General features: G+C 31.4%; 12 protein-coding genes, 1 long non-coding RNA gene and 1 pseudogene across 25 annotated transcripts; 10 read left to right on the forward strand and 4 right to left on the reverse strand.

The window, feature by feature from the left end:
- The first annotated feature begins 25,822 nt into the window (after positions 1–25,822).
- On the forward strand, positions 25,823–32,770 carry LOC109790297 (agamous-like MADS-box protein MADS2). 6 transcript variants are annotated; one of them, XM_020349419.3, is made up of 8 exons: positions 25,823–26,364; positions 30,566–30,644; positions 30,764–30,828; positions 31,020–31,119; positions 31,589–31,630; positions 31,710–31,751; positions 32,197–32,336; positions 32,430–32,770. In XM_020349419.3, exons 1-8 carry the CDS (start codon positions 26,180–26,182, stop codon positions 32,512–32,514), a joined length of 738 nt encoding a protein of 245 aa, XP_020205008.2. In that variant the 5' UTR covers positions 25,823–26,179; the 3' UTR covers positions 32,515–32,770. The 6 variants fall into 6 exon arrangements, with proteins under 6 accessions (XP_020205008.2, XP_020205009.2, XP_020205010.2 ...); XM_020349420.3 differs by having other exon boundaries at positions 25,825–26,364; positions 30,767–30,828; XM_020349421.3 differs by having other exon boundaries at positions 25,825–26,364; positions 30,587–30,644; positions 32,418–32,770.
- Positions 32,771–35,985: 3,215 nt separating this feature from the next.
- Positions 35,986–39,518, forward strand: LOC109794450 (uncharacterized). The gene is made up of 2 exons (XM_083073814.1): positions 35,986–38,688; positions 38,790–39,518. The coding sequence occupies exons 1-2, from the start codon at positions 35,986–35,988 to the stop codon at positions 39,516–39,518; spliced, it is 3,432 nt and encodes a 1,143-aa protein (XP_082929940.1).
- Positions 39,519–50,328: 10,810 nt separating this feature from the next.
- Positions 50,329–61,046, forward strand: LOC109790302 (truncated transcription factor CAULIFLOWER A). Its single transcript, XM_020349429.3, has 8 exons — positions 50,329–50,889; positions 56,908–56,980; positions 58,302–58,366; positions 58,925–59,024; positions 59,169–59,210; positions 59,840–59,878; positions 59,988–60,124; positions 60,794–61,046. Exons 1-8 carry the CDS (start codon positions 50,705–50,707, stop codon positions 60,894–60,896), a joined length of 744 nt encoding a protein of 247 aa, XP_020205018.1. The 5' UTR covers positions 50,329–50,704; the 3' UTR covers positions 60,897–61,046.
- A 613-nt stretch (positions 61,047–61,659) lies between these two features.
- On the reverse strand, positions 61,660–66,835 carry LOC109790301 (Regulator of chromosome condensation (RCC1) family protein). Of its 3 annotated transcripts, none has more exons than XM_083073100.1 (9): positions 66,686–66,835; positions 66,073–66,336; positions 64,916–65,109; positions 64,765–64,812; positions 64,400–64,472; positions 64,006–64,177; positions 62,530–62,961; positions 62,272–62,463; positions 61,660–61,975 (listed from the first exon to the last, which is right to left on the reverse strand). In XM_083073100.1, the coding sequence occupies exons 2-9, from the start codon at positions 66,323–66,325 to the stop codon at positions 61,915–61,917; spliced, it is 1,425 nt and encodes a 474-aa protein (XP_082929226.1). In that variant the 5' UTR covers positions 66,326–66,336; positions 66,686–66,835; the 3' UTR covers positions 61,660–61,914. The 3 variants fall into 3 exon arrangements, with proteins under 3 accessions (XP_082929226.1, XP_082929227.1, XP_029125473.1); XM_083073101.1 differs by having other exon boundaries at positions 66,073–66,364; positions 66,686–66,806; XM_029269640.2 differs by lacking the exon at positions 61,660–61,975 and having other exon boundaries at positions 62,340–62,477; positions 66,073–66,801.
- Positions 66,836–68,889: 2,054 nt separating this feature from the next.
- On the forward strand, positions 68,890–74,304 carry LOC145956974 (receptor-like protein kinase FERONIA; annotated as a pseudogene).
- A 5,978-nt stretch (positions 74,305–80,282) lies between these two features.
- LOC109800751 (uncharacterized) lies at positions 80,283–85,167 on the forward strand. The gene is made up of 4 exons (XR_014433413.1): positions 80,283–80,473; positions 80,666–80,966; positions 81,058–83,719; positions 84,582–85,167. It is a non-coding gene; the product is annotated as an uncharacterized LOC109800751 (long non-coding RNA).
- Positions 85,168–89,321: 4,154 nt separating this feature from the next.
- LOC109797893 (receptor-like protein kinase FERONIA) lies at positions 89,322–91,145 on the forward strand. Its single transcript, XM_020358056.3, has 2 exons — positions 89,322–90,199; positions 90,286–91,145. The coding sequence occupies exons 1-2, from the start codon at positions 89,527–89,529 to the stop codon at positions 90,765–90,767; spliced, it is 1,155 nt and encodes a 384-aa protein (XP_020213645.1). The 5' UTR covers positions 89,322–89,526; the 3' UTR covers positions 90,768–91,145.
- A 3,002-nt stretch (positions 91,146–94,147) lies between these two features.
- On the forward strand, positions 94,148–95,696 carry LOC109796257 (receptor-like protein kinase FERONIA). Its single transcript, XM_020355942.3, has 2 exons — positions 94,148–94,938; positions 95,022–95,696. The coding sequence occupies exons 1-2, from the start codon at positions 94,317–94,319 to the stop codon at positions 95,426–95,428; spliced, it is 1,029 nt and encodes a 342-aa protein (XP_020211531.2). The 5' UTR covers positions 94,148–94,316; the 3' UTR covers positions 95,429–95,696.
- A 2,012-nt stretch (positions 95,697–97,708) lies between these two features.
- On the forward strand, positions 97,709–100,744 carry LOC109796266 (Thioredoxin superfamily protein). Of its 3 annotated transcripts, none has more exons than XM_020355950.3 (8): positions 97,709–97,869; positions 98,416–98,569; positions 98,705–98,824; positions 99,057–99,100; positions 99,235–99,360; positions 100,002–100,086; positions 100,295–100,351; positions 100,444–100,744. In XM_020355950.3, the coding sequence occupies exons 2-8, from the start codon at positions 98,438–98,440 to the stop codon at positions 100,519–100,521; spliced, it is 642 nt and encodes a 213-aa protein (XP_020211539.1). In that variant the 5' UTR covers positions 97,709–97,869; positions 98,416–98,437; the 3' UTR covers positions 100,522–100,744. The 3 variants fall into 3 exon arrangements, with proteins under 3 accessions (XP_020211539.1, XP_020211542.1, XP_082929228.1); XM_020355953.3 differs by having other exon boundaries at positions 97,715–97,869; positions 98,425–98,569; XM_083073102.1 differs by lacking the exon at positions 97,709–97,869 and adding an exon at positions 98,300–98,349 and having other exon boundaries at positions 98,425–98,569.
- A 5,173-nt stretch (positions 100,745–105,917) lies between these two features.
- On the reverse strand, positions 105,918–113,921 carry LOC109795225 (E3 ubiquitin-protein ligase At3g02290). Of its 2 annotated transcripts, none has more exons than XM_083073103.1 (5): positions 113,695–113,921; positions 112,531–112,920; positions 111,403–111,835; positions 108,077–108,186; positions 105,918–106,220 (listed from the first exon to the last, which is right to left on the reverse strand). In XM_083073103.1, the coding sequence occupies exons 2-5, from the start codon at positions 112,648–112,650 to the stop codon at positions 106,194–106,196; spliced, it is 690 nt and encodes a 229-aa protein (XP_082929229.1). In that variant the 5' UTR covers positions 112,651–112,920; positions 113,695–113,921; the 3' UTR covers positions 105,918–106,193. The 2 variants fall into 2 exon arrangements, with proteins under 2 accessions (XP_082929229.1, XP_082929230.1); XM_083073104.1 differs by lacking the exon at positions 113,695–113,921 and adding an exon at positions 113,590–113,662.
- Positions 113,922–119,049: 5,128 nt separating this feature from the next.
- On the forward strand, positions 119,050–128,707 carry AUG5 (HAUS augmin-like complex subunit). The gene is made up of 10 exons (XM_083073105.1): positions 119,050–119,791; positions 120,558–121,100; positions 121,394–121,535; positions 121,612–121,785; positions 124,030–124,239; positions 124,633–124,818; positions 125,966–126,125; positions 126,738–126,933; positions 127,121–127,253; positions 127,910–128,707. The coding sequence occupies exons 1-10, from the start codon at positions 119,067–119,069 to the stop codon at positions 128,036–128,038; spliced, it is 2,598 nt and encodes an 865-aa protein (XP_082929231.1). The 5' UTR covers positions 119,050–119,066; the 3' UTR covers positions 128,039–128,707.
- Positions 128,708–132,226: 3,519 nt separating this feature from the next.
- On the forward strand, positions 132,227–133,978 carry LOC109801274 (uncharacterized). Its single transcript, XM_020362338.3, has 2 exons — positions 132,227–132,646; positions 132,791–133,978. The coding sequence occupies exons 1-2, from the start codon at positions 132,484–132,486 to the stop codon at positions 133,693–133,695; spliced, it is 1,068 nt and encodes a 355-aa protein (XP_020217927.1). The 5' UTR covers positions 132,227–132,483; the 3' UTR covers positions 133,696–133,978.
- A 209-nt stretch (positions 133,979–134,187) lies between these two features.
- LOC109795990 (F-box/kelch-repeat protein At3g23880) lies at positions 134,188–136,884 on the reverse strand. 3 transcript variants are annotated; one of them, XM_020355587.3, is made up of 4 exons: positions 136,756–136,884; positions 136,520–136,655; positions 134,900–136,155; positions 134,188–134,539 (listed from the first exon to the last, which is right to left on the reverse strand). In XM_020355587.3, the coding sequence occupies exon 3, from the start codon at positions 136,066–136,068 to the stop codon at positions 134,917–134,919; it is 1,152 nt and encodes a 383-aa protein (XP_020211176.1). In that variant the 5' UTR covers positions 136,069–136,155; positions 136,520–136,655; positions 136,756–136,884; the 3' UTR covers positions 134,188–134,539; positions 134,900–134,916. The 3 variants fall into 3 exon arrangements, with proteins under 3 accessions (XP_020211176.1, XP_020211189.1, XP_020211182.1); XM_020355600.3 differs by lacking the exon at positions 136,520–136,655 and having other exon boundaries at positions 136,756–136,875; XM_020355593.3 differs by lacking the exon at positions 136,756–136,884 and having other exon boundaries at positions 136,520–136,749.
- A 3,774-nt stretch (positions 136,885–140,658) lies between these two features.
- Positions 140,659–142,851, reverse strand: LOC109796219 (F-box/kelch-repeat protein At3g23880). The gene is made up of 2 exons (XM_020355904.3): positions 141,496–142,851; positions 140,659–140,983 (listed from the first exon to the last, which is right to left on the reverse strand). Exon 1 carries the CDS (start codon positions 142,798–142,800, stop codon positions 141,514–141,516), a length of 1,287 nt encoding a protein of 428 aa, XP_020211493.1. The 5' UTR covers positions 142,801–142,851; the 3' UTR covers positions 140,659–140,983; positions 141,496–141,513.
- Between the last annotated feature and the right edge of the window lie 1,328 nt (positions 142,852–144,179).

Genomic DNA, 144,179 nt, shown 5'->3' on the forward strand with positions numbered 1-144,179 from the left:
GATTCTACCAGACTTAAAATTAGGATTTTAATGGATTCTACAAGACTTTTAAATCAGGATTTTAATGGATTCTGTGGGATTTTGTGGAGTTTTGACATTTGATAAGATTTAAAAAAAAATTCATACATTCAAATTTAAAAAGAGTCAATGACAAAAATAATAAAAATAATAATAATGTCTAGATAAATAATAATAATTCTCCATAATATCCTATCCTCTTTTTATAGCATTCGCTATCAATTGTAACAATTCATCGGAATCCTCTTTGGTCCAAGCTTCATAGTTTTCTTTCTCTTTTCCTTTTCTTTATTATTTCCTTGTGAATCTCCCATTTGAATTTGTAACACCCAGTTTTTTTTAGATGGCATTTTCGTAATTATTGATGGCATTTTCGTAATTTTAATAAAGAAATAAGGGTATTTCTGGGTGTCGGAACGGGCCGTTCCAAATGCAGAACGGGCCGTTTAAAAGAGGGAATATGCTTGTTTTTAAAGACCCAAAATGGCCTTGGAACGGGCCGTTCCGGTATGGAGAACGGGCCGTTCCGGAAGGAGAACGGGCCGTTCTGCTGAGATTGAGAACGGACCATTCTGGTTTCAGAACGGGCCGTTTCGATTTTGGAACGGGCCGTTCCAGTTGCGAATTTTGCCCAGATTTGAAGGATCCGGAACGGGCCGTTCCGAAATCAGTACGGGCCGTTCCGGGTGCGTCAGATTGCCTATAAATAGGGGCCAGGGGTGAAAAATTTTTATACTGAGTAAGAAGTGAAAATTTTAGAGAGAGAAAGAGGAGAGAGAGAGAGAGAGAGAGAGAAAGAAAGAGAGAGAAAGAAAGAAAGAGAAGGAAAGAAAAAGAGGGAATCCAGAGGAGGAGGTCCTGCCCAAGTTTCAACTCCTGCTTATCCAGGTAAGGGGGGGAGTGAGAACCTTGCTCAGGGGTGTGGGGATAATTGTTGGATAGTTGTTTGTCGGATTGGCCCCCAATCCCTTGCCGTTGTTCTGTTTGATTTTCTATTTACTCTAATTTGTTCTTTGTTGAAGGTGTCGTTGTTCTATTTGATTTTCTATTTACTCTATTTTGTTCTTTGTTGAAGGTGTCGTTGTTATGTTTAATTTTCTATTTACTCTACTTTGTTTTTGTTGAAGGTGTCGTTGTTCTGTCCGATTTTCTATTTATTCTACTTTGTTCTTTGTTGAAGGTAATAAATGAATATGAAGTTAATGATATAAATAAATAAGTTTTAATATTAACAAGAATGCTCTCTATGAATACCTGTGCGGACCTTATGAGGAGTATTGATGACATGACCTTGTGAAATATGGACAAAAGACATGAGACCTAAGAATGGACTATTGAGACAAGTTATGATTATGAGAATATGAAGAATAATGACATGATGTATTAAATGAAATTTTGTAATGAGTTAAATGTTGAGTCCATGAGATTATGAATGTATGACATGCATCATATGCATATATTACTCCAGGTGTGCCGCTGAGGCCGCATACCCACGATGTAACATGCTAATAAGGTGTACCGTATGATCACCCACGATGTAATATGCTAATAAGGTGTACCTTATGGTCACCCACGATGTAACATGCTAACAAGGTGTACCTTAGGGTCACCAGTGATGTAACTAGGTGTACCTTAGGGTCACCAACGATGAATTGTGAATCTTCCGTATGGCGCCACATGCATACATTTATGAGTCGAGTCCATGACATCATAGCATGATAAATGAGTATATATGTGATATTGATGATGTATGTGTATGTTTTACATGTGACTTATATTTGTTGTGTGTGTGTGTGCTATCTAATCTTTATTTCTTCACCTAAAACTGAGTGAGAAGTTTCTCACTCCCTTGTTGTTTTTGTATATGTTTAAATTATGTTGCAGGTGAACAACATCATGAGGATGTTGGTGATGAGGCTTAAGGCTTCAGTGGGGCATGCTCTGATAGGATGTGACATCGGGCATAGCTAGGCTTGTTATTTTTGGGATGTTATTGTTTTAAAAGCTTTAATTTTCTCTTCTAATGTAATTTTGAACGTTCTTGAGAAAAGATCAAAATGTACATTTTTATTATACTATTTTATTATATGATTTGAAAGTTATAGATTAGTTCCTAACTAGGAGGCACTGCCACCTTGGCTGGAATTAATCTATATTTTCTTTTATATGATTTCTTGAATTTTAATACTTATATGTTAATTTCTTATGATCTATGAATTACGAATGTGAATCTTCTACCTTATGATATTTGAAACAATTGTTTATACATGAAAGATGTTATTAAATCATGGAAGATTTTATTTATTCAAAAAGAAAAAGAAATTTTTCTTTACATTTATTGTGTATTCATGTTGGGGTAGAGGGTGTCACAGAATTACTAAAACAATATATGTTGAAAATTAGTTATATAAATAATTATGGATAAGAGACAAAATCAATAAAATTATATTATTATTTTTAGAAGCACACCAATCATACAAGATCGAATATATCTTGGCTATCCAAATGGATCAAATATCTCAATCATTATAAAAAAAATGTAACGAAAATATAGAAACATAAGATAATTTTTTATATAAAAAAAATCAGTATATTCGATACTGAGAAAATACTTAGATATATAATTTTTTTATATAAATGGAAGTATTTAAATATAGAGAATATATATATATATATATATATATATATATATATATATATATTATTTTAGTTATATATTATATGATAATTTTTAACGATATTTATAAATGTAAATTATTCTAAAAAATATTTTAACAATACTTTTTTAAAAAAAAATAAGCTAATGAAGGCATAAATCCTAAATCCTAAAAATTAGATACTGCAATGTCTTTTGTTAATTTTTTTTTAAATATAAAAAAATATTAATTTCACAATATAAAAATAAAAAGAAAAAATCATAGTAAAAAAAATAAAATAATTGTTGAGTCATAAAAGGAGGAGGGATAAGAGTAACAAATTAAAGGGAAGGAGAGAGTTCGCAGTTTTTATGCTGAGAGGGTTCTTCCCCTAACTAAGATCCATTTTCATCTCATTCTACTCACAGAAACCCTAACAAATTCATCTTATATATATATATATATATATATATATATTGTAGAGATTATGATATCAATTTCATCTTTCACCTTTTTCTTTTCTTGACTTGTGTTATAAAAAAAATTACCATTTAAAAGTTGAAATTTCAAGCATTTTTTTGTGTTATATAAAGTACAAATTCAACTACATAGAATAAAATAAAGCAAGTCAATTAAATTGAACAAACAGAAAAATAGAACAAGTCAATGACACTATCATTTACATATCAGAGTTTCACAAAATAGGAGAATGGGATGAGAACAATACTACAATATTATATATGAGCAATGAACAATAGTATAGTATTATTAGTAGAGAAAAAATGGAGAAGACAGGAGTATAGAAAAAAAATGAAAAAATCACTTGAAATTTCTTGAAACACTTGAAAAATCACTTCAAGCAATCCTTCAAAATCCGATGGATTTGGATGAGATTGTTTTATGAATCTGGTATTTATAGATAACACTAGAAAGTCCTTCAAAATCCCTCTCACACAACAATCCTTTAAAATCCATATATTTTTGAATACCAATGGATTGTTTTTAAGTTGTAAAAAATCTCAAATGAATACCAGTGGATTTTAATGGACTCTTTAAAAAATCTTGAAAATCCGGATTGAATACTACTAGATTGTTTTTAAGTGACATAAAATCCTGATTGAATACCAATGAACTTTTTTACTCAAAAAAAGTCTTTTAAAATCCTACGAAATCCTAAACCAATACACCTCCCTTAGTTTATTTAAAAAATTAGTATTATGTTTATTGAATTTATGCATGTAGAATAGAGGATGTCACATTAATGATCATTGAACCAATCAAGATACTATTTTAAGTTTCAATGGTTGAATCATGACTAAACTATAATAATAATAATAATAATAATAATAATAATAATAATAATAATAATAATAATAATAATAATAATAATAATAATAATAATAATAATAATAATACAAATGATATTAAATAAATATAATATCACAATTTTATAATAATAAATTATAAATTTTTATAATAAATTCTTATATATTAAACACAAATCCATATTTACGAGAGTGCTTTCAAAAATAATTTTAATGAAAGGATTTGTAGAATACTTTTAACTTTTTATTTAATTCAATTTTTGTTTATTATAATTATTTATGAATTAAATATTAATATTCTAAAATAATTTATCAATAAATAATTTATTGATAAATTTAAAAATTATTTATCATAAATCTAAAATATAATTTATATGTTTAAAAATATTTATATATTAATTTTAAATATAATTTATATACTTAAATAATATTTATTTATATTATATTTTTTTATAAATTTTAATTATATATAATAAACATATCTGTATATTTTACATACTAAAATATTAGTGAATTATGATGGTAGAGATGAAAGATAACGTTTAGATTTTATAAAGATGATGATGATTAACAAAATTAAAAAAGAAATACAAGGAAAAAAGAGTTAAATGAAAAGGATAAAAATTAATTTAAACTTAAAAAAATATATAATTACTGTTTACACATTAGCTTAGCTGGCATATGCATATCATGGAGCTTGCATCAAACATTTTTCTTTCTATTTTGTAGGATATGGAGCCCAGCTAGACAAAACAAATTAAGTTTTAAGTAGCTAATAATTAACAGGTCTAGATTTAGAGAAAAGGTAAAAGAGTGGGAAAACAATAACATCAGATGATGATGACTCAGGGACACGTACGATTAATTGAAAGACCAGAGCAACCTGTTCATATTATGTTATGCAACTCGTTCATGAATGTGGATGCTTTTTCAGTATTTGCTGCTAAATAAATGCCATTAAATTTACCTGTTTTCGACTAATCTTGATCTGACAGCTACCAGCATTTGTTTCCTAATGCTGTTTTTTTTTCTTTTTTTTTTTTGGTAAATCAATCCTAATGCTTCTATAATAATCCTGGAATAAATCTAATGCCTCTAATTAATTTTAAATATAAAAATATTAAATATTTTAAATATCAAATATATTTTTTATTTGATAATTTGTATATATAGTATTAAAAATGCTTCAAAAAAATGGTTATTTAAGATTTAAACATATTTTTAATCTCCGTAAATATCACGATTTTTAAATTTGGATTTCATTTTAAAAAATCACAACCTAATCTTTATTTTCTTTCTTACGTTATTTTCAATTATTCTTTCATTTATTTTTCCGTTAAGTGTCATATTTTAGGACATTTTTTTTAAATAATTAGTTAATTAAATTTCTAGGGTAAATTTAAACTACTTTTAATTAAAAAATTAATATAATTTAATATCGCTTAAATTTTTATTTTTATTTTTCAATTTTTATTTTAATCTAAGTTAAATTGTATTTTAATTCCTCTAATTTTTATCAATTCGTAATTTTGGTCCTTCTATCTTAAAATAAAAATATTTATTCTCTCTATTTTTAAAAATACAAAAAATTTGTCCTAATATCAATTTGTTGATCGTTAAATGATGTGATATATATGATTAAAGATTAAAAAACTATCATACAAAATATTTTTGTTTGTATCTATTTTAACAAGTAATTAGTATTTATTTTGTTGATAAATTTTATATAGATATTTTTAATTTTTTTTTTATCACCAAATGTTATGTTACTAAATATCGTATCACTTAACTAAATAAATGTTTAAAATTTAATAATTTATAGATGTCAATTTAGTAGATGACTAAAATTAAGTTTATATTTTTAAATTAAAAGGACTAATTATAAATATCTTTATTTTAAAATTAAAAAAATAAAAATTATAAATCGACAAAAATAAAATATCAAAAGTATAATTTAACTTTTAATATAATATGCCTCAAGTTTCTATTATTGTATGGATAATTTTAACATTTTATTTTTAATTTTAGTTCCCAAGTTTTAATTTAGGCAAAGGTTTTCTAAGTTTTTGATTTAGTAAGTATGTATATATGCTAACATTTTAATTTATAATTTTATAATAACATAGATTTTATTTTTTTAATTATAATATTAGTACGAAATAATATTTATTAACAAAAGTAATAACTAATTTTCATCTGAAATAACAACATAAATTTTGACTAGCTTAAATAAATATTATATTAAATTAAATAACTGCTAAACTTTTTTTTCTTCCAAAAATACTCACGAACTTAGTTAGACACTAAAACAATATACTAAATTTAGGCTAATTAAGATTGAAAAATATTACCCTAAAACTTCACCACCTCACTGAAACATTCCACTAAACTTAAGCACAACAATTCATTAAACTTAAGTACCACTAAGGATGAAATAAAACTAACAGTGAGATATCAAACTAACAAAAGTCATTATGCATTTTAATGAACACTTAGACATGTAAAAGATACCCAAATCAATACAAACATAATATAAGCTAATCTTAAACATCAAGCAAAAAGGAATCAAAACTAACAATCAATCAACCACAAGCAAAAAGCTCGAGAAAGAAAATATTCGTTATAATGTGCTTTTCTACGTCAATTTAATTTTTAACTATCTCCTATTTTACATTGGCTCCTCCACAACCAATGTAGAATTTTATCGTCAAATGTGCATTTTGTACTTGTGTAGGGCCTTTGTTGAATTATTTGTAGATATAGATATATAATTTTTTTTCTTGCTAATTTGCTTATGCGTAAAGAATTAATAATGTACGGAAATAAAGATTAAAATTGTATACAAGCATATACACATGGATCCTAGATTATGGAATAATTTATAAAAAACATATCATCATATGTATAGCTGGATACATTTTGAGGCTAGCTAGGGCATGCTTGGCGATGTAATCTTCTATGCTCAGCGCTAAGGACATATATGGTGACAAACTGCAGGAAAGTTAGCATATTCATCCTATACGATAACAAAAATCACTGAATAAACTGTCAAAAGTTTTATAAAGAAAATGTCACGACAAATTTTTTTTTTTTTTGTCAACCTACATAAAATACAATATTTATCATTAAAAATTATTTTTTATTTATACTATAAATAAAATATATATATTTATATCATTATTATATTTTATTCCGTAACATTTATTTACTTACATTTGGTATAATTGATTATAGATTGAGTAAATAAGTTATTTTATAACTTTTTTCTTGAAAAATATTACTATAAATAAAGTAATATTTTTTAATTGTTTCTAAAATCAAAGTTATATACATCAAGTAAAAAATGTCAATAAAAAATATACTTCTTTCATCTCTAATTATTTTCAAAAATTAAAATTTTGCATCAAATAAATGAATGACACATAATTAGTATGTATAATCATGGAGTGATAATAAAGATAAATAAACATTGATATTTGATATAAATTTGGTGATAATTAATTAAGAATATCTTCAACTTTAAAGAACTTGTAAAAAATCAGGAACAATAAAATATAAGTGATATCAATATTTATATTAAAATTAATTATTTTATTTAGTTAACTAAAACTTAGCAATACTATTTAGTTACAAAAATACCATTTTAATAACATTTAAAAAAAGTTGCTTAATTATGTAAAAATGTTATTAAAAGTCTTTAACAACATAAACTATATATAATATTTGATAATATATTACAAAAGTAAATTAACAAAATTTAAATACAATTAGGTAACATTTTTTAAATATTGTCAAAAGTTCTTTTTGTTGTAGTGTATATTATTAAAAAAAATTGTATGTATAAACTATAATGATACATAATATATGTTATTGAATCTCATTTAAAATCAAAATTAAAATTGTGTATAATTATAATCAAATAGAATTATATATATATATATATACATTATATTTATAGTGATATTTTTTATATATCACTATATGTAATATTTTTTTGTGATGTGTTAAGTTAATTGATATGTTGTCTTATTTTTTAGAGGAGTATGTTATTGTTGTACAACGAAAATTCATACATATCTCTATATCAGTATCTATATTAGTATGATATTATATATTTTAGACTTAAACTCATAAATTTCTTTTAATCATAAAAAAGGTCAGATTATGTTGTGCTTATAAATTTATATTTTTTTTCTTATTTTAGTAATGTGAAACTTTATTTATATCTTATCTATTTTAGTATGAAACTTTATTTATAGATTTTGGAAGTGATATTATGCATTCCACTCCAAATTATAGATTTGGCGACGAAGATCGTAATCTTCTCTTGTAACACGTACACCTAAACGCCACCAAATATGGTTTATTTTGAATGGTAAATTCTTAAACGAAGATCTATAAAGCTTTCCATTATCTTTCGGCACTATCAAATCAAGCATCCCATACCACCAAGGCCTAAGAAACTTTAGAAGATCTTGAAGTTTCCTTGTATCTTTTGCGAACACCTTTACATTTTTCAATTGTTTCAGTTGCTATCAATACCTATTTATGGGCAAAACCCCTTCCATTGTCATATGGATTAAGCAATTAAACAATGTTCTATAACATACCAATATGCTTCTAAATACAGTAGGAAGGCCACGTGTTGACTTAGTGACTCAACTTTGACAAAGTCATGTCCCCCATTATACCTTAATTGGAATCCTATGCTGAAAATTAAATGGTTAGTTTCATTGAACAATTTTAAAGCACACAACCAAGGTTGGTAGAAAACAAAAATGAAACAAAATAAGGCATGCTTTACAAAATTATTCTAACAATAATCAATCTTCATGTAATCTAAATCCTGAATTAGGGATTAATTTAATCATACACCTGTTAGATTAGGATTGAATCAATAGCCACTTTCAAGGGAACAACAACGCACTTCAGTTTTTTTTTGTGCTTGCTAATGTTAAAGATTATGTCGTCCATTCGTGAACCATTTTACTTTCGCTTTGAATATTTGTAACTAAGAGAAATGCTTACTAACACTTTTTTTTTTTTTTTTTACTGTTAACTAAGTTTCATTGCAAAATGAAAATCATAATTTTTCGTAATCTCACGTCTCACGTCTCTTCACTACCATATTTAAATTATTTAGCATCATTTTTCTCCTTACATTTGTTAAAATGTTAATATAAATTGAATAAATAAATTATTTTATAATATTTTTTGAAAAATATTATTATAAATAGAATAATATCTTTTTATTTCAATATTATTCTTTTCAAAATCAAAGTATCATATCAAGTAAAAAAATATCACATAGGTTATTTTGCAATATTATTCTGAAAAATGTTACTATATATATAAGTAACATTTTTTTATCTCAATATTATTCCTTTTATTTACTTCTAAAATTAAAGTCTCACATAAAAAAATGATATAAAAAGTATATTTCTATAATTTATAATTGTTTCTCATAATTAAAGTCACACATAAAGTAAATGAATGATCCATAAAGAGTATATATGATCATATAATTATATTTAAAAATAAATGAATTTTAATACTCGATATATAATTAGTGGTGACTAATTAAGAATGTCTTTAACCTTCTCTTGAAAAATTTATAAGAATTTAGGAGACATAAAGTACAATAATTAATAGAAACATCTATATTAAATCTAATTATTATTTTATAAAATTTAAAAATATCATTAAAATGTTATAAAAATATTACTTTGGTAATATTTGAAAATATTGTTTAATTGTATAAAAATGTTATTAAAAATCTTTATCAACATGAATTATATATAACATATGATAATATGTTAACATTAATTAATTCATAATTAAGTAACATTTTTTAAATATTGTTAAAAAAAATTTGTATTGTAGTGAGTTTGTGATTGAAGAGAGACTTATTAAAATTAAAAAATTTGATAAATTTTAGCTAACAAAATAAAAAAGAGTGTTAGAGAAAATGTTATTAGCATTTTTCTTGTACTTAATTATTATATTCTAGTACGGATACTTAAGATTTGATTGATCCACTTGCTCCATTCTCATTGAGAAGGTAATAATGAAGCCGTGAAGCTTCACGTTTAACTCCAAGACGACTCAAACAATGGGTGGAGGATAGCTGACATCACAGTAAAGACAGGAAAAATTAGATTCAAAGTTCTCAATGATAATACCTATTTGATAATTATTAAGATGGCCCACTAAATCATGGTATAAATATGGAGCATGATATAAGAAGCATCATATCGAATAAGTTAATGTGAAATGATGGTTACTATGATGGGTTCCCTATCAACAGAGAAAGGGTGGAAGAAAGGCCCTTGGACTAGTGAAGAGGACAAGTTGCTAACTGAATATGTTTGCTTGCATGGAGAGGGTAGGTGGAGTTCGGTTTCGAAGTATACAGGTATATCATGTAACTTACACTTTGATTCCCATATATTATGAACATTTTACGATCAATTGCATCCAAGGACGGAGCCAAGGGGGGACCTACGGGTGCCACGGCCCCCCCAACAATTTTAATTTTTTTTTTATATATATATATTACTATATGGCACCCCCTATTTTTAATATAAACTCATATTTTTAATATAAACTCATATGTATATTACTATATGGCACCCCCTATATGGCACCCCCAGTATTGAAATCCTGACTCCGTCCCTTTGCACCCCCTCCTACATTATTAAGGTTGTGTACCTACGACAGAAGTGCAATAGGAATGAATATGAAAAATAAGGAGAACAGTGAAAAATGGAAATTAACAAATAGAAAAGGGTTGAACTCCACTTTTTTCATTTCTATTGTCCTATACATATATTATGACTTCAGAATAGATAACAAGTCTCACGCTTTGAAGGATTTCATATTTCACCTTGCAATCGTGTATGATAGGATATTGGATTGAATTGCTGCAAAATAATGATAGAATATAAGATGAAAAAAAAAAGAAGATAAATTCAACATATATATAAAGTAAATGGTAAATGTTGTGGTATAAAAACAAGTTTAATTTCTTTGCATTTTCAATTTAATGTAAAAAAAGAAAAATACACTTTCAGCGATCAATTAAAAATTGTAATAGATATGATTTTTAAGTTAATTATTACAAAAGTCAATCAGACCATTTCCTCATTAAAAAAATTACTCATGTAAGTGAAATTTTCATAGTTTTTTTACACTGATTTTTCATGGTTATTTTCTTTGACTTGTATTACAAGACTTTTTGATTGATAAATATCATATATTTTTTTCTCCGTTATTCTCTTTTTATAAAGTATCAAGAAGAATTATGATATTCGTGTATCCCAAAATAATATCATGTAGTTTTTTTAAAATTATTTTATGAAACTTAATAAACTCACTTGGGTTTTCCTGCTTGGACATGTAATATATATTTCTTTTTGGTGTAAATAATGATAGAATGAAAAACACTCCCAATATTATCAAATAGAACACCAATAACATACCGGAGCTGCCAACAAAGACCCACTTAGTACTAGTAGATAGAGAATTATTGCGTATGTTCCAACTACAAACAGTTTACCCCCAAATACTCAAATAGTCCTTATAACTACAAAATCATAATAATTATATAAAAAAATTGTAATTATAATTTAAGAAGTTAGAATTAATTGAAAGCCGTTATAACGTAATAGTAAGAATTCTTAAATGAAATACTGTTAAAAAAAATTTCTTAATGAAATAAAATATCGAACTAAAATTAATTAAGTTACTAAGAAAACAAATCCATGTCCAACTGAGAGAATCACTTATAGATAGTAAGTTTTCAATCCACAGTTGCAGGTTGAAGTCCCCTTCCCACTTCCTAGTTAGCAAGCCTAGTTGAAGCATATGTCGCTAAAGACGATGAAGCCCAAGCTAAATAGCTACATTCTAAGGCCCAACCATGTTTCAAATACCTGCATTTTTTCTTAGGCTCATGATATATTCACCTCTCTTTTTTTATAAGTACACCTCATTTTTTAAAAAAAAAATTATAAAAAATTATAATTTTTTTAAATAAATTTAATTTTACACTTTCAACTTTTAATTTGCTACTTTCTTCTTCTTATTTACACACTTTTTTTTTCTCTTTCAATTTTTACATGTTACCAAAATAGGTGAAGTAAAGGAAAAATAAGGGGGTGCATGTAAAAATTAAAAAAAGGAGGAAAGATGTGTAAAAAAAAAGTAATAAATTAAATGTTGTAGATATAAAATTAAAAAATTTAAAACAAAAAATTAAAAATATTTTAAAATTTTAATTATTTTTTTTAAAAGGAGGTGTACTTATAGAAAAAAGGAGTGTATATATCATGAACCTTTTTCTTAGAAACAAAGATATTGTATACGGCCCAAGAAACGATATTTTATGAAACAATAACATTAACAAGGCCTTTTTAATAAATTTTTTATTACTATAAAATTTTACTTTGATTTTATAACAAAAAACTAAAAGTTGTCTTAATTTTTTTTTTACTATTAATGACAAATTTAGTATATTTTTAATCTATGTGAAAACGAGTTTTAATTTTGATTCTTGTAAAAAAAAATACCATCTTTCTAAAATTTCTAAATATTATTTTTAATCTCATAAAATGAAAAAAAAAATTTGATCTTTATAAATTATTTTTTTTTAAATTTTCATCCTTTTTAAAATCAAAAGTCATTATTTTTTTAATGATCAGATATATAAATAATATATCTTAAGAATTTATAAATTTTGTTAAAAGGTTTCATTCACTGACAAAGTATCACAAATATTTGTAAATACCACCTAAGATGGATACTTGACTTTCTAATGAATATATAAGAAGTTAAAAAAGATTATATATTTGTAAGGAATAAAAACATATTTCAAAATTAGAGGGATGAAAAATAAAGAAATTTTTTTATAAAGACCAGAATCAAAACTTGTTTATTTGTAAGAACTTAAAACATATTTAAGCTTTAATGATATGATAATTGAAATCTAAAATAAATAAAAATTTGAATATATATATATATATATACATAATTTTAGAATTATAATTCATAAACATTTTATATTTTGATACAATATTAGTTTTAACTATTGATGATTATTTAAAATATAAAAAAATAATTTAAAAATAAAGATGAAAAAAATAGTTTGTAAGATAAAAGTTAAGAAAAATTCATAAAAAAGTTATCATTGAAAAACTTTTAAAAACATTACTCTCAAAAATATTGTTATGCAATATAACAATTATTATTTATAGAGGGAATGTATATAACACCCACTCATACAAATTGCACAGACAGATGTATAAGAAATTCCTTATTCGTTTTATAAAGATGGCGTAATACATGCATGCGTTCATCACGGCGAAAAGGAAAATATGTAAGGCTTGCAATTCATCATTTTACGGAAGTGGAGTTTTGGAAACAAATTTATCATGAAATGAAACACAAACTTTTTCTGATATTTTAAAATGTCTACACATAATTGTAATTCCTGCATCGTACGTACGACTTAAGAATACATTTTTCCCTTCTCACCAGGGTATATATATATTGATATCGAAAATGAATAAATTCTCCTCTTGAAACGTATTTTCAACCAGGGTCAACGTAATCAATTGCAATATAACTTAGGATATATAATAGGAAAAATAATATGCAAGCCGTACATTTCTCCTAATAATAATTATCAATATCATGCAGCCCTAAAAAAAACAATTGATGAAACCAAAATTAATGAAGCATTCATTTCTCTTTATAAAAAAAAAAAATGAAGCATTAATAAATGTTCCCTTTCCAAAGGATAGAATTTGCCCAACATTCCATGGTCACATGTTGAGCTATAATTTTTATTGGTAAGCTTTCATCATTCTTAAGGATATAAACAGGGATAATATTTTTGTCCTACATTTTAGATTACAATCTTGGAAACATGGGAAAATAGTGTCTTGATCAGGATCTAGCTTTAAATCTAGGAAAGTGCCAAAGGCATGCATAGTAGCTTTTTGGAATGTAAAGTGGTCTACTCTCGAATGATACCATAACATAAGTTAGATTATATTCTTTACGCAAAAGACTCATAGTTGGATGCTTTCTAGTCTAGGCTAGCTGTTTAATCAATTTGAGTGCATATACTTTACATCATGAACCAAGCATCATATATTATTGAAGTAGTTAAAGTGAACACATGCTGCAAGCATACTTCATATTCCAAACCCTTTCCCTCAAATGTGTGGTATATATGCAAACCATGTGATTCGAAGATGTTCCCAATGCTTTTGGAAAATTAAGAAAAATACATATGATTTATTGGTCTAATGTTATTTTAGGAATAGCACTACCACAGTTTCAACTTTGAACAAGACCAAAAAAAAAAATGAAATTGACAAAAATGCTAATTAACCAATATTATTCCAAAAATATACTACATACTATCTTTAGCAATGAATAAACTCATTTTAAATATTTCTCCGAAGAGAGGGAACTCTCCAAATGCTGATTTTGGGCTGTCAGCTTTTGTTTTACACCTATAAACACATCTTAATGCAGTGATGCATGTTTGGTTTTGCATCATAAGAAAGGACGCATATTACATTATTACTCGAATTAGAAAGAAGTAACCTCTACGTATTTTGTGGCCATGTGATGTGAATTTTAAGTAGACGCGCTTATAAAAAAGTATAGAAGCAAACACACTTTCGACTTTTGATTAGATGATACTCACTTCTTTTCATTGAAGATTTTTGCATACGTATTAATAAATGTAATCATATTCTACATTTTATAAAAGTCATTATATAATTTATAATATATTAGATTTTCTCTCATGTACAGTCTTTTTATATTTTCTCAATCTATAATGAATTAATAGTTAAAAATATAATAAATAAATATATATTAATACTTTATTGTATTGTAAAAAAAATATTAGCAAAAATTACAATAATAACAATAAGGTTATACTATTAACACACTTTCACTACTTATTGCATTGTAAAATTAAAATCAAAATGAGATAATTATCTTTTTTGCTACTATCACGTGAAACAAAATTGAATGGATGGAATATTATAATAAGTCTTTACATTCTACTCAAAAATATGTATTGAACACTGTATTTACTATTGGATCGTAACTGGTCTCTATCCCTAAATGCTGAGACCAGCCGCACCTAAACTACATTGGAGCAATCACTTCTCTGTTTCAAAAGCACTCTGGTTTTCAAGCACTTACCAATTCCATAGTTGCAAGCAACCATTTATTCTTTCCTCATTCCTCAAGCATATTCAACGGTAACTTCGACAGAACGAGATGACAATGACAATGTACACTAAGGAACTGAAAGGTGAACAAATTTCGGAAAAGATAGATCTATATATATAGTTGAATTCCAAAGAAAATATTAATTAGAATATATTTCCAATTTTTCTATAGAAGAAAAACTTTATTAAGCCATTTATTTTCACTTTTATTAACTTTCCATTTAAAACGAATTAATTATTGATTGTTAGCTGAAAGATATTTTTGGAGTATACATGAAGAAGAAGAAAAAAAGGATAAAAGAAAACAACTTGTATTTATTGTGGTGAAGTTTTAATACATGTAATTTCAGAAAGAATCTGTTACAGCATGCTCGTAATGGCGGCGTTGATGTAAAAATAATTTTCATTGATGACTGAGAAAATTCGCCCATATTTTTAGGAGGATTGTAGAAAGCTCTTCGGCGAATCCAAAATGTCATGCCTTGGGACACATGGAGAACCTCAACGCAATTTACTGCATCACGAGTTTTCCTTTGTTGGGTCCAATCATGGGAATTAATCCATATGATCCTAATGGTACACAAAATTTAATGTAATTTGGTAACTTTACATATTTATATTTCTTCTGGTATAATGGACCCATTCTTAAAATAAAAAAATAAAATAAAAACTTAAATTCTAGTTAGTATCTAAAAGAACATTTAAATAAGAAGTATAATTTGTTTATATTTATAATTGAATAAAGATCTCATACTTAATTGTTGTATCTTTTATAGCTTCCTAAAATTTTAGGATTTTGAGATAATTTATCCATTATTAATATTGTATTTTTGATTATATAATCATAATTATTAATGATTAAATTTTATGTTAATTATTCATTTCAATTTATAAATGATGGTGGCCAGATATTTAACTTGAATCTCTTTGTTAGATCCTCTTAACAAAAGGCTATGATAGTACAATATTTATTTTGGAAAATGAGTTAATAAAACTTGATAAAAAAAATTAGTAATGTCTTTTTTAATATTTATACGCATAATCAACTAAGGTTAAACCCTATTGATGAAATAAAATAAAATAAAATAAACTAATATGAAGGTACTGTTTATATTGTTGTTTAAATATATTCTTAAAGTAAATTTATTTTGATTTCTCAATTTTAAAAATAATTTTTATAGAGTATGTAATTTGAAAAATAATTTATTTTCTTTGTCCAAACATTAGTAGTAAATTTTTTTTAAAATATTATTAATAAATTTTTCACATAAAAGTTACTTATTAATAAATTTGTTACATAAAATTCACCTATTTATATTTTTGTCAATAAAAATACCACATTAAATTCAGTTACTTTTTTATAAATTAATTTAATTTTCTCCTCTCCTATTAAAAAAAACATGAGTGATCTAAAAGAGCAAAATAAACTTTTTAAAAAAGTTTAGATATGTTTATTAGTCCTCAATCCTCATAAAATAATAAGTTAATAAGTTTTGATTTCGGTTCATGTAAAAATTCTTTTTTTTTTTTTATATTTGAAATTTAAAACTATAATATTTAATTTATATTATTATATGATTATTTTTAGTTACTTATTTGTTTATTAAAAGATTAGATACCATATCTTAAGTATTATCTATAATGATAAATGTGTGTCACCTCTAAAAAAAATTATAAATTTATAAATAAATTTTATTTATTTATAATTAAAAAAAAGTGTCAAAATTTTAAAAATAATAACTTTAGATTTTAGAAGATAAAAATTAAATAAAAATTACTCATTTAACAAAAAAATAAAACAATATTTACAAATTTTAGAAAAATAAAAATTGATGAAAACTAAAACTAAGATTCAGTTATTTTAAAAAGGTTAAAAAGATATTTTATATTTATGAAGAAAAAAAATGAAAAAAGATGAGATGGAATGTTGAAGGCATATGGTTTTGAGTTTTGACGGAAAGCGTCCTATACGTGCTCCTCTTTCTCCGGTCACATTCACTCTGTACGACGTCGTTTGTTGCCTGCACAATGGTTTTCCATCAATCAACTTTGTGTCACCTGGTACTGTGCACTCCCCGTGTCGTCGCTCGCGCTCGGCACGTTTCTCTTGCTTTTCTACCACTCTCATCAACTCCTTTATTACGTTCCAATCAATGCTGCTCATTATTTTACACTCTTAAGTGTAAATACTCGTCAAGCTTGTCTTCAGTACAAAAATAAAATCACAAAAAAGAAATAGCTCACTGGAAAGGACAAACTAAATCCAGTTATTCAATTTTTAGTTGGGGCAAGGGGATGGAGGGGGAGGAATAGATAAAAAATATAATGAAATTGATATTTATAATTATTATTGTATTTCTTTTTTATAATATAGTTTAAATTATTATATTTTTATATGAATGTTTAATATCTCTCATATAATACAAGAAAATTCTCAAAAATAAAGCATAAAAAATAATGTAAGATTTACTTTTAATTTTTCATAATACTTCGTTTGGTAAGGAAGAAATGAGTAAGAAATAAGGTGGAGAAAATGAAAATAAAAGAGGGAACTCAAGAAAGATAAGAAAGGTTGTTTGGTTGAAGAAAAATTAGAAAGTAGTAGGCCTCATCTTTTTATTTATTTATTTATTTCATTATCATCTCTATTATATATAATTTTTTTCTTACAAGTTCATTTTCAATCAAACAACTAAATTTCTATTTTATTTTTTACACATTTCTTTCCACTCTATTTTTTGCCTTTTTTTCTTTCCTCTTTACCAAACACAAGTTAAATATCTCCCACCAAACACAACTATTTTTTTCTTTTTCAAATATACTCTAATCCATCTCACTCCCTATTAAATCACCTACCAAACAAATGTTAAGTGTAAATTGTGTAATTGATGTTATTATCTAATTAAAGTTAAAATTTTATCTTAATAATATGCGTAAATATATATTAATGAGACCTATATTAAATACAAATACATAATATTGAAGTAAAACTTCAACTCTAATAAAAAAACATCAATTGCACGTAAATAACTATACCTAAGTTTTGTCCAAATAGAAATAGAGAAGAAATTCATTGTCTGGTTTAAGAAAATATGAGAGAAATAGACAAGAAAAAAAGATTTTTTTTAAATAATTATTTTCAATCATACATAAGTTTTAAATTTTAATTGATTACATTATTTTTGTAATCTATTATGAATTTTTTTACAATTTTAAACAGTTAATATTTGATAAAAATTAAAAGATATTCATTGAGGCAGTTTCTGTCTAACAAAAACAATTTAAAAAAATATTATAAATGCATGATTTTTGACTCTTAAGTAAAAATTGTGGCAAAATATGACCGATAGAACCATTTCTTTACCATTTTCACTCATCTCATTGTGGAAATATAAAGTGATGGGTCTCACAACTTTATATTTCTCACTTCCACCATTTCTATTCTATCAAACAATTAATTTTATTTCCATTCTCTCTCTTATTTATAGATTTTTGACCCTTCTAGCAGTAGCGGATCTTCATAGTGACAGGGGGAGCACGACTCCCCCAAACTTTTCTAAATTTTTTTTCTTTTATATATATATATATATATATATTAATATATATATATATTAATATTGTATTTATATATTATTATATTATTAATTATAACAAAACTAAAAAAATTAAGTAAAAAAAAAGAAATTATATTATTTTTTTAACTAATAAAAAAATTAATTTATAATTTTATATATATATATAATTAATCTGGCACCCCTAAAATTTTTTTGCAAGTTCCGCCACTGCCTTCTAGGGTAGATTTTAAAATTAATTATGTAAATGTGTGTGTGTTTTTTTTTAATTATTTATGCTTTTGATGTTATTTTACAATGTCATTATGGTCATAGCAATCCAAGTGACATATGTAATTTTTTTTAATGTTGGTGAAATCGTTTGAGTTGTGTTGAAGTTGTTATTGGTTTAATTGCTATTCGACAACATGTGTTACTCTAATTTTTATTAAGTTGTTATGATCTATATTATTTCTAACTTTTATTTTATTTTATATTTTTTTATTGAGTTGTTATAACCTATGTCATCTTTATTATTTTTTAATTATTTTATTTATACTAATATATAAAAGAGATCCTTTTAATTATTATTTTAGTTTTCTCCACATTTGATTGACTATTATGCTTTTTATTAAATATAAAAAAATAATATTTTTCCTAAACTAAACTTAAACTCAAGACCTTCAAGTTTGAGGATCAACTACAATACTAATTGAATCAACAAATTTTTATTACAAATCTTAACTTTTATTTTATTTTTAACAGAAATGATATGAGTCACAACGATCCAATAAAAAAATAATAAAAATGATATGAACTATAATGACCCAATAAAAAATAATATATAAAATAAAATATAGATAATAAGTTATAACGATCAAATAAAGAATAAATAAAAATAATATTGCTATAATTCATAACAAAACCTCTTAAAATTTAAAAAATTAAGAATGTGGTTCCTATAGACTATAACAACCCCTTAAATCAAATTAAATTAAAAATAGGGTTAATATAGACTGAGTGGCCCAAAAAATAAAATTAGCTACGTTTATGTTGTTGTAATCTATAACCACTAATAATATATCGACTTAAATATGTTTTTAGTCCCTCAAATTTAAGACAAATTTATTTTTTGTCCCTCAAATTTAAAATGGTTGTTTTTAGTCTCTGTAATTTTCAAAAATCTTGTTTTAGTCCTTTAAGTCACCAATAACATATTTAAAAGTGACTAATTAAGACAGTTATGCAATATCAACCAAATTTAATGTGATATTTTCACTAATAGGGACACTAATAAGTAGATTTTATGCAATAATATTTTATAAATTTCTTAACAAAATTTGAATATAAGGATTAAAATAAGATTTTTTGAAATTATAGGGACTAAAAGTAACAATTTTAAATTTGAGGGACTAAAAATAGATTTACCCTAAATTTGAGGGATTGAAAACATATTTAAGCCTAATATATCCCTACCAGCTATAACTACTTTTTTTTTTGTTTTTCATAACTGAAAAAAAAAATTACATGTGTCACTTGAATTGTTATGTGTATAAAACAATTCCAAAAATAAATAGTTACAAAATAACTTCTCTCAAATAAATGAATTTAAAAATTACATCACAAGAGTAAAAAACCTTTATTTCTAGCCTATTTCTATGCAACTAAACAAGAAAAAGTTAAAATAAAATAAAATGCTTGTTTGTAGGATGTGTTGGACTAGCAGACGAAGAATCGCATGACAGAACTAGATTCATCGCAGTTGTACATTGAATCAAACAGGTGTATTTTTTTAAAGATATATTTTTGGCGGATTCTCAATTTGGTTTTTATATATAAAAGATTATTATAAACTTGCCTCTATAAATACATAACATTACTGATTTAATCTAAACACATTTTTAATTTAGTCTATATATTGCACATTTTTAGTTTAATCTCTACTAGACATATACTGTAATCTTAATTTATATATTTAAGAATTGAATTAAGAATGCATAATAGAGTTGATAGTGATCAGAACTAAATTGGTAACATTTATATAATAACTAATTAAATAAGATTTTACAAATTGTATCGTATCAATTTATAGTTAATCTATCTGTTTCAATATTCCTAGACTTTTAGCACTTAGCTACTTGAGTTAGGAGGATTGCGTATCGTATCGGTTTATAGAAACTGAGTTGATATTATATGCGAAATTTGGGAACTGGACACTTTGATTTGTGGAATGTGGATGATAACAACCATAAATGTGAATATTTATATTCTATTAACGATAATCAGGTGCAACTTAATGTAATTAATAAGATTGTGATGGGAAATAGGGTTTACCCCAAGAACCCTACACAACACAGCAAGTATAAAATTGGGGATGGATCCCAACTTAGAGAAGTTAGTTTACAATCACTTAATGATCACCGGGATAACATTTAGTGTTTTCTTGTAGCAGTACTCTATACGGGAACACAAACTAAATTTAGAAGCAATGACAAACATTACAAGATTAAATCATATGTTTACCAAATACTTTTGATATAACTTTTAAAATGATTATCATAAAGGTCAATAAATATATAACAAATTATAAATTGTAATTGGATAATAATATAAAATTAAGTACATAAATGAATATAATTTTTACCTTATTCATCACTTCATTTATATACTTTATTTTCATCATATTATTTATCAATGTGAAATATGGCATGTGATGGTACGAGTTTTTCCTTCCCTCCTTTTTTATTGTTGGCCTCATAATGGTACACGCATTTTATTTTTAGTTTTTTACTGTGAATTAATTGCAAATAAATTATTAATTGAAAATGTATAAAGATACTTACAAAAGCCCAAAATGCTAAAGAAGGAACTAAAGATTACAACGGTCAACATTTTCTTTTTGATACAACAAATAAAACATGGTATATTAGCAATGTTGAAACTAAAAATACAATAAAACATAGTATTTTCAGTAATACATGCAACAGCAGCAAAATTTGGCTCTTTCTTCAGCCAAGGAAAAAAAAATGCAGTATCATTATCAACATACAGTTTGAGTGGTGAATTTTAATAGGATTAAAAAAAGGCCACGTTTGTCTTCCTTGTTTAGAAATTAGAATATAGGAAGCTGTGATGAAACTACGAATTCTCACATAAAAATCATTGGAGTTACCCCAAAGGAAGAGTACTCTAAATTTCTCCGTTGACCCAGTTTTGCAACTAATAACTAACCAATCATTTTAGTTCCGATCAAACTTAATTAATTTATGGAGTTTCTTTGTAGGCTGTGGTTTTGGTGTAATGACGACACCAACAAGTAATAACAATATGCTAGATTTTCAGCACCCAAAATAACCAAGGAAAAATATGGAATATATGTAAGGTTGGTGTCATGAATTCATTATTTATGGAAATGAAGCTAGGACAATTTATACTATCCAAATTGATCTTGGTATTCATTCTGCCTTCAAATATTTGGCTCAATATGTTCAGGAAAGATTTTCACTAATTTCGTTTACAATAGGATTTTTATTGGACATTTCATCATATACAATGAAGTAAAATTGTATAGTTAAATTCTATGGGCTCTAATTTTTCGATTACTTATAATAGTGGAGAAGGGCAGGGTGTTAGTTGGCATTTTCCTATCAGTAGATGTCAAAATCAACGAACGGATTATACCTAACCAATAATGCTCTTTTGTCTAGCTAAAAATTGATAATTAGCCCAAAGAAAAACATTATTCCATAAAAATGTGGCATTGCACTAATTAATATGCTTCCCCCACCATGGCATTTCTTGATTCAACATATAAAAGTGGTTTTGTACCTAGTCAATTTCCGTGTATGATAGTAAAGGAGGAATGATTACATTTAGCATGACATGTACGTATTGGAAATGCAAGTCCAACAAAATTAAGGAAAGGTGACTAAAAAATTAGTAAGAAAATAGATTTCCCAGATTTGTTCAAAAGCTTACAGCTTTGCCGTGCTATACTGCTATTGCACAGCTATATCATATGCAATTAATAACCAAATGAAAGAAAATTTAGCAAGTTTAACATAAGCACAATAACATTTCTCTTTTAACTTGAAAGTATTTTAAATTTGTATAAGTATTTTTAAGCATAGGTAAAATTTATAAAATTAATGTGTACATACATATAAATTTATTTAATATATATTTATACTTAATTTTAGTATTAATTTTAAATGAGATTCAATAATATTTAGTATCGGTATAACTTATAATTATACTTTTAATAATATATCAACATATATTATATTTATAATGTAAGTAAAAGTAATTTTCACTAATAAATATATTGTATCACTACTATAGAGTGTATATCATCACAGAACAACTATTTTATGGTGATTATAAACTTAAAAGTATTTAAGTGTTAGCTTATTTAACAAAATAATAGTTTAAAATGCATAATAATATAAACATGTAGGTATTTACAAATTTTGATTATAAAAATATTTAAAATTATTTTAATTGCTAGAAGACTATTTTAATGATAATTTGAAAATATTGCATTATGTTCATTAGTGATAAAATGTATTTTGGTCAAATGCTAATAAAATATTGAATGTTGATGGGCATCAAGCATATCTCATCTAGGTTATGAAACTTCCTTTAAATGTGTGAATTCTTCTCTATTATATAAACAAATTGAAGTGCAGTTGTGATGCATTTTTTTTTATTAAGGAAGACATCATATAAATTGAAGCTTGTTTAAAGAATAAAAGAGGTAATTTTTTGCAAGCAAAAATTGCCTCTATCAAAGCTAATATGTCAATAAAGAAGGGAGAAACAATATATTGCATATTCTTAATTGACTTTAGAGTTATCAATTTTATAATATGATTATTGAATTAGATCACAAAATGATAGTGAATCATATTTATAGTAATGAGGAAGATATTCTTGATTGCGACATAATTTTTAATCAAATTAGACAAATTATAAAATCTTCTCCTTCTATTATTATTCAATACAATAGAAGATAAAATAATTTGGTAACTCATTCTTTAGCTAGGAATTCTATATTTCATTTGATGCAAAAAATATTTATAATGAAATTCCTCATTGTAGTAAAAATATTATTTGAATGAAAAGAATATGATTTTGTTAGGGTAAAAAAAATTGTATTTGAGTACTCTGTCAAAAAAGAAAAAGATATTTGGGTACCAACTAAAGAAATATATGGAAATATTTTTAAAATAATAATTAATTAAAATATCAAATTGATACTCAAAACAGCATGTGAAAATATACATAATTATATGAGAAGATTATTTTTCATTCTCAAGATTATGAAGACTCAAATTCATTACATACATATATAAATAATTTTTAACAAATTTATGTTGAATGAACATATTTTAAAACACTTCAAATGAAAAATAAATATATGAATGAATTTTCTAAATTCTTTTCCCATAATAAAAGCTATTTTCCAAATAATCTTTTTATAAACATTTTTTAAAATAATATCTTATAGTAAGAAATTGTTAAAGTTCAAATGTGAAGTGAAGTTTCACCTTGGTTAGGGACATAATATATAAGTGAAAATGATTTGTTTACCTAATATCTTAAGATTTTAGATTATGTTGTGATGTCAAACTCACTTGTGTGATTTACTTAATATCTATTGTTAAAATTCTCCAACTGAAATTAGTTCCACATTCTAACATGGATAAGAAGTAGGTGATAATAATAAATAGAGTCTATGCATATCTAAAAAAATGATCAGTGAACTTAAATAATGAAAATTTTAGATAATATTTGCAGTATGTCTGAATTCACGTTTAAGATCCACGTTAAACAGATTTGACATAGAAATAAAAAATTCTTGCTTCTTATATTCACGTTTTTTTTACGTGAATTAAGTTTGACAGACGTGGAACTAAACACGCGCTTAGAAATTTTAAGTTCTAATGTTGTCGTTATTGAATATTTAATTAGTATGAGTAATTATTTACAAAAGTTAACAAATTGTGAGTGCGAGCTATTAAGTTGAGACCGAATCAACATAATCAACAAAAGCTTTACAAACTATCGCATTAAAAGTGTATATCACTGTTGCATTAGATTTAGATGTTTATAATTTTTTTATTGTCAAAATTTATCGTAATGTATGAAATATTTTATATTTTATAATTGTTTACAGTATTTTATAAAATATTCAATAATATTTTAATTAATCTAATTTTGTATCTTTAAATGTGTTTTTTTTTATCATTAAATTATCATAATTAATTAACCGGATTAGGATTTTTTTTTTAGACGCGGATATATATGGAGGATACTATAGTAATCTTCGTAGATATCTACCCATGGCCATTCGCCACCACAATTAATAACGTACAGGAAAATTTTCTTACTAGTCACTTTCAAATTTAAACCAACACCGTAAATGCATTATATATTTTTCTCACACCAAGTACTTCTAGAGTTCGATTTATTTACTACTCACTGTCGATAAAAAATAAAAATAATTGTTACTTTTCCAACATATACACACAATTTACTTATTGTGCATGATACTACAGAGAATTGAAGCCAGTGATAAAGTGACACGTGTAGAATCCATTTTAAGGTATGTGACGACGTTCTGATCGATGCCCTTGCTCTACCTCTCTGTAGACAGTGGAAAATGAGACAGATTTTCATTGCCACCAATAAATTATAAGTAACGGAGATATATGAAAGAGAAAAAAAAAAAAAAAGTCATATGATAAATAATGTAATAAACAAGATGAGAAGAACATAAATGTACGAAAAATATCATAAAGTTATTGCATGAAAATAATAATATTTTTTTAAAAGTAATATCAACACATAAGACAGCTGTCACCACGCGCGAGAGTTGAGCACTATGTATGTTCCAAGAGGGGTAACCAGTGGTGAGTGCGAGACACGCGCGAGTATTGCATCTGGGTGAGGTGTTTGATTTCCAAAAATACGTTAACATGGAAAATCATGGGAAAGAGAAAGTTACATGAAACTAGAAAGAACTCGAACCCTAAGCTGCACTCCGTTTTTCTGGTGGAGATGGAAAATCCTGAGGATAAAAAGGCAAGTTAGAGAGTACACATTCACAAGACAACACAAAAAAGATCACAACAACACTTTCCTCTCTCTCTAGGGTTCCAAGTTTCAACTTCAAAGTGTTCAACTTTCTCTTGTTTTTCACAAATTTGGTTGCACTTGCAACTGACCCAGAAAAGAAGGCTCACCAGGCACACGAGAGGGGAAGAGGAAAGAGAAGTAAAAACAAGAAAAGTGGAGAAAAGGATAGTGTTGTACAGAAACAGAAAATTCGAGTGAAAAAAAAAGGAAAAATTTAGAAGTAGAAGGAGTGAGGTTGGAAGATAATAAGGATGGGGAGGGGAAGAGTGGAGTTGAAGAGGATAGAGAACAAGATAAACAGGCAAGTCACGTTTGCAAAGAGGAGAAACGGGCTTCTCAAGAAAGCTTATGAGCTATCTGTTCTCTGTGATGCTGAGGTTGCCCTCATCATCTTCTCCAACCGTGGCAAGCTTTATGAGTTCTGTAGCAGCTCTAGGTATATATTCACTTTTTGTGTGTGTGTGTGTACGTGTGTGTTTTGATCCCTCTTTATTAATATTTCTGAAATGCTCAAATCACTTTTTCTTTGTTCAACAATGAGATCTACTTGCTTGTTTGTTTTATATTTTTTGTTTGTTTGTGCCATTCTTTGGATTTGTTTAATTTGTTTGCGACAACCATTAAAGAGAATCTCGTTTAGTTTCGGCTCAATTTTTTTTTACAACAATACTATTTTATTATCTGAACTTGTGGCTTTTATAAGAAGTACTATATATATATGGTTCATTGCTTCTGTTACTACAAGCCAGAGTAGTAAGAGTATAGTTCTAATTCAATCTTTTTGTTAGATTTATCAGATCTAGTAATATGGCAATTGATCTGGTGAATATCTAATATTTTGTGTCCCTGTACGGTTACTTTAATTTGTTGGATGATAATTGTTAACTAGCTTTTTTTTTTGTCACCATTCAATTTTTAACTTTTCTTCCTTGAAATGTGGCTTTTGCTGAGAAATGAGATCAAGATCTTTGCTGTTTATTGATCTAATTTTTGCTTGAGTTTTGTTCTTAACTAAGTAATTTTCGTTGGAAATCGGTCTAGCTAGATGAGTTGGTGTTGGTGACAGGTGACAGGTTCTAGCTGTTAGAGGTGTCTTCAAATGTTCTGTATAACTACTACTACTACTAAACTGGTAATCCTATGAAACAGTAAGCATGTTGCACTAGAAATAAATAAAGTTTCTATTCTCTTTTGCTAAAATTAAATCTCTATCTGTCGTGTAGACATTTGGAAAGAGTGAAGTGTTAATTTCAACTTCCTACTTTGTATCAGGGACTTAACCAAAATCTTTGCGATTACTTCTTTTGTGCTTCTAGGGGTTTTGGGAGGAGTGAGGGTGTGAGCCATGAAGATTATTGTATCAGAGTGTATGCAAAAATGTTTATGTCATTTTTCCACTTCCATGCAAAAGCAATATTTCTATAAAATGAAGTGGCAAATAAACGAATAAGATAATATTCATTGAAGTTCATCGCTAGGAAAGTGAGGTGGTTTTACTAATCGTCGATATACACTTTGGTTAAGTGGTAAACATGACATTGGAAACTTCTTTCAGATTTTTGTCCTTATCTTTTTCTTAATAATAATGAATGGCAAAGACATTAAATAAGTCTGGGGAAACATTCTCCTTAATTACTTCTTGTTTTGTTCCCTTTTGGGAGGAGTTTTCTTTCATGGGGCATATGAAAATACGTATGACTATTGATGTAGACATAAGTACTAACAACAGAACAGTGCATACACAGAAAAAAAAAAAAAAAACAGAACAGTGCTTAGGATATATAGTTATTAGAACATTTATAGTTTTCGACAATTATAAAATCAATGTCGTTAAAATATGCAACATAAAGTACAAATACTAAGAATAAGATTCAGTTTTTGTTGTTGTACCATTAGCATGTAGATATTTTATTGAGTCCAAAATGTTTTAATTTTTGTAAATATAAAAAACTTTACAATTAGTTAAAAAAAAAACCCATTTCTTAACCCTTTATTTTAAAAATGTGTCAAGTATGATCTTTATCTTTCCCAAGAAACCATATCCGTTAATGAAAATAGAAGATAATACATAATACATTTTATAAATGGGGGAACTAAAAAAAGCAATTTGTATAGGAACTAAATAATAACATTGCCCTATTTGTAAAGAATAAAAATATATTTATCCTATTTTATAAAAGGTAAAAAACAACACAGCTAGGCTACTTGTATTATCTAAATGACTCAATTTTGTTTTAAATTTTCAATGTACAAATGCATCTTCGTAATAGCCGGATTATTATGAAAATAAGGTGAGATTGATATGGCCAAAAGTGAAAGAAAACCAAGAAGAATAGCTGCTTTACTGTGGATGTAAACTAGAAAAGTAGCAATAGTCAGGAATAAATGTTTTATGAATTATCTACAACTTCATGCAGACATTTATTTATGTATTTATATACATATATGTGTCTACCACTATTAGAAACTTAAACTTTATTAGGCTAGGGCTCAAGTTTGCATTTATATCTCAACATACGAGTTGAGACTGTGTTCCAGGTGGAGTCGTGTGCACTGTGAAGTAATATATATTTGCATTTATGTGGAACTGCCGTGAGAATTTACAAATTAATTTGAAGGTGTGGATCAAAATCAAGGAACTCTCATGCAAAATCGGAATAGCATTACAATGTTTCACAAATATCTTTTAGCTAGTCTAATGCAGCTAAACCAACAATGGTTACACCATTGTCCAGATTTTTAACCCTTAAAGGGTGTCTAAAAAAGACTTTCAGAGAGCTTACTTATACTAATAGATTATTTTTAACTTGTTTCAATAAATTTTACGAAAAAAAAATGTATCAAAATAAATTTTTTACTTATTTTGATAAGTTATATAGTCTTGCTGATGAATTTATTGAAGATAACTTGAGAGGATAGAACTAATCTTGAACTCGTTATGTGTTTAATTTTTGCCACCCTATTGGTTAACTTGAGTTTTTAGGAGTCAAGATACCCATTCACTTAATTACGACTTCCCCCTTTCTTATTATTGGATGCATACATGATCCCAAAAGCATCTCATTCATTGTCCATTTCTGCCTTCTAAGATGTTAATTAATTTGATGTTTTACATTTCAGTTGCATTGTATCATATGCTCTAGTGAATCGACATGGAAAAAAAAAATGCATACATGTTCGTAGTGGCCTTTCGAGAATATTTGTATGTAATAATGGTAGATTATAAAGAAATAGGAATTAGTAGTGATTTTAAAGAGGAAATAATTGCACACAAGCAATATTTCATATATTATCATATCACTCAATTAAGTCTCTTATTTTAATGGTTGTAAGGCTTAAAATAAGATTCCTTTGATAATCTTAAATTTGATTCTTATCTATATTAAAATAATATTTAATTAATAAAAATCATGATTGTAGATTGATTTTTGATTATCAATTTTAAAATATTACATAAATCATATAATGAACCAAAAAAAAATATCGCTCATTTTATTGTTAAGTATATCTTGTACTAAAGTTTAGTTAAATATATTGTAGATAAATTGTATTCAACAACTTTGGTATTATTAGAATAGATAAATTTATCTTGTGCATTAATTTGGGTTCATGTTGACTTAATGGTCATATTATCTTCAATTGGTCTAGCTACTTTCTTAGGGCAAAAGAAGTTGAAGTCATCTAGAAGAAAGTGGTCCATCTAGAACTGACTGATCAGGGTTTCAATTTGATGGCTCCCTTATGATGATTTTGCTATGGCACCCTATGTTTCTGGGAATCAGTCGAAATTGTAATTTCTTCCCCATTAATTGAGAAATTTAGGACAGCCTTGCTCAATCATACTCTATGAAAAAGGATACTGGTACTTTCTGAGATTGAAAGCAAGGAAGCCTCTAGGTGACAGACTGCTGTGGGGCCTTGAATGGGTGATGAATCAAATTGGCCCAATATTACAATTTGAAGATGACATGTAGCACTATTTTGTGACAATGACTGAGTTCATTGAAAAAGGAAGAATCTTTAAGTTTCTCTTTGTCATGAATTATGGTATGACCCATTGAGTACAAGATTTGGGCAAGGAGAAATTCCATAATATATGTTGGGGGGGGGGGGGGGAGAGTGTAGAAAAAACTAGGAGATTAGTCATGTTTGATGGAGATGGTTCCATTGAAGGATCCACCCTAGTAAATGGAAAGGATTTTTACTGAAGAAAAATAATTTTTTTACACCTGAGTGTGTTATTTGCACCTTGTGAGAGAGAAAAGAGAAAAATTATAGGTATAATAAGTAATATGGCACAAATGTTTTTGTGGTTGAGTTTAATATATTTTATTTTCACATCCCTAATATGTAGAGTACTACAAACGATCAGGCCATACTAAAGATATTTACTGCAAAGACATGTACTATATTAAATGGTAACTAATTTTCCTGCGTAAGGAACGTTTTCTAAAACCTGGTCAGTATTTTTTTGTAGTCAGCTCAGGGTATAACTGAATGATATTATCATAGAGGTGCATCTCATTTTTAAAGTGATGATGTTAGATTTGTGTCATCAAAATCCATGGTAATATTGGTATACATGGTTATCCTTACAATATCATCATCAATTTGACTGTTCTTCCTTTTTAAATCAGCATGCTCAAAACACTTGAAAGGTACCAGAAATGTAGTTATGGTGCTGTGGAAGTTAGCAAACCTGCCAAAGAGCTCGAGGTACAGCACCTGCTGTCTCAATGTTCATATAGAAAACTATAAATAATTACATCACAATATGTATTAGTTTTTCTTTACTATTGTTTCATCTTGCAATTCTTTTTATTTTTAATTTGTAGCAGAGCAGCTACCGTGAATACTTGAAGCTGAAAACAAGATTTGAATCACTTCAAAGAACCCAAAGGTAAATTTAAAAAATAGTATTTAAAAAGAAAAAAATTAAACTCATTAAAAAACAATTGTATTTTCAGTTCATTTCTTGATCATTTAGTCACCAACTAGTATTTTTAATAATTAATTTGCCAAGATCTAATTACTTTTTTGGTAATGCAAGATTCAATTACTTTAATATTGTATTTATCCCTGCTACTACAGAAACCTTCTAGGGGAAGACCTGGGACCGCTGAATACTAAAGATCTTGAACAGCTTGAACGACAACTGGATTCATCTCTAAAGCAAGTGAGGTCCACAAAGGTAACGGAGTATTTAAGCTTATAAAATATGTTAATTTTCAGCAAATTATATTCATTAAGTTTATTAATGTAGTTCTTGATCAATAGTTGCAGCAGCTTAGCGTAATTTCTCCATTTCATTTAACATCTTCTCGTAAGTATTTTATGCAACATCTATTTCTGCTGATACCACGGCCAATGCATCTTTTACTGCATATGGTGATTAGAAGGCATACTATTACGACATGATGACACGAGAAATTTTGATTTACTGAAAAAGTTATTTTAAATTAGGAGTTGAAACAATAGAATATGATCTTGATTCATACGTGGCACGTTCTTCTTTTTGTAATGAAAAACTTATACACATGGTAAATATATGACTTATTTTGTTTGTATTTTTTAATTTTTCACTGCTGTGAAATTTCCGTAAGAAAAGCTTATCGTAAATCCTGTTGTTACCTTGCATTATCTGAAACTTCAATTCGCAGACCCAATTCATGCTGGACCAATTAGCTGATCTTCAAAATAAGGTACGCTGTTTGACATAATTAAAGGAATAAAGCAACTCTATGGGTGCCTAATAATTTCAAACTATTACTATTGTTACAGGAGCAGATGTTGGTAGAAGCAAACAGATCCTTGACAATGAAGGTAATATTATACCATTATCCACCATGTTCTTCCCCTACCTAGCAAGATTGGCTTTGTTGCATAAATATATATACCTCAGCCCTTAATGTGATAACTTCATTGTGGTGCTTACCTGACTTATTGATAAGTAAGGTCTAAAATAAATTTTGAAATATTTTTTTATTTTAGATGAAAAAAGTATATGTTAAATCTTTTTTCACAACATGAGGCCTTTTCATTAATTTAGGAGTACAATTCTGCATCTGAATTCTTTCCTATCAGATTGGATATTTCTTCAAAATAATCCTATTATTTGTTTAAGATTTAGTGAAACAAAATAAACAAAAACCTTAAGGTGGAACTATTATGCTACCTTTTAATATAAATCTTCAACCTTAGTCCTTTGACATTAAGGTCCTCTGCTTTTGACATGATTCATGACTACTACTACTGCTACTTAATTCAGCTGGATGAAATAAACTCAAGAAATCACTATAGGCAATCATGGGAAGCTGGTGATCAAAGTATGGCATATGGTGGACCACAGAATGCTCATTCTCAAGGCTTCTTCCAGCCACTGGAATGCAACCCCACATTGCAGATAGGGTAATAATACACCATCAGTTACTTTTCTGCAGTGCTTATACATAATAGCTCAAGGTGTCTGAGTGTGACCCTTTTGTCCAGTCCTGACTACAGGTACAATGGTGTAGCTTCAGATCAGATAACTGCCACATCTCAAGCTCAACAAGTGAATGGCTTTATTCCAGGGTGGATGCTTTGAGCTAATTAAGCTCAGTATTTCAGCTGGAGACATAAAAGCAAACACCACACAAAAGAGCAAAGCCAAATGCTTCTTGGTGTTGTTGGCAAGGTGTAAATGCAACCGTGCTGTTGTTTTTATTTTGGTATAACAAACATCTGGTACTTGTTCAGACTTTTAAACCTTTAGCCATAGACATATGGCATGTAACACTCGGTATCTTTCAAGGGTCTTTGATTTATTAAATATCTGAACGACCAGTCACAATTGTCTTCTATTGCATCACATATTGATCTTGATGTGAGCTCAGTTTTCTACTCATAATGCTTGCATTATTAGTGGGGAACTGTAAAATCTCATGAAGCTCTCAAATCTCATTTCAGTCTTTCGTTATAAAGTTATCAAAATGGCAGTTTTTGTCTTCAATTCTGATCTTTTAACAAAATGTCGATTTTTTGTCTTCACTTATAAAACTTCTCTTGTTAATTATCAACTTTTTCTCTCCTCAAATTTGAATGCTTATATTTTCAAATTAATTACTTTAAACGCTATCTTTATATAATTAAAGTGGTTTGCTCTTTTTGAATCAGCTGAAAGAAAGACATTTATTGTTTATTTTATTATAATTTAAGTTTCAACTAATTATGCATACTTATGTTTTTTCTATACTTATGTAATCTTAATATTTTCTATTTACGTAACCTAAACATGTGATTCAACTTTGGTAATTATCACATAAAAATTCAGCTGAACCTCAAATCATTCTTTTATTTTAGTTTCAAAGACAATTGTATTACTTATTTCATAAATAAATAGATAATCGACCTCTTTTTCGTTAAACGCTGGGCATATTGGGCTTGATCGGTCTTTATGGTGGCCCAGCAGTGTGAACATTAATGAGCAAAACAGAACGGTCCCGATACAACTTACAGACCTTAAAAAATCATAATAGAGGTTTGGTTATAGATTCGACCAGAAAAAGGAAATTACTATTACTATTAATTTTTTACGCAGATTTATTCGACTCAAATTTATTCCTCTCGCTTTCTTATAAAATTTATATTTTTCACTAGATATTTTACGATACGCAACATATAAAGGAAAAGGAATTTATGAATAAAAAAAATATTCATTGTTTTTGTGTTTTCCTTGTTAGGATTTTGAAGCACTTGTAACAAGAAAAGTGGTGGTTGTAATTTTTGCCCTATCATCAGTCTTCATTCGATTTGAAAAATGCATTTTGTAATATTATAAAGTTTCGCCCTGAGATTTTGATGCATGCCCAAATATATTGTACCATTGGAATTTAGTTTTACAAGGGAAGGTGAACAAACTTGTTTCAAAAACTTGCTTCACTTAGATATACGGACTCTTCCTTATTCCCAAACCACCATACTTATGAATTATACGTACGAATTTGTCTTATTCTAAAAACCAAGTAACCAACCATACTTATGAATCATATATATATACGAATTTTGTCTTATTCTTCAAACCAAGTAACCAACCATACTTATGGCTTATGAATCTATGACCGTTTAATTTCCTGGTCCCCAACAATAATGAATTCTATATGTATGATATAATGATATATAAAGCCTAGGTTAGATTCCTATTTTCTTCACTAAATAGTAAAAAGAAAAAAGAACAAAGCATGTATGTACTTATAATTTTGTTTAAAGAAAGGATGAGACCAAACAACAATAAAACAGATATGCATGGACCACATAATAGTGTAGTCTTTTAATAGTACTATTAGTTATATAAAGATGGCACTTTATTATTCGTTTTGACTTTATGGACCACAAATGCACATAACAAACATGTAGCATATTTCTAAGTTTATGCCTGTATTGTATATATCGAGCTATAGGCATTTTTTTTAATGAGCATAATATACCCACTTGTTTCCTCTTCTGTTTTTTAATTAACATAGGGAAAAGAGTCCGGATTAGGTTCTTGACCTAGGATTTGAGAGTCTCTTTTTCTCCTATTTTTTAACTTATTAATACACGCATATTTATATTTGATGGTAACCTTGCCACCACAACGTTTCATCTATAAAATATTTACTTTCTAGTACTATGTTTAGGTATTCAAATTAAAATGATCATTGCACGAATTTCCTTGTTTTGGTATACCCTACAACTTTAAATGGAAAATTTGTATTTGTACATATAATAAAATTTTGTCACCTTTTGTACGACAAAAGAGAGCAATAGGGCCATAGGTGAAAAAATTGTGTTTAATGTGATAAAGAATTGTAGAATCGTAGAAAAAAATCAAAATATTACATAAATAATAAATGTGGTTTTTTACGGTATTCAATTTTGCTTTATTTCTTTTATTATTAAAAAAGAAACATACTTTATCTTTTTATTATATTAGTAGTTGATGTAAGACTTGAATTTTTTATGTGCACTTTTATGCTTAATATTATTATTATTATTGTATTTGATGTGTAAATAAATAGTAGATAAATAATAAATAATATTTTTTAATAGTTTTAAGATAAATTTTAATACCATATTAAAAAATAAATTTAGATTTAACTTAATTCTATAAAATTAACTAGTAAAGTAATGATAATTTCACTTATATATATTTTTATGTAATATCATTAATCGTTGTGAGAATTGAGTTTTTCGAATATACTTATCTTATTTAATACTTAATAATATTTTTACAGAAGATTATTTCGAAATGGGATGAACGTTATATAACCTTTAACTACGGGAGACAACTAAATAAAACGGTACAATTTGAAGTTTCAGCTGAAGAACCAAATTAGTGCATGCATTACGAAATTGAGTTTCATCTGAATAACAAATTTTTGAGTTTGAAAAATTGATTACACAGTATTGAGTTTGCATGAATAAGAGAAATAAGTTTGATAATAGTCGCATTCTACATTTCGTATTTCTCTTCAGTAAATTAAAGAGACTATCACTTTTAGGCCTTATTTGTTTCAAAAACGGATTTTTTTTTCTTTTATAGTTTTTGTTTTGTCTTCTGAACATATTTGAAAGTATTTACTCTTTAAATATGTACGGGTAGGGGCGTTCGGCCACCGCCAGTCGGCCGCCGAATGGCAGTACTTGGTGGCCGAACGGCAATCGGCCACCAGGACCGAACTATCATTACTCATTGCTCTTAACCCGTGATTAGGGGTTAATCAGATGATTAAGGTGTATTACCTGATACGGTAAATACGTTGCAGGGCCCATGGGGTCCAGGGCCCATAAATGTCAGTATAAATAGCTCAGGTCAAAAGGTAACGTCACTGTTCATTAATTATCCTAGATATCTGTGCTTGTCCTGACTTGAGCGTTGGAGTGCCTTTTGCAGGTACCAACCCCTCTACTCACATCGGATTGGAGCACTCGTTCGGCCTTCATACTACGAGAAGATTATTGGTGTACCCCCTTTGTAGGTACATTTGGCGCCCACCGTGGGGCCGAACGAAGGTAATTGGAAGTTTAACTAAGTGTAATGGCGATAACTAGGAGAACAAACACTCAAGACCATCAAAATGAGGAACGTGTGGAGGTTGTTGATGAAACGGATCTTTCCGAAACGGTTCGATTGTTGAAACAGGAAATGGAGTTGATGAAACAGCAGCGAGAGAGAGATGCAAGAGAGCTTTCGGCCTTAAGAGCCGAAAACGAGGTGTTAAAAAGTCAAGACACTTCCTGGAAACCGACTCATGTCACCAACACACAAACTCAGGGATCGTATCAATCCCATGCAATCCACACCTCAGCTCCACATGCCTCGGCAGTTGCACCTGGAAAACCCCCCTCGGCTTTACCCACCGTCGGTCGCCCTGCAGACTTGACAACTGTTGGATCGCACCGACACCCCTTCACTCCTACCATCATGCAACTTCCGTTGATGGATAACTGGAAATCCTTGTCTATTGATAAATATGATGGTACCACTGATCCTGACGAACATCTTGATGTTTTCTTGACACAGGTGACATTGAGTACAACTGACGATGCTGCCTTATGTCGGATTTTCCCAACGTCACTCAAAGGAAGGGCATTGAGCTGGTTTACTCGGCTCCCTCCCAATTCCATCGATTCCTTCAGCACTTTGTCATCTCAGTTCACCATTCAATTCGCAACGAGTCGCCCTCATAGTCTGACATCCCTATCTCTAGTCGGCCTTCGCCAAGACAAGAAGGAATCTCTTAGGACCTTTATGGATCGGTTCAACAAAGCAACTTTGGAGATTAGAGACCTTAACCCAGCCGTCGCACTGCATCATCTCACAACAGCCTTAAAACCGGGGCCGTTTGTCAATAGTATTTGTAAAAAGCCACCTTCGGACATGAATGATCTAAGAAGACGGGCTGACAAATACATGCAGATGGAAGAGTTGGCAGAGTATCGTAATCAGGCCCGAGCTGAATCGTCGAGCAAGATAGAAAAGCAGCCAGAACAATCATACAGGGGGCGAGGCAAGGAGATATCTCTTCGGGATCGGCCTAATCGGGGTCCGAAGTACACTCAATACACTCCACTCAATACCAGCCGTGCTGCGGTGCTTGAACAAGCTATAGTTTCAGAAGTGTTGACAATTCCAAAAAGAGCATCCACTCCGCCACGAGCGGACACTAGTAAATCTTGTCGGTATCATCGCAATCGTGGACATTCCACTGACGAATGTGCTGCCCTTAAAGACAAAATAGAAGATTTGATTAAGCAAGGCAAATTGCATAACTGTGTGGATCGGTCAGGGTCGTCTCAAGCTCGTTCATATCAACCTAGATATCAGGACCGGCGCAGGCAGGACCGTTCCGATAGAGCCTCACGAGAAAGAAGCAGGTCACGTGAAAGAAGCAGGTCGCGTGAAAGAAAAGATACTTCGGCACCATCACATAGGAGGGTAATTAATACCATTGCAGGAGGGTTTGCTGGTGGAGGCTCAACTTCTTCGGCTCAAAAAAGGCATCTTAGAGCAGTTCGGTCGGTCAACACTGTTCATAGACACTCTTCTCGGAAGATACCAGCAATAACCTTCACTGATGCTGATTTCAAAGGCATTGATCCCGAGCAAGACGACCCGATGGTTATTAGTGTGGAAATTCATAATTGCCTTGTCAAGAAAACGTTGATCGATCAAGGCAGCTCGGCTGATATATTATATTGGAATACATTTAAACAGTTGGGTATTTCTGAAAAAGAATTGCTCCCTTATGATGATCCATTGGTCGGTTTTGCAGGAGAAAGGGTAAGTACCAGAGGTTATATTAAACTCTTCACGCGCTTTGGTTTTGAGGAGCAGGAAAGCAGAGAAATTCAAGTGAAGTATATTGTGGTTGAAGCTAGTACTTCATACAATATTCTCCTCGGCAGGCCATCCTTGAATGCATTAGGAGCTATCGTTTCAACACCACACCTAGCGATGAAGTTTCCATCTGATAAAGGGAAAATCATCACAATTCACGCCGATCAGAAGGCAGCTAGGGAATGTTACTACGCTAGTTTGCGACTTGCGCCATTGGAAGAAAAAAGGTCGAGGTCAAAAAGGGTTCATGTCGTTAACGCCTCAGCACCAGTAGAGGAGCCGGTTTGGGATCTTGATCCAAGAATGAACAACGAAGAGCGAGTAGAACCGGTTGAATTAAAAGTGCAATTTCAGATCGGTGTTCATCCTGTTCAGGTTACATACATCGGCGCCGACATGTCTGGAGAAGATCGTTCCGCCCTGTGCGAGGTTATATTGAAAAATAAAGATCTTTTTGCGTGGACACCTTCAGACATGCCTGGTGTGGACCCTAAGGTTATGTGTCATAAGTTGTCAGTCTGCACTGAAGCAAAGGCAATTGCACAACGTAAAAGAAAAATGGGGACGGAAAGGAAGCTTGCAGTTGAAACGGAGATAGCCAAGTTGCTTGAGGCTAGGTTCATTCGGGAGGTTCATTATACCACTTGGTTAGCCAATGTAGTGATGGTGAAAAAACCGAATGGAAAGTGGAGAATGTGTACTGATTATACTAACCTCAATAAAGCATGTCCGAAAGATGCATACCCACTCCCAAATATAGATCGGTTAGTTGATGGTGCCTCCGGCCATGGAATTTTAACTTTTCTTGACGCTTATTCGGGATATAACCAAATTCCCATGCATTCTCGAGATGAGGAGAAGACGGCTTTCATAACCGACTCGGCCAATTATTGTTATCAGGTAATGCCTTTTGGGTTGAAAAATGCGGACAATTGAGAACCACGCTTCACTTGGAACTTGAAGCGCCGAGTGTGGTAGCTGCCGAATGTTTGACAGTGCAGGAGTCTGCTCGAACATGGATCACTGAGATAGTGGAGCATCTTGAACATGGCAAACTACCATCAGATCCAACAGCTGCTAAAAAGCTCCGAACGCAGGCTGCTAGATATACGATAATTGGAGGAGAGCTGTATAGAAGAGGATTCTCGGTTCCGTTGTTAAAATGTGTTGATAAAGAGCAAGCCAATTATATATTGAGAGAGATTCATGAAGGGATATGCGGTTTTCATTCGGGAGGACGAACTCTGGCCACTAAGGTGCTTCGCGCAGGATACTATTGGCCTACTCTCAGGGACGATTGTGTAACGTTCGTAAAACACTGTATATCATGCCAACGGCATGGTAACCTTATTCATGCTTCAGCTGAAGAACTTCATGGTATTAATTCACCTTGGCCGTTCGCAATGTGGGGTATGGATATTCTTGGACCTTTTCCAATTGCCAAGGGTCAATGCAAATTTTTGTTAGTTGCTGTCGACTATTTCACGAAATGGGTCGAGGCCGAGCCACTTGCTAGCATCACGGCTGCTAATGTTCAAAAGTTTTTGTGGAAAAACATCATTACACGCTTCGGCATTCCATATGCAATTGTAACCGATAATGGTTTGCAATTCACCGATCAAAAACTTAATCGGTTCATTCAGGATCTCGGCATCAAGCACAGATTCACATCGGTAGAACATCCGCAAGCTAATGGGCAGGCCGAAGCAGCAAATAAGGTCCTTGTGTAAACCGATGGTGCACTCTTTTCCTTGATCGGTCTTTTCTCCCCTTATAAAAAAGTGAAAAGGGGTTTTGGCCGACAAGGTTTTTAACGAGGCACCCATTAATGAAACTGCTTCAGTTCTTCTATTATATTTGACAATTCTTAACTGCTCAAATCTCGCAACAGGCTTCCCTCCCGAGTTGTTCAACTCGGCTAAGGATGTGCCTTAAAAAATCTAGCAACAGGCTTCCCTCCCGAGTTGTTCAACTCGGCTAAGGATGTGCCTTAAAAAATCTCGCAACAGGCTTCCCTCCCGAGTTGTTCAACTCGGCTAAGGATGTGCCTTAAAAAATCTCGCAACAGGCTTCCCTCCCGAGTTGTTCAACTCGGCTAAGGATGTGCCTTAAAAAATCTCGCAACAGGCTTCCCTCCCGAGTTGTTCAACTCGGCTAAGGATGTGCCTTAAAAAATCTCGCAACAGGCTTCCCTCCCGAGTTGTTCAATTCGGCTAAGGATGTGCCTTAAAAAATCTCGCAACAGGCTTCCCTCCCGAGTTGTTCAACTCGGCTAAGGATGTGCCTTAAAAAATCTTGTAAGCAAGCAATTCCGAATGAACCCGTTCGGTTTTGCTCAAAAAGCAAGTAATTCCGAATGAACCCGTTCGGTTTTGCTCAAAAAGCAAGCAATTCCGAATGAACCCGTTCGGTATTGCTCAAAAAGCAAGCAATTCCGAATGAACCCGTTCGGTATTGCTCAAAAAGCAAGCAATTCCGAATGAACCCGTTCGGTTTTGCTCAAAAAGCAAGCAATTCCGAATGAACCCGTTCGGTTTTGCTCAAAAAGCAAGTAATTCTGAATGAACTCGTTCGGTTTTGCTCAAAAAGCAAGCAATTCCGAATGAACCCGTTCGGTATTGCTCAAAAAGCAAGCAATTCCGAATGAACCCGTTCGGTATTGCTCAAAAAGCAAGCAATTCCGAATGAACCCGTTCGGTATTGCTCAAAAAGCAAGCAATTCCGAATGAACCCGTTCGGTTTTGCTCAAAAAGCAAGTAATTCCGAATGAACCCGTTCGGTTTTGCTCAAAAAGCAAGCAATTCCGAATGAACCCGTTCGGTATTGCTCAAAAAGCAAGCAATTCCGAATGAACCCGTTCGGTATTGCTCAAAAAGCAAGCAATTCCGAATGAACACGTTCGGGTTTACTCAGAAAGCAAGCAATTCCGAATGAACCCGTTCGGTATTGCTCAAAAAGCAAGCAATTCCGAATGAACCCGTTCGGTATTGCTCAAAAAGCAAGCAATTCCGAATGAACCCGTTCGGTTTTGCTCAAAAAGCAAGTAATTCCGAATGAACCCGTTCGGTTTTGCTCAAAAAGCAAGCAATTCCGAATGAACCCGTTCGGTATTGCTCAAAAAGCAAGCAATTCCGAATGAACCCGTTCGGTATTGCTCAAAAAGCAAGCAATTCCGAATGAACACGTTCGGGTTTACTCAGAAAGCAAGCAATTCCGAATGAACCCGTTCGGTATTGCTCAAAAAGCAAGCAATTCCGAATGAACCCGTTCGGTATTGCTCAAAAAGCAAGCAATTCCGAATGAACCCATTCGGTCTTACCAGGAAAACAACGCAATTCCGAGTAACTCCACTCGGTCTTGCCAAGAAAACAACGCAATTCCGAGTGACTCCACTCGGTCTTGCTCAAAAAACAACACAATTCCGAGTGACTCCACTCGGTCTTGTCAAGAAAACAACGCAATTCCGAGTGACTCCACTCGGTCTTGCCAAGAAAACAACGCAATTCCGAGTGACTCCACTCGGTCTTGCCAATACAGTAATGCAATGACGAGCCATTCCACTCGGCCTCGCTCAAAAAGTTACGCAATCCTGAATACCTCCACTCGGTTTTATTTTAGCTTACAAATGATTTCATTTCTACAAGTAAATGATATTACGAGTCTTACATGCAAGTTTGACCAACAATTTAAATGAGGCAATATTATAGACAAGAGGCAATTTCATTTCATTTGCAAAAAGGAAGAGGCTCTATCGGCCTCCGATCTACATTTCAAATAAAAATTTATACGAAACCTAGCAGAAACTACGCTACTCTTGGGGTGGATCAGATTGAACGGCAGTTTCGAGATTTCCCTCGGCATCATTCTCGTTCTCGGGATTCTCCTCGTCGAGGGTGTTCTCAGAAGTTTCAACATCATTTTCCGGCTGGGGGGCAGCAGTCGGTTCAGTGGCATCTGGATCGGCTCCCTGAGGCATATCGGCAAAAGACATCAGTGACCCTTGATAAAAATCTTGGGTCATATCAAACTCGAAGCCCTCTTCAAATTGGCCGAAATGCTTAGCCTGCCGAACCGCGTGCTGAAACCCGGCTTCATGTTGAGCAACAATCTTCTCCTTAGCCTGCTCCTTAAGACGGTTATACGCAGCTTCAGCTTCATTCAGTCGGCGATGCTCCTCATTAGCCGCCTTTTGAAGGTCAAGGCGAAGAGTGTCATTGTCTCGCCGAACAGCATCCAACTCGGCCGACAATTCTCGATTTTTGGCCGTTAGTCCTTCATTCACTGCAATCGCCTCGGCCGCAGTCTTCTCGGCTTCCTCTAGACTTTGCTTTAAAAGCATCACCTCGCCGATAGGCTCCATAGCTAGGTGATGAGCTAGTGCCAAGGAGCGAGTTTGTACCTCGCAGAAAAGTCTCCATTTGGCCCTCACATCCAAGGTAGCCAAGAACTCCTGCCCAAGCGGAGACACCATGTCTGGCCGAATCACTGCCTCGGCCGAAGTGTCGTCGCTTAGAAAAGCCCGAGACATTAATTGGGGAGGCACCACAATCACGGTCCGATTAGGAGAGGCTTCGGGAACTGATTTCGCCTTCTTGGCTTGCTCTTGCCTTTCGCCAGAATTCTTTCTTTTTGAACGGCCCCGATCAGCATCTTTTCCCTTGGTCTTCTTTTTCTTGCGTTCAGGAGAGGGGGGAGTTCGATCATCATCATTGTGTCGAGGGGTGCGTGCAGCAGCCGACGTGCCTACCCCCCCGGATTGCCGAACTTGCTTCACCCGAGCAGCAAGTAGGTGGCGTATATCCAGCTCATCGGCACCACTGGTAACCATGATTCCTGCAAGAAGGGTTGAGTAAAAATCAATAGGAATTAAGTTTACGAGTGGAGTAGGACAAATAGCATACCTATCAGGTCGTTCCACCAACGGGAAGACTCAACCAAGTTAATTAAAGACCTAGTCAGCAAGCGCCGAGGAAGACGAAGTAACAACTTCAAGTCCTCCCGCTCTTCGGTCGTCAGCATTTTCTTCGGCACTACGTCGTACGGCCGGGGGGATCGAGTCCAGTACAGAGGAAACAAGGGCTTATCGTCCTTGTTAAAGAAAAAGCGTCGTCCATTAGGCCTGATGGTCACTCGGAAAAATCCAGCCTTGAAATTTTTGTACGACGAAGTAAAGCTATCCAATAGTAGTCGATCGCCTATTCGGCTTAAGGAATGCCACTTCGCCAATATAGAAGGCCGGGACGAATAGAAATATAGAAAGAGGAGCGGAGAAGGCTTAATGTTGACACACTTACACAAATGTTTGAAACCTTGCAATTGCGCCCAGCTGTTCGGGTGCAATTGGGTAGGGGCAACATTCAGCACCCTCAACACCCCCATAGTAAATTCATCAAACGGCAGCTTGACTTTAAGATCCCGAAAGAGGCAGTCGTACATATAAAACGATTCCATCTTCGCACCACTTTGATCCAGGCAAACCGTATCCGGGTTCGGAAAGGCATTATTCCGGCATGACCGAACCCCTATCGGATAGGGTTCCTCGGCGGCGCCAAAATTCAAGCATTTGGTGTAATCCAACAAGTTGGTGATCATGCCCGTGTCTCGGTAACGCGAGTAATAGGAGGTCACTTCCCCGTTTACCCATTCATAACCTGGCACTTCGGACGGACCGTACCGCTGCCGATTTGATACGCGCTTTGTCTTTTGTTGGACCTCTTCGCTCCCACTAGTAGAAGTCTCTCCTGATGAAGAAAGACTTTCATCCGGCCTTTCAACATCGGTAGGGGACCGAACCATGCTAGAACTTGAAGCGTTGGACGAAGACCCCTCGGACGCAGACGACCGAGAGCTGCTGACCGAAGAGCTCGATGAAGTATTAGACATGACGATAAAAACTTACCAATTTCTTTTCAAAACCACAATCACTCTTCGGATCGGCTTCTCAAACCTTCGGCCACCACAATTCGGATGAGAGCAATACGTGCGAATGGCCCTACCACTCAACCTATTTATAAGCTCAAAAAGAGGCGGGAAATTTCAAGATTTAAGAGAAGATGTAACCGTTCGATCTCCAAGATCTAACGGTTACGATTGTGCAACCGTTCACTTTACCCTGGCAACCGTCTTTGCTCTACCCTTGAAGAAAGCCTCACCTTCCTTCAAGGCTGGGGGGCAGTGTACGGGTAGGGGCGTTCGGCCACCGCCAGTCGGCCGCCGAATGGCAGTACTTGGTGGCCGAACGGCAATCGGCCACCAGGACCGAACTATCATTACTCATTGCTCTTAACCCGTGATTAGGGGTTAATCAGATGATTAAGGTGTATTACCTGATACGGTAAATACGTTGCAGGGCCCATGGGGTCCAGGGCCCATAAATGTCAGTATAAATAGCTCAGGTCAAAAGGTAACGTCACTGTTCATTAATTATCCTAGATATCTGTGCTTGTCCTGACTTGAGCGTTGGAGTGCCTTTTGCAGGTACCAACCCCTCTACTCACATCGAATTGGAGCACTCGTTCGGCCTTCATACTACGAGAAGATTATTGGTGTACCCCCTTTGTAGGTACAAAATATATTTCTATTTTCTATAAGTTTGTCTCGTAAGCACTTGAGCAAAACATTTGAATAGAACAAAAGGAGATGGAGAGAAAACATCTTTCTAGCTATTTTTACATTTTGGCTTAAGATACTTGTTTCTAGAAACAATTTTCACAACATAATAAATTTTGGCTGAAAACAAAAAAGCGAAAAAAAAAATCAAATTGACCATTAGTCTCTTTATAATTATATTTTTCACTACAACTTATAAAAAAACAGCATAAAAATCCTAATCATAAAATTTCATCACATAATTTAATTAAATATATATTTAAATTGATATGGTATATAATAACTCTTTTTTCTTTTTATACAAAGCAATTCATATTTATCTCTAATTGTCCATAAGTAGATTTCTTCTAGTTTTACCTTGGTACAACTAAATTTCAATATTGAGGTTAATTTTTTAACCAAAAAATAATTTGGGCATTAGACTTCTTTAAATATACGTTAAAATTGTTTTTGAGAGTTTTTTTTTTTAATTTTAAAAAAAATATTTTTCAATAGAAAAATTCTGAAAAATACTTATAACCTTATACACAAATAAGCTCACGATCTAATAAATCAATATAAAATTTTATCATATTAAGCTTAAGTGCTGTGTATAAATAAGTAATAAAATTAATTTAAAATTTATAGACTAAAAATGAGATATATAATAATAGTATATGCTTCAAAATAAATTGTATCAATAAAAAAAAAACTAAACATATCAATATAAACTTGTTATTTATTCAGTCACGCAGTAAGCTTTTAATTTCGTTGTTAAAACTTGGATGACTGACATTCTTTACGGTAGGAATGTTTTGCTTTTAGCATAGGAGAATTGTATACACCACATGCATGCCTATTGTTATTATTAAATCTTTATCCTTCTTAGTATTTTTACTTTTGGCATCCCGTAAGGATGACATTTTACTTTAAAATTAAGATTTTATTTAGGATGAAAAAAGTGTCAAACATTGTAATTCTAAAATCATAGCTATGATAGTAAGATCCTACATCCTACCTAATACTTATATGTAATATACATAGTTAAAAAACTAAGTAGATAAAAAAACTATAAATCACAATATTAAACAATTTTATAATTATAATAATAAGTCATTAGAAATATAATATCTAAATTTGAAATAGACAAAATATATATATATATATATATATATAAATATAAGTTCAACAATTCCTAATAGAAATTAGAAAGTTCATAAATTACGAAACTTAATAACTAAAAACATATCACGTACTATAAATTCATATGAAATCTTGCATTCTAATAACTTAAGAGAGCATAAATTTTCTCTCAACAATAATCATTGTTATCTTCATTCTCATTAATAGCATTAGTATCTCTCATCACTCGAACTCCAATTAATTCATTATTTTCAATAGGAAGAACATACAAATCGTCCACAAGTGCACCACTACCACTAAATCCAGCATCTTGTCTAACTTCAAGTATGTCTTCATTCAAGGAATTCAAATATGAAATTTGATCATTTTGTTCCATAATCCAATCATCATTCGAAGAAAAGTCTTTAATACCATAATTTTTTGCCTTCCTAACTCACTCCTTGTTCAATTTGGAATTAGCCATGAGATAAACTATATCATTCATAGTCTTTTGCAACAAACAATTTCTTTTCTTGGTATGAGCTTAAATGAAAAATCAATTATCATATAATAAGAAGAAGAAAATGAAATACATTATACATATATTATTTTAAATTAGATTTTTTACCCACTCAAAGACTCTGTAGTTGCACTTGCAAACGAATGAGCTACATGTCAAAACACAAAACCTAAAATACAAATTGTTGCTATTTTGGATATTTATTCTCCATAAGATTCCCACCAACTTGTTGTACTTTTGGTATTAAAAGCATGTTGAACTATAGGATGACCAAAAAGGTCTTTTTTTGTCTCTTAAAATCCTCAAGTTGGTCATCAATTTTCCTATTACTTCAAAATCTCCAACAATCTTTTCCATGCAACCAATGAATCCTTTCATAACTTCCCAATCAACTTTAAAATTAGAAGCATAATGCAGTATGGGGTGAAGGTAGTAGCCTGTAGCATGCAAAGGCATATATAATTATTTGTCCTATCTTTGATCAATAATATTCCATAAGGGAATGTAGCTACAAATGAAAAAAAAAATGGTTTTTAACCAAAGTCTATAATTTATAAAATAAATTGCATAGAAGATAATTATCTACTCTCATCTCCTCTAAAAATATATTGTATCTTTTCTTTAGCTCAATCCATTTCTTCATAAATGAACTTCATGACTAACTTTTCATTTGAATCTACTGAGAGCAATACTTTAACTAAGGAAAAAGTACTTTTCATGCAATTCAAAATATTTTTCCAAAATTCCTTATCTATAACTAAATTCTCCATAAACTTTTCATCCTCAGTCTTTGCTAATTGACTAGAAGTCCATTCTTTAGATGTGAACAATTCGGTTAATGTGGACCCTTATTCTTATTCAAGCATCCCAAGGTTTAGTAGGAAGTAGCAAAATAAGTCAAGCCAGGTCTAATTAAGTCACCCCCTTAGAAAATTTATTCAATAAAGCAATAAGACTTATTCTATCATAGATGTATGATGTGATCCTTCTGTCACTTGCAACTGTTCACTATGAATTGATATATTTTTCTCAAAATCTTAAAGTATTAAGTTAATGCAATGAGTTTCACAAGGTGTCCAATACAACTTAGTCCTTTCTTTTATCAACATTTCCCTAGTTGCCTTGTCTATAATAATATGGACAACATTTTCTTCCCTAACCTCCTCAACCACATCATCTAGCATCTTGAATTTTTCGTCAATTGTCTTGCATCTTGGATGCATTAATAAACTTTTAAAAAATTGTTCCAAGTGGGCTATTTACTAAAAAAATCTTGATTGTGGTCTAGTTTGCATTTTCAGTAATTTTCATATGTATACTAAAGTAGTTTTTCTATTCTAATAAAATCTTCTCTTATACACAGGAAATCAAACTTGTATTTCGCAAGAGTGATAAAAATTGATAATTAATCTAATTTTCTTAGAAAAATTAATCAAACCTCTGACCCACAACTGTTTTCTTGTGTCGGCTGATGGAAGTTTGCTTTGACCCATCCATAAGATGACGAGAAGTGATTTATCACGCGGAAGGCATAAGACTAATCAACCAAATAAATGAAAAGACCCATCATGATTCATGACAAATGCACAATCCTTGCAACATTAATAAATTAATAAACATACTATATTCCTTTTCATTTTCATCTTTCTTTCCTCCATTCCAATCTGTTTTAAAGGATAGATGCCTAACATTTTCATGCTTCTTCGGCTGCATTTGAGTATATTTGGATACTGCAAAGAATCAATTTTGACTCTCAATATTTTCTCAAAATTTTAGTGAAATTTTTTAAAAGTTGAAGTAGCTATATATATTACTTGATTTTCAAGATGATGTGATTTTGATGTAATTAAAAAATTAATTCAGATACACATAGTGGTTTTACTGATAAAAAAAAATACACATAGTGGTTGAATGATTCAATTATTGGTGACCGAATAATGGAGACAGCATTTATAACTTTTATTTCTATTATTACTGATTGAAGCAGATGGGGAACCAGGTACAACTGCAGTTAAGGATACTTGTTTTTTCGGAAATGCAAAAACACTAATAACTATCAGAACTACAGAACAAGCTCAACATGTGTCAGGATCACTACCAATCACCAAATGAACTATACAAAACAAAAACAGTGTCTCAACATTACAAGCACCAAAAAGCTTCCTACTGTAACATTTTCACGTCAAGCCTCGTAATAACTTTATAGTGTTTTGACAGCAGAATTTAAATGAAAATTTATTTATTTAAAAAATTTTAAATTTTTTGAGATAAAATACCTTATTTAGATGGAGAATTTATAAAAAATTTGAAATTTAAGCATTTATGAAATTTCTTGAAATAGTAAAATTTTAAATTCTTCCAAAAAAAGTAAAAATTTGAAATTTTTCATATTTTTTTTCTTATTTCACTTATATATTTTATCTTATCTTTCATCTCTTCATGTTTTTAATTATTGAATATTAAAAAATATTTTCAAAATTATAAAATATTATCTAATATTAATTTTTAAAATTATTAAATATTTAAAAATTAGCTAAAATTTAATTTAAAAATATCAACATATAAATATATTTTTAAAATTAATTTTAATGGTGAAATCAAATTATCATATCCAATCCAATAATTTAAAATTTGAGAAATTTGAATTGACTTATTCAAACAAAATATTTTAATAATGATAGAAATTGAAATCAAAGTAATTCAAATACTAAGAATTTAAAATTCATTGAATTTGTAAAATTTTTCATTCAAACACACCATTATAGTAAATATTCGTGCTCAACTTGCTTGCAACCACAGAATTTGGATCCTCTCCTGCAATATTCTCTCTCCAGCCTCTCTCCTGCAACATTAATAGTCATTAGATATATCTAATAACTCAAATTTAATCTTATAATTAATATAACTTTTTAATAGCTATCAATGTTGCAGGAGAGAGGCTGGAGAAAGAATATTGCAGGAGAGGATCCAAATTGGTAACCACAAGCTACGGACACTAACTGCAGTGGATAACTGACTGTGTTTATATATATATATATATATATATATATATATATTTATTTATTTATTTATTTATTTTATTATTATTATTATTATTTTAATAAGGAGGTGTAACTCCTTCTAACGGGATCAATTCTTCTAAGGATAAAATAATAATTTCAGTCACATTGATATTAAGTTAAGAAATGTAAGTGTTGAATGACTCAAGTAAAAGTGAGTGTGATTGAAAGAAAACAAATGAGAGATGAGAAATAAAATATGGGAGAAGATCATAATTTCTAATTTTCACAGTAAAATGCGAAACGACGGTAAAAAAAAATAAAAAATGATACAACATTTAATCAAATGTTTGTTTCTATACCCCAATTTGATGAACATGATTCAACATTCAATTTTTTTGTTTGATTAATTAAATAAAAATTTAAATGATTTATAAATAATAGTTTTAATTTTATCTTTCATATTTATTTTAAATCAAACATTCTTATTTTCATTTGATTTCTTATCTATTTGTATTTATTATATTTTGTTGCACTTTATTTTTCATTTATTTATTTTCCATCATTTTGAACACACCATAAATTATCAGCAAGAAATAAAAAATATTTTTTCTATAAAAGTTAGGAACAAATATAAAATAGAAATCAAAACTGAAGTTGATTAACTCCCTTTTAAGTAAATAATGTGTGCATGACAATGTAAATTCCTTTTACAAAGTCATCAAAAAACCACAAAAACTTTCATAAATAACAAGTTTATTAACTTTTCTAGTAATTACTCAAAAGTCATACTAATATAATTCTTAGTTAGCTAGTTGACAAAGTAAATATTTTTAACATATATCTCAATTTTTTTTATAAAAAGTATTACTCAATTCTATTAAGACTATTACATAAGTTTTATTTAATCAAAATTTTCAATTTACGATATAACAAAATCTAATTTCTCAAATGCTTCAGCATGTCCATTTTTCTTCTTCCATTATTTAGGAATTAAGGTAAAGTGTAATTTATAATATCCTCGTGAATTCTTAATAATAAACATTATAACCAACAATACTTAAAATGTAGTGATCACCTTTAGACTTTTAAAGGATGTCTAAGCTAGCTGCTCTTGACTATTTTATCTCAAGTAGAAAAGTTTGTTTATTGATGTAAAAAAAAAAAGTGACATTATTTTGAAATTGAAATGAAGAGAAAAGTAGTTTATAAGTAAAGGCATAAGCATGATGTAAAAGTTAATTAAAATTGTTTGAAAAGCATGTAGTAGTAGTAGTAGGAAAATGAGTATGGAGTGGTGTGGAAAGAAACAAAAAGGAGCACACGAGAGTAGAGAGTAGAGAGTAGGGTAAGAAAGAAGGAAATGCAGCGGTGAACCAATGAGGAGCCGAGAGTGAGTGCCACAAACGGAACAGAGCAAAACCCGTTTCCCGTCCCTCGCTCATCGGTGGAACCCACAGAAGCGTACGGCCTGTCTCCCAAGGCTATGCCATGTCAGTACGACACATCTACCTTCTTCAATGCCCTCTCGACAACGCATCGTACCCTCCACTCACACTTCGACAACGCATTCTATTCCTATCCTATTATTAGCCCTCCTTCCCTTTCTCTTTCTTCTTTTTTTCTCTCCACCTAGGGTTTCTTTCTTTCCTTCTTCACACAACCTCAACCTCAACCTCAATCTCCAATGGGACGAGGTAGGGTTCAGCTCAAGCGGATCGAGAACAAAACCACCCAGCAAGTCACCTTCTCCAAACGCAGATCTGGACTCCTCAAGAAAGCGCACGAAATCTCTGTGCTATGCGATGCTCAACTCGCTCTTATCATCTTCTCCTCCAAAGGAAAACTTTTCCACTATTCCTCCGAACGCAGGTTCACCTTCCTCTTTACAATCCAATTCTACTATTCACCACTCTCAATCTTTACTCCCTCACTTCTACCTCCTTATCCTATATATATATATATATATGCTTAATTTCTCTCATCACTCATTTCTTTATTCTTTCTATAATTGTTTTCCTCCTTAGTTTTATCAATGTCACCGTCACCATGTGCTTTCTTCCTTATTTATGCCTACATATATATGTCTTTTTCAAACAAATAAAGAAGCTATCTATCTGTGTGTAGATCCATGTGTATGCATACTATAAATATCAACTCATTCACCCTGTTGTTTTGCTATTAATATACGATACATCTACTACCTAATTATATGAATATCACCCACCCTAGACCTTTGTGTCACCCATGGTCTATACATTTCTAGCCAAGTAAAGATGCTGTTTAATTACTTTGATCCTTTGGGTAATAAGAGGTCACAACTTAGTGCATGCATGTTTGATTTTGGTTGCTGTGTTTGTCCAAAAGTACCAAGAAGCATATGATTTTTTGGTTTTGTCTCAAGCAAAAAAGAATAAGGTATATCTTGTGATAAACATCTATTGAAGAAAAAAAAATAAACAAATCAAACATTCCTTATAAATTAAAATCAACTTATTTCAACTTTTCTGAGGAGTTAGATGAAAAGCCTTCAATAGTATTATAATACACAAGTTTGTTTTATACAAATTATAAGAAAAAGATATTTTTTTTTTATATTTCTTATTTTCTTATGAATATATTTATTAGATAACTTTTTTAAGAAGAAACTAATTAAAAGTTTATAAAAAAAAATATTCTCTGTTTGAATTTATTGGAATGTGTGCAGATTAATATCCAAACACAGCTCTATTCAACGACTATTTACAATCCAAATTATGTGTAACTGTTGGAAGAGGTGACGCAAGACGGTATCTTTTGTTTAGGATTTTACGAAAGTAGTTACATAGCAACTGGAAAAGGCTTCTGGAGTCTGGACTTCCGGTTTCAATTAACAAAAAAAAACAAAAACATAGCCAGACTAGGAGGGTTTTTTTTTTTTTTTTTTTTTTAATTTTTTTTTTTAGGGGAGGGTGGGGAATGAGTTGGAGTTTTTCTGTTTTGGCAGTAAGTACAATTATTATTTTTTAAATGCAAATATAATTGAACCAAATCATTTAATACAAAGTATTAATTCTACTTTTACATTGCAGCTCATTTGTAAGTTTCAATAATAACAAAAATAAAAAATATATATGTTAAAAGAGGGTTTCATATTTTAGTATCCAACAATATCTCCAACATGGTTGTTGTTCAGATTGATGGCATGTCTTGATCTTAGAATGAAAAAACTCTCTTGCCTCTAAATTATCTTTGCAAGTAAAAAACTCATATATATAGATGATTATTATGATATTTGAATACTTCAATTCTCTTTCAAAGATTAAGATCGTTATTTTGATTGCTCAAGACATACATAATAAGAAATTATCCTTACCATGTTTCATATCAACAGTTTATATATACATATTGCGAAATTAATTGAATATATTTTGTTTATATAATAAACTATCATGCGTTCATAATATTATTATCTAGCGCGTTAAATCTTAGCTACTAAGGAACATATGTTTTCAAAACAACAGTGGAGATTTGTTAGGAGCTAAACATGGTAGCATATTTTTAGTTGTATAGTATCTACGATGACTTAGGGTTATTTACGTGTCATTGATAGTTATATTGTTTTAATTATCTTTGAAGGATAACGGCAAGAGAGATACAATGGATCCTACCCGAGAGTTCAATATATAATCATTTTGTAGGGAATTTAAAGTTTGAGTGAGTTGATATATATATATATATATATATATATATATATATATATATATATATATATATATATATATATATATATATATATATATTCTCTAGGTCCATGAAATGTATAAAACTCCCACTTATCCTTTCATGCATCCTTTAAATACCATAACAAACAGAAAACAACAGATTGTTTTAGGCTACTTCTCAAATCCCGAAAACAAAACACCGAAATGAAATGGATTGTGCAAGCTTTTGCTGTTTTATATAATATATTGCATTATGATAAATGCGGATATTAGATTATTCGAAAATAGTACAATTTGCATAATATATTGTATTTAATGTTCTTATTTTAATTTTTGTTGGAATTCTTGAGTGGAAGACATTCTAAATAAAGGTTGCTTGCGTTATCTCTTCCATGTCTAATCATTACTAGTTGCTATAAATATATACTAAAAGTTTTATTTTCCCGCGCGACCACTTGATTCTTTTCACAAGATTAATTATTAGAACCGAATAACTGTTTATTGATGCATTGGATACATAATTGCAGCATAAGATGAATATATATCTTTATATATAGTTACTGTATCCGGTTATGGAGTAATTTAGTTCAAATGAACTATATTACTAATAACCTGTAACTTTCCTGTAATTTTGGGTTGTGGCACCCCTAGTGCCACCTCAATTTATTTTGCTGTTTCAAAAAAAAAATAAAAAAATAGAGCTGTATGAATTTCTTTTTTCTGCTGTGTACATCTAAATTGTTTTATTCGAGATTCATTTGAATTTCACTCGTTAAAATTCTTAAATTTGTTGAAATAAACAGACTCACTCAATTTTGTAGATAGATTTAAATAAGTTAAAGCTCAAGTTTTGTAAGTTTGAGCCTAATATAGTTTACGAATAATTATTAGATAATTGTAATTTTATTTGTTATATTTATTTAAATCATAATTTTGTTTATTATTCATTTATTTCTAATATGAACCACACATATATTGTTCTATCTATATTTATATAAGTGAGGTATATATTATAGAATAAATGCTAATCGAATTCTGATTATATATAGATGTGCTGAAATTAATTCAAACATAGGTTACATGTTTCATTAAACATTTCCTCAACATTGAGCATACAAATTGCATACGATGACATTTAAACATAGGTTACTTATTTCTTCGTGTCCATAAAATTTTTATGTTTTAGCCTTTATCTTTTGTTCTCAAAATTTTTGTTTTATAAATTTTATTTTGAGTAATATTAGTTAACTTTTTCAACATATGTCCCTATGTTTAACAATTATATTTCCTACTTCATAATTACTCTTGTAAAATATATTAAATGAAAGTATTTTAGATACTTAACATGTTAGTATTAAATATTTTCAAAAGATTGTAAAAACTTTAAACATAAAAATTTATAATTTGGAGGGAGTACAATATGATATCATTTGGTGATTTGGCAAATGTGCCAACATGTTGATAAGTGAAGTTGATTGTCAGAAATCTTAGAAATCTTATTAAACAGTATGATCAAAATAGAGAATATAAGTGATGAATAAATCTCATTTTATAAGTCATTTTTGTAAAATTGACTTGAACTTAAATTCATTTTTTTAAAATGATATCAAATCTTATTCTAGTAATTGTTATTAGACATATTAAACTATCTCTTATTGGATCATTATTGATTCATCAATAAATGTGTTTTGTCTTATAAATTTTATATTTAAGATATCTAATCATCGACTTAAAGAAAGTAAGAGTTAGTGTTGTGACTAAGATAAAATATATAAGTATGATTAACGTAGACTCAAATTCATTTTTTTTTCAAACGGTATTAAAATTTTTCCTAAGAATTCTTATTAGATTTATTAGACTGTGTCTTATTAGGCTATTTCCACTAAAAATAAATGTAAGAAATAAATATTCTTTATTTTGTATTCTTATGATAAACTAAAAACTTCTCTTATTCTAAAAATTGTCAAAGATTTTAGCATTAGTTTTGATAGGAATAATATACCTTTCTCAATTTATAAATCCGCTCGGTGGATTAATTTAAAAGAAAAAGAAGAATATCTGCAATAAACTTTGTGCTTAGAATCTTCACATCACAGGTTCGTAGCTATAGGCTGATCTGAAGATTCTGAACTACAGCCTAGAGGAGTAGTTCGTTGAACATACAATTATTTGGCATGCATGGTTGTCCGTGCACTCTGACCACCATGAGTTCTCCAGGTGCCTTCTAACTCAGTTTTAGCAAATACTGAGAATCTTTAACAACCTATAGTTTTAAATATGCAGAAGATTAAGAGTTATATATATAATAATGATAATATTTCATAGCATATTCTATTATAATAATAATAATAACAATATTATTATTATATCTCTATTACATTAATTATTGGGAAGGGATCTTTTCAAGTGAAAAAAAAAAAACTTAAGATTGTCACGTGTAAAGATTTGACCATTAATTTTTTTAACTTTCATTGTATAATAGAAATACTACATTGATAAATTTAATGAAGGCTGGAATCTCATCCAATGATATAATGTCACTAAAAAATTAATTTCTTATATTATTTTTTACACAATTTATTTATTTATATATTTATGGCTAACTTATTGTTTTCTATTTTTTTTTATTTCAAAATTTTTTGTATAACCAGAAGTTCTCCAACTCTGTTATTTGTAACGCTATCTCTCATTTCAATGCAATAAGCTATTGTAGGTTGTAGTTTAGGTAGTTTTTTCTATTTAAATTGGAAGTATTTTTTTTTATTGAGAACAATTCTATTCAAATTCGACCAAGAACATTATATGTCTCATTTCAATTTTATAGATATAGCAATTCTTTCTCTGAAGATTTAGTATAACTGTATGTCTAGGAATCAAATTCGGCCAAGAACATTAATTAAACTAAAACAATTTTACATCAATTGATTTAGTCTAGTTTACATCCATTTTATACTAATCCAACAAACCTTGCGGTCCAAACTTAGTTAAGCGAATAGTATGTAAACCCTCAAAATCTTCTAAAGATGAATTTGGAGATAGATGGTGAAGAAAAATACTCCCTTTGTTCCATATTAATTGATGCTTTTGTATTAGTAATAAAAATTCATATAGTTCGATAATTTTTTTTTTCAATTTTAAATACAAATTTTGTCCTCTAATATATAAATACTCTTGGAATATTTAATAATGCATTTATATAAATGAATGAAGTAATTATAGAACTTTAATAAAATCAATCCGTAATAAAAACCAATATCTTAAAATAGCTGTTTTTCTTATTCTGAGTGAAATAACATGTTAATCCAAGTTTTTCATTAACACCCGATAGCTTGGGAAGTTGATTACATCTTGTAGTTGTTAATTGTGATCTTGTATGTATTATAGAAGAGTTACCTGTTGAAATAACAATAGTCTTAATCATTCATTATAATTGAGGTCATTATGATAACTTTTTCAATGTCCTTTCTTTCCTTACTCTCACATAAAATTATAAAACTGTACATCCTACTTTCTTCACTAGTGTTCCAATATGTACCCAAACCACTTTATTAAATTTTTGTGTTAATTTTTTAAAATCCAATATTCACTAACCACTACCGATCTAAAGTTCTAAAGTATTAAGGAGGATTAACTTAGTTGGTCCTCAGCCCCTTCCTTTACCGGCCGGATCTAAAGTAGTAAGTGTCAGTACAAGAAAATTGTCATATAGTGACATACATTCTATTGTGTCACTAAAAACTACTTTTACCTACATAATAAATATAATATATGTTGGTATATTATTAAAAGGTGTGAATATAAGCTATAGTGACACACAATATATGTTGTTAAATCTCATTCAAAATCAACATTAAAAATGTGTGTAACTATATGTCAAATAGATATATACCTACATATATTATACTTATAGTGACACTTTTTGTATGTCACTATATGTAATATTTATTGTAGTGTATTTTAATAGAAACGGTTATATCTATGATCTTCATTGTTCATTTAAGCATATATTGGTTAGCTATTTTTCTAAATTTAAATACATGCCCGTTTAATGTATAATATTTGCTGAACGAATGTAGTTTTGCTCTCCAATGTCAACGACATTTTAGAGTTCATAGGGAAAAAAAAATCGCGATTCTTAACGTTTTTGTATTTGTTTTATAGTTTTTCATTTTGACTTGTGTAACAGCATGGAAGACGTCCTGGAACGTTACGAGAGATCTACACATACTGAACTTGTTGGAGCTAACAATGAATTACAGGTACTTCATCTTCTTTTATATATAGATATAGATATAGAAGGGATCTTTTTACTCCATTCAATAACTTATGTCCTACATTCAACAATTTAACCGTTGAAGTTAAAGTTCTTAATGTACATAAATCAAATCTGCAAATTTTTAAAAAATTTGAAAATCATTTGATATTTTATTTCATTAATTCAAATTGATGGATAATCCTAAAATTATTTTTACATTATTTGGAATTAATGAAATGAACTATCAAATGATTTTCAAATTTTATAAAAATTTGCAGATTTAATCTATGAATTAAGAACTTTAAATTCAATGGTTGGATCGTTCAAATTTAATGTAAAACATGAGTTATTGAACGGAATAAGTTTAGATAGACTTATTCCTGGAATAAAAGGATCTCTTCTCATATATATATATATATATATATATATATATATATATATATATATATAATTTCTATTAACATGTCACAACCAGCTTCCTGACACATAAGTCGGTAGCTAGCTAGCTATTTGTCCTTCAGTACGTGTTTTCATCCTTAATACATGTGGGCATGTCAAATGGGTGCAAAAAATGAAAGATTTTTCGCATGCAAATTTGTAGTCCATGCATATTAACCATCACATATGTCGATCACCAGCGTAAAATTGTTTCAGTTTAATTAATAATTTTTTATTTTATGATCAAATCTTGTATATAATATTATGTTAAATTGTCTTTTATAAAAAATACACGTAATCTAAAAATATATATATTAAAATATGCTGTGATACAATTAGACAAGATGATCTATAAGTAATGATACTTAATATATATATATATATATATATATATATATATATATATATATATATATATATATATATATATATATATATATATATATATATATATATATATATATATATATATATATTTAAAAAACTTCATTAAGTCATTACTTTTTATCTCTCTTTTTTCCTGCATAATATATCATTCGTCATATCTATATTTTTTTTTCTTTTTTTTTTCTCACCAAGTGTTAAATATCATATTAAGTGTTTAAAATCATTTTTGTGATCTATATATGGTAGCCTTGATTTTAGTTTGCTGTGGACAATTACAATTAAAATCATTTTAATGATGAACATAATTTCATAAATAAAAACGTGACGTACAATAATTAATCAGGGTAGTGGTATCCAAGAAAGAAAAAGGTATTGGTGTATCCCCTTTTTGTCTGATAGCCGAGTGCCCTTGTTTTACATATGAATGAAAGTGAACATGAATTTGAACTTACTTTCTGTATTGTAAATCACTTCAGTAACTGAAGATTATTTGACTGTAGGAGAATTGGTCTTTCGAATATATCAAGCTCACCCATAAAGTTGAAGTCTTGGACAGAAACGTAAGGTACTTATTTAGATTTCACGTTAAGATGATGCACGACTACTTTCAGTTTTGGAGGATGTTTCATATATATTCATGCCATGAAACTTTGAGCGATCCCATACATTCACAATGTTTCTAGCCACCTTATGCTTTCTTCCCTTTTAAGAACACCATTTGAAAGTAGTTGACACCGATACAAATAAGGTGTTAATATATCCATATAAGCAAATGAAATAACTTTATCGAAAGTTATTTTTAATGTATTTTGATTCTCACCTATCTGCTAATATATTTTGATTAATTTAAAATATATTAGAAATTACAACATCACTAGTAAAATTTATTAGATAAAAAAATACAAAATTTAATAATTTTTAATAAATTTAAGTTAATAATATAGAGTTTTTTTTTATAAAAAAAAGTGTCACTGTTATCCCTCAATACCCAATCTATTTGGTAAATATATTTCATCCACTGAGGGATCAGACACTTGACATGGCTAGCTACGTGATTAGATGCTTTTAAGTATCATGGAAAAAAAATTAAATATATTGTTTATATGATCTTCAATATATATAGGAATTTCTTGGGAGATGATCTGGATTCCTTGAGTATGAAAGAGCTTCAGAATTTGGAGCAGCAGCTTGACACATCTCTAAAGCGCATCCGAACAAGAAAGGTGAAGAGTGCTTCATTAATTTACAACAAAAGAGACTAATGTAATCTTAAAATCAGCGAAAATTAACGTTAGCACATACAGCTTGTTTTTTAATTTTTTTTCCTTTCTCAATTTTCAACCGACTCATCAATTTGATTTTTGCAGAACCAAGTTATGAATCAATCCATCTCAGAACTGCATAAAAGGGTAAGATCATGTGTTTGTGTGTCATTAGTTTTTATTAAATATATTGTTTCTTAATGTATCAATTTTTATCAGATTTAGTCCATAAAATATTGTTATTTTTACAATAAAAAATATTATCATCAATTTTAAAAAAAATCTCCTAACTTAATTAAGCTTAAAATTTTGTTGGGGTAGCCTGTTGTGGGTGGAGGGTGATACTGAATATTGGGTAGGTTGCATGGCTTGTAAAATGAGATGCTCGTACGGACATTGAATGTATCACACATATTATCTAATAACAGAATGTCTATGATGTAAAAGTCTGTAACTGAATTTGATGTGAAGTTACAAGGACATGTTAAAGGAAAACACTATATAGATAAATAGTTTACTACAATTTGAATTGTCCCCAAGAAGAAAGCAAATATTATGACACTACCGGAAGTAATCTTAGATGTCGTTGTCATTAGAGTTTATTAAATTATTAAATTTCTTCTTAAATGACATTACGAGAAGTAATCTTAAATGTTTTTACTTAGTTTCTTCTTTGACTTTTTGGGATAGTAGAGTTCATTAAATTAAATTTCTGTTTCGGAAGTGAAATTTGGGGTTTGTAAAGATAAATTTTTGTTGTGCATATGACATGACAGACAAAGGAAATTCAAGAGCAAAATAGCAAGCTATCAAAGGTAGAAGCCACATATTCCTCTATTACTAACATATCAATCTAAATCTTCTAGACCAAAAAAAGGATAAAGAAAAAGTTTTTATTTTTATTTTTGTTGCATTAATGAGTAGATGAAGGAGAAAGCCAAGACAGTGACTGAACGTCCACACAGCTGCCCTGAAACTCTAGGCCAAAATCCATCCACCCTTAACTTGTCTTCTCCACAGCAACTACCACCACAAAGACTGGTTCCTTCTCTATCTTTAAGGTATTTTATCTTGCTTCTCTTTTCTAAGCAAATATTATATATAGTGAAGGTGAAGAAACATCTTTCATTGTCAAACCTAAGGCTGTACATTCCAGCTTTACGGATACTGATTGGATGATCAAGAGAGGACCAAAAGAGATAAAATTAACTGATTTAAAAATTTTATAGGTTAGTCTTAAAAATATTATTTAATGTTATGTGATTTTTATTTTAATTTTCTAAGATGAGCACACTTATAGGGTTATCATCCGATTGAATTTGTAACTATTAGTTATATGAGATAATATTACGATGTAATTGAGTATATGAAGAAAATTAATAAATCTAACATTGTTTTCCTTTTTAGTTGTTATTTCCTCTTTAAAATTAGGTCATCTAATGTAGCATCTCTTTTAGTAGCCATACAGATACCAAATGCCAATTGTTTGCACTATACCTTTGAGCAAATATTACATATTCTTAGTTTCTAATGCCTAGACTTGGAGCAAAATTGTCTCCGCTAGAATTCACCTGCGGCTTTTACTAATAAATAAATCAATAAAACGGTTGAACAATGACAGAATTTAATGAACATGGAAAAATAATGTAGAGAATAGATTATTAACTAGGTTGATATTCATTAAGTTCATTATTGTTTGATGAGATGATAAAAGTGTAAAAATGATGCAGTGGGACATTACAAGGAAGAGCTTCTTCGGTGGAAGAAACGGGTGACGTTCAAACAGTCCCAAGTAACACTTGTCTGATCCCACCATGGATGCTGCATATCTAACACTAGGGTGACATGTTTCTGCCAAGTATGTGGCATATGATTAATGCTTATATATATCTGTTAGAATAGCTAATTAGCCGAGCTTAATATCTGCTCAAACTTGTTGCGTTCATTTCGAAATTAATGGTATTAAGCAGTTATTTTCACAAATGGCGCTTCATGCTCATGTTTAGCTCTACAAGTTAAATTAGAAATCGTCAAACAAAATATTTTGCCCACACAAAGCACCCCAGACGTCTTTTGTCGGCACAATGCTTAACAGTACGAAAAAGTTTTGCACCAAAATTATGAAAATCAAAAATCAACTGCTCATGATTTCTTTCAAACTTTTTTCCTTTTTTCTTGTTTAATTTTTAACCAATAAAAATTCGCAAGTTGTTTTTTCGTACTTGATTTCATGTAAATCTTTTCATATTATGCAGTAAAACCCAATTACCTAATTTATTAAGATTAAAACTAATAATTAATTTAACTTCTACCGTCCCCATCTTGCAGTCGTAAAGTTTTACTTTGTAATTGATGCAAAAAGAAGTAAATAAGTGGATTGAAATTTGAAGACTATAAGCCGCAGGATTTTATTCATATTGATTTTCTTTATTTGTAAAAAAGAAAGTTAAAATCCAAAATACCATAATAAAAATAAACACAAGGTAAAAGATGCAACGTTGGAACTCATTACAGTAGCTACGCACAAGATAAAAGTAGTCAATCAAAATAACTAAAGAGTCTCATTTAAATCAAGAAGCTATGCACAAGATAAAAGTAGCCAATCAAAATAACTAAAGAGTCTCACTTAAATCATGAGTTCATTGAGAATGTTTTGGATATTTCTTAAATGAGTTAGGGATCTGCTGATTCGATTGGAACAAATTCATTGTCTACGGAGGCAAGTGATTGCTTGCTTTTATGTCAATCGAATGATTGCTTTTGTTCAAATAATGACGACGTTTCAGTTATGAATAATACATGTATCATACATGAATATACACAAGTACTACTACTAACTTTATATGCTCAGTCAGACTTTGCTGTTTATCTCTTCCTTTTGTTCAAGAGCTCCACCAGCAAGCATATACTCTCTGCCATGAAGTTTGTTGGCACAAAATAAGCATTTCATGCTAACAAAGCATAAATATGAAAGGCAATTGTACCAGCATTTACTTTCAAAAAAGACAAAAAAAAAATATTAATAGCAAGCCCCAACTCAATACAAAAATGACTAGTTTTATCATCAAATTTTATGCTCTTCCACCCACACTAAAAATTATTTTTTTCTTTCAACGATGAATGATCCATTGTTGACAAATAATCTTTGCCACATCCCACTCTAATTGAGTTGCAGTTTATATAAAAATAAAAAACATCACACATATACCTGAGTCTTCCACAAAGGCGTGCTAAAGCATCTGATCCAGTTCTATATGCAATATCCTCAACCTTAGCAGCGTTAGAAAAAGTCATACTATCTGCAAGTACGAACTCACATAACTCCTTTAACGAACAAGCATCAGTCAACACAGCTGAGTGGCCACCACCAGCAGCTAGTTTCCGAACCTCCCCAACACACCTGTGATTTAGAAACTTTAACATAAAAGCCTACGTGATCATGAAGTAGTTACTTACAAATACGTACCAGTCAACTGGTGATGGATACCAAGCATAAGTACATTTCTCATTGGCCGCCTGACCATAATTATTGTAACCCCATCCATGAATTCGACCATCACTCATAGAGATAAGAGTGTGGGAATGTCCACATGCAACAAGTTGCACGCCTTTAGGAACAACTAAAACTGGAATGTTTCGGAAAAATGTCTGCGAATCATTAGTGACACACGAGAATAATCCAGTTTGGGGGCCTAGCCCTAGCTGCCCAGACTGACCACCACCCCAGGCATACAGTGCTCCTCCCTGAGTTACAGCACATGTGTGTACACCACCACATGCCACATCTTTTATGAAAACACCATCGAGGGTAACCACCCTCCTTGGCAGTAACTCTTTATCCCCATACTGGAGAGAAGAATGCCCAAGCTGGCCCATATTTCCTAGCCCCCATGTGTAACTGCAAGATCCAAGGACAAATATAACAAGTGATGAAGTACTATCACATACAGGTAATTTTTAATAACTAATTATTTTTAATACTGCTTATGGATCTCCAAAAATACATATAACCAGAACAAAATCCTTGCACAACTTGGAAAGATACAAGCACATATCCATGTATCAAATAAGCAAAAGAAACTAAACAAAGATTGAGATCTTCTGCAACTATACACATACACCAAGTACAAGAGATGAGCAGGGGAAGGAACCTAAAAGTCCTAAATTTTCACATTGGACTACCAATGAAAAATTATATAGATTTAGAATAGTACACATCTTGCTTTTAATACATCCCCATTACGGAAGGCTTAAAACTTAAAAGCTATAATTTGAAAGTGTTAAGCCAAATAATGGTCCTCACCAAGGTTATGATTCAGAGTAAGAACACATGATACTGCCCAAGAAAAGGTGTAAATTACACAGTTCAAAAAAGAAAAAAAGGAGGTCCCAAGCAAGTGAGATTGAAAGATCTCAACTAAATATTAACTTGTGATCTTAAAATTTGTCTTTTCCTTTATATATGTCAAGACTTGCAGGAAATGAGATGAAAGGAAGGAGCTTGAGGTCACTATGCTCAAAAATGAAAACAAAACATTAACTCCATTTCCAAGACATGCACATACTCTATTTCATGAATATTAAAAGGAAAATAACTACTTCAGGGAGGGGACCTTGTTGTAAACAAATTATACCTATTTATGAATAGAATAACAAACATTACCACAGAATTTCCAAACAAAATCTAGATAAAACTAAGTAGGACACTTAAAATAAAATATAAGATGGTTGGCTCCAGGTATGGATAACTACAGTCAACTAAAACTGAAGTTTTTTATGGTATAAACAAGCCAAGGGAATAGGAACTTGCATAATAGATGCAGCATTTCCATTGCATCTTGTCTCCTGACGTGAGATTCCCTAATGTGTCATGCGGAAAACCACAATTCTCATGCTTAAATTTATAACTATCTCCATCTAGAAAGTCCTTCAAATCACTTACACCTCGCCCTTATCAGAAATGGCTGCTGTGTGGTACTCCCCGCATGACACTTTGGCAATCTTCACAAGCTCGGGGGCTTCGTCAAGGAATTTTGCATAAGAATTTATAATACGAGCCCCCTGTAGTCCTTCACATGTAACACCTCGACCAAGTTGACCATATTCATTGTAGCCTGGTTTACGAAAACAGTTAGAAAACCCTGATTAGTATGTGGCAAGAAACCCACTTTGTAAGTGCTCAAGTTTACTTTCCTACATTCAATGCTCAGTAAATTTACAAGCCTCCAACTATTTCAATCAATAAAAGGCAATCAATGACAAAGTCTTATAAATCATATATAAATATATTTTTTTTGAAAGAAAACTATAAATAAATAAGGCAATTGCTGAGTTACCCCAAGCTTGTAGTAGACCTTCCTCAGACAAAGCAACCACGTGGACAGCTCCACAAGACACTTCATGAATAATCTGCATTGTGATCAAATGAATGATGGGAAAGCAGAAAGTAAGCAAAAACAGAGAGCAAAACATTATAAAAAAAATCCTAATCCACCATTTTACTTAATGCGAATAGATAGGTGGCAGGAAGATCTGGCCATACCCGACTAAAAGTCCCAATATTTACACATAAATATGGATAATAATAAAATAAAAATAAAAATAAAAACAATCAAATAAATGACATGTCATTTCTTTTAGTCATGACGAATGTATATATACATGCAAATATATCAGTCCGTGCTCAAACATGTATACTTACTGTATTAGGTTTGAAGGCCCCCCAGAACAACCTTGGAAGATTCGATCCCTGGAATATAAACAATATGTTAAAGAAGAAAAATATAAAGAGTTTCTGACACATTAAGAACATTGTATTAAGAATGAACTATTATCCCTATAAAAATTATTACCTGATTTTGCCCCCACACCCAGAGCCTTCTAGTGGAGACTGTACCATCATTTTCACGAGGTTCAGCAATGCAAGCAGAACAATGTGCTCCACAGGATACAGATTTTACAAATTCTGACTCTAATTGCTTAACTTTTTTTGGATGTTTCCTTCGCTCCTCAGTTCCATCACCCAATTGACCGAAGTCATTAGCCCCTAGTATATGGATATGTGCACGAGTCTAAGACACTTGGCACTTTTATGTTTCCCAATAACTTGTAATGTGAGCTATTAATAATTGCAAACAAACAATAAGAAATATCCTCTAAAGTTACTTAATTCTCACGCATATTTTTCCCAGTAATTAATTATTAATAAATTATCAAATGAAATCAATTCCAATTATAACAAGGAAAGAACTGCAGAACAAAGATGATTTCCACGCATACAAACCACATCCTATATTTGAAGTGTAATGAAAAATCTGATAAGATGTTTTTGTCCAAGAATACTGAAAGGCAGTTCCAACTAGATCTATTCAGGGAGAATGTGTCCCTCCCAAAAAGTAAACCTACACTTTCAGTCCCTCTATTTTTTTTTTTTAAGTCAACAAAAACTCCCCCTGGTTTGATTTTTCACATAACAAAAGGCCTCAAGGGTAACTGTTTGCATTCAAGAGACAATAACAAAATAATCCTAGTTGTAGGCTGTAGCTGCTAATCAGAATATCTTAACTGGTTTTACTCTCTCGTTAAAAGTTCATGTCAGCTGCCAACCATGTCTATTCTTATTCTATACAACAAAAAAGGAAATGCTTAAGACCCCTTAAAATAAATGAATTAAAGGTTTAAATTTGGGGAGGGAAGTCCCATGAACCCAACTCGCAATTACATATTCGGAACACCCCTTGTCCTTTCCTCTTCTCCCTTATCCCCCCCCCCCTCCCAAGCTCCTCCCTTGTAGGGATCACTCTAGTGTAATGCCCTAGCAGGGTCTAGGGAGGGAAGGTACAAATAATTCACTACAGATTTATTTATTTGGTATCCCTTTGAGTGCCCAAATAACACAAACACAGAATAACAATCATGGGAACAATTAATAAACAATCCAGAAACTACAAAACACAGTACTTGAATGAATGCATAAACAATGAGCAAACACAGAGCAAAAAGTCCAAACCCCAAGTGAAAAGTGATCCATCAGAGGCTATCGCCGCAGTATGCTCCCGACCACAGGCGACATCCAACCAGCGGGTGTTGGTGCCAGCTGGACATCCAAACAGCTCAGGAGGCAGTTGTTTGGGAATCCTCAACTGATCCTCTTTCCCCTTTCTACCTGTCTGCCCCGATTGGTTGTATCCCCACACATAAACGGCACTCTTCCTTGGAACATTCACAGGTCTAATGCTCCCCAAAATCGCATCAACATCCATTGCTTGTTCACCTAAACATACAAATACCAAAAAGCGCAACTTGCAGATTGCAAATTTGCAACCAATGACAATGAAAACAAAGGTAATGAAACCCTAATAATGTTACTATGTTAAACTAAATTGAAGCAAATAAAATGAAACTCAATTTGATTGTGCCTTCAATGTGATCCTAATTTGTATAAAAATAGAAGAAACGAAAACAGCTGCGAATGGAACTGTTTTCTAAGGAAATGAGGTAATTAGGATCAGAAGCTAAAAAGGAACGAAGAATGGTGAAAATGAGAAGGAAAAGGTTGGAAATAGAATGCAATTGTGAATGTGTGTGTGTGAGAGAGAGAGAGAGAAGCGTAGGATGCATACCCGAAAAGGAAAGGAAAGAAGAATGGATGAAAATGAGAAGAATGGCAAATGAAGAACGGTAGACTCAGAGTCAGTGGCGGGTATCAAACGCTTTCCCGGTTCTTCAACGCCCTCACAATATACGAATATTCTAGATCATAAACGCCAACCTCTTTCTTCATTAATAATCAAAAACTAAATTCAAATTAAGGTATAAATATATTTTTACTCCCTAAACGCTTTTCATTTTTATCTCTGTATTTTTTTTATATTTATAAAATTTAATTCAATTATTATTATTATTATTATTATATAATATTTTTATCACTTATTTATTAATTAAAAAATTAAATAATCATTTCAACGATTACTTATAGTTATTGGTAATAATATATTAATACGTGACATTTTAAATTTTTTAATAGATTATTAATATAAATATTGTTATCTACTTTAAAATTATTATTAAAAAATAAAAAATAGTAATTTAAATTTTAAAAAGATAAAAATAAAAAATTTACAAGACTAAAATTAAAATTTATTAATTTTATAATAACCAAAAAATATTTTATTAAGATGAAAAATTAAAAAAAAAAAACAAATATTAAAAGAATTAAAATTAAAATTCGCTTCTTTGACATAAACCAAAAAATATATTTAAACTTCATATTAATTACTTGCATATAGTAATCAATTCTTTTTATATATCTTTTAACTGATTTTATTATTACCTTAATATATATATATATATATATATATATATATATATAATAAAAATGATTTTGATATATAGAAATGAGGTTTTTTTTTGTTTTTTTATTCAAATAAAAGTGTTTTATTTTTCATTCAACCACGTGCAGTGCAAGAATAGACGTGCTCAACCTTATATCGTAATGTTAAGAGTTTTTCTTTCCCTTTTTTCTTCCCAATTGTTACGAGTATCTCTAATTTATTGTCATATACAATCTCGTATTCTTAACTTGACAAATTTTTGCATATAAATCGAATGAGTTCATAAAATGTTTGTTGTTTAGCCACTATTTCAAACATCATATTAATAGAGTATTTTATTTGCTTACGCTGCAATGTTTATTTTATTAATGAAGTTAATATTCTTCGACTTGTTAAGTTTCTTCATCTCTAGTTAATTAATCATTCGGATAGTTATATAATACTGTTTTTAAAGACTAAATTATACTTTATTTTTCTATCTTATTTTTAAAATTTATTTTGATCTTTTATTTGTTAATTAAAATTTAATCCTTAAAAAAAGTGTTCATTTTCAATTTTATGATATAATTTTATATTACTTTTTAACTAATTTAATATGTAAAATTTGCAGTAATAAATTCAAATATATGAAAATTATGAAATTCAATTGATGTTCAAATTTAAAAGAGTTATAAACATAAAAATCAGATGTATATCTCATAATTAAGTAACAAGAAAATAATATAAAATTATACTTAAATTTTTTTTTAACTTATGTTTATGAGATTTTCACCATATTTATGAAATTTTTATTTAAATTTTAATATGTTCAATAATTTTCATATAAATGAATTTAGTTAGACAATTTTCAAGTCTTGAATTATTAAAAAAAAATTAAAATTGTATCTCAAAATTAAAAATAATCATTATTTTAAAAGAATTATATTGATCCAAATTTATGTAATATAGAATTAAAGTGAACATTTTAAAGAATAAAGGATCTAAATGAATCTTAAAAAGAAGACAAAGGACTACAAGTATAATTTAATTTATTTCTTATCTTATTTATTGGGTATTTGGATATTTTAATGTATTGTAAAAAATTTAAATGTTTTAAATTAATTTTTTTAATTATCAAAAATAAAATTGAACCATAAGTTTCTACTGTGACATGTTAAAGTAACTTTATCAATGTCATTGAACTAAATGATATAAATTAGTCTCTTAAATAAATGATGAAGCTAATAATATTTTATATTAATAATATAGTTAAAATAAAGTAATTTTTTTATGGGAGTGTGATTTTTGTTTTTCAAATCTTATGTTTATTTTAAGCATTTTTTAATATAATAAAAAACACTAATAATTTTTTAATATAACATCTTCAGCTTAATGTTTATATGTAATAATTTTACGATAAATAATCATAATCACACATATATATATATATATATATATATATATATATTAAATAATTTTATAAAAATTAATAAATTTGTTATATATGATGAATTTTGAGTGAATAATAAAGAAAAAAACTAAACTAAGCAAAAAAATATTTTCTCTAAATTTTTCAATATGATTTTGCTTGACATCTAGTTTCATGAACCGTTCAAATCAGTTTACCTGTGGTGTTAAGAGTAATATGTCCAAAATACTATGCCGTAATTGTAAAAGAAAAAAGAAAACGAGAATGTTTATGAATAACAAAAGTAAAGAATCCCCTGAAGTTGTCTTCGGTCATGGTTTATAGTTAATTATTTTGTGGAACGACTTGGCCTTATTTTTAATTGAAAAGTGAAGGAAGGTAGTGAGAAGTTATCCTAATTGATAATTTGATATTGATTTTGATGAAAGGACAGGGAAGCTGCAACCATATGCGTAAATACAGGACGAGCATATCAGGATTGGATTGCCGAGTAAAGGTCAAGTTTGTTTGTGGTGTCACCGAAATTATGTTTCTGAAATGTTTTGGTGACAGAAATTCAAGTGGTATTGGTAGATGGTATCCAACTGTAATACAAGAGCTGTGTCGTCAATTTTCTTGGACTGATATTAAGAAAGCAACTAACAACTTTGATGAAAAGAGAATAATTGGAGATGGAACATTTAGTAAAGCATATAAAGGTTATCTTAAACGCAATGATGGTACTAATTATGCAGTTGCAGTGAAGCGATTTAAAGTGGAACGCCCTGATGGATGGGGAGAGTTCACGACTGAGGTAGAGTTGCACTGCCAACTTCATCACCCTCATATAATCTCTCTTATAGGATTCTGCATCCACAAAAAAGAGAAGATTATCGTGTTCGAGTACATACATGCCCAATGGATCTCTACATGGACACCTGCAAGGTGGGAAACTGTCATGGAAGAAAAGGCTAGAGATTTGCATAGGAGCAGCACGTGGACTACACTACCTTCACGCAGGAGCAAAGCGCACCATCATTCACGCACCATCATTCACCGTCACATCAATGTTAGGTACAGCTGCGTACAGCTGCCACCACCTTTCGGTGGTTTTTTAATTTTATATTAGAAGCGGGTCCCACATAATAATAAAATAATATTAAAAGTTTAGGAGAAATTACGAAAATGCCATTGGGACTTTCCTATAAATAGGGAAGCTGAAAATCATAATTTTCATCCCAAACCTTCTTCTCTTCTCTCTTCCTCTCTTATACACCTTGAGATCTGTTCTCGGTAGTAGTAGTCTCCTAATTAAAAGGAGTAAGTTATAGAGAGAGAAGTGTTGTAATTTTCTCCCTTTCAGTAAATAATATTTTTACTGTGGTTATTTTCTCCCTTGTCTCTTTTTTACTCATCTCTTATTTTAGCTGTGAGTAATTATTATGTCTACTCTGGTCCTAACAGTGGTATCAGAGCCACTAGGTTGTTTTATTCCGCTGTGATGTACATTGGTATAGTGCCGGAGAAAATTCTTAGTATGCTCTGTGGCTGCAGTATTGTCTGATCAGTCACATCAGAAAAGAATTATTCTTATTACTGAATTTTATCATTGTTCCAGTAGGCGGTACTATTCTAGTGGAAGTTACTTAAGTCGGTTTGATAGAGAGAAATTATGGCAGCAAAATATGAGATAGAGAAGTTCAAAGGGAATAATTTCTCTTTGTGGAAGTTGAAGATAAGAGCAATTTTGAGAAAAGACAACTGTCTTAAAGCAATTGAAGGCAGACCATCAGATATTACTGATGAAAAGTGGAGAGAAATGGATGACAATGCTGTTGCCAATTTGCACTTAGCAATGACTGATTCAGTTTTGTCTAGTATTGCAGAGAAGACAACTGCAAAGGAGATTTGGGACACTCTCGTAAAATTATACGAGGTCAAGTCACTTCACACCAGAATATTCTTAAAGAGGAAACTCTACACTCTTCGGATGAGTGAGTCCACAGCAGTGACAGACCACATCAACAATCTGAATACGCTATTTGCTCAGCTTACAACAGCTGATTTCAACATAGTGGAAAATGAACGTGCGGAGCTTCTACTTCAGAGTTTACCAGATTCATATGATCAACTCATCATCAACATAACAAACAATAATGTTGTTGGTCGTCTATCCTTTGAGGATGTTGCCGGAGCTATTCTTGAAGAAGAGTCCAGGCGAAAGAATAAGGAAGATAGACTAGAGACTTCTAAACAAGCAGAAGCATTGACGATGATGAGAGGAAGATCAATGGAACGTGGCTCCAGTGGGAGTCAAAATCATGGTAGATCAAAATCTCGAGGAAGGAAAAACCTCAAATGCTATAATTGTGGCATGAGAGGGCACATGAAGAAAGATTGTTGGCACAAGAAGAGTGGAGGAGGAAAGAATTCTGAAGCGTCAACCTCTCAAGGTTGTGTTGCTAGTACCCAAGAAGATGGAGAAATCTTGTACAGTGAAGCAATAAGTTCCAGAGGCGAAAAACAACTCCATGAATGTTGGATATTGGATTCAGGTGCAACCTGGCACATGACTCCAAATAGAGATTGGTTTTGCACTTATGAATCAATCTCAGGAGGATCCGTATTTATGGGAAATGATCATGCTTTGGAAATTGCTGGAGTTGGTACTATCAAATTAAAAATGTATGATGGTACTGTTCGTACAATTCAAGGGGTACGACATGTGAAGGGCTTGAAAAAGAATCTATTGTCCATTGGGCAACTAGATGATCTCAAGTGCAAGATCCACGTTGAAGGTGGAATCTTGAAGGTAGTTAAAGGCAATTTGGTGGTGATGAAAGCTGGTTGTCTAAGTTACAGACTGTTGTAGCTCTATCTACTACAGAAGCTGAATACATGGCAGCTACGCAAGCATGCAAGGAAGCAATTTGGATTCAAAGGTTACTGGAAGAACTCGGGCACAAGCAGGAGAAAATTACTGTGTATTGTGACAGTCAGAGTGCCTTGCACATTGCAAGGAATCCAGCCTTTCATTCCAGGACAAAGCACATAGGAATTCAATATCACTTTGCTCGTGAAGTAGTAGAAGAAGGAAAAGTGGATATGCAGAAGATCCATACAAAAGACAACATAGCAGACGTAATGACAAAGCCTGTCAACACTGACAAGTTTACATGGTGTCGATCCTTATTTGGCCTATTGGAAACATAAGCAACATGAAGTATCAATAAAGAAGAAATGGTGTGAAGATATGATTAACTTAATCATAATCTTCAAGTGGGAGAAATGTTAGGTACAGCTGCGTACAGCTGCCACCACCTTTCGGTGGTTTTCTAATTTTATATTAGAAGCGGGTCCCACATAATAATAAAATAATATTAAAAGTTTAGGAGAAATTATGAAAATGCCATTGGGACTTTCCTATAAATAGGGAAGCTGAAAACCATAATTTTCATCCCAAACCTTCTTCTCTTCTCTCTTCCTCTCTTATACACCTTGAGATCTGTTCTCGGTAGTAGTAGTCTCCTAATTAAAAGGAGTAAGTTATAGAGAGAGAAGTGTTGTAATTTTCTCCCTTTCAGTAAATAATATTTTTACTGTGGTTATTTTCTCCCTTGTCTCTTTTTTACTCATCTCTTATTTTAGCTGTGAGTAATTATTATGTCTACTCTGGTCTAACAATCAAACCTAGTTACATTCTTTTGGACCACAACATGCACCCAAAACTCGTAGGTTTCGGCCTTAACATACAAGGAGCACATTTTATGTCAAAGCCTAAACCAATTAAACTAAATACTCCTGGATATGTTAGGGGTAATATTTTATCTTCCCACCTTACGGCAAGGATTTTTTTGTCAGATAAACTAAGCTGTTACTTGGGAGTTTTCGGCTTGGGAGTTTCTCCTTGACGGTACCGTGTCTGATAGATGCGATGTTTACTCATTTGGTATAGTTCTACTAGAAGTTGTGTGGGCCAAAATAATTTTTGACATGGAAACAAGAGAAAATTAAATTATCGGAAGAAGCCTATTGAGGAGGATATTGATCCGAATATCAAGGGTAAGATTGCACCGGAGTGTTGGCAAGTCTTTGTAGACATCATTGCAGGATGCTTGAAGAATGAACCTGATGAGCGACCAGCAATGGGTGAAGTACAAGTGCAACTTGAGCATGCTCTGTCCTTGCAGAAACAAGCAGATATCACAAACACCAACGGTTGTTATACCTTAATTTCCACCACCATTATTCCCAGGGAAGATAGATGGAACCCATTCTACGATAGCGAGTTGAACAACGTACTATATCGGTACGTAAGTGATCAGACTAACTGAGCTAAATGTTTATCTTTTGAGTTAAAACAGTCACATAATAAGCTTTTGGGGTGATCAAGTTTAATTGAGATACTTATTTTTTATTTGATGATATTAATTTTACCCTAAGTTTTCATTAATAATCATGTATTAGTGGCAATGGAAGAACCATTATTGTTTCACCTCTTTCGTCTTCACAGCTAAGCTATAGAGTGGACAGCACATACCACCTCCTTCATTATTCTTAATTCAATTCTTCTTTCTCACTCCATCTTTTCCACATTATTTCTTTATTTCTTTTCTACCTTAATGCGTTTGCTTTTTTGCTAAAAAGGTCCCACACACATAAATTAAGGTCGGTCCGTCAACATAAAATATGAAATCTTTTTTCCGTTTTATAACAAGTATCACTTTAAGGTATTTTTAAAAAATAATTAATAAATAAATAGATAAAAATAATATTTTACAAAATTAATTTTATAATTATTTTTTTATTAAAAATAATGCAACACAAAACCATTTTTTTAAAAAAATATTATAAATATAAATAGCAAAGAGGTATAATATTTTATTTGTCTGATATTCTATTTTAATAAGCTACATGTTAACATCGGCTCTTAAGTTTTAGTATATCAAGTTTTCTTTCTTCTTTTTTTACTCTATATTTTGTATAATAACAAAAATGTCCTTTTTTATTTCAATAAGCTATATGCAAAAATCAACCCCTAATTAATTTTTTTTTCTTTTTATTTCCTCTCAATTACATATAGAATATATTTTATTTTAGTTTTCTCATATTCTTGTTCAATAAGTTAGTTATCATTGAGAAAATAATTCAAATTTTTAAATTTAAATATTTGAAATACTATTTAAATTTTAAAATATATATATTTTTTATAATATTATTTAGAATTAAAATACATTATATTTTAGAGATTTATTTTCTCTTTTAAGATTAAGATATAAAGTTAATAAATAAAGAATTTTAAGATGAGAAAAATCATTCAACTTGTAAAAGGGGTTATAGTCTTAAATGAGAAAGGATGTCATATGAAAGAATTTTCAAGTTTCATCAAAAAACTTGTAAGGAATGAATTTTCAAGTTTTATTCATAAAACATGTAAGAAAAGATTTTTTAAATTTCACTCACAAAATTTATGGAGAAAGTTTCCAAATTTCAATCTGTTTACGTGGGAAATCGTTTATGGATCCTTTGTATTCGAACCAGCACACGAGAAGTGTTTCAATTTAGGTATTTGACGTGTTTTTATGAAATGAGATGCAGAACAAGAAATGGAGTAGAAAGTTTTAATAATTGTTTCCAAGTATTCGTCAATGATTAACAGGTAATAATATTCATGCACATAAATACTCAGATAAACAGAGTGAACAATAGATATATTAGCAATACAGATCATGGTTCAATGTATTTAACATTCAAGCATTACAAGATGAAAGTCTAGAGCTATAATTAAAAGAAGACCTACACTAATCCTAATCCTAAAAAGAGAAAAGAAATGTGGCCAAGAAGTGATCATACCCAAAGATAATTCCTTGCACGAAAGCCCTATGCGCAGGCGGAGAGTGCTTGAGAGTTCAGTTCAAGTATGAGTTTTATGACCTTGTGCATGAGGTTAATCCTCCTATTTATAGATCTAATTGATAATCTCTTCATCAAACGGGTCATTATCATTATCCACAACATAATCTTTCAATCTAGTTGGTAGTTAACGACATCTCCTTGGTCTATTAGGAGATTTTATTTCATCAACAACTGGATCTGGTTGTCCCTCAAACTCTTCATAGTTGTTGGAGATCACCATTTTCTCCTTTTGGGATTTAGGAGACCAATCTCACATGCCTTTCTCATCAAATGTCACATCTCTATTGATAATCATCTTCTTTGTCTCTAGATTGTAAAGTTTATATGTCTTTGAATTTGAGTTATAGTCAATGAAAACACACTTTTATCCTTTGTCATCCAATTTCTTTCTAAGCTGATTTGGCACATGTGTATATGTTGTGCATCCAAAAATTCTAAGATTCTAATTGATGCTCTCCTTCCACTCCAAGCTTTCTTCCGGTGTCTTGACATGAATACTCTTTGCTAGACACCTATTCAAGATATAGATAGCAGTAGCAACTGCTTCTGCTTAAAACTCCCTAAGCATCTATTTGGCCTTTAGCATACATCTCACCATATCCATGATTATTTTGTTCTTTCTTCCAGTAACTCCATTATGTTGAGACATGTATCTAGTTGTAAATTGGTGTTGAATTCCATGTTGTTCAAAGAAATTTGTATAAGCAAGATATTCTCGGCCTTTGCTTATTTTCAATACTTTGATTCTACAACCACTTTGCTCCAATAGAGAAACTCTTTATAATATTTTTAAACTTGTATCCAAACAAACTCTTTGTTAATCACTTTGTCTTATCATGATTCATGGTTGTATAGTCTATATTTCTTCCCATCAGTGATTTTTGAGCAAGTCATTATGTCCAATTGGTATTTGGCAGGTGTTCAAGAATGGTGGTCTGGAATATACTTTGGACTCACGTAAGATTGAGAATGGTTTTTCCAATTCATCAATGGACAAAGTTCTACACTTCTACAAGCCACTTTAGAAGTGGAGTGTTCTGAAGTTTGTCTAAATTGAAGTTCAACTAATATTGGTTTGATTATTGATGAGCCTAAATTATACTTGTTTTTATACAAGATTTAATGATCAAATTCTTCCATTCTTTGTATCATTGCATTTTAATTGTTCTCATTTTGGTTTCTTTTGTATATGCAGGTATTCAAGTAGAGAATTGAGGATAAAAAGGCCATTGGAGTGGAAACTCAAAGAATTAAGGAGCAGAGAAGGCTACCGCGCTGAGCGCGCCAGAACACGCGCCGAGCGGGCACAAAACAAAGAGAACTCTCAGCCTTTGGAGCTTCACGCTGAGCGCGCAAGTAAAACGCGCTGAGCGCGCTCGAGGCCGAGAGCAATTGGAGCATCAGGGAAAGCACCCGCGCTGAGCGCGCAGCTTAACGCGCTGAGCACGTAAAACCTAATCTGTCTCCCCAAATGCGTATAAAAGGCAAATTTTGAGGGTTTTCTCCCTCATTCACTCAGGGGCGCCTCCAGGAGCTGTGGAAGGGATTCCCAGAGCTTGGGAACGGCCATGGTGGATCATTCCTTCGGTTCTTCCTTTCCTCTTCCATCTCTATTTTATTTTTCTCCTCTTTGTTTTGAGAGGTTCTATCCTTTGTATTGGGGTTTTGATGTAACCAACAAACTTTATTGTAATCCTTTTGTGTTAATGATATATATATGTTTTGTTTCATTCTTTGTTGTGTATGATTCCATGCTTAATGCTTGCTTTGGCTTGATCACCCTTTGCATGATTTAAGGTTTCATTGAGTATTGGGAAATATCCTTGAAACTAGTTCTGAACATATGCCTAGTGGGAATTGTACCTAGGGATAGGGCTTGACCCATTAGTAGTCTTAAAACCCTAACCGGTAATGCGGGTGGAGGTATTGAGTACTCAAGGGATTGATATTCAATATTTTGCACCTAGGCTCTTTCTCTAAGGAATTAGGTCTGAGTAAATTTATGGTTGACTGAACAATGAATGTAACAAGAGACATAGGATTCACTAGTGTTTGTTTGGTGGAATCAAACCCCCACAACTTCAAGTGTCCATTTTACCATTTCTCACCCCATTTCATTTCTAATTCATTTATTTGTGTTTTAACAATTCCAGTAGTTTTGTTCTTAAATTCATATTCATATTTATTGGGATTGTTCTCAAGTCACAAGTAGCCAATGAATGCTTAGTTTACCTTCTAATCCCTGTGGATACGATATTTTTACTACTTGTACGGCCGGTACACTTGCCGTGTTTGAGTCCGTTGAGGGAAGTAACCTAATCTATAATTATAATAAAAAGTACTTCACCGGAAATCTCAACAAGTTTTTGGCGCCGTTGCCGGGGATTAGAATGGCAAATTGAGTATTTATAGCTGTTTGTGACTTGTTTGTTTATATGTATATATGTTTTGTGTTATCTGTTGTTTGTGTTAATTGTTAAGTGTGTGAATCATGCTTGAATGGCTGAATATAGGGTATATTTTGTTTGGAGTGTGAGAAATGAGGTAATTCTGTTTATGGGTGGTTATAAGGCCTTCTTTCAAAGTAAAATTCAGGCAAAACTGACCAAGTCAGTGGCTTCGCGCTGGGCGCACATTTCCGCGCTCAGCGCAATTCTCAGATTTTGGTCTCTGGAACCATCGCGCTCAGCGCGCTTGACGCTGCGCTCAGCGCGACATCATTCACGCTCAGCGCGCCATATCAGATGTGAACCTCTCTGATTTTTACTGATAGCGCCCAGCGCGCCTGTAACGCGCTGAGCGCGCACCCTCCTGAATCCCCATATTTTTCTATTTTCAATCATGCTTCTTTGTGTTTGTTGTTGTGTTTAATTTTGGTCTAAGGTTGTTCTTCATTTTTGATATAATTGTATGGTCATCATTGTATTCTATGCTCACCATGTTCTTCATGATTATACTCTTTCACCACTTCTGGTTACTAGGACTTGCAGGCATATACTGGTTGGCCTGGGGACCAGGCTTCTAAATGTGGGGGAGTGGAGCTGCTGATGCAGATGCGGTTGAGCACTTACTGAGGAAGATGACCAAATTTGATGGAAATAGATGAAGCTCACCTTAGTTCACCTCTGTTTGCAATTTATTTTTCTGTTGTTATTTTCAGTATTTTAATTGTTTTTGGATTACTCTGGTTGGTACATCTTTTTGAATATCCTGCTAGAGCATGGTTTTTAATCTTGTTGAATACTTGTTTTGTATGTGATCAATTTTGGATTGAGGTTTGCTTGATGTTTATGGTGTGTGTACTTTAGACATTTTCAAGTCATATTAGAGCTTTAGTTCATGATTAGTTGCATACGGGTTTCAATGTTGATCATAGACTGAGCTGAGTGTGATAATCTGTGGATGCCAACCGAGTGAGGTCTGAGCCTAAATACTGATGAGAGAAACTACACTTATGTTGCATGATAGACTTTGCTTGAGTTTCCCGGGTGGTTTGCTAGTGTAGTGCAATTACATGATCAAGGCATTTCTATATTTTGATAACCATCTAAGCCAAAAAGCCATATTTATTTTTCTTTTGACCCATATCTTCCTAAGCTTAAACACTCAACTTTCCACTTATCCCAACTTTTGAAAAATTAACCATAAACCCTTGTTTTGGTTAAGAGAGTATATTGATGACATCAAATAAGTTTGGGGGAGTTGAAGAATGAAGAAATTTGAGAAAGAAGAAGTATGTGGTCAGAAAAAAAAATGAAATAAGATGCAAAAGTGTACAGATGCATCATATAAAGGCTAATGGCTGGAATTGGTTGAGGGCCTGTGCTAAAATGATACATTGGGGTATGGAGAAAGAAATTATTGAAGAAATTTCAAGTACTCTCTTAAGCTATAGCACCCTTATTCCTTGAAAAACCATGAAACTGCTATGCTTGACCCTAATTACCTTAAATTGCCCTAATAAAGCCCTTGTGATAAGTGCCTGCATGTGTATTACCATTGGTTTCATTTGGAAACGAAGAGCAAAGTTGAATCCTGTGGCGTGAGTAGTAGATATGAGAGAAACACTCACCCCTATACACTAGTGTGCATAGAGAGAAACACTTTCCTAGTGAGGATGCATTCATAGATAGTCATTAGCTTTTCTCAGTTCTTTGATCTCTTTTGAAACTTTTGTTTGCACATTGTCATGTTCCATTGCAATAATTGTGGCTGAAAATTCGTTTAAGGTTCATGCTTGTGAAATGAAATTGTAAGTGAACCAAGAATAAGGAATTTGACACACATGCATTGCTTGTTATCTGCTTGATTAATTACCTTTTGCTTGAGGACAAGCAAGGTTCTAAGTTTGGGGGAATTTGATGAGCCTAAATTATACTTGTTTTTATACAAGATTTAATGATCAAATTCTTCCATTCTTTGTATCATTGCATTTTAATTGTTCTCATTTTGGTTTCTTTTGTATATGCAGGTATTCAAGTAGAGAATTGAGGATAAAAAGGCCATTGGAGTGGAAACTCAAAGAATTAAGGAGCAGAGAAGGCTACCGCGCTGAGCGCGCCAGAACACGCGCCGAGCGGGCACAAAACAGAGAGAACTCTCAGCCTTTGGAGCTTCACGCTGAGCGCGCAAGTAAAACGCGCTGAGCGCGCTCGAGGCCGAGAGCAATTGGAGCATCAGGGAAAGCACCCGCGCTGAGCGCGCAGCTTAACGCGCTGAGCGCGTAAAACCTAATCTGTCTCCCCAAATGCGTATAAAAGGCAAATTTTGAGGGTTTTCTCCCTCATTCACTCAGGGGCGCCTCCAGGAGCTGTGGAAGGGATTCCCAGAGCTTGGGAACGGCCATGGTGGATCATTCCTTCGGTTCTTCCTTTCCTCTTCCATCTCTATTTTATTTTTCTCCTCTTTGTTTTGAGAGGTTCTATCCTTTGTATTGGGGTTTTGATGTAACCAACAAACTTTATTGTAATCCTTTTGTGTTAATGATATATATATGTTTTGTTTCATTCTTTGTTGTGTATGATTCCATGCTTAATGCTTGCTTTGGCTTGATCACCCTTTGCATGATTTAAGGTTTCATTGAGTATTGGGAAATATCCTTGAAACTAGTTCTGAACATATGCCTAGTGGGAATTGTACCTAGGGATAGGGCTTGACCCATTAGTAGTCTTAAAACCCTAACCGGTAATGCGGGTGGAGGTATTGAGTACTCAAGGGATTGATATTCAATATTTTGCACCTAGGCTCTTTCTCTAAGGAATTAGGTCTGAGTAAATTTATGGTTGACTGAACAATGAATGTAACAAGAGACATAGGATTCACTAGTTTTTGTTTGGTGGAATCAAACCCCCACAACTTCAAGTGTCCATTTTACCATTTCTCACCCCATTTCATTTCTAATTCATTTATTTGTGTTTTAACAATTCCAGTAGTTTTGTTCTTAAATTCATATTCATATTTATTGGGATTGTTCTCAAGTCACAAGTAGCCAATGAATGCTTAGTTTACCTTCTAATCCCTGTGGATACGATATTTTTACTACTTGTACGGCCGGTACACTTGCCGTATTTGAGTCCGTTGAGGGAAGTAACCTAATCTATAATTATAATAAAAAGTACTTCAACGGAAATCTCAACAATTATCTACAGGGGAAGCACTATTGACAGCCACAGGCTTATATATTATGCAAGACAGCAGGGTCTTGACAAGCAACATGATCTAGTTGAAGAACTTGCCGTTGGCTACTTCACACAGGGAAAATACATTGGTGACCAGTAAGTGATTTTGTGTTTCCTTTTCCAGTGGGAAGGGGATGAGGTTCTATGTTTACAATAAGGGCTGTTTTATTGTTAACTTAGTTTTAATATACTGTCTACCAATTAGAAATAACTATATATGATTTTTAAAGTGATTATTACAGAAAGTTAACAATTTCAATTATATGGCAATTCCTACATGAATGACAGAGCAAAACTAAAACCATATAAAGTATATACTGTAGAGGTCTACAGTACATGTCCAATGGATCTCTAGATCAACACATACAAGCACTGTCATGGAAGAAAAGGCTAGAGATCTACATTGGAGCAGCGCGTGGACTACACTACCTTCACGCCGGAGCAAAGGTCACCATTTTTCACTGTAACATCAAATCTAAAAACTTTGTTTTGGATCACAACATGCACCCAAAACTCACGGATTTCGGCCTTAGCATACAGGGTGCACGTTTTACGTCAAAGCCTAAGCCAATTAAAGTATATACTGTAGGTAATTTTCTTATTTTATTAGTTTATTTACTACAATGGATTTTCATTTTTGTGAGTTAAACTAAGCTAATACTTTCACTTGAGTTTTTCAGGGACAATACCGTTACAGATAAATATGATGTTTTCTCATTTGGTGTTGTTCTACTAGAAGTTGTGTGGGGAAGAATAGTTTACGACATGGCAATAAGAGGAAATCTTTGGGAGAATCCTCTTGAGATGGATATTGATCCGAATATCAAAGGAAAGATTGCCCCAGAGTGTTTGCAAGTCTTTATAGATATCACCCTAAGATGTGTGAAGCATGATGCGGATGAGAGACCAACAATGGGTGAAGTAGAGGTGGAACTTGAGCATGTTCTGTCCTTGCAGGAACAAACAGATATCACAAACACTGATGCTCATTATAACTTATTGTCCAAAACCATTATTAAGCGATACAAGCAACGGGAAGATATCATACAAACCGATACTTATGGTAGCTTGGTAAGTGAGCCATTCATAAAAGACGATTCATAGGTAATTTGGTGAGCTCAAACCATGGGTTTTACCTTTTTGAGTCGATGCATATTTTTCCAGCAGTTAAGTTTAAATGATATATCTCTAGCTTTTTTACCAGTTCTCTCTTCTAGCATTTTAATTGTATCTGAAGCTGTCTTTGTAATTTTCTTGAATTAGTATAAATTTGAAAGCAGTAAAGGAATTCTTGTTTTGAGTCTGATATTTTTTCTCTTTCACTTGTGTATAAAGTCGACTCCATAACTCTACAAGACTACAAATTGATATAGAACTATAGAACACAATCGTATAAAAGAGATATTGCCTATTGTCTTCGATTTTCTTTGTCCAATCTTAGAAAAAAAAAATGAAAATTTGACAATAAAAAAATCCAATAGTACCTTTCATAAAGGAAAACTCGTTCAGCTACCATAATCAGTATTAATTTTATGATCTTCTGCTTAATTCTGTCATTTGGTTTGAAGCCGATCAAAAGGTTTCACAAATTGTTAGATAGAGGGTTTTCGAATTTCTAACTTATACAGGTTTGTATTATCTAACGGTGAAAATTTTCATGAATAACATATAAACAGTTAGAAAATAATAGTAACTTGCTGAGATATGATCCTTTTAGTTGTATACTGTACATAATTCAGATGCTTCGTAACTATCGCTTTATCAGCCAAAAAGAGCAAAGGGAATCTTCTCTTGTTTACCAGAAATGATTTAGAGATGCATCTTGATTAATTGTTAGCGAAGTATAGCAAAATGCAACCTGATATTCTGTCACAGTAGCTTCTGCCATATATTTTTGTTTTGCCTTGTTGCATACCTATCTTTGGATTTTATTGGTTCTTTTACTACTTTTATTACTATTTTCTAACATATTTCATCTATCTTCCATTTCTGGTTCTTAATTTATTCGTGTTTAACCATTTGGTTATAATTTATCCATAACTTTAATATATCTGCTTATCTTTTAATTGTTCTCTATGTAAACTTTTAAGGGTGATCATGTGATAGACTAATTAATTTGATTATCAATCTTAAGAGTCCGTGAGATTGCAAATAGAGTTTGGCCACAAGCCACTGATGTGAAATATAGCAGATTTTATACCGTGCAATTCACAGGTATTTATAGAGTTTATTGTTCACGAAGATGACCCGTAAATATCTGAGTTTCTTAAATATGTTACCAGACGATTCAATACCAGGTGATATATATGGAAAAGGGCTATATTAAAAGAAACAAATTTTATTTAGATAATTTCTATATCTTAATTTATGACTTTCAATTGAAAAATATCTTTGGTGTGAACTATAATATCCTAAGTTTTTTAAATTATTAAAATAATGTTTTAATTAATAAAAAAAGATTTTATAAAAAAAAATTAAAGGTTTTTAAGTAATTATGAGTTTTTTTATTAAATAAAAAAAGTTTGTGAAATTATTTGTTATAATAATTAGGTCCTAAATTATATTTTTGTTCTTTTATCTTATTTGTTAGATTCACCTTGATCTTTTATCTTTTAAAATTTTTATTTTGGTCCTTTATCTCTTAAATAATTTAATCATTTTGAATCATTTTTTGACTGATTCAAAAATTGAAATTCATTTCATTAGATTTATTTATATAAAAACTATTAAATGCATTTAAAGTTTAAACTAAAAGTGTTATATACATAGTGAAAATCGAAGATTTTAAAATATCTAATTTTATATTATTTTCTAGTTAATAATGGTATATATTTTTTACACAATTTTCACTATATTTGTAGCATTTTTTAATTCAAACATGAATTGCATTTTATGATTTTCAAATAGATGAATTTAATATTACAAATTTTACGTTTTAAATAAGTAAAAAATTTGATTCAAAATCATGCTGCAAAATTGAAAATAATTATTATTTTAAAAGGATCAACTTCATACAAATATAACAAAAAAAATAAAGGACAAAAATGAACATTTTAATAGATAAAGAACCAAACTAAATCTAAAAAGTAAGACAAATGACCAAAAGTATAATTTAAACTAATAATTATTAGAGATAAATATGTGTTTCACTTTTGTCCATGTATTTTGGTTATATATATTATGATTTTAATTAATGTGTGAAGGAAAGGATAGTTAACTTGGGATTGATCTTTTAATAAGAGGAGTTAAGTGTGGGATAAGAAGTTATGAGAGGTTATTATCAGTTTTCTTTTTGTAGGAGTACACTTGGAGGCTTGCGTGAATCATCTAGCATTCATTCAGGTAAGGAGAGTTCTCTTTATGAGGTGTAGGTTATCTGTTAAGTAGTGAGATTGACCTCAATCTAATTGTCAGTTCTTGGGAGAATTCATGGTTTGATTTATACATTGAAAATTTGTACTTCGTATGATTTGTATGTGTTTTGTGGGTTATTTGTGAATATGTGAGTATCTGTAGTGCGCGTAGAAACCCTTGATTCATAGAGGGAAAATATTAGGGATAACAATGGGATCCTATAGGGCTGTGGGGCAAGTAGTAGGATACCTATCCCTATCGCATTGAAAAAAAAAATAATTTCATACTCACCTCATACCGACATAGGAATCCGATAAGCAGGTACTCACAAATTTTATAAATACCCACAAATATTCATATGAATATTTGTGATTTTTTTAAAAAAATAAAAGTATTACAAATAACTTTAAACTTGTATTATATTGAAATATTAAAGATAAAAAAAATTGACATTAGTTTTTGAATTTGCAATCAATTTTTATTTTTAAAATATTAAAAATAATATAAAAAAATACAAGATAAAAATATGGATATTTAAGTAATTTTATTTAACAAATACTTACAGGTATGGATACTACCAAAATCATCCCACTCCCGCCTTGTTTATAAACAAAGAAAAATACTCATATTCGTTACTTGTGAGTATCCATTTATTATTCTTAGCTGATTTTATTCGTGGGTATGTTAAGTCTCAATTTTACCTCTTTTTGGATGAGACTTATTGAACAAATTCCACTCATCCTTTGAACTATTGCAATATAATTGTTCTCTTTTTGGTTCATTTTGTGTGCAGATATAACTAACCCAAATTCATCTAACAATACCTTAATCTACCTCATTTTTTGTGCAGGTATTGAGGAATAGTGGAAAGTTGAAGACTCTTAGGATTGGAAACCTAAGAAGCTAAGGAGCAGAGAAGAGGTTCTGCGCCGGGCTCAATATAACCCGCGCTGGGCGTGACAAAAACAGAGTATTTCATCTCTGCCAGTTATATTGCGCCGGGCGCAAAAGGAATTGAGCCGGGCGCAAAAGGAATTAAGCCGGGCGCAAAAGGAATTGCGCCGGGCTTGTGTTGAGACAGAGAGTGCTTGACTTCTCTGGAAGAACTTGCGCCAGGCGCGAATAATTGTGCGCCGGGCGCGGAACCCTAATCTGATCTCCCAGGCTCGTATTTGAAGCCATTTTCGGGGATCTTTCTCTCCATTCTCACATTGGGCGCCTCCAGGAGCTGCGGAAGGGATTCCCAGGGCTTGGGATCGTTCGTGTGCGGATCTTTCCTTCGGTTCTTCATCCTCCTTTCATCTCTATTTTGTATTTGCCCTCTTTGTTGAGTGGTTTCACCCATTTTGTGGGGTTAGATGTAACCAACGTACTCTATTGTAATCTTTACGGTTTTAATGATATATATACATGTTGTTTCATTCTTTGTTGTGTTTGTTTCTATTCTTAATGCTTGCTTTGGATTGATCACCCTTTGCATAATTTAAGGTTCCATGGGTATTGGAAAATAACCGTTGAAACTAGTTCTGAAACATATGCCTAGTGGTGATTGTATCTAGGGATAGAGCTTGACCCATTAGTAGTCTTAAACCCTAGCCCGTAATGCGGGTGTAGATATTGGGTACTCAAGGGATTGATATTCAATATCCGCACCTAGGCTCTTTCTCTAAGGGATTAGGTTTGAGTAAACTCTTGGATTGACTAAGCAATGAATTCAACAATAGATTAAGGATACATTAGTGTTACGTTCGGTGAAATCTGACCCCCACAACCTCACAATACCACAATACCATTCCTTACCTTTTCCACTCACAAAACAATATTTATTTACAGCTTTCATTCCAATAGTCACAACTTTGAATTCACTGCACAAACTATGAAATTGGAATTATTCTTTAGTCACGAATAGTCAATAAATGCTTATTTTACCTTCTAATCCCTGTGGATACGATATTTTTACTACTTGAACGGCCGGTATACTTGCCGTCTTTGAGACCGTTGATAGAATTAAACGAATTTACAAATATTAACAAAAGTGTTTCAACGGAAAGCTCAACAGGGTACGAACTCTTTGGTCATTCCTAGAAAAGATTGATAAAATTAATGATGAATTGTGAAAGTAATGCATGTGTTTGGTTAATTGATGGTATAAGAGTATGTTTTAAGTATTAATTATGTTTTTAATCGATTGAATTGAAAGAATTGAGTTGGTGTGAGTTGTGTGATTTTCATACTTTGTTATTGTGAATTTTTTTCCTAGATATCAAATGGCACGTATGTGCACCACGTTCCACACCCATGCAACCAAAGTTAAAATTTCCCCATGTAAAATAATAATTAGCAGGAGGGTGCACCTACTTGCACACATGTGAAAATATTCAAAATAATTTAATTAGTGATAAGTGTCTATTTTATCTAAAATATATGATCATTTTGACACTTATCTAACTTGAGTTAATAGGTTTTTTCTTTAATTTAATTAGTATCATTTTTACTTATAAGATTTTACTCTTTTGACACTTATTTAACTAGTTTTAAAAGAAAACCTAATTTCAACCCCCTAAAATAATAAAACTCAAAAGGATGTGTAAATAAGTTAGTTTGTAAAGAGTTATAAATTTTGGACTAATAAACTTTTATTTTTCATACAGATTTGATCAAGTCCCAAGGCCTCCAAAACTTACAAAATTGGTCAACCAATTCATATGCACTCAATGGATCAAAGACAGAGCAAGAATTTGTTGTAGAGTAAATCCGCTCAACCATTTAGAAATGGTTAAGAAGATTTGGCCCAAAAAAGCGAGAAAAATTCATTTTAAAAAGGGCTCAACAGACTACAAAGAGCTTAGTGAATGGAGTTTTCTTCACCATGAAGAATTCTAAAACTCGCTCAGTCATTTAGAAAGGACTGAGTGAATTGCTCACTTACAACACACTTTATTTTATTTTCATGGACATATATAAAGAATTAGAGAGAGAAAAAGAAAGAGGAGAACAAAAACAAAGAGAGAACAACACTTTGAAGAAGGAGGAAAGCTTCAAGACTATCTAGAGACACAGATCTTGAGTTTAATCTTTTATTTCTATGCTTTCATTATACATGGAGATTGCTCTCACTACCATGAGTAGCTAATCTTTTTCTTTGTTGGAATTGAATGTAAAAAAACTAAATTTTTGACAAACATTAAATTTACAAATAATTTGTATAATTTATATAAATTTGAAAATTATAAATTTTCCACGTATAATTTCAGAAAAATTTTAAGATTATTTATTTGTAATTTAACATAATATTTCATTTTTTAATATTTCTAATATTTCTAATATACAAATATTAATATAAAGTATTTTGTATAATTAATATAATTTTTAAAATTTTACCTATAAATTCAATAATTATTTTACAATCATTTAATTTTAATATTTAATGAAATTTTATAATTTTTTTAACATCTAAAAGTTATATTATAAACTCTTATATATATTAAATATGAACGACTATCTTACACGAAAGTATTTTTAAATTTTTCTTTTACATGAATATTTTTATAGATTTGCTTAACTATATATCTTATTTTATTTTTATTTATCATAATTATTTATGAATTAAAATTTAATATTTTCAAAATAAATTATCAATAGATAAAAAACAATTTTATGCTACAATAGAAATTATTTATCATAAATTTAAAATATAATTTATATGTTTAAAAATACTTATTTATTCAAATTTTAAATATAATTTATATATTCAAAAATAATATTTATTTGTTTACATAATTTATTATAAATTTTAGGTTTAAATATGTTTTTAATCCCTCAAATTTAAGATAAATTTATTGTTGGTCCCTTAAATTTAAAACAATTATTTTTAGTCCCTAAAATTTTTAAAAATTTTGTTTTAGTCCCTCAGATGATCAATAACATATCTAAAAATGACAAATTAAGACAGTTATGTAATAATATTAGATTTAATGTGATATTTTCACTTACAGGGACACTAATAAATAAATTTTATGCAATAATGTTTGATAAATTTTTAACAAAATTTGAATATAAAGACTAAAATAAGATTTTTTGAAATTACAGGAATTAAAAATAATAATTTTAATTTTGAGGGATCAAAAATAAATTTACCCTAAATTTAAGGGACTAAAAACATATTTTAGCCTAAATTTTAATTATATATAATAAATATTTGATCAGTTTATAATACATAAAATAAAAAATATTTTTAGATGATAATTTATTTTAAAATATATTTTATAATAAAAATTATAAATATAACATAAATCTTTCGATCTTTCCTATTTTAATTTTTTTTAATCAACATATATAATCTTATTATTTTGATTTTTTTAATCGACGTATATAATAAATAAAAAATACAAAAAGTAAACATGTATGTTACAAATGTTATTTTATTAAAAATTAATTTTTTTAACATATTACATTATATATGTGAGTATTAATATATATATATATATGTTATAATTTAAATTTTAAAATTTTAATTTGTTATTAAGGAATATTTTTTTATTATATAAAAAAATTAATTTCCTTTAAAATTTGATAGACATCAAATAAATAAATATTTTCTTTAAATTTATATTTTATACATATAATAATTTAAACATATATATTTATTTTATTAAAATATAATTTTATTTTTTAAAATATATTATTTTTTGAATAAAAAAAATATGTGTATTGCGGGCACCACTACACATAACGTAGATCCGTGCCTGGCTATAGTTTATCCTATTCATGACCTTAATATCTCTGGTTGTCTTTTAATTGTTCTCTATGTAAACATGTGATAGACAAATTAATTTGATTATGAAGGAACAATTGGGGAGGACTAAGGAGGCTGATATTCAACTTTCTTGATATTCAGCAGTTAAGCATTAGTTAGGTCAATATTTGTAGTATGGCTAGAAAAATTACTTTATATATCAGATGAGATAATGACTTCTCCCTGCCCATCAATGTAGTTTCAATGGATATAATCTTTGTAAAAAAGTTGATTTCCTATTGAATATGATAAGATTATAAGTAACTATGCAATTTATACTTTTTTTTCCCAATTGCATTTGTGATTTCTTTTCAACTGTTTTATAATGAGACAAAATTATTCAAAATCACGACACATCTTTGAGCCAATAATATAATTTTTGTACTGTACCTTTGTTCTATTTTTTTTAAAAGATTTTTAGGGTTTCATTTTAAAGGGCACTAAAAATCCCCTTTACAATGTCTGTTTGGTTAGATTTTAATAATGCTCTAAATCTAACTATGGAAGAATAATTCTTGCTAATAGTTATATTTAGTGTTATCTGACTCAACTCGGGCCAGCTGAATTATAGATCAAACCGATTTGACTCGATTGGACTAGCCAACACAAACATATAATTATAACAGAAAAAGTATATATCATTTAATTGATTGCAATGAGGTTAGCGTCAAGCTAACCACTACAATCAAACCAGTGTTGTGACTAACAGTAACTTGTGAACTCTAACATATAAGAAAATTCAATTATTTTACAACTTACATGTGCGTACGATCACTATCCATTTTTATGAGAAAAATGAAAAGAGAAGCATCATTGTGTCGGAGATAAGGTTATTATTATGAGAAATTGGATAGTGAAAGGAGGCACCTTTCCAGCAAAAAAGCAAAAGCATAAAGGTAGAAAATTAGAAATAAAGAATGTATGAGTAAAAGATGGAGTGAGAAAGAAGAATTGGAGATTGCTGTAGTCTATATAGGATCCACATCCACTCTAGAGGTGAATGTTTTTGGTAAGTGACAGGGAAGTAGTACTAGTAAGTTTCAGAATAATAATGTTTGTGAAATGTTGTTTTGGCGAGGGAAATTCAAGTGGTAGTGGCAGAGGGTATCCAACAGTAATCCAAGAGCTGTGCCGTCCTTTTTCTCTGTCTGATCTTAAGAAAGCAACCAACAACTTTGATGAAAAGAGAATAATTGCAAGAGAAGGATTTGGTGAAGTATACAAAGGTTATTTCCGACATAATGATGCTTCTCATTATGAACTCGCAGTGAAGCGATTTAATATTGTGACAAAATATCGTGAACGGGAAGAACAGTTCAAGAATGAAATAGAGTTGCTCTGCCAGCTTGGTCACCCTAATATCATCTCTCTTATAGGATTCTGCAACCACAAAGATGAGAAGATTGGTGTGTTCGAGTACATGTCCAATGGATCTCTAGATCAACACCTGCATGCACTGTCATGGAAGGAAAGGCTAGAGATATGCATTGGAGCAGCGCGTGGACTACACTACCTTCACGCCGGATTGAAGCGCACCATCATTCACCATAATATCAAACCTAGCAACATTCTTTTGGATCACAACATGCACCCAAAAATCACGAATTTCGACCTTAGCGTAAAGGGAGCACATTTTATGACAAAGCCTAAACCAATTCAAGTATTGCCTAGAGGTAATATTTTATTTCTTCATGAGCCTACTTACTACGATCCATTTTCATTTTTGTCACTTAAACTAACCTAATACTTACTTTTATAGGTACTGTTGGCTACGCAGCTCCGGAGCATGTCATGGAAGGTACCGTGACAGATAAATGTGATGTTTACTCATTTGGTATAGTTCTACTAGATGTTGTGTGGAGAAGAACAATTTTCGACATTGTAAGAGAAGGAGAAGCAAGAGATTTTCTGGAGAAGCCTGTTGAGGAGAATATTGATCCAAATATGATTGGTAAGATTGCACCGGAGTGTTGGCAAGTGTTTGCAGATATGATGGTAAGATGCTTGGAATATGAAGCTGATGAGAGACCAACAATGGGTGAAGTAGAGGTGGAACTTGAGCGTGCTTTGTCGTTACAAGAACAACAAGATATCGCAAACACCAACGGTTCTTATACCTTAATTTCCACCACCATTATTCCCAGCGAAGATATATGGGTGAATATATGGGTGAACGGCGGAACCGATTCTATTATAGCGATTCTGAATAGTATTGTATCCGTAGGTGATCAGACTAGCTGAGCTAAATGACTAAATGTTTATCTTTTGAGTCAAAACATGTTAGGATTCATCCCAAGTCCCACATCGGTAAAATGAAGGAACATTGGCCACTTTATAAGTGTCCACCATTCCACATAGTATGAGGCCTTTTGGGAAGGAGCCCAAAAACAAAACCGTGCGGGCTTGGGCCCAAAGCGGACAATATCATACTATGGTGGAGGAACGGGTGGACTAGCAGGCCGTACAAGTGGTATTTTATTCTCTTTTAATGCCAGTTGCCTAACAAAAACAGTCACATAGTAAGTTTTTTATTTGATCCCTGGTTCTGATATTGATTTTACCGTGAGTTGTCATTAATAATCATGTATTAGTAGCAATGAAAGAACTAGTATTGTTTCACCTCTTTCGTCGTCACAGCTAAGCTATAGAGTGGACAGCACATACCACCTCCCTCATTATTCTTAATTCAATTCTTCTTTCTCACTCCATCTTTTGCACATTATTTCTTTATTTCTTTACTACCTTAATGCTTTTGCTTTTTTTGCTAAAAAGGTCCCACACACATAAATTAAGGTCGGTTGGTCAAAATAAAATATGAAATTTTAAATATTCAAACGACAAAACCTTCTTCTGGCCCTACAAATATTGGAGAAAGAAAGCCCGTGAAAGAATCATTGCCTAAGCAACATAAAGATGCCAAATGGACTATCTGCTCTTCTAAATTTTGACTACAATATCATCTGACATAGCACTCTAAGATTGGGTGAGAGTAATGTGCATAGTTTGGTTCCAAAATTGCATCTACTTATCGATTTACTCTTTCTTCAATGACTGCTTCAAGTATATAATTATTTTGTCTCTGTAGGCGGTGCAATTACTTTTGCAACTGAATCATATTGATTCCTAGGTTTTAAATACCGATTAGAAAGGCTATATAAATGAAGTCTTTGGGTTGTTATGCTTGAGGCATATATATGTTAACAATTAGCTATCAATTATCATCTAGTATAATTAGAAATACATAAGAAAGAATAATTTAATTTACAACGGTAGAATTAGTCTTAGGAAGGATACATATTATTGTATATCCGGGGTTCTTTATACATTATCCATTATTATTAAAGTCAACAAAGACTTTTAATAATTATTCATCTAAATTCTAAACATTTATTAAATGAATTATCCAGATTAAATTCTTATTCTGATTTCTGTAGTCTGTACCTTAGTTTTGTCCTACACTTTATTGTCTCTGTTTTACCAGCCTTAACTTTTGAACAAACGTGTACCTTTAGGAAATTTGGATCGTAGTTCAAAAGGAAAATAAATAGAACTGTCTGGGGACATTAGGAGGAAATATGACTGATGAGTAATATTTTCTTTTTTCTTAAAAATAAAAGGTAACAGATTATTGTTCTTCCTTTTCATAGCAATCTTACTTGATAAGTACTTGTTATGTTGTGAAGATATTGCAGATACAGCAGGATCATGAGTGAGGCTTCTGAAAAGAAAGTTGTAAGAATTGATATTAGTTCTGATACTGTATGTTGTTGCCATCACTCTATATTTAGCTTCTATTGAGGACTTTGCCACCACATGTTGCCTATTTGTTCTCCAAGATATAGGTGAACCACCAAATTTGATTAAGTACCATGTACAGATCTCCTAGTGAATGGACAACCACCCTAATTTGTGTCATAGTATGTCTCTAATTTCGAATTGTCATTACTTGCAATATCTCTTGTCCTGGTGTCATTTTCAAGTATCTAAGTACTCTATCCACAACATTCATGTGCACTTGCTTGGACTTTGTCATAAATTGGCATAGAGTGATGTCTGCATATGTAATCTCTGGTCTTGTTATGGTCAAATACAACAACGTTAACCTTTGATATCTTGTTGCATCCACGTCTAGATCTTCTTCCCTTACTCGCAAGTTACAATTCTACTCCATTGAAAATTTTCTTGGTCTACAATTTTCCATCCTAGTCTCCTTAAGGATGTCTAAAGTATATTTTCCCTAATTCATAACTATTCCTTGTGATGATCTTGCCACTTCTATGCCTAGAAAGCATTTTAATGGTCCCAAGTCCTTGATACTAAACTCCTTATCGATATACAACTTTTCTTGTTCATGAACTTATGATCATTCCTGAATAATATAACATCAGCTACACAGATTAATGCAGTGAGGAATGTCCCTTTCTCATTAAAAATGAAGAGTAAATGATCAGGCCTAAACTTCCTGAAACAAATCTTATAATCAATGCGCTAGTGAATTTTTTATACCAACTCTTGGAAGCTTGGTGTAATTGATGAGGTTTTAAGGCAAGCACACCAAGTAACTATAGAGTAAGAATTAAATACAGGTTGTTGAAACTTAGGTAAATACTTATAATTTATGATATCCTAATAAAAGCTTGAAATAGAAAGATTCATAGATATTATAAACATGATGTTCATATTTCAATGTTGGAATTATAAAAAGTTATCAACAAAGTAGTAGTAAAACTGAAAGAGAACAACATGCAAAGCTGATGGGATTGAGTCTCACTAATCTCACCCTTATGTTCTCCTAAGATTATCTATATTTGATTTCTATCATCCAATATTATTGAGTTCATTATAATCATTCTAAATCAAGTCTTTACATTTAGAGTTTCTAAGGAGTCTAACTCAATAAATAATTCTTCTATTTATCAAAGATATCAAAGATGAGTAACAAAGTCAACTTAACATTAAGAACAGAATCAAAATCACTAACACTAAATAATAGATTATCATATATATAAATCAAAAGGAGTACATGAAAATTTGATGGATTGTTCAACACCAACAAAAAGAAAAGTTAGTCACTCATGGTGGTGAGAGCTAATCCAAAATATATGGAGAAGGTGTAGAAGAAAGAAAGAGAGATCCTAGAACCTCGTTCTCAACTGATTCTTGGACTCCTTACTAGCTCCTTATTTTTCGCAAAGTCTTCAATCTATTCCCCTCTTTTTCTCCTCCCAATTCCTTCTATATGTGCATCAAAATAAAATAGAATATGAAGGAGAAAGAGTAAACAGCTTAATCTTTTCTAAAAGGTTGAGTGGTTTGGAGGATTTTTCATGGTAAAGCAACTTCAATAGCAGCCCTTTTAATTAAATTTGCTAAACTCCTAGAAAACCAAAAATATACACTTCTCTATATGTAAAAAAAAATTATATCTTCTTTGAATAATTATACATTACTATACATAATTTTTCAATATTGTGTATGTATATAACTATTAGAGATACGAAACGTGTCGGTTACTCTAGTATCAATAACAAAAGTAAAGAATCCCCTAAGTTGTCCTCAGTCATGGTATTTAATTAATTATTTTGCGGAGCAACTTGACCTTATTATTAATTGAAAAGCGAAGGAAGGTAGTGAGAAGTTATCCTAATTGATAATTTAATATTGATTTTGATGTATGCCGAATGGATGAAAGTACAGGGAAGCTGCAACCAAACGCGTAAATACAGGACGAGCATATGAAGATTGGAGTGCAGAGTAAAGGTAAAGTTTCTTTGTGGTGTCACAATAATAATGTTTCTGAAATGTTTTGGCGACAGAAATTCAAGTGGTGCTGGTAGAGGGTATCCCACAGTAATCGAAGAGCTGTGCCGTCCATTTTCTTGGGCTGAAATTAAGAAAGCAACCAACAACTTTGATGAAAAGAGAATAATTGGAGATGGAGAATTTAGTAAAGCATATAAAGGTTATCTTAAACGCAATGATGGTACTGATTATGCAGTTGCAGTGAAGCGATTTAAAGTGGAACGCCCTGATGGATGGGGAGAGTTCATGACTGAGGTAGAGTTGCACTGCCAGCTTCATCACCCTCATATAATCTCTCTTATAGGATTCTGCATCCACAAAAAAGAAAAGATTATCGTGTTCGAGTACATGCCCAATGGATCTCTACATGGACACCTGCAAGGTGGGGAACTGTCATGGAAGAAAAGGCTAGAGATTTGCATAGGAGCAGCACGTGGACTACACTACCTTCAAGCAGGAGCTAAGCGTACCATCATTCACCGTCACATCAAACCTAGCTACATTCTTTTGGACCACAACATGCACCCAAAACTCGTAGGTTTCGGCCTTAGCATACAAGGAGCACGTTTTATGTCAAAGCCTAAACCAATTCAATTAGACATTATTAGAGGTAATATTTTGTTTTATGAGCTTACTTATTACAATCAATTTTCATTTTTGTCACTTAAACTAAGTTAATACCTTCACATATAGGTACTCTTGGCTACGCAGCGCCGGAGTCTTACCAGAAAGGTATCGTGACAGATAAAAGTGATGTTTACTCGTTTGGTATAGTTCTACTAGAAGTTGTGTGGGGAAGAGGAATTTACGACATTGTAAGAGAAGGAGAAGCAAGAGATTTTCTGGAGAAGCCTGTTGAGGAGAAAATTGATCCAAATATGATTGGTAAGATTGCACCGGAGTGTTGGCAAGTGTTTGCAGATATGACGGTAAGATGCTTGGAATATGAAGCTGATGAGAGACCAACAATGGGTGAAGTAGAGGTGGAACTTGAGCGTGCTTTGTCGCTACAAGAACAACAAGATATCGCAAACACCAACGGTCCTTATACCTTAATTTCCACCACCATTATTCCCTTGGATGATAGATTCTATATATGATAGCCATTCTGAACAAAGTATTGTATCCGTAAGTTATCTGACTAGCTGCTAAATGTTTGTCTTTTGAGTCAAACAGTCACATAGTAAGCTTTTGGGGGATCAAGTTTAATTGAGATACTTGTTTTTTATTTATTCAGATATTGATTTTACCGTAAGTTGTCACATTGTAAGCTTTTGGAAGAACCATTATTGCTTCACCTCTTTCGTCTTCACAGCTAAGCTATAGAGTGGGCAGCACATACCACCTCCTTGATTATTCTTTACTCAATTCTTTTTCTCACTCCATCTTTTGCACATGATTTCTTCATTTCTTTTCTACCTTAATGCATTTGCTTTTTTTGCTAAAAAGGTCCCACACACATAAATTAAGGTCGGTCCGTCAACATAAAATATGAAATCTTTTTTCCGTTTTATAACAAGTATCATTTTAAGGTATTTTAAAAAAATATCAAAGATGCTCATATGTAGGGATGACAATGAATTCTATGAGGCGGGTAATAGTAAATATGTTTTTGTTCCGGATGAAAATTGATTTCATACCCACCTTCATATCTACGCGAGTATCTATTAAGCGAGTATTCATGAATTTCTTGAATACTTACGGATATCTATGAATATTTATAAATTTTTTAAGAAATTAAAAAAATTATAGTACAAATAATTTTAAGTTTATATTTAATGTCATTGAAATATTAAAAATAAAAATTTAATGTTAATTTTAAACTTGTATTTAACGTTAATTTTGTTGAAATAATAATAAAAATATAAGATAATCAATAACTTAAAATACATTAATCTCACAAGTAAATGAAAGTCTCATATCACAAAGATGAGATAGTACAGTTTTAGGGTTATGTAGTACAAAGATAATTAGGATATTTAAGAAATATTATTAAACGAGTACCCGCGGGTATGAATTATCATCATACTCACCCTCGTCCCGTTTATAAACATGTAAAAATTTATCCGTTCCCATTATCCGTGGGTATCCAATTAGTTAGCTTATCTATTTATTATCTGTAGTGAATTTTACTCGCAGATACCCACGGGTGTAAATATTTTTGTGATCTTTATTCATATGAAAAAAGATTTTCAAATTTCCCAAAAAAAAAAAAAAGACTTGTAAGAAATGAATTTTCAAGTTTTATTTATAAAATTTGTGTAGAAAAAATTTTCAAATGTCACCTATAAAAATTGAAGGGAAGGCAATAGAAACTAAAATCATATCCTTTCAACTATATTATTATAGATCGGTATAAATAGGAGTATACAGGAAAATGTAGAAAATTTTAAATCTCTTTTCTCATCTTTTTAGACTCAATTTATATTTATTGAGCAATTTCACTTTAAGTTAATTAATTTTAAGAAAAAACTTAACATAATATCATAACTTATTGTTTATCTATGTGGATAGTCTATTATGATAGACATTGTCTATTCTAACAAACATACACAGAAGAGTTGCTGGAAACTTTTATATCTTCTGTTTCAATTTTTATAGCGCGACTTATGTATTAATAGCCAACTTCAACATATAGAAAGTGATTTTAAGATGAAATCCACAAGACAGTGCACTAATTGAAAGTTTTTTTTCTTGAACTGAGTCAAAAAGAAATATGACCGGTTAAAATCGAAATTTTAAATATTCAAACGACAAAACCTTCTTCTGGCCCTACAAATATTGGAGAAAGAAAGCCCGTGAAAGAATCATTGCCTAAGCAACATAAAGATGCCAAATGGACTATCTGCTCTTCTAAATTTTGACTACAATATCATCTGACATAGCACTCTAAGATTGGGTGAGAGTAATGTGCATAGTTTGGTTCCAAAATTGCATCTACTTATCGATTTACTCTTTCTTCAATGACTGCTTCAAGTATATAATTATTTTGTCTCTGTAGGCGGTGCAATTACTTTTGCAACTGAATCATATTGATTCCTAGGTTTTAAATACCGATTAGAAAGGCTATATAAATGAAGTCTTTGGGTTGTTATGCTTGAGGCATATATATGTTAACAATTAGCTATCAATTATCATCTAGTATAATTAGAAATACATAAGAAAGAATAATTTAATTTACAACGGTAGAATTAGTCTTAGGAAGGATACATATTATTGTATATCCGGGGTTCTTTATACATTATCCATTATTATTAAAGTCAACAAAGACTTTTAATTTAAATGAGATATTATTGGGTGGTGGTAGTTGGGTCTGAAAAAACAACCTGAAACGACGACTTTCCAACACGTTCGGGAAACAAATAAAGACAGAACATAAAATAAATTAATAAAAAAAAAAAAAAAAAAAAGACAAGTTCGTTGTTCCCGTTTTAAGCTTGATCTCTGAATCAATGTCAAATAAGTGACTCCAATTGCAACTCGTGTGAGCCGTGGCAAAGCTTTTGAATTTAGTTTCTCTCCTCTCTGTTTACCCTCCCCGGTATTAATCTTTCTTTTTCTCACTGCAAATTGGATTGCTTCTTAATTTTCCTCTTGATTATGGCTCAAAGCTAGCTTTTTGTTTTCTCTTTTTAAACTTGATCTTCTTTTTTAATTTTTGTTTTCTGAATTGTTGTTCGGTTGTTTCGCAATCTGATCATGAGATTCGTTTAGGGCGGAAGATTCTGGTGTTTCCCAACATCTCTTGTGCATTTGACTTTATTCAAATTAATAATTATTCATCTAAACATTTATTAAATGAATTATCCAGATTAAATTCTTATTCTGATCTCTGTAGTCTGTACCTTAGTTTTGTCTTACACTTTATTGTCTTTGTTTTACCAGCCTTAACTTTTGAACAAACGTGTACCTTTATGAAATTTGGATCGTAGTTCAAAAGGAAAATAAATAGAACTGTCTGGGGACATTAGGAGGAAATATGACTGATGAGTAATATTTTCTTTTTTCTTAAAAATAAAAGGTAACAGATTATTGTTCTTCCTTTTCATAGCAATCTTACTTGATAAGTACTTGTTATGTTGTGAAGATATTGCAGATACAGCAGGATCATGAGTGAGGCTTCTGAAAAGAAAGTTGTAAGAATTGATATTAGTTCTGATACTGTATGTCCGTGGTGCTTTGTTGGCAAAAGAAATCTTGACAAGGCCATAGCTGCGTCCAACGATGAATACAACTTTGAGGTCTAACACTCTCCTCTAGTCTCCCTCTATGTGTGTGTTTGTGTTTTGGAATCAAATATGTCTTGCATGTCCTGTGTTAATTTGCTATTTAACCAGAGGTTCTAACACTCTTGGAACCAAATATGCTGTTTATAGATAATATGGCATCCCTTTCTACTTAACCCCGATGCCCCTAAAGAAGGCATTGACAAGAGGGAATATTACAGAAGAAAGTTTGGATCACAGTCAGAACGGATGGAAGCTCGGATGTCTGAGGTTTATATTTTGAGTAAATTTAGATACAAGTTTAAAAGTATTTTTCAAAGTTTTTCTACTGAAAATAAAGTTTATTTCCAATAGAGAAACTCTTTATAATATTTTTAAACTTGTATTCAAACAAACTCTTTGTTAATCACTTTGTCTTATCATGATTCATGGTTGTATAGTCTATATTTCTTCCCATCAGTGAATTTTGAGCAAGTCATTATGTCCAATTGGTATTTGGCAGGTGTTCAAGAATGTTGGTCTGGAATATACTTTGTCTGGACTCACGTAAGATTGAGAATGATTTTTCCAATTCATCAATGGGCAAAGTTCTACACTTCTACAAGCCACTTTAGAAGTGGAGGGTTCTGAAGTTTTTGTCTAAATTGAAGTTCAACTAATATTGGTTTGATTATCTACAGGGGAAGCACTATTGACAGTCACAGGCTTATATATTATGCAAGACAGCAGGGTCTTGACAAGCAACATGATCTAGTTGAAGAACTTGCCGTTGGCTACTTCACACAGGGAAAATACATTGGTGACCAGTAAGTGATTTTGTGTTTCCTTTTCCAGTGGGAAGGGGGCGAGGTTCTATGTTTACAATAAGGGCTGTTTTATTGTTAATTTAGTTTTAATATACTGTCTACCAATTAGAAATAACTATATATGATTTTTAAAGTGATTATTACAGAAGTTAACAATTTCAATTATATGGCAATTCCTACATGAATGACAGATCAAAAAACTTTTACCACTGAGAGTGCATTTCTATTAAATTCTTTTTTTAGCGATCGTTTTGGTTGTTTGCTCAATTAATGGCACTTTAGCTTGATTACTCTAAGGCTTTCGAAGAGGATGTTCTAGACATTCCTTGAAGACATGCCCGTCTGTATCGATTTCAGTTCCTGAATTCCTTGCGGTTGAATATCTCATTTTTTATACACTTATAGAATTTTAAACTGCAAACTAATTTCGTCAATTTAGATGCATTTAAATACTAAGTTTTACGTATTATATATAATAAATCCAAAGACTAATAAAGTGGAATTGAATGTTCAGTATGAAACAAAATGGAGGTGGATGGGTGGTCTTTTGTCGTAGGATATTGCAGGACATTTATACCACAATATTCGAATCTAGTTCCTAAAATGACAGGCATTAATTATCATTCTTAATTTGGATGCAGTCAGTTTCTTCTGGAATCTGCTGCAAAGGTTGGTGTAGAAGGGGCAGAACAGTTTCTTAAGGACCCCAACAATGGATTGAAGGAGGTAATATTTATATATAGGCAAACTCCTTTATATGATGTGTTTTAAGATCGAAACATAACAAAAGTAAACTTTATTGAATTTAACTTCAAAATGATTAATGTTTTTTCTTCTTTTGGATGCTAACATCAAAGTGGTAGTATGATCATTTTAGTAGTTAGGCAATTGAATATCAATGCTGATCTTGCTTTCCATGACACTATCTACATAGGTTGAGGAAGAGCTCAAAACATATTCAGGAAACATTACAGGGGTTCCATATTACGTGGTTAGTCTATGCAATATTAAAATTCTTTCTTTGTATGTTCAGATTCATAATGGTAAAAATAGAAGTGATTGACTTATTGAATCATTTGGCAGATTAATGGGAACCAAAAGCTGAGCGGTGGACAACCCCCTGAAGTGTTCTTGAGAGCTTTCAAAGTTGCTACAAGTTGAATTTTTCAGCTCTTCACAGTAACTATTATCCTCTGTAAGAATAAAACCTTGGAAATAAGAAGTTGGCCCTTCACTGCTTTATGAAATGTGAAACTCGTATTGATATAATGTAAGACAATATATTATGTGTTATATAATACAATGTATACGGTCTCCGTGCGTGTCTTTGCACGCGTACCGGAAACAGCAATAATAAATTGTATTGAATGACTTTACTATTTAATTTTTTTTAATTGGTATTTTGCTATTTAAGGATATGTTTGATTCAAAGGAAGAGAGGAGATGAACACGAATGAAAGGAAAGAGGAGTTAGAAATTTTGCTTTATTAAGAGGGAAAAGAATGTAATTATTTTTTTATTTAGTTCATAAGAGAAGGAGAAATTTTTTTAAAACTAATTTATCTTTCTAGCATTATAACTTCAAATTTACTATAATCCATATTTTCCCTTTAAATTTTTTCAATATTAGAAGGGGGCTACAATTAAATGACATGCAATCTTGCTCCCCTCCACTCCTAAAAATTAAACCAAACAATAAAAGTTTATAAAAACTCTTCTTATACATTTCTTTTCAATCAAATATTGTATAATTGACATTGTACCAAATAAAAACAACAATAATTATGCAAATGTTTGATTTTGGTTAATTTTTACTAAGAAAAATACTACTAGCTTTTAAGTTCTACACCATTTGATTATCAACTTTTTTTTTTTTTCTGAAATCAAAAATATGAAAATAGAATTGTCCTATTATATAATGAAGTTATAGTTCAAGTACTTAAGAGCATCCCTAATATATAGAACTCATTTTAGATTTTTGATGTAATTTTTATACACCTCAATACTACATAAGATTAAAGAATTTTTTATATTTTTCAATAAAAAAAAACTTAATTTGAGTTCTTAATTCTTTTTATACGAATCTCACAATGAACTCTACTATTTCATATTTTATTTATAATTAAAATAACTTTTTTATATATAATTAAGAATTTTTTCTTGAGAATTATAATATAAAAATGGATTTTTCACCATGTCTAGATACTCCAATAGTAAAACTTACAAGAAATAATTATTGCTTATAATAACTTATTATCATTCGAACAAACAAATATCATGCACAACAGAAATGAGAGAGAGAAAGAGCAAGAGATTTTGAAATTAGATTTCACTTAAAAATTGATTTTATTTTTCTATTTCACATACACCACCTTTTATAGGCATTACAAAGTATAAGTAACATCTATCATTCTTCACTTAGCAAACCAAGGACGGTGCAGCCATTGTGGACAATGGTCAAAATTTCAAGTCGAGGTTGTAGCCATTCAACAATCAATATTATTGGCTTGATTTAATTTTCTAACATTACCTCATTTAAATCAAGCTTGTATCATTTCAAGCATTTTCTTCAACTTGTAAAATAACTCAATCTTTAATGGCTTCGTAAAAATTAGCAACTTGCTCTTCAGTTGGACAATAATTAATCCATTTGATATATCTGCCAATTATTTTGAGCTGAAAGAGAAACAATCATACGTATTGTATCCAACCTTACAACAGGTGCAAATACTTCAAAGTAATCAATATCTAATTTTTGCTTGTACTCTTTAGTCACCAACCTTGCTTTAAAGCGATCAACTTCTCCATTAGGATTGTATTTAGTCTTGTATACCCACTTTAATCCAATAGGCCTTTTATCTATTGGCAAATCTATTAATTCTCATGTTTCATTCTTTTCAATGGCATAAATTTCATCGGCCATTATTTTTCTCCATTTCTCATCGCTTGAGGCTTCTTCAAAAGTCACAGGCTCATAATCTGCAAATAAAGCAAAATTGGTAATCTCTTCATCAAACGGGTCATTATCATTATCAACAACATAATATTTCAATCTAGTTGGTAGTTAACGACATCTCCTTGGTCTATTAGGAGATTTTATTTCATCAACAACTGGATTTGGTTGTCCCTCAAACTCTTCATAGTTGTTGGAGATCACCATTTTCTCCTTTTGGGACTTAGGAGACCAATCTCACATGCCTTTCTCATCAAATGTCACATCTCTATTGATAATCATCTTCTTTGTCTCTAGATTGTAAAGTTTATATGTCTTTGAATTTGAGTTATAGTCAATGAAAACACACTTTTATCCTTTGTCATCCAATTTCTTTCTAAGCTGATTTGGCACATGTGTATATGCTGTGCATCCAAAAATTCTAAGATTCTAATTGATGCTCTCCTTCCACTCCAAGCTTTCTTCCGGTGTCTTGACATGAATACTCTTTGCTAGACACCTATTCAAGATATAGATAGCAGTAGCAACTGCTTCTGCCTAAAACTCCCTAAGCATCTATTTGGCCTTTAGCATATATCTCACCATATCCATGATTATTTTGTTCTTTCTTCCAGTAACTCCATTATGTTGAGACATGTATCTAGTTGTAAATTGGTGTTGAATTCCATGTTGTTCAAAGAAATTTCTATAAGCAAGATATTCTCGGCCTTTGCTTATTTTCAATACTTTGATTCTACAACCACTTTGCTCCTTTACAAATGCCTTAAACATCTTCAAGGCATGAGATGCTTTTGATTTCTGCTTTAAGAAGTGTACCCATGTCTTTGTACAGAAATATGAATAAACTATCTCTAATAGCTTCTTCGCCCTCCAAGACACTCTAGTTGGGAATGATTCTCTATGCTTCCTTCCAATCTCACACGTCTCACTTACACCATTAGGAATATCTACAACAAGCACGCTAGAAACATTACTTTCTTGACAGATAATTTAATCTAGAAAAATGAAAGTGTCCTAAACACATATGTCACAACCAATCATCATTGGGAATAATAGAACTCAAACAAGAAAACTTTTCATGACAAATTTTCAAAGGGAATAAGCGATTGGGGTCATTTTTACCGTAGCTATAAATCTTCCACTTTTTCCTATCAACATGCAATATCCATGATGAATTTGCATGTTGTAACTTTACTCTGATAGTTGTTTCATACTCAACATATTGTGGTGAAGACTAAGAATATAAAAAACATCAGAAATAAAATTTTGCAAACCATCTTTCAATCTGATATTAATATGGCTTTTCCCTAAAACAGGAATATTTGTGTTGTTTCCAAATCTCATAGTAGATTCTACTATTTCATCTAGAGATGAAAATAACTCCTTTTTCCCACACATATGATTGTTACGTCCAATATCCAAATATCAAATATTTTCATTCTTGGAAAATGTATTGCTTGCCAAAAATAAACTTTGTGGATTATAAGAATTATCACCAATATTTTGATGACTTTCTGCCACGTTCACCTATTGTCTAAATCTACACTCTGTAGCTTTGTGCCCAAACTTTCCACAATAGAAGCAATTAAAATTTGCTCTTTGTTGGAAATTGTTACCACATCCTTTTCCACACTTAGCAACACCAAAAGTTTTTCCTCCTCTTCCTTGATTGAATGACCCAAAATTGTTATCTCATCCTTAATTGAAATTTCGACGTCCTCTGCCTTTAGTTTCCTCAACCTCTTCCTCTATAACTTTCTTTTCCTCCATTATTGTAATTATCACGACCTCTACTTTTTGCGCTTTGATTGGTTTCAGCTGCATTGTTGAGATTCATTTGACTTTTTAAAGCTTCTTCATTTACTTTTTCTACCTTCTCCAAGATTCTACTCAGATGACTTTCAATGCTTCCTTGCAACTTTGTTATAGCCATGGTGTTTGTATCATGGACTCAATTATTGTAGTCACCACATGATCAAACTTCATCAGTATTGTTCGAAGAATTTTCTCTACCACTTTGCTATCAAGAATATCTTATCCATATACTCTCATTTTGTAACTCGTGAAAAATATTATTCCATGAGTTCAGAATTCGACATTTCATATCTTTTGTATTCTCTTTGCAGAGATTGCAACTTGAATTTTTGAGCTTTCTTTACTCTTTTATATGACAGCTTCAAAATATTTCACGCTTCTTTAATAGTTTTGGCAATTGCAATTTTGCCAAAAATAGAATAATCTACTCCTTAATGAAGTTGTGACAGCGTCAATTGGTCTCTCCTCCTAGCAGTATCATCAACTTCTTTTGTTAATCTTGGTTCAAAAAAATTCCAAATATTGTAAATTCTCAAATGTGTGCCCATCAAAGTCTCCTAATAGCTAAAATTTAATTTCTCATCTAGTTTGGGACCAAACCAAGTAATATTGTAACTAATGACTATATCTCTCTCAAAGATATAACGACTATTTTTTTTTTTCTTGACAAAGTGAAAACCCTCTTATTCCTCACTCACTCATATATTTTTTTCATTCACACTACTATCAGACTCTCAAGCTCTAATATCAATTATTATCATTCGAACAAACAAATATCATGCACAGCATAAACGGGAGAGAGAGAAAGAGAAAAGGAAAAAAGAGATTTTGAAATTATATTTCACTAAAAAAAAACTGATTCTATTTTTCTATTTTGCATCCCGTCTTTTATAGGCGTTACAAAGTATAAAACTTAATTATTAAATAACATTTATCATTCTTCACTTTGAAGCAAACCGAAGACAGTGAAACCATTGTGAACTGGTCAAAATTTCAAGTCGGTGCTGCAGCCATTCAACAGTCAATATTGTTGGCTTGATTTAATTTTCTCACAGAACCTAATTAAGAACTATTATTTGAGATGGCGGAAAGAAACAAACAACGGATTGCAAGACATCGCTTGTCTCGTTTGAGTTGTTTATTCGTGTTTTCCCTCACCAATTGTGTTATTATTATGTTGTTTACTTTTTAAATACCCTCAACCAATATGCATTTCGAAGTCTAATTTCAAATCTATCTCCATTTTACTCATTCATTAAAACGAACAAATTATTGCATGGATAAACAATGGTTAAGCTTTCAAAAGTACCCGTTTGACACATGCTTCCAAAAAAAGGGTAAAAACAGCATTGCGCTAATAAATAATGGTTTATATTATACGCCAACAACCTCAACCTTTTAGACCGAACCAATTATGTAAACAAATTATTTGGACGAAAAAAAAAAATCAGAGTACACCCAATCTGTACAATTTATAATATTAAGAGTTAAGTCATAATTATCATAAAATTAGAGTAAGAAAATTTTCAAATTTGGTTTTGTTACTTATTTCGGTTAATTTTAGAAATTAGCTTATTTTTAAGCCTATGTACTAGTGGGATCAGTTCAATTTTTGCTCTTTTGAATTCCTTCTATTTTTTGTACAGCTCATCAATTCCATTTAATTCGATTGGGAAAAAGGATGGCCAAACAACAAAAATTCGAACTAAAGGATGAAAAATATACCTTGGAAGAGTGGTTCCAAAATCCAAACTCATAACTAACAACAGAAACTAAAAAGAAAAAGAAATAGAGAAGAGATCATTCCATTACAAAATGTTGAAACCATGACAAAGTTCCCATCTAAAATGGCATTTTCTTTCAATCTTGGAAGAGTTTTGGCAAGTGAGAAAAGTATAAATATAGAAACAACTTGGATGAGATTGGCCTTACAATTATGATTAATAAAAGTTATATACTTACTATACAAGATAAGCGCTTAATCTGAAGTATTCACAATGTCTATACTTGTATTTTTCCTTTCCTCTGTTGGTATCATCCACGATATAAACCTTTTTAATCAGGATTAAGTCGTTTCATCGAATACCATCACCTACACCAAAATTAAAATAAATAAATATCATAATTCAGTAGACTCCAACTTCAAGTGCAGCTTTTTGCTTACCAATGTAGAATGCACACATTGTCAATAAAGAAATTATTATTCAAGTTCCAGCTCTCCAGTCATGCTCAGAGGTCAAATATATATTCAAGTGTCGTAGGTACAATTATAAAAGTTTGATCAATATCAATATTAAAATAATAGTAAAATAATAAATGATAGTGTGCAAGTTAAAAAAAATATTATTAGAATAAAGCTCAAATAGTCAGACACGTAAATTGCCAAAAAAGTAATATTTCACATATATACAATCTGAATGCAAGCTAGGTGGAAGTTATGTCAGCTAAAATAATCAGTTTCAAGCTCAAGCTGCTTCAACTAGAGTATGTTTTTGCCTTTCCATCTCCATTGATTATATATAAACTTATATTGTATAAAAGCACAAACTAATACTATTTCATCGGTTAATAGAACATGCCATTATGTTTGTAGTAACAAGTAACTGATACTTAACAACCAAGTGTCACAGAGTATACCAAACATTTCTGTTGGCAAAGCTACAGTTTCTAAAATGATAACAGCACTACAGATACACTCCAGTTCCCAGTATGGAATTCAATTATTTTACAAGTTTGGGAATGACATCAAAATAAAGCTCATCAGCAAAGAAAATTGATAGTAATACATGTACCAATGAACTACGAAGGCATTAGGATACTGACAAACTAATTTGCCATCAGATCAAGTAGAATATTAATTGCAAAAGAGTTCTCATAGAGGAAGGGGAGGATTGTAAGAAGTTCCATAAAAAAATTACACAAGACATGGTGTAATAACAATAACTAGTTATTGTAGAATAGAAATGAATTATAATTATACCTGTTATTTATTGTGACAAATAATTCCTATACCCTTTTTTAAATATACTTTTTGTACTTTAATTTCATTTCAATTTCTTCCTACAACATTTTCTGTACCCAAAAAGTCTCGTCATATAAAGCCAGATCAAATTCATCCCAAATGGAAATTCCATCTATTTAGTTCCTTGTATGGAATATCTCGACATAATAGCACATACTCTGTCCAACATGGCAATTATGTAGCAAAAACATAAATTTTTAGCATGTGGCAATATCACAAGCCAATTCCCTCGTCACTAACACCTGTAATGAAGCAACAATTGTTCCGCTCACCAAAATCATGGATAAGGAACAGAAAAATGCCTAAAAAATCATGGGTTGGTATTTTCTGCTAGACAAACTGGAATGAAATTATTAACATGATTTTATAAGCCTGGGATATAGTGAATAGTACCCCCAAAAAGTGAAGTGTCACTTAATTTTTGGTCAGCAAATTGTGTAAAAGATTAAAACTATGATCTTTTTCTTATGAATATGAAGTTATCATTCATATATTTTTTTATTATATCATATTTGAAATAATGCCATGCATTGCACGGGAACTAATTTGGTAGCCTGATGTTTGCCATGCTAGCATGCCAATAAATAAATTGACTTTGAATACTAGCTTTTGCCCCTTCGAAGATTTCCAATTGAAATGTTCCCACTTCCAAAATGTGTGACAACACGTTGGCACACAAACCAAATGAACAGGCAGAATTTAACCTGTTTGCTAGTTTGTTCTGGAACTAGCTGGTTCAAAATCAGTTTGCAAGGATTTGCACTCTGGACCCCATATGATTTACAGAGCTGAACCAGAGACATGGTCAATCCACTGGTTTCTGGTTGAACTGACTGGTCCAGCCCAGTTCTCAACCTACTGATTTTATGTGTTCTATGCTCTAATTTCAGAGAGAAATATTTCAGAAATTACCAAATTAATATTACCTTCCCACAAACAGGACAGTTGTCACTTCTTTCCATCCACTCATAAATGCAACCAAGATGAAAATGATGAGAGCATTTTGTCACTATCTTTGGATTCTCTTCAGTGTACTCTGCAAGCAAACATAATTGCAACGAATGTAAGAATCTGATAAAGTTCCTATTCTCTATATAATGTGTTTCCTGGCATTAACAAGTACAACCTTTTTTTTTACAAGTATTGTAAGTTTACAGGCATAATAATAATCAGAAGTCAGAAGTTAAGGATTGCCCTCCTCCATTATCGTGCTGAAGTTACATTCAAAATTTGAAGCCAGTGTTGCATCTATTAATAAATTATGCTTTTCTGCATTTGAGATCAACTAATAGAATAGCATAAAGAAAACATTGAACAAGGCATGTTTTATTTTCTCTAATTATTTAAAATATATGGCCTTCATTTTTCCTCTTTGCAATTAAAGAAAGGGAAGTCACACATGACAGTCAGAATATCATTTAAAATAAATACACCAAATAAAAGTATAATATCCAAGTAATAATGTACAAGGGAAGACATATCAAAAGGCAACCAATAGACCATAGTCATCAATAGTGCACTCAAGCACAACTATCACATAAGAACATCAAGGAGCAGCCTGGAGGCATTATCCATTCACTGTCATGTTGTGTTTTGAAGTAGGTCACGATTGCTATTCTTTACAAGCCAAAACCCCCACTTTCCTTCCATGTTTTGAGCGTTATTGAAGCTGGCTTTTAGAATATTTTTGTGGTTTCCCCATATTTTATATCAGAGAATAGAAACCACATGTTTCTGATTCAAGACTAAACATGTTCTTCTATCATGCATACATTGGAGATGGAGAGTTCAGACCAAAAGACAAGATTAATGCCAAACTCCTCCCTTTTTGAGCACCAATACAGATTTCTGGTGGCATTTCCAGAAACACTTTGCACTTCAGCATTATTACAGATAAAGCCTGCCTTTAATCATAATAGCACAACCCTCATTTTGTCTCTGTTTTGTTCATGTTCTTGCTAATTCAGAAAGGTCTCTATCCTTTTTCTTATCAGCACATTCTTGTAGTTCTTTTTCTCTGTTTTGTGTTAAAGAGAGATAGTCTCACATGATGCATTTATATTTTCAAAATGGTCTCACTGTGTTCTCCTATATTTCAAAGAGATTTCGCTTTTAAAATTTTAATTTCAGAGTTTGGAGGTCACAAGAGTTCTCAAGGTGAGACTTGGTATAGCAGTAAGATTGCTGCCTTGCAGCACAGAGGCATGGAGGTCACAAGTTCAAATTCTGGGAATAGCCATCATACAGGAGTAAAACTGCTGCATACATCTACCATTCCCATACCCCCCCTAATCCCCATTACCCCCCCTAATCCCCATTAATCGGGAGCCTCATGCATTGACCACCCTTATTTTTATAGACTTTAGGGGTAACTAACTTGTGAGTTTATCTCAAGACAACTATTTTTAATATTCATTATGAATATAATGTGTCTTTAATTTTGGGTATTTTTTTATTTTTGAGCATTTTATATATGTCTAGTATAACTCTTTAGAATTTGAGCTTGGAACCTAAGGGGAGTGTATTAGTTTAGGATTTCAAAAGACTTATTTTAAGTAAAATAAATCCGAAATCAGAATTTTATATCACTTAAAAATAATCCAGTAGTATTCAATTTGAATTTTCAAGATTTTTTAAAGAGTCCATTAAAATCCATTAGTATTCATTTGAGACTTTTTACAACTTAAAAACAATCCATTAGTATTTAAAAATATAAGAATTTTAAAAGGAGACGAATTTTGAAGGACTTTTTAGTAGTATCTATAAATGTCAAATTCATAAAACAATCTTATCCAAACCCATCAAAACATCAAAATTTGGAAGATTGTTTAAAATGACTTTTCAAGTGCTTCAAGAATTTCCAAGTGAGTTTTTCATCTCTTTTTTCTATGCTCTTGTCTTCTCCATTTTTTTCTCTACTAATAATATTGCATTACTACTATATATAATATTGTACTACTGTTCCCATTCCATTCCCCTATTTGGTGAAATTTCAATACGTAAATGACAGTGCCATTGACTTGCTTTATTTTTCTCTCCGTCCTCTTTAATTGAGTTGTTTTTATTTTGCTCTATTTAGTTGAGTTTATTCCTCAGATATATAACAAAGAAAATGCTTGAAATTTCAACTTTTAAATAGTAATTTTTTTATAATACGCGTCAAGAAAAAGAAAAGGTGAAAACTAAAATTGATATCATGATCTCTACAATTAACTGTTTCAAGACCTTGTAATCAATTTAGATTTATTAGAACAAAATAGATAAATATATATATATAAGATGAATTTGAGTTAGGGTTTTTGTGAGTAGAATAAGATGATAATGGATCTTAGTTGGGGGAAGAACCCTCTCAGGACAAAAACAGCAATCTCTCTTCCTCCCTTGAGTTTGTTACTATTATCTTCCTCCTTCTATGACTCAACAATTATTTTATTTCTTTTTTTTACTATGAATTTTATTTTTTTAATTTTTATATTGTAAAATTAGGATATTTTAAATTTTTAAACGGAAATTAACATAAGACATTGTGGTATCTTACAATTTAATACTAAAAATATTTCTTTGCGAGTGAATAATTGAAAGCAATTAAAAATTTGTCTTTGACTCTTTTTAAATTTGAATGTATGAAAAAAATCTTGAACTTTTATCGTATGTCAAAAATCCACGAAATTCCGCAAAGCGCAAAGTTTACAAAGTCCTGCAGAATCCATTCAAATTATGACTTAAAAGTCTTGCAGAATCTATTAAAATCTTGATTTAAAGTTTTGCAGAATCCTGCAAAGTCTTTTAAAATCCACAAAAAAAATTTCAACTAAAAATGTCCTTTAAAATCCTAGTTCAATACACCCTCCTAACTCATCCTCACAAAACCATCTTGTAAGGAAAGAATTATCCAAGTTTTATATAAGCCATGTCTTTAGTGGATGTGGGACTAAGCACCACTCTTGAGGTTGCAATTAAGAGTTGCAATTTAAGGCACCCCCCCCCCAACACACACACAAAAACACATAGACCACAAAGTTATCACAATTTTGGTGGCTTTCCAATAATAAATTATTTATCTTTTATCTATAACCTTCAGTATAACAATCATCCTGCTATAGCATTTCTGAAGTTAGCCATTTTGATTGCCCAGAATTGATAACTTTGCTAAGGATCAATATTTAATGCAAAATTGATCCCCCAGCATCATGCCATCATGTGACATTTAGATGAAACTTCAAGTGTAAATTAAGAAGAAAAAAATTCTTACCTTCAAGACAGGTCGGGCAAACATCCTCCTCTTCCGATGATGATGATGATGAATAGACAAGCCCAGGTCCATTCGTAAGTTTTGCTGATGAAAGTCTTACCGAAGACTTAGAACGGTATTCCTTTGATCCATCTTCACTGGTATCATTCCATTTACCACCCGAATTTAAAGATTCTAAATCAGCATCTAAATCACCTCTTAGAGGTTCCGACTCTTCATTCAAATGACTTGAACCTTTCTCACGTCTTGACACTAGTCCATCACGCTGTGAACGGAAAAACCTGGGGTCTGCATCATAAGGCAAGGGCCTTGGAGGAGAACGGTACATGTCAGATAGAGAATTATCAAGTGAAGCTGTAGAAGTCATAGATGCTGCGCCCTGTATAGATGAAGGAATCGCATGCACTTCCCCTCTACGGAATATTGATGCATACTGAAATTTGAGTTAGATTGGAAAAGAGTTATATTATATATGGCGTACAGTTCCATTCCTTAAAAATGGATCTAGGACTAAAATATTCTTCAAAATATTATCTACCGAATAACATACAAAGAGATCGATACAATCAAATTAACACCAAACTACTTAAATTAACAGATGCAGCAAAGCTTTCATAAACTAAGTTATAGATGAAATTTTCTTTCTTATTTGATTATATACAAGCACGTTAGCACCAGAGCTTCAAGAAAAAATATCCCTCCCACAATAAGCTAAAGGGTAACTTAAATTTGAGACTCACTTCCAACATTTTTAATTCTCATAGGACATAAATTTGGATAATTAGAACATAAAGCTCGAGACTAAAGGTTTTCCAGAACACTAAAGAAGCAAAAGCCAGCAATCTCTGCATACGACTTCAATTATGAGTACTTTTCACATTATATGGTCCTGAACAAAAAAAACAATAGAGAGGAAGCTTAACAATACTAACAAAGAAAACAGCACAAGCTCCTGAAACTGTAACAGGTATGTTTTCCACTTCACAAGTATGGAATTCCAGGCAAAACTAATGCATCGGGACATCAAATTCAAACTATGGAACAAACCACATAAGACAGGGTCCAAAAGTGAAACAAAAGAAAATGAGAGAATGGAAGAGAAGATGGAGTTTGGAGTTAGAGACATACCACAGTCAAAAAGTTCTGTACGAAGCAACTAAGACACACACAGTTCCTATATACAGGACTATTTGGATTCATGTAATCTTCAAAATTATCAACATTCAAACAGCAACAAACTGAACCCATTGTTTCAGCTTCAATATCCCTCTCTCTTTCAGCTTAATTTTTTCTCGCTCTTCAACTCAACAGATCACCAAAACATTGATGCCGCTAAATGCAAGCTTTGAGAAAAGGAGACCCCAGCAGCACTGGCCAATAACAATGCGTTCATAAATAAATAAAGGAGAGAGGATTCTAAGCTCGCAGAAGTCCAATTGCCTCCGCAAACCAGTACCCTCCCTCTTCTGTTCAGATGATCTGTAATATGGATAAGCAAACTTTGATTCTCTTGATCACCTGAAACATACACCAAAACTGCGTAAGTATCACTAAAACCATTTGGGAAAGTTGAAGCATAAGCTTTCAGTCATGCAATTTGACAAATCAGAATAAAATAAATCTCTAAAGGCCTGCATTCAGCAATGCAATTCAACTAATGCTGATGCTTCAAATCCAAAGCATCATGTATACAAATTACAAAACATCATTGGCAAATCAAGAGTCCAAAATAAGATCAACATACTGTTCTCCAGGGGTAAAAAAAAAAGTACAATAAAACTTAGAGAACAACAAAAACATGAAAAAAAGACTAATGCAAATTTGAGTGTTTCAAGGAAAAGCTATAATCTGTTTGCAATGTTCCTTCAAACTCTGGCAAAAATGATTCGTTACTTCACTGGTAAGCCATGCTAGTACATCAACCAGCATAAGGATCATCATTTGCCTTTTAGCTGAAAAATCGCAATCACTAATTTTACTATTTATTTAGACAACAACCTTAAACATGGAAGCAAACCAGGCCCTCCATCCTAGGAATTGAAACATTAAAACATAAAATAAAGAGGCAAAATTACACGCATCAATTGTCTAGAAAAATACACCTGAATTTCCCAAAAAAAGAATTAAAAAAATATAATAATAAAAAAGCCCAAGTTGTTGAACCCCGTAAAAGAAAAAATAAGATACCCAGTCGCGATTATCAAATAAGAAGGCAACAATACGATCAAAAACGGAAGAGGGTGTGCGAGAAAACGACAAAGGTGGAATTTTGAAGAGGAAAAAAAAAGGTACCTGAGAGAGAGTTTTGAATGAAATTGTGGTTGGGGGAAGAGAAGGATAGAGAGATGAAGAAGATTGAGATTGTTAATCGAGTTTTCTAAAAGGGGGGTTTTGGAGTTTTCGGGAAATTTTGATAGAACGAATGATTCGCCAGATCAGAGGAAGCAAAACACTTCTCTTTCTCTCTCTTGTGTATGATATCCCTTCTTTCGGTGGGTGGGTGGTGGAATCTTTAACCCTTCCAAACTTTATGTTATTCAAATTCTGAAGGACAGTGACTCTTCTTTTTCTAATTAAAATTAAAAAATATTGGTAACATACTCATTCATGACACAGTGACACATGTTGTCCCTCCGATCATCGTATACTCCAACAAGTGCAAACATCCCTAAGAACATTTTTCTCCAGCTTTTTTTTTTTAATGAAATTATTTTATCTTTTAAATGAATATTTTTATTAAATAATTGTAAATTGTATTTTTATTGCAGATAAAAAATTCTTACTACTCATATAATTATTATTTCTTTCTTTCTTTATATTTCTTATTTTTCATTTCGTAATCTTTATTTTCTCTCACTGTATTCGATACGTAATTGTTTTTATAGTTTTTTTTATAAAAAATAAATAAAGATAAGAAAAGTTTTGATTTCACTAATATAATATTATCATCACACGTCTACATAAGGGGAAAATGTTGAGTATTGAAGTAATAGTAACAATAAGAAATGCGATAAACAAATTATCCCATACACTTTTTTCAACATATTTTTTTATAATTAGTTAAAATTCTAACCAAATAGAATAAGTATGATAAAATAATATATTACTAATACTCTTGTTATCGATAATTCAAATGTATTTTTTTAAGATTAAAACGATAATAAATAATTAAAATTTAAGAATTAAATTGAATATAATATATGTACCAACATTATAAGTCTTAATAAAGTAAAGGAAAAAAGTTAATTTTTATTTTTTTTGGTTGACTTTAGTATATGTGTCTTCTTTTTTTTATACATGTGATTAACTCATGTATGACATATATTGTTTACTTATGTGCTATGCAAATCCGCAAATAACATGTTAATTAAAGATAAATATTAACTTTAATAATAGTAAATTAATATATGGATAGTAGTATAATGATATTTTCACCTTTTAAAAACTTTATTCTTTAATTTTTATGTTTTTTTAAAAATACAATAAATTACACCTTTATTCTTTATTTGTTGGGGTTGATTTAATAGGGAAAAGATGAATTAGAGTGGATTTTTTATATAAAAAAAGACTTATGTTTGATAAAAGGTATTTAAAAGAAATTGTGAAGAATTAAAAGTGATTTTTCTTATTATTTTTTTATACATTATCAATTATGGAAATTCTTGTGAAATTTGTGAAACAATCATCTAAATTTTTCAAGCTAAACTCATGTGTATTTATTTAATTATTTGTCACTCTCATGACTCATACGAAGTAACTCTATGAACAAAAGTTTATTGTCATATGATGTTTCTAGAAGTACAATATTCAATTATGAATATTTCATATTTCATTATGATCACTATTATGCATTTTAAATATTAAAACACTCATCATATTCAAAATATTCAATTATGTTTGGATAATAATGGATTATAGAACTCATCATATTCCACTATATTTAAATGTTAATGCATTATATAATTAATACAAAAAAGGATTAAAGTAGCATAATTAATTATATTATTAAATTATATACAAAAAATATTTTAATTCAAAATATATATAATTATAAAAAGTAAAATAAATACAAAATTATTTATATTATCTATTTATTTATATATAAAAAATGAATTATATAAAATATTAATTTTCTTTTATTTCTCACACGATTCCATCTTATCAAAGAACTACTGATTTCACAATATTTCAATTTATGTCTTATCTATTTTTTTATTAAATTAATTTTTTTACCAATTTGCTCCCATTTTCTTCGATTTCTTGCCCTCTTCAAACAATTAAAATATCGAATATCCTCGCAACAATTTCAAATTTCAAAGCATATTATAATGCTTTTATAAAATAATATTTGATGAGCCGGCACGTCATGATTACATTTCGTAATTATTTGTGACAAGTTTTGCCTAATATTAAATTTATTTATGACTATATCTTTATACTAAAATAGTCAAAAACATCGTAATATTATTAATAAAGGATGGAGAAGTCTATAATAATTTATATTATAATTTGTACAATATTATTTACTTCTTCTGAATTTTTTAATTATAATCCATTTGTTTAAATTTTAAAAATAAAATTACTTTTTAAAATAAATAAGAGTTATTTTTAAATAATAGATAATTATTTAGAAAAATGAATTTAGACAAACTTAAAAAATATAGAAATACTTATTTTATTAAAAAAAATACTTTTTAAGAGAGAAAAAATCAAATGCACAAACCTATTATTCTCTGCTTTTTTAGTTGCACTTATACAAGTATCATTTTTCTAAATAATAATCTATCACATTAGTAAAAATATGAATAAACTAACAATTAGACTCTTAAAATATTACTTCTCATATATAATTCTTAAAATAATAAAATTATACAAATAATTTCAAAAAATTTAGTCCTTACTCTCTCATCCATAAATTTTTAATATTTTAAAAGTTACTTATATAATTTTGTTTTTAAGAACTATTTATTTTCTACTATTTCATATAATAAAAGTGTAACGACCCGCCTGGCCGCCACACACAGCACAACACACAGCACCCCACAGAAAAGAACATGTATATATAAAAATAAATATATACACAATGTTTAGCCTGGGGCTCAGTATACAAAGTACATCCAAAATAGCCAACTAGTGGCCAAAAACAACAAAAGCCAAATTCCATCTGTCAACTGCAGGCCTGCCTCTAGACACCAACCTAACTCTGCTCTGCTCCCATACAATGTATGATTATCGCAATCCAAACCACATGGAAACAACAAAGGGTAAGCTAGTGAAAAGAATCAACATACATATATATAAATACATGAATGGTAAACAGCTACAACTATCAATACATCATTAGCATACAACTCATCACATATACAGCATAAACAGCAGTAAACAAACAATGTGTCGTCACGCATATTAGCTAGAATTGGTTGCTTGTAATCGGTATAGCTCGACCTGGCCCCTATACCATGGTCGCTTTATACACGTGTTCCTCGACCTTGCCCACACACGGGACTACTAAGAACTTAGAGGAGAACAACAAAGTTACCACTCCAAGGGTTAGCTTTCCAGGGAGGGTTTTCAAAAAATTGGGCTCTAAGAGCACCATAGCTAGGGATGGCAATGCGGCGGGGCGGGTATGGGTTTTATGATACCCGTCCCCGTCCCCGCAAGTCAAACCCAAACCCGTCCCCGTCCCCGTCCCCGTACCCGTCGGGTATGGGATTTTCATCCCCATCCTCATCCCCGTCGGGTATCGGGTATACCCGTACCCGTACCCGTTAATTTTTTTATTTTTTATTTTTATTTTTTTAAATGATATTTTTAAATTATTTTTTTATTATATTATAATTATAATTAAATTATTTATCTATCTCATACTATAATAAATAATCACACATAAAAAAATATTAATATTTTTTAATATAATTAAATTGAAAGTGGGTATTAAATTAAAAATGGGAACGGGAACGGGTACGGGTATGGGCGGGTAAGTACATATTTGTACCCGTACCCGTACCCGATTTAATATATCGGGTTTTACCCGTACCCGTACCCGGTCAAACCGGGTATTCCCCGTCAAAATTGGGACGGGTTCGAGTATTACCCGCGGGTACGGGTATAGTTGTCATCCCTAACCATAGCTACCTCAATCCACACAATAGGATGAACAATTTCGAAAAACATATCCTCCAGTTTTAGTGATCAACAGCTCAGCCTTACGGCCTACAACAGCTCAGCCTTATGGCTTACAACAGCTCAGTCTTACGACCTACAACAGCTTAGCTTTACGCCCTACAATAATTTATATCAGCATACAACAGCACAACAAATCAGCAATATCAGCATACAACAATAACAACATATAGCACAACTTATACATCATAATTCAGCATTAATAGTTCACAACACAACAATATTATTATTCAGTTCAACAATATTCGTCAATAACAGCTCAGCTTAGCATAAAACAACATTTGTTAGCATTTCTCCACATCTATCAGCATCATCCAACACATATTAGCATAACATCAATTATCATCTCCGCGCCTGGCGTGCTCATAGTTGCGCCCGACGTGGTCCAACCAGAGAGCACCAGGGCTCAAACGCGCCCGGCGCAATTCCCATAGCGCCCGACGTGCTAGGAGACAGAGACCTCAAAAGATCTCACACGCCCGGCGTGCCAAACCCGCACTCAGCGCAGGGTAGACAGAGACCTCCCCAAGGTCTCACGTCCAGCACAATATCAGTTGCGCCCGGCGCCACCTCTGGTAGAGACTCCCAAGGAGTCTCCATGTCTGGCGAGACATAGTCACTTCCGGCGCCACACCAGAAACACAAAAGAGTGGATCACTAACTGATAGCGCGCCCAACGTGATCCAACCACGCCCGGCGTGAGCCATCCAGGGACATCCATCCTCAAGCTTGCCCGGCGCGCACAATCTTACGCCCGGCGTGCTCGACCAATGGAGTCCTCTGATGGTCACGCGCCCGGCGCCAAGAACTGCGCCCGGCGTGCTCTCAATCAGGAACCCTCCAACTTCAAAAATTTCTTCAAAACCTACACAAAATCAACTTCCCAAGCACATGCAAACCAGCCAAAATGTCACATTTTCATCAAATAACCCAAAAAATCCCAGCTTTACCCACATGCAACCATCAAAACATGAAAATCCCAAATTTTCACCCAAAAACCCCGAAAACCCCAAAACAAGTTTTCATCCAAAACAGCTCAAGGTCTTTGAAATTTCAGCAAATCCGTGAGTCCTAGCTCACTAAATCAAACAACCGGCAAGAAATCCTAGCTTTCCTTACTTCGGTTAGACGATTCTGAGTTCCGGAAACAAGAAAAAGAGAGAAAATGGAGAAGGAGAAAAGAAAGTTCCGCTCCTCAACAAGCTCCAGGAGATGTGTACCACCTTAGCTAACAACTTCAGCTTGGGAAAGAGAAAAGAGAATAAAATGAGACCAAAGAAGCTTGAGAGAGGAAAAATGAAGTTTTGGTTTGTTGAGAGGGAAGGAAAAGAAATGCCGAGAAGGATCTCACAAAAATATTCATCAATAATATAAATAAAAATATTTTATTTTATTATTATTATTTATAAAATTTATTAAAATTTAAAAATACGTCGAGTATAAACAAGCATTTCAAAATCCGAAAGGCGAAAACCTTAATGAGAGCTTCGTCGTCACCTGACCACCATCAGTATTCGTTTTTAAAATTTGACACTGAAAAAAATAAAAGAGAACGCAACAGAGAGAGTGTGAAGAGCACAACACAACTCCACCACTCCAAATTCTCAGATCCAACCCTAACAAACACCGCCAACTCGAACGAGTCAAGACTCGCTGACTCACCCGATGCCATCGCCTCACTCTGCGTCCTAGTCATGCAGACCGCAGCGCCATCGCCGTCTCCCTCGTCGCCGGAGGCCATTCTGGAATGGCTGCACAAGGAGATGGGCTACCGTCCGCTCGGCACCTACGCTGCCGGCAAGTCGCACCTCCCGTCCGTCGACTCCATCCGCCGGATTTGCCGCGGCAACATGATTCCGGTCTGGAACTTCCTCGTCACGCGCGCCAAGTCCGAGAAGACCGTGCGGAACATCCGCCGGAACATCACCGTGCACGGCGGCGGCGGCGGTGACGGCGGCCCCGCGAAGGAGGAGGCGAGGGGGAAGAGCGGCGCGAGGAAGAAAGATAGGGCGCTCGCCGGCGAGGGTTCCGAGACGACGACGAGGGAGGCGGCGTTGCAGGAGCGGGATTTGGCGGCGAAGGAGGTGGAGAGGCTGAGAAACATGGTGAGGAGGCAGAGGAAGGATTTGAGGGCGAGGATGCTCGAGGTTTCCAGAGAAGAGGCTGAGAGGAAGAGAATGCTCGATGAACGAGCCAATTACAGGTTTCGCTTTCTCAATTTTGCCCTAAAATTTTCACAATGTATATATGTTGTTAGTAATTTTCTTTCGAGTTTAGTTTCTATGGCTTCTCGGTGTAAATAATCTTACATTGTCAACAACCAGTCAGAAGACTTAACAAACTTATTATACATGACAATTTATGTTCGAATGGAAGTGTAAAATTCCTTTGCTTGTGCATAATATACTATTTACTATTTTCATTCTGGTTGGTTGTAGTGGATTTTTCATATTTCTTGTTCTCTAGGTCACATAATATGAATGAAAAATGCTAATGTAATGTAGAAAATGATTTGTTTCGGGAAAATGATGAATGTTGTGATGCATAGGTGGAAGGGAGCGAGAGATTTAAAGGAAAAATAAATAAAGAAAGAGAAAGTGATAAATGATATGATGAGAGTTGAAGAGACAGATAAGAGAAAATGGGGGGTGGAAATGAGATAGAAGAGCAAGTATAGCTCTTTGTTTTATATTGCAGAAGTTTAAGAGTTTTGATAAAAACACACTCTATTTTGGGTGTACAAGTGGAAGAGATAGAAAGGAAAAAAAGGAAAGAAAGAGAATATGTTAAAGGTGATTAGTGATGTGATGGATAAGAGAGAGAGAAGAAAATAAGATGAAAATGAGATGTTGTTAGTATAGTGTTTCCGAGATTATTATATCATTTTATGTGCTTTTGTCTCTGTACCAATAATATTTTTGAAAGAGGGGAAAAGAAATGACGAGTTCACGTCTTTACCCATTGTGCAGGCATAAGCAAGTGATGTTGGAGGCCTATGATAGACAGTGTGATGAGGCTGCCAAAATATTTGCTGAATATCATAAACGTCTCTGTTACTATGTAAACCAAGCAATGGATTCGCAAAGATCAGGTGTGGATTCTTCTGTTGAAATGGCCAATAGTTTTAGTGCCAAAAGTGAGAAGGAAGCTGTTTATTCTACTGTTAAGGGCAGTAAATCTGCAGATGATGTTGTTCTCATTGAAACCACGAGGGAAAAGAATATTAGAAAGGCTTGTGAATCTCTTGTAGATCACATGGTTGAAAAAATACGGAGTTCTTTTCCTGCTTATGAAGGAAGTGGCATTCATTTAAATCCTCAGGCAGAAACAGCAAACTTGGGGTTTGACTTTGATGGGCAAATTCCTGATGAGGTTAGAACTGTTATTATAAATTGCCTAAAGAGTCCTCCCCAATTGCTTCAGGCAATGACAGCATATACTTTGCGGCTGAAAAGTCTAATCTCCAGAGAAATAGAGAAAATTGATGTTAGAGCGGATGCAGAGACCTTAAGGTATCATAATATACATAATTTTGTTTTTCATGTTCTGTTGGTGCTCTTCTTGATGCCTCTGACCACATTTGAAATTTGAACCTTCTATCATTAACTATTGTTACTATAACTTTCCAGAATTCTGTCACAAATGTTATATTGGCAAAGCATGCCAAAGATGCATACATTGATTTAGTTACCCTCCCAACCAGGATCAATAGTCTGTATGAAGTAGCTGTATTAGTTTCTTTTTATTAATGAAGGTATTAAATATGTTGTTGCTGTTATAATCTGAACTTGCATTCTTCAATCAGGTACAAATATGAAAATAACATAGTTATGGATGTTTCAACATCTGATGGGAGCTCTCCTCTACAGTATCAACTTTATGGCAATGGAAAGATTGGGGTTGATGTGCCTCCAGGAGGGAGTCAAAACCAGCTTCTTGATAGACAGGTCTTTGTTCATCCTTAAACTACATATTTTGTTGTAATAAAAGGAGTTATTGAACTAGTGCTGTATCTGTTATCAGAAAGCTCATGTTCAACAATTTTTGGCTACTGAAGATGCACTTAACAAGGCTGCAGAAGCAAGGGACATGTGTGAAAAACTTGTGAAACGTCTGCATGGAGGCACTGATGTTTCTTCACGGTCAATTGGTATTGGAAGCACATCCCAAAATGTTGGAAGTCTTAGGCAACTTGAGGTATTATTATGAAAAATTTACAGTGCATTAGGTTCTTTTTTAAGTGAGTTATATATTTTTTGAATTTGTTTCACTTTTGTTCATGATACTATCACTTGCAAGCATAGTTTTAAAAACCGGACCGGTCATCGAACCGGTTAAGGTACTGGGTCAGTGGGTCAAAGGTTGAACCGGTGAGTCACTAGTTGAACCATATGACTCAATTTTTATTAAAAAATATTCATATTAAATATATTTTATACTTATAAATTTTAATAAATTCATATCTTATTTTAAATTTCAATTTTTCTATTTTATTTAAAATTATTTTTATTTTTATTTTGTAAAAAAATACATAAAAAAATTACATGTTAAACTGTATATTAATACAAACTAAAAATATAAATAATATGTACATATATAATATGCTTGCAATTGATATCACAAAATAATATATGTAATATCTACATAGATATTATATTATTAAATATATAATTTAAAATTAATAATATACTATAAAAGTTATTTAAGTTGTATATATTACAAACAAATACATTAGAACAAGTAGTTATTGTTATATTTAATAAGACTCTTTGTTCTTCCATTAAGAGATTCAATTTTCATTATTATTTTTTGTGGTTTATGGTCCCTTAAAAAAAAAAAAAAGTGGTTAAACCGGTTTGACCCACCGGTTGAATCGGAAAATTGACCGGTTCAATCCGGTTTGAAACGGGTCGACTGCATAACCGATCCAACTTAAGATTCGAACCGGCTGGACCACCGGTTCCCGGTCCGACCGGCCGGTTCGATCCGGGTTTTAAATCACTGCTTGCAAGCTTTCTTCCAATAAATAACCAGTAGTTAGATTACCAACATGTATGGTGGGAAGAATTTTCACTCATTGACAGGTCATTAGAGAAATTAGAAACGTTGAGCCTGGAGTATTGATGGATATTGTTTTGGCAGCATAACTTATGAATTATGATAGGAAGAATTAATGCTTAAACCACTGCAAATTTTCTTTATTGAGTGTTACAACTTACAACTTACAAATCAAATACTTCAAGATTGTGGCAGGCCTAGGCCCTGACAGAATCAGCAAAGCCCGGATACCCTTGTAGAAATAAAGAATACCAAATGGATTGGTGTTTAGTGGATACTGGGTAGCTGAGTTAGTTGGGTGACTGGTTAATCATTATTCTCTCTTTTTGGGTTCCTTGCAGATTGTTATTTTCTTTTTGTTAAAATTTTGTTAGGCAGTCTTTCGTAAAGATTACATGTATATGTTATATGATGTATATTGTTTAGCTGTTAATGCTTAACATACGTTGTACTTGATTGATTAGTTTATATGGCATTTTTTTTTTGGCAAAAGGAGAAATTTTGTTTCAGAGAAAAGAAACAAAAGTACTAAAGATTTGTTTTTGTGACAAATTATCTCTGGTCTCTTCACATCTAATTATTTTAATGTAGTCCATTCATTGGTCAAACAATCCAAGGCCATTTAGGAAAAATATGTCAGCATTGATGGAGAGTATTAGACAGTTATGTATTACAGTTATATTTTATTGTGTGGGTACTGGGTAGTTATTGTAGGGTGGTTTTAACTTTTAAGGGTTCTATTACTGTGGATGAATTTAGACAGTATATTTTTTTGTGTTAGTTATACATACAGGAGACAACTTGTCAGGGAGAAACCCTGTGATGTTGTATCTGTACTTGTAATCTGGCCTACTATTTCAGCATTATTCAAATAAATTCTGTGTGTTCATCCCTTGAGCCTCGAGTCCAACATCCATGAAACTGACTTAGTATTCTAGTGTTGTTATAAAGTAACACATTTTATTTTCTTCACTGGGGAAGATTCTGAAGTCTGAACTTTGATGTTCCCATTAAAATCAAATTTAGAAAACCTGGGGATTAGAAACACTTGTGTATCTAAGATTTATTATTGTTGTTACTATGTCTAAATTAGGGACATCCAAACATGTTTAATCGCGGAAATATTTTTTTTATATCAGCATTTAATTTGGGGGAATAAAGAATTTATCTTTGAGGTATCTTTGCTTTCTATTTCAACTAAATTATTTCGGTTCCCCTTTTTAGTTTTTCCATTTTTATTTAGGATTTTTACAACTTAAAAGTTGGAAGAAAAAAGGATAAAACTTTTTGGCCCTTTCAATTTTATCCATTTCTTAATGCTAGAAATATTTTTCACATAAACATTTTGACTTCTATTCTGCATATTTTTTTCCATGTGTTCAGTTAGATGTTTGGGCCAAGGAAAGAGAAGTTGCTGGTTTGAAGGCAAGCTTAAATACCTTGATGTCTGAAATACAACGCTTGAATAAGTTGTGTGCTGAGAGGAAAGAAGCTGAAGATTCTCTGAAAAAGAAATGGAAAAAGATTGAAGAGTTTGATGCTCGTAGATCAGAACTTGAGACCATATATACAGCACTCCTTAAAGCAAATATGGTAATGTTTGAATATTTATGTACTTCCTGTATTAGTGAAGCTCAACTGTGGTATACTGGTATATCTACAGCTTATCCTTGTGAATGGTGATACCCTGTTTGAATCTTTAGAATATTCACTGATTTTAAACTTGATTTATCCATTAAAAGATTTGTTTGTGTGGGCTTATCGATGCATTTATTGTGATATGTTATGTGCATTGATTACTGAGTCAGTGATTATTTGTTCAAGGTTTATATATATTGCTCCTACTGGGCCTTGATGCTATTCATTTCCCATAGGTTACAAAATTGATTTGAACACATCTTTGTTCTTGTATTTTTAATCAGTTCTTTGATCTTAGTTTTTGTTGTTTTTCTTATTTTTAATTTTTGTATCTTTTACTTAATGCAGGATGCTGCTTCATTTTGGAGTCAGCAACCATTAACTGCGAGGGAATATGCTTCAAGCACTATAATTCCAGCATGTGCTGCCGTTGCTGAGGCTTCAAATAGCGCAAAGGATCTCATTGAGAAAGAAGTGTCTACGTTCTATCGAAGTCCAGATAATAGTCTCTACATGCTTCCTTCTTCTCCACAGGTTTATAATGCTCCAAGAGACAACTTGTTCACATGTTTGTTCAGTATAAAATATGTTAGAATTGAAATAATGTCCTGAATTTTGGGTTTTCATGTAGCATGTCAGTATAATACATGGTCTACTTTTGAATCTTCTTTTTTCTAGCTTTTGGGTGTCAAAGGTTCTGAGTTTATTTAAATATAAACTTGATCAGATTCAGTGTCTAGTGTTCCACACATTCCACTCTTTTTTGTTGGATTGAAAGCATTTATTTATATAAAAGAAGTGTAATTTGTGGGTTGGGGAAGGAAAAGTTAAGATATCATCAAGGAACATGGATTGATTAATAAAAAACTAAAAACGAAGCAAGCTTGCTCAACCTCCCATGCATATGCAAAATGGAAACTTGTGTTGAAGCAGACACAAGTCCTAGTTATAAATACTACCTTATAGAGAGTTTGGGGGGAAGATATTTCCTGAAAGATATGCGCATTGCACTCCAACCAAATACACCTTGGAACTGTATAAACTGCACTTTGCCACTGATTTTCAGCCTCCTTGCTTTTACCAGAAACTTTGTAATGAATAATTAGAAACTGCTGCTCCAAAGTAACAAGGCAGACCCATTCCACTTGGTTAGCCAACTGGTTCTTTGTATTGGGATGCTCTGAATCCCATTTAAATAAACTTATCATCTCTCTCATTTGGGGTTGATAGATTATTTGAATAGGGTTTGGGTGATGCAAAGTGCAACTTAAATCTGTGACTAATCTTAAAATCTTTTAAGAAAAATGAATGTTAGCAGATCCCAATTAAACTAGTTAGTTAGTTAGTTAGAGATGTAGAAATGGCAAGGTCTCTTGAATATCAGTGTAGAGATCAATCTTTAGTTTTATACTGGGAATTGGTACCTAAAGTCCAGGTCTCTTGAATACCTGCAGTGTATTGAGGAGATTCATTTCTATTGTACATTTGTGATCTCTGGCCATGTATCATGTTGATATTGGTAAGGACATTCTTTCTGCAATAAGGACTGTCTGCTTTTGCTAATTCTAAACCAGTATTTGTCAGTGAACTTAAATGGTTTCAGAAATTTTCTTTAAATATTTTAATTGTCGATGTATGTTGAGATGTGCTTCAGCTTATTTTGTCTTCAATTCTGGTTCAGGCATTGCTTGAGGCCATGGGTGCTAGTGGACCACCTGGCCAGGAAGCAGTTGCAAATGCAGAAATAAGTGCAGCTATTTTGACTGCAAGAGCTGGTGCTCGGGATCCATCAGCAATTCCGTCAATATGTCGCATTTCAGCTGCACTTCAGTATCCTTCTGGTGAGTGTATTATTGTTTGTGATTTGCTGATAGGCTTTTTTCCTGGTGTACCCATAGACGGATTAATAGATTGTCATTGTAAAATGTCACTTAAGTAATTGCTATAGCACAAACGAATAGCCAATGGCCTTTGTAAATAGAAACTACAACTCTTGTAGTCTTCCGTTCCCCCTTTGACAGGAGTATGGCTATATTCTTGTGTTTTTATTTTGTTGGGACAAATAATTTACTTTAAACTCTTTTTTTCTAAATCTAAACAAGATAAACATAATTTAGTTAGTTGATAGAATACATTAAAAACCAATTATTTTTGTAGTAAAAATGTCGTTCTGAATGAAATATCTGGGTATGCCTGCCAATGTATTAATATAATTGATAATTGATATTATAGTATTTGAAATGGCATAATAAAATGGTGTCAAACTTTCAAAACAATCATAAAAATAGATTTGATCTTTTGTTGTCTCACATAAATGTATTTACTACATCTTATTATTTCATTAACTCGCAATTTGAATTTTGAAGAGTATATGGCTTTTTTGTGTGTGGAATGCTTTATGGGGCCTAAAAGCTATCATTGTATATTAAATGTTTTTCCTGTAAAATGGACAGGCTTGGAGGGTTCAGATGCTGGTCTAGCATCTGTGCTGGAGTCCCTGGAGTTCTGTTTGAAACTTCGTGGTTCTGAAGCTAGTGTGTTGGAAGATTTATTAAAGGCTATTAATCTTGTCTATATTAGACGGGATCTTCTTCAAAGTGGCAATGCCTTGTTGAACCATGCCGACTTTGTTCAACAAGAATATGAAAGGTAAATATGTATCTAACTCCTGAATCCAATGTGCATTCGTGGTAATATTTCTAGTAGATTCAAATTTATATATTGGCAAGAGAAAGATGTAGTTAATTCATTTTTCCTTCTTTTTCAGAGACAATCTGAATTTGTTGAAAACCTTTTCTTCTTTTTTGAAATTTGAATGTTTGATATAATGATGCAGGACTACAAGTTTTTCTTTGAATTTGGCTGCTGAACAGGAGAAAACTACCATGGAAAAATGGTTGCCTGAACTTAAGACTGCTGTTTTGAATGCTCAGCAGAGCTTGGAAGATTGCAAATATGTCAGGGGATTGGTGAGTTACATTGTTATTATTACCATGATGCTTTGTTTGTTGCAAGGAAAATTGTAAAGAAAAAAAAAAAGCCAAGAAAGAAAACCCAATTATAAATGTATTTTCCTTAGTTTGGAACAACATAGAAACAGATGAGAAAGAAACAATTCACATGGGGAACACATCAAAACTCCTCCCTCAACTCAAGTGCCGAGAGAAGAGATACACTCTTTATTCCATTTGATAGATTGCGAATTGATAAACTAATACAACAGAATACTAAGCATTTCTTTCTCGTCACTTTATATTTCTTTTTATACCAAACAACCTTAATATTTATTCAATTTTTTTATTCATTTTCTTTCTCTTTTTTTTTTTTTTTTCTTTCTCAATCCAAACCAAATATAATATCCGGAATTCAGGAATGAGTTTTAGATGCAATTTTTTCCATATGATGCTTACTCTTCTTCACACCCCCGTTTTGTAACATGTCTAGTCTTGTGTGTTTAGTTCAGATGCAACTTAAGCTCAATGTCTAATTCACATATTGCTGAAACAGCAAATAATCATGAAAGTTGTTTAATTTGATATTTCTTCTAGTTGGTAGGTTTTTTCACGTTCCTATAAGATTTTTACTTTTATTTTTATTTATTATTAAATTGTAACCTCTTCTGCAGCTTGATGAATGGTGGGAGCAACCAGCATCGACAGTGGTTGACTGGGTAACAGTGGATGGGCAAAATGTAACTGCCTGGCATAATCATGTGAAGCAGCTTCTTGCATTTTATGACAAGGAGCTATTGTGATTACAATTTTAACGCACGAGGAGTGAGCAAAATTTTGTGTAGTCTTATTTGTCTAAACATTTCCCGCTTAGCTGTCAACGTCAAAGACTACATATTCTGCTGCCTGGAGATGCTGTGCGCAGTGGGTACTTTAAGCAGTGATGTTATCTGGGAGTGCGCCCTCTCTGATAAACCGTGTTTTGGGATGGAAATATGGCAGCTGTTGTCTATTGATAGACGAAGACCTTTAGAACAAAGAGTAACATGTTTATACTTTACAGATCCTCTACCATCCACTTTCTCTTCAAAAGCGTGAAATGTGTGTAATTTTAGATTTTACTTTTAGGTAGTGGGGTGGATTGTTCATTTTAATTGGATGTGATTAATGGCATTGAACCTTATGATTGTAGAGCTTTGTAATTTGATTTTTTGTCTGGCAGGAAATTGAAGTTGACGACATTTCAGCTTCATTTACTGAAATCTGGTTTGATCTGGGGTATACAATTAGAACCGTCAAGGAAAAAGGTCAAGTTGAATGGATTCGCTGAGGGGATGCTAGTGTAGTAATACATTTTATTTTCTTTGAAAATCACAAGGTGTAATGGCCCACGAAACTTAAGTGGTACAGATTCAATGATATAATGAGATTTCTAGTGCTAAGAAAAACTTCAAATTTCTTTAGATTTCAAACTGCGTATCAATTTTGGAAGCTATGTTGAATTCTCTATCTTCTGTTGATCACCTTGCCAGGTTATTTGTTCACTATACTATAATAAAATCATTCTAAAACCGATATCCAAAATTTACAATTTTGGTAGATATTTGTTAAAATGATAATGTCTTATTAATCTAACTTCCTAAAGAAAATTGTCAGATCTAATCTGTCCAAGAGAGAACATAAAGAGCATCTTCAAATCACATATCTCCAAGCTTATAATTTCTTATAGAACTACCTTGAAGAAGCACAAGAGCTTTTTAGACTAAGTAATTATGCTATATTTAACGAAGTCCCTAATTTTCAGTTGTCGTCACTATTTGAATTGGTCATGTTTTAAAGTTTGTGGGTCCCATAGTTAATTTGATGTCTGACCTAATGTTTCTTCAGGTTATTAATCCAACACGAAGCAATAGTTGAGTAATCTTTTGAATTGAGTATTACTATGTTAGTTAATTAGTAGGTAGCGTCCACTTGCTAATTGAATAGCTTAGATGAGTAAAACTGCTTGTGGACTAGGCCTATGCAGTAATTTTGTGGAGGTGCCATCTAGTTCTGTCATTTTTTCTCTCACAAAAAAAGGAATATTATATTATATCGTAATGTATAAATTTAAACATTCATGCATGGGAAAATAATTCTTGGAATGAATTTATAGTTGAGAAAATACCTGGGATTTGGTTTGACTGCAATACTTGTTAAGATTATAATAATAATTCCTTAAACATCGACAAACAAGACAAAAATAATTTAAATTACCTGTAATAATGATATCCAATATTACATATTACTCGTAACAAATATGTTGCATTGAAATACTATTTGTAATTCCATTTTAAGCGAGAAAATGAATGCTACAACAACTTTTTATATATATACAAAAATAGTCATTAATTATATCAAGTAAATGATTTGATGTGATTATATTTCTTATTTCAAATTTCTGGGAAGATGAAATTACTAAGTACCGATAAAAGGAAGATGAAAACAAGCGAGAGATAAAAAGACGAAACTAGAGAAGTGGATTTCAAAAGGAATTTCAGATAATGGTGGTAGGATCAGAAGTATTCCAAAATAACGTAGTTCCGTTTAGATGGCAATAATGAAGCATTTGGAAGCTAAAGAACAAAATTCAAATAATTAAATTACTAGTTACTTATTAATTAGTTTTTTAATGATAGAATATTTAAACATTAAATAATTACATAAATTGACTTACTTTTTTTTTTTTTTCATATTATCCTTATTTGAGATACGGTTAAACAATAAATGTAGATATTTTTTTCAGCAAGAATTCAAACTTTAGTTTACTATGTTGTGAGAGAACTAGTTGATTTCGTTAGACATTAGTTGAAACTTATTTTCTAATTTGATACATTATGTTCATTAAAAAAAAGTAAGAATATTACCCACGAGTTTAAACCTATAACATCTACAATGTGATGTTATTTTATTTTATTGAGCCTTACGTTGATATATCATATTTAAAGAGCATCTGTAATGGGGTTGCTTATAAGCAACTTTCTGTGTCACATCACTGCCACATTAGTTCTGGCTCACTTTATAAGTTGCCCGCTAAAATTTAAGCAACCTATAAAGTAGGCCAGAACTGATGTGGCAGTGATATGGCACAGGAAGTTGCTTATAAGCAACTCCATTAGAGATGCTCTAAGTAAGCTATAAGCAATTCGCTATATTTTTACTCATAATAAAATTTCAAACATCTTTTATTGAATCTTTTTCTGAATATAATTTACTGATTTTTTTTTTTTGAAAGTGTAAAAATGATTTTTTATTCATAAGCTACCATATCTTAGAGCTTAAATTAAAGACATTCTTCATATTATGTTAGCTAACTCCATTATTATTATTATTATTATTAAAAACTGTTGCTTAAACATAAAATACCCGTAAAACACTAGCATTTTGATCCTCGTGCATTTTAATTTAAAAACTTTACACATGATGACTTGATTGACAGAGCTATTTATGAAGATCAAGGATTTAGAGTTTCAGACCTTTAAACTACGTGAAAGTTTAGATAAAAAATTTGTTTTAAATAAAGTTAAAGTTGGGTATTAGATGTTAGTTAATCTCTAAGTATTGGCATTACTGTGAGCTATAATTACAATGTATATAGAAAGTGATATGGGTGTCAATCACGTGATTACGGTAAATGTAGCGGTATTTAGTATATGCAGTGGAAGTCATGATATGAGACTTCTTCATCAATCACATTAATGGAACAATCTTTTCTTTACACCAATCATTGGGAATCCGTATTAGAATTTATATTTAAAGAATTTTAGTTATATAAAATTTCAGAAGTATGTAACATTGCTAAGTGAGAAAATTTCATAAGTATGTAATATTGCTAAGTGAGAAAATAACAAGAATAATTTATTTTTTTGTTTTAAATATATTTTTAACCGTTAAATTTAAGATAAATTTATTTTTAATTTTTCAAATTTAAAATCTACTTTTAAAAAATATTGTTAGTCTCTGTAATTTCCCAACAAAAAAAAATTTAATCCTTATACTCAAATTTTATTAGAAAATTAATCAAATTCTTTCACATTAAATCTATTTATGGATGTCTTTGATAGTAAAAATATGACATTAAATTAAACTCATGATATATAACTGACTTAATTTGACATTTTCAGATGTATTATTAATAACATAAGAATTATAACAAGATTTTTGAAAATTACAAAACTAAAAACAGTTATTTTAAATTTAAGAGATTAAAAATAAATTTATTCTAAATTTGAAGGACAAAAACATATTTAAGCTTCCTTTTCTTTTCAGAATTTATTTATGCTCAAATACATGAATATCAACTGTTAGGAAACACAAACATCAACGTCAGTTTAAAAACAAATAAGCGAAGGTAATTCAACAAATACGTAAAGTTGTGCTCATCGATTTATCAAATAGTTAGGAAAAAGATATCATAATATTTGAGTAAACAAAACAGATTGTGAAAAAAATGATGTACGAAAAATATCATCGTTTATATTCAGCTGAAAATATTTGTTGTTTTAACTTCTAATTTGATGTGAGAAGAACAAATGTCATTTCAGCAACAATCTAACTTTCTCTCTATGATTTATCGAACATGCTTATCTCCCAAGTCTGCTACATAACTCATCACTATAATCTCCCAAGACAATTTATTATAATAGTAAAATACTCACATGCATATCTGCATCACAAGGTGCTCACAGTTTGTGCTAGCTCTCAATGTGAATCCAGCAGGGTCATGTCTAGCATGCTCACAGATTATGTGGCTACTTTCTTTATCTCGTGAACCAACAGGGTCCCCCATACCTTTTTTTATTATATATTTTTTTATTATTACTATTATCTTTCATACCAACAAAAACAGAGAAACAAACATCCAATTCAATAAAGCAGTAGTTAAGAGCTTCTCTTTATCTAACCTTTCCACCCACCAAATTACCTTCTGTCCTAACTGTTTGGTGATGGGAAAACAAGCCTACAATTACTGCAATTTAGTTTACAGTTGACTGGTTTTTGCATGATCGACATAAATAGCCTTGTTTGTCAGGCTGTAAAAATTTATTGTGTATGATTCACTTTATCAAAGACACCGAGAGAAAAGAAAAGGAAGTAAAATAAAGAGGTATAAACATATTGAATAGTGTACAAGATATAGACCCTCTTTATTTATTTGGAAGCAGAATCACCAACTATAGCCTTAACTCAGACAAGAATTTCTAAGAGAATGTCTTGGTTCCTTGTGCTACTGTTTCTCAGTCTCACATTTGGTGCTATTCAATCTGAGTCTAGCCATGACAAGATGCCTCCTTCTGCTGTTGTGGTTGGCACTGTTTACTGTGACACATGTTTCCAACAGGATTTCTCCATGGGCAGCCACTACATTTCAGGTACATTCTTCCACTGCTTGCCATATATATGAAAGGGTTCAATTTCATATCTCTACCTGCTAAATCAGCTGACACTTAAGGCATTGTATAGATTTCGAAGCTGAAGGTATGTCATCTAATATTTTTCTACATTCTTGAGTGCAGGTGCATCAGTAGCTGTAGAATGCAAAGATGGTTATGGGAGCTCAAAGCCAAGGTTCAGGAAAGAAGTGAAGACAGATGAGCATGGTGAGTTCAAGGTGCAGTTACCTTTCTCAGTGAGTAAACATGTGAAAAGAATCAAGGGATGCACTGTGAAATTAATAAGTAGCAGTGAGCCTTATTGTGCAGTGGCCTCAGCAGCAACTTCTTCATCACTACGCCTCAAATCCAGAAAGCAAGGACTACACATATTCTCAGCTGGTTTTTTCTCATTCAAGCCTCTAAAACAGCCAAATCTTTGTAACCAGAAACCCAGCACTGAAAATATCAAGGGCCTTGATGATGTGAAAAGTTTATTTCCTCCAAAAATAGATCCATCATTTCCTCCACCACTTCAAGATCCAAACACACCTGGTGGTCTTCTTCCTCCCCTTCCTGGATTACCAACCCTACCACCATTGTTGCCACCCCTCCCTCCTCTTCTAAACCTTCCAGGAATACCATGGTCACCACCAGTCCCCGCAGGAATTACTAATGAGTCCCCAAATGTTCAACCTTCAGAGCAGAAAATAGCCGACCCTAATAACCTCATATTTCCTCCCAACCCATTGTTTCCACCACCCATTGTCCCCAACCCATTTCAACCACCACCCTTAGTCCCCAACCCTCTTCAGCCACCTCCTGTAATTCCTAACCCATTACAGCCACCAGGCCCATCACCACTTGTTCCTAACCCATTCCAGCCTCCCTCATCAGGAACATCACCACCACTGTTTCCTTTCCCAACAGAACCGGGTTCAACTCCATCATCATCACCACCAGCTTTTCCCTTTCCTTTCCCTCCACTATTCCCTCCACCCAGCAGTCCTGACACACCCTCCACTTCTTCAAAGAATGCTTCTCCTTAACTAAATAGTAGCTATCCATGCACAATTCACTAATAATTCCATCCAAATGAAGATCTTACTTTCTTGATGGAAATTGTAATATGGTTATGATATGAATAGAAAAATTAGCATGGTGAATATGCACCCATATAGTGACTACTGCTGAAAAAATTGATACGTGATTCATGTATTATTAGTAATAATTTAAGGATGTGGTCATATTAGAGATTCAATTTGTCAATTGTTATATTTGTGTAAATCCTTGAGTTGTTGCAGAAATGGCACTTTTGATTATGATACTGAACTGTGAATTGAGATGTAATTTAAAGCCAGGTTAACGTGAATGAAAAAACGAATATATGTCCAAAAGCGCCCCTAGATTCGGTAAAAAAAAATCTCTCACTAAACATTGTACGGCTTTGAAATGAAATCTGAAAAGTTATTCATAAAAACACACGCCATACGATAACATGTATGGTAATGGGGTTATTATTGGTTATGGGGCAAGGAAAGTAATCAAATAAAAAGGGTTTGAATCTCAAAAGTATTTGAAATATCCTTAGAGAAACAAACTGCAAACATAATAACATTAACAGGAAGAAAAAAAAATATAGGCACTAAATAGTATGTACACCAACTAGGATTTGCTAACTCCTACCTTGAAAAATGGTTAAAATGTAAAGTCTGTTGATACTACAACTCATCTGAAATCACCAATAAAATAGACACTAGTTCTGCACTAACAAGATTATTTAATATCATATACATACGACATTCTCTTCCAAGCGCTATGCTTTCTGCTGGCAGTTTAACAATTTGAAGGAAAAACATCAAGGTAACTGTATATTCTTGTATATTTTGTGGCCTGCAGGAAACATGAACTTATTGTAAATGACAGAATATTAATTGGACATTCACTAAAGAACTTAGCAGTAAAACAGTGATATTGTAAAATCACACGGAAATCCTAATTGTTTTACTCTAAGCATTAGTTGTTTTTCTTGTATAATTTTCCACTCAAATTGTCTTTGACTATCATGGTTTGTGATTAATCAAGATATCCAATATTATATCTATGCAAAGTAAATTGAATCCAATAACACCACCGTTCCTCGGCTTCGCATGCAGTCTCATGTATCATTTAATTTTAAAAATATAAAAAGATGTATTATCAGCAAGGATGGGGAGTGTCGAAAATATATGAAAGGGACGAACAGTGTATAACCTGATTTTTCTTGTCTGTTACGGTTGATCATCTTCACATGTTTCTCTAATGACATTAGGGATCGACAGTAGACTTTCTCTATACATAGCAGACTGTAGATTAACACAGTATAATTTTTCATATCCACCATATGTGAATATCTCAAGCACCTTTCCTTTGTCATTAAGTTTCTCTAGTCTTCCTCCGATATTTGATCCCAAAATTCTACCATCTTTGGTGAAACATATGGGAGAAAAGCGATTGCACTGTGTCTCATAAGTAGGTATAACCATGTACTTTGTCCAAGATGACTGCACTTTATATTCTTTCATCACCCAAATTTCATCCTCTGCACAGCCTTCAACTGAGCAAGACACACTGAGAAATTCCCCCATTGCCCTTAAACAATAAACTTCATATTTCTTCGAAGTTAAATGATCTATCAGGGGAATCTCTGATAATCTCCTCTGTATCAGATCAAAGGCAAGAATGACAGGAACCTTTTTATACCTGGAAAAAACCAACCAATGAAGAGCCCCATTGACGAGTGACCCAGCTCTGAATTTATTATCTCGAACACGGTATAAAACATCACCGTATGCTATGTTCCACGAATAAGTTTTGGTGGAGCAAATCAGGATTGTGGTTTCATCACGCAACAATCTAATACAAACTACCAAATAGTCATTTGTTGATGGGTCATACCCTAAACCACGTAGATAACCATTGGTTATATAATAATGTTTAACATTTGGCAATCGTTTATGGACGCCTATTGACGGATTCCATAAAATGATTTCAGCGCATCTGCATCTGCGGTAGTATAAAAGTATAAAGCCTCTACATGAACCCCAAATATCAGGATCAAATTGAAAGGCATCATAATGGCAAGGATTGTGTGGGGGTGATAGTGGGGGCAAAAGCAAATACACCGCAGAAGAATCTGAGTGAAACGGTGCGTCTACATCAATGGATTCAGCATAAAGATAATTTGCTCTGAGAAGAATTCGATGAGAGGGATTGGCAGCTAGGTCATAATGGGAAATGCTGAATTGGGGATCAGAAATCAGAGAAAGCCATGACTTACAAACACACTTACAACGTAAAACAGATCTCACTGGCAGTCTCAGAAGAATTTCTCTGATCAGCTCGGGCGGGAGAGTGGGGTTATTCATGATCCTTCCTTCCATGCTCTCATAAACAAAGACAGAAGAGCTTCTCCAACTAAGAACTTACATCCAGTGGTTATGTTGCTACAGCAAAAGATGCAATTGGGCCTGTTTAAATACAAACCAATAAATAAATAATTAACCTACAGCCGACAACCTACAAAACAATATTTTTTAGATTTGTTTAGACGTTATTTTGGTCAAATTGATTGATTCGGTTCAAATTTTAACATGCATCTCCAAAATTGACCCAAATCAAATCAAACCAATGTTCATATTATAATGATACATGTTTTTTTTATTCATAAAAATTACAATGACGATACCAGTTAAACTACATAATTTAAGGTAACATAAATAGATATAAAATAAGACGGCTTCTAAGGTGAACCAGTATCATAAGTGATCTAGCATGCACCACAATTGATGAGTCTTGAACTATTATAATGCATCATTCACACCGTAGCATTACCTCCCCAGAAACCCTTGGTTGCCGGCGCCGGAACCCTAAACTCCCTATCCTCCCTGCCGACAGCCAAACCGCTGCTACTGTTCGTATCTACGGCACAATCACCCTGAACTCCCTCTCCTCCTGACCCTTCTCACCCCTTATGGACAATCAATGACAATAACAATGCCCAAAATTACCATCACAATTCTTCAACTTGAAACAAGAAACATTTAATTAGATAAAAGCAGAGAAAGAACCTTGGAGACGAGTTCCTGAATGAGGGAAACGGTTTTGATCCCTTTGTTCGGAGTGGCCCACACCTTAATACTCCACCTCGCTGTGTTTCTGTTATATAATTTGAGAAATTCTACAATTTTCATATAATTTTCCCCTCAAATAGTGGCGTGCTATCATGCACTGCCCGATACGATACGCGTGTACGTACCGGATGCAGCGATAAGATTTTCAAATATATAGAATACGTTATATGTAAACTATGTCATCGTATGCATTAATATTTATGTAATATAATAAATGTATTCGTAATTTTGATCAAATTCATAAACATTTAATATATAATTATTATTTTACAAATTCAAATTAAAAATATATTTATTATATATTACTAAAAATAAATAAATTATAAATTATTTTATTATAAATTATTTTATGTTATTTATAAATAAAAATAATTTTATTAATTTTATTTCTTTTTTAAAATTATCTATATAGAAGATAATTTTTTATTTACGGTTTATCAAAGACAATATTTCTATGTTTCTACATTAAACATATTTATATATCTTATTTAACTGTAATGGATATTTCATAATTTTTTAAAAATTTGGATACTTTATCGATATGTATCATCAATAAGTATCGGTAAAATATCTTAGAGTATCAAAATTAAATAAAATTTTTATAATATTTTTAAGGGTTATGATACTTCACCAACACATATCGATAAAGTATCCAACAATATCATATGGGATACAGATTGTGAAACAAATTGAAGTATCGGTGTTTCATTCTGACTTGTGACCAAGCAAAAAATAAATAAATTCCAACATTTGTATAACTTGATTTCTGTCTATTATGTTTGTTTTACTAGGAAAGAATGCTTTAAGAAATTAGTAATTACACTCCAAAATTTAAAATATTTAAAAAAGTATAATTTGTCTCATCGTAACATTAAGAGGGGGTTTATATATATTGTGAATGGAGATGTCAAAATATCATATTCAATATTTTATTTTTTATATCAAATTTTAATGATTTAATTAAAAAAATTTATAATTAAATTTATAATTTTTTTAACAATTTAAAAATTATATAATACTTTATTATATAGATATAAATTAATATATAATTTTTTTATGATTATTCATTAATTCAAATGAAATATTAAATATTTTTTAATCTTTAAAAAATTTGTGTTTATAATCTATATATTAAAAATCTTTAATTCAATAATTAAATTATTAAAAATTAATATAAAATATAAGTTATTAAGTGGAGTAAATCTATTAAAAGTTACTTGTCATCCCTCTTTATATAGAGAGAAAAAGGATTCACTCATCCTAAGAATAAGTCTATCTAGACTTATTTATTTCATTCAATAAATCATGTTCAACATCAAGTTTTAGTAATTCAACCGTCGAATTAGAAGTTCTTAATGCATAAATCAAATATGTAAATTTTTTTAAAAATTAAAAATTATTTAATATTAAAAATATATAATTTTTTAAAAAATTAAAAATTATTGATTTGAATTAATGAAACAAGATATCAAATAGTTTTCAAATTTTTAAAAAAAATTACAAGCTTGATTTATGTATTAAAAAATTAATTTAATAGTTTGATCATTAAAATTTGATGTAGAACAAAGTTATTAAGTAGATTAAGTAGGTAGACTTACTCTTAGAACAAGTGATAGCCTCATATATATGTGTGTGTAAGAGGAGAGTTCAAGCGACAATGAAGTATTTTTTTTATCAATTATTACATCACTCAATAACTTTCGATTAAACATGAATTTTATCGATTCATTCACTGAATTATAACTTCATATTGCATTGTATGTTTATATCAATTTTGTTAAAATTGAACAACAATTTAAAAGTAATTAAATTATTTATATTTTAGTATATTTAAAAATATGTATACTACATCAATTTTCTTCTATAGGAATGAGATATCAAACCATCTTTGATTAATATACAATTTTTTTTGTATGTGTCTATATATATATATATATATATATATATTATATATTCTAAGAATAAGGAACTTTAAATATAATAGTGAGTTTTGAAAAATTAACTTTTAACTAAAAATTATTAAATAATGTAATAGTTGATAAAAATTACAACAACGATTTGCATATGTGTGTTATTAAACTATTGTATCTTGTTACACAATAATATGCACATATATAATCAATAAGTTCACTCTAATTGACTTTTGATTTAAAAGTACAATTTTATTTTAAAAATTAAATACTAGTCTATTTAAAGAATCTTTTAGACTCAACAAACTAATCCATTTAAACAAATATAAACATTTATTATTATTATTGTATCAAATTTATTAATGTAGCTTAACCTATATAAAATAAATATTTGTTTTTATAGCAAATTCCAGCCAAATTAACGTATTTCTCCTAATTAATGTTAATTTATTATTTCTCCTAATTTTATTAATACATTCATATCATATTCATATTAATTGCATTAATATGTTTATATGCATATCAATTGCACGTGTATTATGGGATATTTGTATTGATATATTGAATTAAATTTTTTAATATTTATAAGTTATTTAATATGAATATTAATACAAACTCAAAATGTCATTTATAATAGTCTCGTCATGTTACAAGTTACAAGAATCACAACATTCTCAAAATATGGGAGGTAAAATTTGTGAAAAAAATTATTTATGACAAAATTTGCTATTACTTAAAAATTTGGACGCATAAAATACAACTAAACTTAATATTACATCAATAAACAATTAACGGAGGATACAATTCACACTATTATCAAAATTGAGACAAAACCCATGATAAAAATTATATAGGGAATGTTTGCGATAAAATAAAAATTTGAAATATAAAATGCGATTTAAATCAATGATTATGTCCCTACAAATAATGTTCATTTTAAATCAAAGTTGTTAGTGTTCTAGAAAGAAGCTTGATGCTCTAGAGACTTATATATTGATTATCATATTTACACAATTTGATTCTCACAATTGGTAGAAAAATATTAAAATACAATAAATGAGGATAAATGTCTAAACATACTGGAGACCAAACAAAAGTATCATTTATATATTGTTATAGATGTATTATACATATTATATACTTAGAAGGAGTCTTGATTTTATATTGCCAATTCGTAACATTTACTTAACAACTAGTGAGTTTGTGCCTCTATTTTCTATAAAAACTTTATAAACAATTTTGTATCAACTATAACAAGAGATAAGAAAAGAGAGAGAAAAACATATAATTATGTAAGTAGTAAATTTTTTTTATTTGCAATAAAATTATAACTTTTTGCAGTTACCTACGGAAGTTAAAAGACTAAATCATAATATATATACAAGTTGTAAAGTACAAAATGATTTCATTAAAAATAGAGACCTACAACAGCTTGGGGGAGAAGGTATCCCATATATGGAAAACGTGGTGAAATTTCGAAGGAACAAAGAGTGCTTGATAAGAATGCGCGAGTATAGCAAAAAATGGTTTATCTTTCAGATTCTATCCGACTGTTATCGATCATGCAGTTAAATAAATTGTGGCAAGGGGAGAAAATGAATGGAAATACTAGCAATTTCTACATAAGCTATATTTTACAGGCAATCAAAGTATCTTTAGGGATATCATTAAGGTATGACCAAAATCATATCAACACTAGATAAGGATGTGAACAAGTTAAACCAACTGCATGCAAGATCGATCATATCAGAACTTAATTAATTACAACCCTTTAATCACAACTTTATTAATTACGACACTTTAATCTTACCCCTTCTATTAGCTTCCACGCGTTTAAGATCAACGACATCACTGCCACTACCAAAATTGAGCACATCACATTAACTTATATAAAACAGTAGCTTTTTGCCAAAAAAAGAAAACACATAAATACTGGGATAATCTAGCATGGTATGAATCTGAAAATTTGGTAAAAGAGTGCAAGAGAGACAACAAACTGGAGGGAAAAAGATAAAGGAACTAAATAGCATGTTTGCCAACTCCTAGTCTGCAACATCGTTAAATTACAGTATGTTGATAATCCTACTTTACTGAAATCATCATTAAAATTGATACTAGTTCTGCACTAACACCAGATAAGTTAATATCATATATATGCCATCCTCCTCTGAGTACTATGCTTTCTGCTAACAGTGTCACCATCTGTAGGAAAGTGACATCAGGGTAGCTTCACATATTCTTGGATATTTGGTGGGCTGCAGGAAACATGAGCTTATTTAAATGTTTGAATTTTACATTCTATAAGGATTTAGCAGTAAAATGGTAACATGGTAAAATCTCATGGGAAATCTTAATAGTTTTCCTCTAAACAGTAGTTGTTTCTCTTTTATAATTTTCCACTCAAATTGCCTGTGCCTATTAAAGTAGCTTGTGAGTGAGCAAGACATCAAATAATTTTCTATCTAAACAAGTTAAATTGAATCCACCACCACAAAACCTCATCTTTCTTAGCAATCTCATGTATCATTTAATTTAAAAAATATAAAAAGAAGTATTAATGGGAAGGTAAATTGAATCCACCACCATCTTTCCATGCAACCTAATGTATCATTTTAATTTGAAAAATAGAAAAAGCATTATCAGCAAGCATGGAGAGAGCAGAAAGTAGGTGAATGAAAATGCATTCAGCATATACAATTTAATTTCCCATAATGCAAGATGAATAAAAGTATAATGGTAGTTAAAGGGTTTGGAGAAAAATGCATACCCTGATTTTTCTTGTCTGCTACTGTTGGTCATCCTCACTTGTTTCCCCATAATCATCTTCACTTGTCTCCTCATGGTCATCTTCACTAGTTTCCACATTATCAATTTCCCTCGTTTCCCGAACGACACTGGGGAGTGAAAGTAGACTCTCTCTATACACAGCAGACTGCAGATTATCACAGTACGACCCTCCACCTCCACCATAGTCGTGATAATCAACAATGTCCCCTTTGTGGTCAAGTTTCTCCAATCTTTCACCTTCAGCACTACTTGATCCAAAAAACCCACCATCTTTAGTGCTGCATATTGGAAAGAAGTCATAAGGTGGATTAACACAAAGCATAGTCCAAGATGACTTCACTTTATACTCTTTCATGACCCACACCTCAGCCAATTGATAGCCTCGGACCGAGCAGCACAAGCTGAGACATCCTCTCATTACCCATAAACTGTAGGTCTCATATTCTAAATCTTCCGAAGTCATATGATCTATCAAAGGAATCTCGGACAAACTCCTTTGCACCAAATCAAAGGCAATAATCATGGGAACCATTCTATCCCTGGAGAAAACCAACCAATGGAGAGCCCCATTGAAGAGCAGTCCAGCCTTGAACTTATCCCCATGGTTGAACCTATCATCAAGATCCTCATACGAAACATTAGAAATAGTCTGGGTTTTCCAAGACTCGGTTTTGAAGGAGAAAATGCAGATTCTGGTCTCAACAGGACCACACTCGGGAAACTCAGCGAGAACGAGCAAGTAATCATCTTTTGAAGGGTCGTAGCCAAAGCCATAGGGATAAGGATGGTAGGGCAAGCCATATTCAATGTTCGAATTGGGAAATCGTTTGTAGACACCGGTGGATGGGTTCCATACAATTAGGTCTTCCCTGCAGGGATAGTATAAGAGTACGAGGCCTCTGCACGAACCCAGAATCTCGGGTTGGTTGTGGAAATCGTCCTGAACGTTGGGAGCGGATTTGGACGGTGGCGACGGAAGGGGGAGAGGGAAATACGCGGCGTGGTGGTGATATGTTTCGAGCGGCGATTCGATGGGAAGGGATTGGGCGTAGAAATCGTCTGCGCGGAGGAGGAGACGGTGGGTGGGTGCGGCGGCTAGGTCGTAATGGGAAACGCGGAAATGGGGATCGGAAATGAGGGAAAGCCATGACTTACAGACAGATCGGAAACGCAGAACGGATCTGACCGGTGTGCGCAGAAGAATTTCTGCGACCAATTCGAGAGGGAGAGTGGGGTTGTTCATGCTACTTCCACGGTCTTTGCGTTTCGCTGCAGCAGAGTGCATGGTAAGACCCTAAACTTGACTGGACTAGACTTCGAGACTAGATGTATAATCATTCCCTCCACTACCTATATATTTATAGGGTTCTTGGGTTGGGTTGGGTTGGGTTGGGAGTTTGGACCCTTTTTTACTTCTTCCAACGAAAAAAAATAAAAAATTGAAATGCATGGTTGTCTTCAACGGTTTTATTTTATTTTATATATACATATTATAAAAGAAATATATTTTAATAACCACATTTTTAAGGGGGTGTATTAGATTAAAATTTAAAAAAAATTATTTAAAAAAAATCCTGCAAATTTTAAAAATTTTATAAGATTTTTATAATTTTTAAGACTTTGAAAGATTCTACAAAATTTTAAATCGGGATTTTAATAGATTCTACAAGACTTTTATATCAGGAATTTAATGAATTTTACGAGACTTTGTGAATTTTGTAGAATTTTCATGGATTTTTGACATATAATAAAATTTCAAAAAAAAATTCATAAATTCAAATTTAAAAAGAATCAAAGACAAAAATAATAAAAAATAACAATGTCTAAATAAATAATAATAATAATAATTATTATTATTCTCTATAATATCATATCTTCTAAAATAACATTCACATACATATACATGATTATACTAGTCCTTTAAGCATTAGCGTCTTCTCGCTCTTGTTCATGAGTTTGAATAATAAGCTCAAAAGTATGATCTTCATTAACAGGTAATGTTGAAGATGAATGATCAAATACCTTGACCATTATAAAAAAACATGTAAAAATGAAAATATAGAAACATAAGATAATTTTTTATATAAAAAATTAGTATATTCGATACTGATAAAATATTTAGATATATAAAATTTTTAATATAAACAGAAATATTTAGATACAGAGAATATATATATATATATAAGTATTTTAGTTATATATTATATGATAATTTTTGAACAATATTTATAAATATAAATTATTCTAACAAATATTTTAACAATATTTCCTTTTTTTTAAAATAACTTAATGGAGACATAAATCCTAAACCCTAAAAAATTAGATACTGCAATGTCTTATGTTAATTTTCTTTCTTTAAAATATAAAAAAAAATCATAATTTCACAATATAAAAATTTTAAAATTTAATAGTAAAAAAATTAAAATAATTGTTGAGTCATAAAAGAAGGAGGAATAAGAGTAACAAACTCACAAGGGAATGGGACAGATCCAGTTTTTATGCTGAGAGGCCAACTAAGATCTATTTTCATCTCACTCTACTCACAGAAACCCTAACTCAAATTTATCTTATATATATATATATATATATATATATATATATATATATATATATATATATATATATATATATATATATATATATATATATATATTGTACGGATTA

The sequence above is a fragment of the Cajanus cajan genome, chromosome 4 (genome assembly GCF_000230855.2).
Source record: "Cajanus cajan strain Asha chromosome 4, NIPB_CcT2T_4, whole genome shotgun sequence".
Taxonomy (NCBI): Eukaryota; Viridiplantae; Streptophyta; class Magnoliopsida; order Fabales; family Fabaceae; genus Cajanus; species Cajanus cajan.

Excerpts from the sequence above, each read along its gene's own strand:
- LOC109790297 (XM_020349416.3), top strand. The coding sequence starts at position 26,180 with ATGGGGAGGGGAAGAGTGGAGTTGAAGAGGATAGAGAACAAGATAAAC. Across the intron at positions 30,645-30,763 it reads AACCTGCCAAAGAGCTCGAG|CAGAGCAGCTACCGTGAATA; the intron begins GTACAGCACCTG and ends TTTAATTTGTAG. Across the intron at positions 30,829-31,019 it reads TCACTTCAAAGAACCCAAAG|AAACCTTCTAGGGGAAGACC; the intron begins GTAAATTTAAAA and ends CTGCTACTACAG.
- LOC109794450 (XM_083073814.1), top strand. The coding sequence starts at position 35,986 with ATGGCGATAACTAGGAGAACAAACACTCAAGACCATCAAAATGAGGAA. Across the intron at positions 38,689-38,789 it reads CGGCCAATTATTGTTATCAG|GAGTCTGCTCGAACATGGAT; the intron begins GTAATGCCTTTT and ends TTGACAGTGCAG.
- LOC109790302 (XM_020349429.3), top strand. The coding sequence starts at position 50,705 with ATGGGACGAGGTAGGGTTCAGCTCAAGCGGATCGAGAACAAAACCACC. Across the intron at positions 50,890-56,907 it reads CACTATTCCTCCGAACGCAG|CATGGAAGACGTCCTGGAAC; the intron begins GTTCACCTTCCT and ends CTTGTGTAACAG. Across the intron at positions 60,125-60,793 it reads GTTCCTTCTCTATCTTTAAG|TGGGACATTACAAGGAAGAG; the intron begins GTATTTTATCTT and ends AAAATGATGCAG.
- LOC109790301 (XM_083073100.1), bottom strand. The coding sequence starts at position 66,325 with ATGGATGTTGATGCGATTTTGGGGAGCATTAGACCTGTGAATGTTCCA. Across the intron at positions 65,110-66,072 it reads TGGATCACTTTTCACTTGGG|GGGCTAATGACTTCGGTCAA; the intron begins GTTTGGACTTTT and ends TCCATATACTAG. Across the intron at positions 61,976-62,271 it reads CGCCTTTGTGGAAGACTCAG|AGAGTATATGCTTGCTGGTG; the intron begins GTATATGTGTGA and ends ACTTCATGGCAG.
- LOC109797893 (XM_020358056.3), top strand. The coding sequence starts at position 89,527 with ATGTTTTTGGTAAGTGACAGGGAAGTAGTACTAGTAAGTTTCAGAATA. Across the intron at positions 90,200-90,285 it reads AATTCAAGTATTGCCTAGAG|GTACTGTTGGCTACGCAGCT; the intron begins GTAATATTTTAT and ends TTACTTTTATAG.
- LOC109796257 (XM_020355942.3), top strand. The coding sequence starts at position 94,317 with ATGTTTCTGAAATGTTTTGGCGACAGAAATTCAAGTGGTGCTGGTAGA. Across the intron at positions 94,939-95,021 it reads TCAATTAGACATTATTAGAG|GTACTCTTGGCTACGCAGCG; the intron begins GTAATATTTTGT and ends CTTCACATATAG.
- LOC109796266 (XM_083073102.1), top strand. The coding sequence starts at position 98,315 with ATGAGTAATATTTTCTTTTTTCTTAAAAATAAAAG. Across the intron at positions 98,570-98,704 it reads ACGATGAATACAACTTTGAG|ATAATATGGCATCCCTTTCT; the intron begins GTCTAACACTCT and ends TGCTGTTTATAG. Across the intron at positions 99,361-100,001 it reads GGAAAATACATTGGTGACCA|TCAGTTTCTTCTGGAATCTG; the intron begins GTAAGTGATTTT and ends ATTTGGATGCAG.
- LOC109795225 (XM_083073103.1), bottom strand. The coding sequence starts at position 112,650 with ATGGGTTCAGTTTGTTGCTGTTTGAATGTTGATAATTTTGAAGATTAC. Across the intron at positions 111,836-112,530 it reads TACAGAACTTTTTGACTGTG|TATGCATCAATATTCCGTAG; the intron begins GTATGTCTCTAA and ends CTCAAATTTCAG. Across the intron at positions 106,221-108,076 it reads ACTGTCCTGTTTGTGGGAAG|GTGATGGTATTCGATGAAAC; the intron begins GTAATATTAATT and ends ATTTTGGTGTAG.
- AUG5 (XM_083073105.1), top strand. The coding sequence starts at position 119,067 with ATGAGAGCTTCGTCGTCACCTGACCACCATCAGTATTCGTTTTTAAAA. Across the intron at positions 121,101-121,393 it reads GCGGATGCAGAGACCTTAAG|GTACAAATATGAAAATAACA; the intron begins GTATCATAATAT and ends TTCTTCAATCAG. Across the intron at positions 124,819-125,965 it reads TGCTTCCTTCTTCTCCACAG|GCATTGCTTGAGGCCATGGG; the intron begins GTTTATAATGCT and ends ATTCTGGTTCAG.
- LOC109801274 (XM_020362338.3), top strand. The coding sequence starts at position 132,484 with ATGTCTTGGTTCCTTGTGCTACTGTTTCTCAGTCTCACATTTGGTGCT. Across the intron at positions 132,647-132,790 it reads GGGCAGCCACTACATTTCAG|GTGCATCAGTAGCTGTAGAA; the intron begins GTACATTCTTCC and ends TCTTGAGTGCAG.
- LOC109795990 (XM_020355587.3), bottom strand. The coding sequence starts at position 136,068 with ATGGAAGGAAGGATCATGAATAACCCCACTCTCCCGCCCGAGCTGATC.
- LOC109796219 (XM_020355904.3), bottom strand. The coding sequence starts at position 142,800 with ATGCACTCTGCTGCAGCGAAACGCAAAGACCGTGGAAGTAGCATGAAC.